At 43.2% G+C, this 144,179-nt stretch overlaps 2 long non-coding RNA genes and 1 pseudogene across 2 annotated transcripts; 1 reads left to right on the forward strand and 2 right to left on the reverse strand.

Moving 5' to 3' along the window:
• Window positions 1-3,379: 3,379 nt before the first annotated feature.
• On the reverse strand, window positions 3,380-78,397 carry LOC141415085 (uncharacterized). Its single transcript, XR_012440114.1, has 3 exons — window positions 78,258-78,397; window positions 45,861-46,066; window positions 3,380-3,710 (listed from the first exon to the last, which is right to left on the reverse strand). It is a non-coding gene; the product is annotated as an uncharacterized lncRNA (long non-coding RNA).
• Window positions 57,663-65,097, reverse strand: LOC141415084 (uncharacterized). Its single transcript, XR_012440113.1, has 3 exons — window positions 64,880-65,097; window positions 63,207-63,367; window positions 57,663-57,810 (listed from the first exon to the last, which is right to left on the reverse strand). It is a non-coding gene; the product is annotated as an uncharacterized lncRNA (long non-coding RNA).
• LOC109680091 (large ribosomal subunit protein eL29 pseudogene) lies at window positions 73,895-74,387 on the forward strand (annotated as a pseudogene).
• Window positions 78,398-144,179: the final 65,782 nt, after the last annotated feature.

Here is a 144,179-nt window from a genome sequence, read left to right on the forward strand (position 1 = left end):
GTCTCTAATACCTTGAACAAACATGATTCAGGAAACTCTGAAACTGGGAATGATGGCTCATACCTGTAATCCCAGCACTCAGGAAATTAAGGCAGGAAGATGGAGAGTTTGAGGGCAGCCTGGGTTATAGAGGGAGACTGTCTCCAAAAAGCAACAAACAAATAAAGCAACAGCAAAAACTCTTATTTTTATCATGTACTCTTATCAGTGTTGTTTTCTACCTAGTTTTCTCATGGGAACTGCACCCACAAAAATACAGTGTTCTATCACCAATTTCTTCAGTTCTTACCTCTGCTCTCTTCCCCAATCCCTGCACAGTTTTGATATTGTAATCATTTTCCCAGTCAGTTATTCTCATAACTGATGAGACAGACTCTCTTTCTATGAATAGAAAAAGATGACTGAGTCTTGAAAGAACAGCTTTCAGGAAACCTCAAAACGCCCCACCCCACTCCCTAAAGGAGTGTTCCCTTGTTTTCTGGTTTGTGAAACTCCTCAGCCTCTCATCAACGACACAGACATCAAGGGATTATGAGTGACTTCTATTTTTTCCCCAAGAGTTCTACTTGATGAAGTTCAGTGAAAGCTGGCTATGCCATGAAGAGAAACCTGCACAGAGCTGGTTTCATCTCCCGTGTACCGGGAAGAGTCTTGGATTTGGGTGACACACTGTCCATCACTTCAGCTTTTAGTGTTGTGGGTTTTGTCTTTTCTTCTGGCACTTCATGAACACTTAAGAGAATTTTTCACCAGAGTTTGCCATCTGCCACTGTAAACAGGAAGTCCCTTCCTTGGCCTTTACAAATTACACTGAAGTATGATACTTTCATACTTCAAAAAGTTCCTGCCATCTACACCCTTGAGAAGTGGGGAAAATATCTCCAAAGGAGTCTGGGACCCTCCTAGCTGGCTTCTCTGTATAGTAGGGGATCTCAAATATTTGGAGTCAAACTAGAAAGTGGTGATGGCTTCATGTTGATCTCCTATACCTATAATGAGAGAAATTCTGTGAGTCTCAGGAAAATACTTATTTACACAACCTCTTCCTCCCTTTGACCTGTTGCTGATGCCAGGTCTCCCCATGGTCCACTTCTCTCAACATGGAACCTGTTGCTCAAAGCTCCCTTTGTCGAAGGACTGGGTTTTCTCCCGTGACCATACCTCCTCCTTCTCTATTCGCCAGGCCCTTGAGTTTTCTAGCAGTTCTTCACAACAGGAGAAGCCACTTGTGTGACTTCTGATCTTTCTTGACTTAAGGGACAGAGAAGTCCTTGGAGATCAGGCTTTCTGGTCTTTGGGCGGGCCAGGAATCCCTTTACTGGAAGACTTAGTTCCACTCAACTCTTCCTCAACCTTGTGAGATGAGACATCAAGGCCAGACAAGTTTCTCATGTGCATTTCTCAATATTCCTAATTTTCAATGAATGAATATCTTGCCCCTGGGCAACACTCCACCTAGGTAGGTGACATAGTAGGCATCCAGAAAAGTTAGACTAGTTAACATTGTCAGCCAAGCAAACGCATTTTAAGAACCCCGCCCAGATCATTAAAAATGAACTTTCACTTACTAACTGAATGACTGTGGAAATAGACAGGCTTGGGGGTTCTCAAGATTGTAGCCTCAATGACAGAATTATTAAATAATTTTGGAATTCAGCAACCTTACTCAAGAACAGTGGATACATGCCAGTTGTAGGAAAGTCTGCACTCTTGGGCTAAAGGGCTCCTGTCACCAGACCTGCATATTCAAAATTACAGAAGATTCAATGAATACACAAGATCAATTACCTGAAACAACAAGAGAGAGAGAGAAGGTTTTTAATTAAAGATAAAATCATTTGCATTAATAATCCAGGAAAGGCCTAACTTCTAGAGGCTCGTTGGTGGTTGTCATGCTGCCAGCCTAAATCCAATCCAAGGAAGATTTTTAACCTTGCACGCTCTGTAGACCCCTCTGGGGGTTGAGAAGCCCACATTGAGAACTCTGGAAAGAGCAGACATCTTCGGAGAAGAGAAGCCTCAGTTTCAAAAGATTCAAAAGACCTAGAAACTCTGTCACACGAGAAATAACGTGATAAACCAGGATCTAGAAGGTAGAAAAGGGGAGATGGCTGTCTTCAAGTGTTTGAAGGACTATCAAGTGAGGAAGGGAGCAGGTTGACCTGACTTTGCTGTTTCACAGAATCAAGCCCCTGAAACAAAAGTGTTGAGGAGGTTTTGACTTAGTCCAACTTAAGAAGGAATATCTAATCACCTTCAGCTGTAGGGCTGTCCTACCTCAGAATTCTTTATCATTCAGTAAGAACCCGGGAAGCTGCCAGTGGAGTTATCAAAGTAATTTCTTGAGGGGTGGCAGTTGGACGTAATGATTTGTAACCTTGATAATCCCCCACCTTGAAGTTATTTCATACTAAAGTTTTAGTGACTAACTTGTGTAGTATAAGACCATATGATAAAAGCAATGACTAATGGCACCACCCCAGGGATTATCACCAACATTATCAGAAGGTTTGAGAGATAAAATTTTTGACCAAGGTAGGGAAAGGAAGGTCTTCTTAATGTTTTTTTATATACAACTTCATTGTTGTATCAGGCTGGCTATAGTTTATTTGCTTGCCTGCATCTGTATCTTTGTAAGCTTTTGGAGAAAGGGAGCAAAGAAAGAGAAGGAGGGAAGAAATTTTATGTTTAAGCTCCAATGGGGTTCCCTATGCACATTCACATGTACTCTTGAGTCCTCAAGGTAAGCTACAGCAGTGGTAAGAATCACACTCAGCTTGCAACTGAAGACAGGACACTTAGAGAAGGTAAGTGCTAAAAGTCACACAAAAGCAGACATGCCAGTAATAGGGACAAAGACAGAAAAGAAGATAAATGAACACTCAAATCTTTTTTCTTTCTTTTTTTACATTACTGGGGTTTGAACTCAGGGCCTTGCCCTTGCTAGGGTGGCTCTCTGCCACCCGAGCCACACCCCCAGCCTCTTTTTGCTTTAGTTATTTTTGAGATACACTTTCTCATTTATGCTCAGGCTGTTCTAGAATAAGATCCTCCTTTTTATGCTTCCTGTGTAGCTGGGACATAATACCCAGCTTTTGCTTTTTTTTCTTTCACACTCAGCTTTTTCTTGGTTGTAAGCCACTATACCCAGGTTTTCTTTCTTTCCTTTCCTTTTCTTTTCTTTCTTTCTTTCTTTTTTTTTTTTCTTGTCTGTTTGTTGTTGTTTTGAGACAGAGTCTCCCTGTGCAGCTCAGACTGGCCTGGAACTTGCTAGGTAGTCCAGGCTGACCTGAAGATCACTGCCTTCTGCCTCCCAAATGCTGGGATTATAGATGACCACCACCACACCTGGCTTCAAGTTCTTCTTTTTTATTTTATTTTATTTTTAGCAGTACTATGGTTTGGACTCAGGACCTCATGCTTGCTAGGCAGGCGTTCTATCACTGGAGCCACACCCCCACCCTTTTTTGCTTATTTCTCAGATGGGGGTCTTGCATTTTTGCCTGGGGCTAGTCTCAGATGGTGATCCTCCCACAGAGCTGGGACCACAGGCGTGAGCCACAGCAACCAGCATTCAAATCCATCTTATGGGATTCCAGATTTCTGAGATGGAAAGAGATTCAGAGGTTCTATAGCCCACAGCTATCAGCAGCATAAAATCCTTCTTAGCCTTGGAGAAGTGCGTCTGCACACTTGAACTGAAGGTCAACCTAGTAAAGAAAGAAAGAATGTAAAACTTAATGGTTCCACTGGTTCTGCCCTCCCTTTCCCTCCCATCCTGTAGACCAGGCTCTTGTTGGAGATGCTTACTGCAAGTTAACGGGTGTCTGGCCCAGGGGTAGGGACCACAGCAGACAGCACCACAGTCTTGTGGGGCTGTCTCCCCACTGGGATCTGGGACCTGATGCAGCCCCAGGCTAAACTGCAGTCTTTGCCAGTCCAGGCACCAAGACAGCTATGTCTGTTCCAAACCATCCCACAGGCCTGCACCCCAGGGAGCAGGCTCAGTGGGAAAGAATGTGTTCCTAACATCCATGTCGGGGATCCCATTTCTTTCTCTGAATTTCCTGACTGGTCTGTGGAGGCTTCCATGCTGCCCCAGAGAGAAAGTCCCAAGATGCAATGCTTCCCACCCAAAACTGTCTCTCAGTCCCGCAGGTCGCCCTGGGTGCAGTCAGCCTTGGAGCTGTGTAAGTAGCAGATTCTCGGCCTCCTGGCATGATTCACTGGTCTCTGGTTTCCCAGCCAGTGACGCATCCTGACTCAAATTTGAATTTATAATCTTCATTAAATCTTTGAAGAGAAGCCCGGGAAAATTAAGTGGTATGAGAAGAGAAAAAGAAAGAGAGAGGGTGGGGAAGTGTCTCATCCCTGGGATCCTTCAGAGCAGGGGTCAGGAGCAAGTTGGGCACTTTGCTGAGGACTCAGGTCACTGTGGCAAGGCAGTGCTCCTGGCTTCAACCACACTGTACAGATCTGTCCGGGAATTCTCCCTGCCCATAGGAAGCTTCTGGAAGAGTCTTTTTGGATTCTCCAGGTCACCATGGTTCCTTCCTCCAGTATCCCATGACACTCTGCCTGCTCTTCTCAGAGTCCCAAATATAAATAAGCCACTGCGTAAGTCCCTAACAAAGGAGGATCATTAAATAGAAAAAAGAAAAATCAGCATTCAATCATCTGTAGCCACACAACATCCATCACAGCAAGACACTCATTAAATGTCTTAAATTAAATGTGAAGTGAGTGCTGTCTTCCTATAAAAGATTTATAGGTACAGATTAGGCACTGTGGGGAATGAGAGGGGAACCCCAGGTAGTGAGCCAGCTCACATGGATTAGGGCCAGTGACAGCTGAGTAAACCTGGACAGGTTGCCTTCTCTGTCTAGTTCTTGCCAACCCAGGCACTGGTAACATTAAGAGCTTCAAAGGGTTTCTGGAGATTCTTCCAGAAACAGGTCTAGCGGAGAGAGGGATCCCCAAGGGATGGGCAGAAAGTGTGTGTGTCCACTCACTGCCTTGTGGCTGTTCCCCCGCTGACTCCTCCCTGGGAGATGGAACTGCCACCTCACAATTGTATCTCCTGGGTCCTTTGCCACCAGGAACTGAAGGACATCAGGAGGAGGGAGCCTGTCTGTGAAGATCTGTCCCTGTGCACGTCCACCATCCATGCCTCACACATCCTACTCACCAATGAAAGCTCATTTTCTAGTCCAAATCTCTGAACAGCCCTTTCCCACCATTTTGAAAATTAGGACATCTGCCCATCTCCATTTGGAAGCTCTGAAGAGTTCACAGTCACACATCTGCAATTGCATCTGTCCCCGGGATGAAATTCATGACCTTGAGGACGATCACACATTGAGAGATGCTGTGTGCGCCTTCCAGCTCTCTGCCTCACTCGCCCTCCTCCTGCTCCTTCACAGCGATTAGCCACATTTCTCCTCTACGGAAGTTAATCCTTTTAAAGGAAAAAAATCAATACAAAAATAGAAGTTGAGAGTTTTGGTTTTTCTCCATTAATATTTCAGCTATCCCAAGGAGAGGGTCTGTGACTCCTTGGATTTTCATTTCACTCTGATGATAGCTTTAAAAGCGCCTTGTTTGTTCTTGCTCTCAGACTACTTGAAAACATCACCTCCTTCTGCAGTTCAGGAATTGTGACTGGCTCTACAGATCTCTGCTGACCTTGGGCAGGTCACCTCCTCCCATGTCTGCACATGGGCTCTCAGGATGCCAAACTCAAGACAGGCAGCTCCAACATGCTTGCTAGGGTGGTTCCCCTCTTCTCTGCCATGCTCATTTGCTGTCAGATAGTCAAATTGTAATCCTTAAACTCTCCCAGACTGTTAAATCACTTCTGCTTTGAGAGCCTCCATTTACATCTGATTTTCTGTAACATTTGCTTCATTAAATCCAAGGCAAGTGCCAGAGTTCCTATCCTTGATTCCTGTCTAAGACTACCTCTACAGTCTGCCCTTTCCTCACCCTCAAAGTCAGCTCTTTCTCTTTCTTTCTTCTCTGTCTTTCTCTTTCTCTTTCCTTTCCTTCCTTCCTTTCTTTTTCTTCTTTCTTTTTAGTCAGAGTTTCACTAGGTATGTCAGACCAGCCTGGAGTTTACAATCTTCTTACCTCTGTCTCCCTAGTGCTGGGATTACAGGCATGCTCTACCATATCCAGCACTGTTCTTCTAATGATAAGTCTTGAGTCTATATAGACTAGAAGGATTCTCCCAAGTTCAAACCAGCCCTATTCTCTGGGGAGAGAAGAAGGAACATACAACTGAGGTGGGAACACTATGAACATTTCAACTTTATTTCTTCGGTAAAAGTCTAGAGTAAATATCAAAACAGGAACATTTGTTTATTCTGGGAGCAGCTAATACAACATTGTTAGATTATTCTCAGTATTTTACAACACTTTTTCAAAGTAAAATAATATGCTTAAAAATAATTATGTGTAGGCCAAGTGTGGTGATGCATGCTGTGTAGGCCAAGTGTGGTGATGCATGCCTGTAATCCCAGCACTTGGGAGGCTGAGGCAGGAAGATCGTGAGTTTGAGGCCAGCCTGAGCTACACAGTGAGTTCCAGACCAGGCTGGGCTACATAGGGCTATATCAAAACAACAAAAAAGAATAATAACTATGATTATTACGTATAGTTCTCAGTTCACCTCACCACTTCCCCATATTTTAAGGGAGAAGCTTTACAACAATACCAGAATTGATCTGGCATTCTACTTCTTCAAACCTTCTAACTTCACGTCTCAGGCATGCCCCTCACTCTGGCCGCTTACCAATCCGGGACACATGGCCTCCAAAGGCACCGCATCTCTCCCGCCTCTTCTTCCTGAGTTACCATCTTTCTCTTTTGCAGTCCTTGGCATGGGTTTTGGCCCCCACCTTCTTCCTTAGAAAACACTTCTTTCTGACTTCTTCCAGCTGGCTTGACTCGTTCTTCCTTGTCTGGGAGTTCAGGACTCATTTATTCTTTCTAATAAGGTGAAACACGATGACACATTCCTGACATCTTTTTCTTTCTCCTCCTGAAATAACCTGAGTTTTCTTAGAGCCCACATCAGTGTGACTCCTTTCCTCTGTGACACCAGCTGAGAATAGATTTACAAGAGAGGCTGCTTGGTCTCCTGCAGCCTCTGCAGATAACCCACAGCTAGTTATCTGCAGAGGCTGCAGGAGATCACAGGCCACCTGGATGTGTGTCCCTCATGCCACCCTGGGGACAGAAGAAGGGACAGTTGGGGAAGCACAAACACAAGCCTGGCTAACTTCATAATGTCCCAGTGGCAATTCTGTGTAGGACACACAATGAAATGGAAGTCGTTAACACAGAATAGGAACGACACTAACAAAATTTATGAAGGAGGTTTTCTGTGCAAGGTACATAGCCGATAAGAGATTGTGGGACAGCCAGCATTCAGCCTTCGCCAGCAGGTGAGGAGGGAGGGCCTTGAACACGTGCAGAAGAGATACAGGAAGATGGAGGTTGCACCAGTTGGTCCCAAATTGTGTTGGAGCCAGACAAATCCTCTTCAACTGCCACCAGCCAGGGAGCAGGGGTTCTGAAATCGACCCACAAAGGCAAGAACATTTGTAGAAAAGAAGACAAGAAAGCAAAGTGCTACTTCCTTTAGGTCCAGTGTCTCACAATTACAAGCAATAAGTCGCAGGATCAAAATTAAGTCTGTGGTAAGAGGGTTGACAATTCTGAAGCTTAAAGGGGTTGATGATTCATAGGCAGAAAGCGAGCATTGTCCAGTCAGTATAAACTCTGGGCTTAATGGAGGAAGTAGCCAGTGTATGTATACTGTTCTAAATCAGCCTGACACTCAGAAGGACAACAGGGCCTAGACCAGAAGTCATCAAAGGATACTCCTTCATCACTGCTGGCTCAGGTGTCACTGGTACTCTGGTTTAATTTTATCTAGTGTGTATTGTTTTTGGATCTACACACACACACATCACCATGTTTATTTAATTCACTGCTTAGTAAATTCTACATAGCTCCTTGTATGCCATGGGTTCTCTTCTCACCAACTCACCATCCTGTTGCTTTTATTGAAATGAACATAAAATCACTTGGGAGGACGTTGTGAAGAAATACCTGACATGTGCTGTGAAAAAAAATCCATGCCAAGAAAGGGAAACTCGGCTCAGCTGCCACCCTCAGAGAATTCTTAACCAGGCAAGCCGCACACGACACCGGACAAGAAATAAAAACTTTTGAAGGTTAAGTTTCCACCAGGATAGCATTTACTATGCAGTTGGAAAGAGGGAATTATTGCCTCATGAAATGATAGGTGATAATCAGAGTCAATACAAGAGTTGAGAAAGCATCAGACAAAGAATGATTTATTGCTAAGCAGATATTAGAAATCACAGTTACTATTAGATATGGAAAAGAAGAAAATGAATTTTAAAGTTGACAGCAAATTATTTGCATTGCACAAATATGAAACTATGTGCATGCATGTAAGTAGTAGCTCTAAGGCGTTCCCTTTATTTTACATTGTTTTAGGACGAAAGAGTGTGCAATACTCATTTCCTTACATTTCATTTGATATTCACAATATCTTGCACAGAAGACAAGGTCAGTATTAGCCCCTTTTTATAGAGGAGAAAACGAACATTCAGAATCAAGTCCAATGCTGCTTCAAGGGCAAAATGATCAAAATAGCTTGGTCATGGTGGTGCACATCTGTAATCCCTGCTACTGGGAAGGGAGAGACAGAAAGATGGCAGTCCAAGGCCATTCTGGGAAAAGTTAGTATGAGAGCCTATCTAAAAAAAAAAAAAAAGTAAGGCTCTGAGTTCAATCTCCAAGACCAGAATAATTTGATGACTTTCTGGATTAACTCTCTACCCTTTATTAAAACTTCAATCCATAAGGCCAAAAAAGACCCACAGACCTTGACTCAAATTTCTTGAGAACTAATCAGGAGATAGTGGTACAAGATACAGAGCACAATATTCTATAAATTAGGAAACTCCACAGAATGTTGCTGGTGGTTGCTATTTTCTTTTAGGTACCACTTGCTAAGCATCTGAAACCAGACACGGAAATGCCATTTCAGTCCCTCCCACTGCACAGCCAGTGAGACATCCCAGCACCACTGAGTGAGGAGTCGGGGTCTGCAGGACTGTCCCCCTTCCTCCATCAATTCCATATGCCACCAGAGCCACTGCCGAGAGAGGAAATTGCAGTCCTCCTGTTTTATGACCTTCATGGTGTGGCTGAAGGATTTAGAGCAGCCAGTCCCATCAAGGAGACTGGAGCTCTGGGAAGCTTGCTCTTCATGTTCATAAAACACTTTCCTGATGTGTCTCAGTCTCAGTGGAAGTGGTGAGGATGAGTCCTCAAGCTAACCCTTGAGACCAGCCACCCTGCCCTGGATCTGAGGCCAAGGAGGCTGGGGACAGGAGGCTGGGTGAGTCCAACCTCAAGGAGGTCAGGCTCACAGTAGGCTTTTCTCAGATTCTTAAACGTCGAGTATGTTATCCAAACTATGGTGTTAAGGAAGAGACACTGGAGCCAGCCAAATGTAAGTTCAAATCCAAGCCCTGACACTAGGTAATTGTGCAATCTCGAGCAACTTCTCCAACTTCTCTAAGACTCAGTTTCCTCTTTGGTTAACATGATAGTAATAATCCCTGCTTCCCACCTTTCCTGTAAGAACTCAACGAGATAATATGGCTGCTTAGCACAGCACCTCTGCCCATTCAACCACTGCTAACTATTACTGTCATTGCAACAACCACTAGCAGTTATTAGTAAGAACTCATCAGGGCTGAATGAAGTCAAAGATCTAAGCAACTTTGGGGCCAGGATGTTTTGGTCAACAGAAAAGGGTGCCCATTCTCTTCTCTTGTGGGGGTTACTGGGAAATATAAGAAAGAAGGATCGGTGAGCAGCCCAGTGATAGAAGATTTACTTCCACCATGCATGTAATCCTCCCCCCCACCCACATACTACTTCCTTAATTTGAATATGAGAAAAGTGGATTCAGTAGACCAGACGCAGACGTGTGTGACAATAACCCCAGCTCTAAGATGCCCAGGCCTTGCCTCGATCCGAGAAAGAGCTCATAAATCTGAACATCTGGAGCATTGGGTCCCAGTTGCATTTCTGCCCCTAGGGAGCCAGACAACCTTGGCAAGGCATCTTCCTTCTCATCTATAAAAATAGACAGTGGTTTTGACAACCCATAGGTCCCATCATGCCTGCATTCCAGGAGTGTCTGATACAGGGTGATCATGATGGGCCTAGGACACTGGGAGAGAATTTTCTCTTCCCTCCCCAAGGAGTCCTCACCCATTGGACCACTAGCTCCAGAGGCAGAATCCACAAGACACCTCTGGCCCCATGGCATCAATAGCTCTATCTACGCAATTGGTTTCCCCTCCCTTTCCCATTCATAGGCACACACTCCTGCCAGCTGGGACCAATGTTTACGTTTCTCTAATCAGCAACATTCAAATGGACACACTGAATTTCATAGCATCTCCCACGTCACATTATATCAGGTTAATTGCTGTTTTCTTCCTTTGAGGTCAAGATATCTACTGTTCATGTCATGAAAGCAAATCCTCAAATGTTCTGAGTCTATAAGACATAATGACATTTAGCCTAAAAGATACCTGTGGTCCTTTCCCCCATCCCTCCCCATTCCAACCCATCTACTTGGCCATATGCGGATCTCTATGCTAGAGAGATTCCCTTAGGACCACAGACATCCCAGTGCTGTCAGAGATGGCAACTGTACCCCCTAGTTTTCTCCATAAATCAGAATGAGTTCAAAACCTGGGCTCCCAGCTATACTGGTTGGAGAACAAGGGAAACCCTCAAGCAATCCACTGTAGAGTTTGTCAACTGAGAACATCCTGTCAGTGTCTCAAATCTCCATGTGGCAAATGGAGCTGGTGATGTCAACTGTTCCAGCATCAAAAGTAAGCTGAGGGGAAGGGAGAGAGAAAGGAGGGGTTCTTAGGAGTACAGATGTGACATTATGGGCTGCCCCATAACATGGACACTAAAGGTGCCACCCTGAAGGGGCACCATTCTGATTTGTATCCTGTCTCCTTTATTTACTAGCTGTGTGATCTCAGAAAAGTTATCCAACCTCTTCCTAAGTCACCTGATTTGTAAAATGGGGTAATCACTCTTCACTCAGGTTTTTTTTTTTAATAAGAATTAAATGAAGTAGCCAAAGACCTTTTTACTTAGTAATTACCGATTAGATTACAACTACTATTTTGGTGAAACTGTGAGTAAGTCCTGCCACACAGCCTATATATTTTTGTTTGATGAATTCCGTACATTTTGTATCTGGCTTTCCTACATAAATCTTGAGACCTTCACAATTTCTCATCAAAAGAAATTTTACTTTCTCTAGAAGTAGGTAGACCTAATGGACAGGAATTATACAACTGTATAAAACACATAGCAACACAAGACCAGTGACTGGTCCTCTTTGCAACAGAGTCCTTCTGTATCTGAAGAGCAGGGCCTAGAGGCAGGGACACAAAGGGGACATGGCCCCTGTGCAGGATGAGGAGCAAAGAGCAATGCTCCTGAACAGTAAGCATCTGCTCCACAGCACTGTTCTGGCTAAAGAACAAAAGACCAATCACTGTGAGCATGAGGTAGGGTTTTGCATCCCTCACACAGAGTCCTTTGGTCTCCTGTCCCTTGATGCTACTACTGGATGTCACACTGGCCCAGCACCTAGAGTCAGTCAGTCATTTCTCAAGCGAGACAAGGATCAGTGGGAGCCACAGCTCACCATCATTCCTCTGCTGTCTTGCCTCAATTCTATGGCAGACTTCCTCTGGAAGGTCTTCCTCCAGAAAATGGCAGCCATTGGGAAACAGGCCCAAAATGGGACATGTTAACTCTGGAGAAGATAGAAACAAGGGCAGACCAGGAGGAAGTAAGAGAGAACTCTGTCCCATAAAGGCTAATAAGAAACTAAGAGCAGAACATTCTGAAGTGAAAGAAGCAATAAATCAACGTATCCATAAATTGCAATTATTCCAGCTGATTCTTCAACCAACTGGTGTCAGAGGCCCACTAGACGAAGAGCAAAGAGAAGCCAATGTGATTCTAAGAATCTATATGGACTTGTCTTTGACCTGCTTCAGCCCTAGAACAGGAATCATGATGTTTGAATATTTCAAAAGTCCCACAATGAGAAAACCCCAGAAGAAAGGTCTTGTTGAGCCATTTGACTCCAGGGTAATTACTGGAGAATTACTTCCAGCACTACCATGTGTCCAATGGACACAAAAACATGTTTGTTCTGTAAGAGTGGCTCATAAAAATTACATGACCTAATCTCATCACTTTTTATTTTAGACAAAAATGTCTAAAATAAAACAAAAATCATAGTTGGTCCCAGACCAACTCTAAACACTCACAATGTTTAATCCCAAAATTGTCGCACACTCATGGGTAGCAAGGACGTTTACCAGCAAAAGCCCCCTTCCCATGATTGGATCCATTACCCCTCTTCCTTTTCCCCATCACTCCACACTCCACCCCGCTTAGAGGCCCTTCCAGCTCCACAAAAATGCTTTGAGAGCATTTTTGACTCTTTTCTTTCCATTATTCCTAATTCCAACAGCCATTAGGTCTTGCTAATTCTTCTTTTGAGAAACACTTACCTTCGATCCCAATTTTCCTTCTGTATGGATACAAGCCCAGCTCAGGCCCTCATTCCCTTGCATCTGTTTTGAGACCTTCTTGTCACCTGTTTCCTCCCTCCAATATGGTCTGCTTGTCAGTGTCCTACCAATCTTCCTAAATACAGATTTTTCACATCATGTACCCATGATTACTTATTCCTACCAAGTCTTGTCTTCCCTTGCTCACATTCAACTTGTCACTTGGACCTGTTTTACCACCAATGGTTTGTACTTGGAAGATCTTTATCCCTACACGGCAGAGTTGTACCCAGTCTCCATTGCTAGCTTAGAGACAGCCTCTATCATGAAGCCTCCCCTGACTCTCATAATAACAAAAGTTCTGTGTTATTTTACGCCTCCCTTTTAAATAACCGTAATCACATTTCATCATTTAAGTAGCAATTTGCAAAGTTGAATTATTAGCTATGCATCCATCTCAGCAAACCTCCTTCCCACGAGCTCTCTGTACATAGCATCACAATAGCACACTCTGCTTGTTGAATTTATTTTAATCATCTCCACATGCAGTCAATTATTCATGCTTACCCCAGTCTAATTCCCTCTCTGATCCTCTCTACTTATTTTAATCCTACCCATTCTTTAAGGATCACCTCTGTTTCTAAACTTCTGCATGGGATCCTGAAGTAAAAAATCCTGCTCCATCAATTCTACCTCCTACTTGGATAGGATAACTCTAGACTGTGGGTGGGGAAATGGGATTTTGTAGTGAACCTGATGGCAGGAGAGCATTTGATAAGCATTTCAAGATAGCCTCATGGATAAGAAACATAGGCTGGATACTAGTATCATTAGAATAATTAATACCTGATTGAATTCCATATCCAAAGTGTATAGGGCTCAGGCCTGTACCTAAATTATTCCACAAATCTTCATACAGCTCCATTTTATTAATGGATTTATATTAAGGATCCCAAGGCATTCTTAATACATAAGTAAAAAAGAACAAATAACAGCTGCCCAAATAAAGGGGAGAGGGTAGGAGAGTTGGCACATGATTTATCAGAAATAGGTTTTAAAAATATCTAAGAATTTTAATTGACATTGAACTCAATACCTCATAATAGAATGACAGATGAGGAAAGGAAAGAAGGAAGAGAGGGAGGGAATAAATGATTCCAGGTGGTAAAAGTCCAGCAGAGCCACTAAAGCTTTGTGGCACACTAGGAAGGTTAATGAGTGATACTTTGCTGAATAGCTCTGTGGTCAAATATTTTGAGAAACCCTAGGATAGATAAAAAGAAAGCAGGACTACTCAGATCCTTTAGCACACTAGTGTACATTCTGAAATCTCCTAGAGGGATGTTAGTTTATAGGATATCCCAAACATATTTGATTGTGAAATTAATTTAACACCCAGCTAGGATTGATGGGAGCCCCTTTGGGTCATACTGATTTAAAGCAAAGTAATTCACCTCTCTGAGCCCATTCTAAAGTGCAGCATGCACTCTGAGTACCTCAAAGGAGAGGGACATAGAGCAGCTGGACAGGATTCAGAAGAGTGGTCAGGCTGGCAAACTACAGAACCTGTGTTTTGTCTGGAGAACTGACATGGCAGGGGACAGTGGTGGTCTTGATCATTGTAATTAAATATGTTGTGTTAGCTTTCCAACACTGTGACAAAATACCTGGGAAAACTGACTTAAAAGGAGGAAAGATTTATTTTAGCTTACAATTCCAAAAGTTTCAGTCCATAGTGGGCCCACTTGCTTTGGGGCCTATGGTAAGACCGAACATCATGAAGGTAGGAGTGTGTGGTGGAGGAGGCCCCTGTCTCCTGACAACCAGGAAGCAAAAAGAGATGGAGGAAGAGGTGGGGATAACAATATGACTTCAGGGGCATAACGCCAATGACTTCCTCCAACTAAGTTCCATTTCCTAATGGTTCCACCCCCTCCCAATAGTACCACCAGCTGAGGACCAAGTTTTAATACATGCACTTTGGGGGGGTCATTTAACATCCAAACAACATATGTAGACATCTATCACACAAGGAAGGACTCATGTGAATGCAAAGAATAAAACTAAAATGTATAGTTGGAATCTTCAATGTGTCATGCTTTAGCTCCTTCTTGTCTTCCGTTATTCTGGTGAGGTCCTAATGGCCCAACTGGGGTGTTATATTCTTGCATTTCTGATTCCTTTGCTTCCCTTTCCTTTTTCCCCAGCAAAAGGAGTTGAGTCACAAAGGATCAATCAGGGCACTTGAACCCTATCTGAGGTAGTTTGAAGAGATGAGTTCATGGGTTGGTCCCAGCCAACACCTTCGGGGAAAGCTGAGACAAAAGCCAGGAAGAGAAAATAACAGCCCCAAGTCCAAAGGGCGGGATACAGTACACAGGATCTAGGGCCAAGAGTCAGGCCCAGACAGAACAACAGTGGAATTGGTACAGGTCATGGACCTGGTCCAGATAATTGCTACGAAGAGCAACATCTGTAGGGAGCTGGGATATGAGCTGTCAGGCTGGCGTAAATTCAGAATGGCGAGGAGTCCCAGAAGCAGCAGCAGGAGTTTCCCTAGTTTACCCCAGGGAGATAGTCTGCCATAGACCACATAGCACTTAAGTGTTATCCATAAAAACACCAACATTTTCATGAATTCCATGACTCTTCTCCTATTGCTCTCTTAAGACTAACGCTTCAGGAATCGTCTCCTTACCTTGAATTTCTTCAGCATTTGTATTCATTAGTCCAATCTCTTCATTTTCAAATGAAGAGGAAGATCCCAGAGAACGGAAATAATGAGTCATACAAAGAACTTGATAGGTTGTGGAACGGCACCACTTGAACCAAGACCCTCTGAATTGCCCATCTCACTTTTGTCCCTTTGTGTTTCCATGGCACCCAATACAATGATCACTTCCCAGTCTGTGCCCCATGAGTGTTGGTTGAAGATGAGTAGACATCAATGTGCCAAGAACTAGTGTGGAATTCTCTAATTAAATAGCAAAACTGGAAGAGTAAAGAGCCATTGCAGCTTCTACTCCAGGTATAGGCTGATGCCTGCATTTGGCAGTGGGGAGTGAAGGGCACCTTTTTTGCATGATAGTGCTGGCATGAGCTCTGAGTGTTGACCCCAGGAAGATCCTGTGAGCCCAGCACACCACAACAGATTCTAGAGGATGTTGAAGAAGAGCTCTGGGAAGTCTTTGGTCCCTGGCTGCCGGTAAATAAAGCACAATTTTCAGTTGAAATATGGGCTATGGGTTTCTCTTTTCCTCGCATCTAGGAACTCCCTGAGGCCCCCCCAGAGTTGTGCGGCCAGAAAAGGCCATTAACTCCCAAAAACTCAGGGTAAGTGCTGCTTCCCAGCCAAGACTCATAAAATTTCAAACAGAAACCCTTCTAAACCCAGGAAGATCGGCCTGGTTGACAAGAAACACGTGGGCAGGGCCAACACATGGGATGCATTTTGCTCTGAACAGCTTCTTTTGATGATGTGTCCAAGGGCTGAGACCGCAGCTCTCCACACCTTCGTGGCAAGGGCTCAGCTCTTGTTTCTTTAGGCCTTGGCATCTGGTTGGAGCTCTGAGTCCCCAGGACTGCTGACTTTCAATGGCCTCATTGTGCCACAAGAACGGCCCCTGACCCTATGGGCATGAACACATAACACATTGTCATATCTCCACCGGACCATATCCACCTCCATCACAAACAAAGCTACAAGTGTGGGTTCTCAGCTGTCGGGCAGGCAGCCTGACATGGAATGTTCATCCTAGCTTGCATGGAGGATTATTTCCCTGCCTGTTCCACCTTCCTAGAGAGGCCTTCCAGCCTACAATGCATGACTCCTTCATCGGATTCTCAGTGGTGCCCTGATAGGTTCCATTACCTTCGTCTTCAGAAAACTCTCCCTCAGTTGTCTTTACAACTCTCGTTATCCAGGGCCCTACCATGGATCCAGGCCAGAGCTGGAACATATTCACCTGAGCCTCTACATCATCAGGCACTGTAGAGGTCTCTCCCCAACCTGGCATCCTTTGCATCTTTCCTACCCTTTCTCCTAACCTTAAGTGCTTCTCCAGGAAGCCTTCCTCTCTTCTCTTCTTTTTTTCCTCTTTCCTCCTCTTCCTTCTCCTCCTCCTCCTCCTCCTTCTTCTTTTCTCTCTCTCTCCCTCCCTCCCTCCTTTCCTCTCTCCCTCCTCCCTCTTTGTTGCTGTTGTTTCATTTGATGACAGATTTCAAAGCAGGAAGATCATGTCTGTCCCTGTTATACACTCATTCAATTGAAAACCCCTGCAGATGCCCTAATGGGGCTTTGTTGGGAGTGGGGAGAGGGTCCCCACCCTGTGTCCCAGAGCCAGTAACCCAGAAAATTGCCTTCTCCTTTCATGTTCAGCCTCTAGTCTTCCAGATACATCACAGTTACTTTTGTAGACAGGTGGATAGAACTTGATAACATATTATTACATTGATCTTTCACTGCAATTAATCACAGTTGGCAGATGGATGGTTGGGAGGATGGAAGAATGGATAAACAGAAAGGTGGATGAACGAGTTAAAGAAATACTTAGTGACTCCTATCAGACGCTGGACCTTGTCTAACACTATCTTCCTGTGTTGGATACAAGAATCTTAAGTACTCAAGTAGGTACCTATCTCCAGCCATGAGGTCAGTCAGTTTTTCTACCTCTGGAAACTGTCCAGCCATCAAGGTACAAATAATAATCTTTTCTGTTCAGAGCAAAACAATCAGAGGTTCTGTCCTGGCCCCAATCCTGGTCTGTGCCTGGTCACCACTCTTAGACCAAGGAGTCTTGTTAGCTAAACGTGCTTCTCCCAGCCAATCACCATTTGTTTCCAGGACCCCAGCACCACACACCCACAACTTCCCTGCTCTCATCTCCCCTCCTCCTCCTTGCTTCATTTCTAAGCACAAGCAAACTTACTCATTTTAAATATTTTCCTGTTGACATATCTTTTAAGAATGAGGAGGAGTAGGGGTAGAAAAGTTAAACACCAGACATAAGCCATTTAACCACAAAGAAACGCAGAGAATTAACAAAAAAAAAAAAAAAAAAAAAAAAGCCCCTGCCCAGAGGGCTTGCAGTGTATAAATTAGACACATAGAGAGAGTATAACAAGACAGGGCAGGAAGCCATTGAGAGACAGGTGGCAACTAGGGATAACTGTCTTTATTTCTGGCCAAGTCAATCTGTCACCTGCCACCTCCTAGGCAGCTCAGGGGAAGGCTCGGGGTCGAGATTAAAAGAAAGCACCGAAATGAGCATGAAGGCACAGCTGAGCGAGGCCTAGACACTTCACCTCTGCTCCTTCCTTCCCTGTATTCCTACAAGAGAAAGGAGAATACCAATAAAGAGCTCCCCACCTCCATGGGACCAAGAGGAAAAGGCAGGCATGAGCACCACCCAACAGCAGGACCCAGGACTGACATTGGCTTTGCTGGTGTATTCTAATGTTAGTTTATTACCGTACTAAAGCCCTGTGAGCGGAGTACACCTTCCATCCATCCTCACCTGTGCAGCATCCTCTATAAATTCCAGTCCAAGAGCCCAACCCTATCTCAGTCCAACGCATCTTGTCACACTAACACGAGAGCAAAATGAAAGCCTAAAACCTTGGGAAACGCCTTGTAAAGCTCACTTAATACACAGTCAGTCTTCAAATTTCCCAAAATAAATTTGCTGCTCCGACGACGACTCTATGGATATACATACTCAATATGCAAGTCAGGAAGGGTGAATTCTAACTCCTTCACTACAGTTTTCTATCAGTTTGAGGAATGATGCTGGAGGCGACTGTCTTGAGCAAGGTTTATGGAGCTGGCAGAGTCTGACCAACACGGGACTCAACCCTGACTTCATCAGGAACACACAATGTCCACTTCTCCCCTGTGAATGGTCCCTTCTCTCCCTGAATCAGCAATGGCATTATAAAATGAAGATGAATCATGGGAGACCATGTGTTATACAGGCCTGGACCTGGGATCCTCTTACTACCAGCATTCGTTTTTTGAATAGTCACCTGAACTCCATTTGCTGCATGGTCTCTACCCCAAATTACACAGCACTAAATGACACAACAAGTTGATGTGGCGTTCTGTGTATTTCTCTCTTTCTTCTGTAATTTCAAACTTGTTTAAGAGGAGTCTTTCTTTAACGAGAATGAGCCAGAGAAGGGAGAATAGACACAAGGGTTCACAGTACTGATAAGGGAAAAATTGAAGCATCAGGTGCCATGGAAACAGTTAGGACCCAAAGGGAAGCTAGAGCCATCTTGAAGAGGAAGGACTCTCTCTGATTTATAAGCCGATGACAGTCAGCCCCTTCCAAACTTCTCCATAGTGTGGGGGATGGGAGGTGGCAAGATAAGGGGAAAGAGAGTAGTCTAGATAGAGGGCCCCAGGTCCAGGGTGCCAGGCTCCAGAGCCTACCTTGGACACTAGAACCAAGTCCTCAATCCTTGAGCTATGCTGGAAAAACAAGGCCAAGGCACCTGAGCCCATGGGTCAGTCCTCTGCCTCTGCTGCTGAAACAGGGAGAGTTTGGGACAAGCCCCGATGTGTGCGGAGAAAGTCGTCTTTCTGGAATAGCAAGTAGATTAACGAGGCTGAGTTTTACAGAAAACATGTTTCCAAACACATTTGCCACAGGCCAAACATCGCCTCAGAAGGGCTTTATTTTTAGAAGAACTTTAAAAGTATTTTCTTTATAGTATCCAAGACTAAAATCAATCCCTGTGACTACTTGAAGCTCCATGTACAGTAAACCTTCTGGGACAAGACAGTCATCTGACTAATTCTCACCAGAGTGATGGTGCACATCAGTGAGTACGAGAGGAAGCACACGTGGAAACTGGGAGTGGAGAGGGTGGGAAGCTCTCCTGTTTTAGTGTTGTCTGATTGAAAGTACCAGTTGGAGAATCCAGTTCCTATTTGACTTTGTCACATCTTGGGCATGTCATGACTTTCCCAAGTCTCAATTTTCCTATTTATATAAGAAAGAATTGCAAAAATCCATTTCCTTCCAGAAATTTCTTTCAGAACTGGGAAGAAGACACACCTGAGATTCCTTCAGTTTCCCTAAAGGAATATTCTTTGTGTTCCTTCATACAGATTTGAGTTCAACCATAGCTGGAGTGTTTACACAGAATGAGGAAAGCATTTCATGGTTGCAGATCCAATCCTTACAGCCAACCTATGGAGTAGGTGACATGGACAAGAAGCCTGGGACTCAGGGAGACTGGGTGTTCTCTCAGGTCCAGAGCTCTAAGTGATAAAATGGTGCAATTCATGTTTACACCAAGGCAACTCCCCAACACCTGCTGTTATTGAATTCTATGATCAGTTGTAGAGAAGCTTTCTGGCTCAAGAGTGTAGGATTGACTAATAATTGTGATAATTGTTACAACTGAGACTCTACTAGGAGCATGTGCTTGGTTAACGTACATTGAATCTAACCCTCACAGCAAGCCTACATCTTCCTCTTATAGGCCAGGGAGGCTGGGATTATGGTAATATGAGTAAGAGCTTACACTTATGCTGTGCCACCTTCCTCCCCATCAGGAACTTTTGGAAAATTTTATGACCCTCCCAAATAGCAATGGGATCTCAGAGACTTCAATTCAGGGTGCTATTATCCAAGCCAGTTCTTTTTTTTTTTTTTTTCTTTTTGGTAATAGTACAAGTTGTTGAACTCAGGGCCTTGTGCTTGCTAGGCCATGTCCGCCCAGCCCACTGTGCTTTAGTTATTTTTTTGAACAGGGTCTCACATTTATGCCTGGGCTGGTCTGGACCACGTGATCCTTCTTTTTATACCTCCACATAGCTGAGATGACAGGCACATGTCACCACACCCAGTTTTTATCATCATTGATTGAGAACTTGTCTTGGGAACTTTTTGCCCAGGCTGGCTTTGATCAGCAATCCTCCTAGCTACCTCTCAAGTAGCTAGGATTACAAGTGTAAGGTACTGCACCTATATCTAGGCCCAATCTTTAAATTTCACCCAGATTGGGACACCAGAAGATATGATGAATTCCTCAAAGACTCTGTACATGCATGGGAAAGTTATGTGTGACCTGGGAAAAGAGACCTTATTAGTCTTCCACCCTAGGCTGCAATACATTATGGCCATACTTTAAAGCAATTATTTGTATGTCTACTAACATTGCATCTTCTTAATAAGCATGAAGTAGATGCTTCAGGGGTGTATGCACCTAGACTGGGGGAAAAGGAGCATGAGACAGCAAGTAAAAAGAACCTATCTTACCAGAGTCAAGGCACAGACTATCCCAACAGGCCAGAGAACCCAACTCCACACTCAATCCCAAAGAGCTAACACCACAGACAGCATGAAAACAAGAGGACTTCCAACTTTAGAAATAGAATTGCAATAACATAAAACTTTTCTTCCCCCAGGCAGGCAAACAAACAGCCCTAAGGGGTATAAAAGAACTGTCCCCAAGGAAGGTGGCATAAAACATATACTTCTAAGGACATCATTGACCAAGATTTCCAGGAGTCTGTCCTTGAGTTTCTCCCCAGATGGACCCCTTCCCTGGAATATAAATCAGTCAGACTCCCAGGTACACTGAGTCATCAGCCCCTTCTCAGGGGGGCTTGGAGTCTACCTAGTGTGGAGAAAAAAGCCTGTCCCACTCCCCCACTGCCGAGAGAGTGAAGAAAGGGAAGAGGAACGGAACCAAGAGTTTACATCAGGTTCAATTTACAAAAGAATCTGCTAATGCAGTAAACTCATTACCCATGTATGACTTCATTATTTAATGAATTTTCCACCCAATTTGCCACCTCAGGATAACATCCCCCCACCCTCCCATGCTCACAAACGCCAAAGGGAGTCCTAGCACCTGTCATTAGTCAGCAAAGATTCAGAGAATATTTGTGAATTTTATATCAGCCAAAGCATAATGTAGATAAACCTGCTATTAAACTCCCCTCCGCACATCATCATCATCTCCTCTCTCTCTCTCTCTCCACACACACACACACACATTCCACAGTTAATTCTCTGTGATTTGGGGGTTTAACCACATTCTTGTTCCTCTAGAGTCTGCACTTGGGCCCATTCTATTTTCCTGTTTAAAAAAGCAGGCCTCACATCTCACCCCGTGGTCCTGTTAGAAAAGGAAAAACAGTGGTAATTTCACAGGATTGAACCCAACTCTCAGCAGACAAATCTGGGATGTGTTAGGGACGTGAAAAGAGCTCCACATTTGCATGGCGCCTTCCTTTCTCCAAACCCCAGATGAGATGAGTGAGAGATTTTCACTGGGGACCTACCAGCAAGCAGAGTCCTAGCCAGCCCAGCTGCCCGGGCCTCCAGGCCTGACTCCTCCTGACCACAAAAGGCCTCGCTGGGACAGGTTGGACCATGTCCCTTCAAACATTCCAAACTCCATTGTTCCAGGCCAAATTCAGAGCTGATAAGCCAACCCTCCTTCCCCTTCTCCACACAGTTTTAAGTGGGAGATGTTTTGCTTTTCACCTCCACCTCACCCTCTCCACTGATATTTAAACAGTTGGCGTTTCCCACCCTGGTGACCCTCAGCGCCCCATGGTTCTACTAAGCAGCTGTGTGTGTGAGCTGATGAGCACTGGTGGGAACTCTGGGGTCGGCTGAACTCACAGTGGTCTCCCCAGTGGGGTGGAACTGCTGGGCCCACAGGCAGCCTTCTAGCCTCTAGGGCTTGAGATAGAGACGTCTCCCTCCATACTGTGGGAGATGACAGTGCAGCTCAATTTTCTGTCCTGGCAAAAGGCAGTGGCTATTTTAGACTAGCCTGGTGGATAGGAAGATAGCTGACCACTCTTATTGTCCAAAAAAGAGAGTGAGCCTCTCCAGAAGGTGAGAAGCCGTCTGTGGCTGGTTTGGATGCATATTTTAAGTTTTACGTTGAAGTCAATTCTTTTCCCATACGGTTTCCACAATGTTGCTTTTCTTTATTTTTCTATGAAGAGCTGTTTTCCTGTACTCTACAGCCTGTGACTTTCCAGGCTTATTAAAGTATCTGAAGGGTAAAAAATACACAGAACATTATTAGTTCCCAATAACCTGAAGCCAGAAGCAAGCCTGTGAGGTTAAGATTTTCTGCAAAGCTCACTCTTACCCCTCCATACACCTTGCTTGCCTCTCTCCCCATCCTGGCGCCCTCATGAGCCTTCCTGGCAGCCATGGGAGTGCCACAGTAGCACCCACCCTTACAACTAGCCCCCTTTTCTGAGCTATCCCCTAAATCCCAAGTTCACCTAATTCAAATGGATGTGTTAGATAATGGGACGAATTAATAACAATTTCTATGTGTAGAATTAAAGACTTTACAGAGTAGTATTTAAAGGTTGTTACATTAATTATGTCACTTAATAATGATTTGGGGCTTTTGTTTTAGAGACAGCATCTTACTATGTAACCCAGGCTGGCCTTGAACTTGTGATCTTTCTGCCTCAGCCTCCTAAGTGCTGGGATTACAGGAGCACACCACCACACCCAGCTAATAGTGTTTTTACATTGACCCATCGCTTAGTCTGAAAATTTTTCTCTGTGTTATAGATGAAAAAACCCAACTTTTGGAATTTAATGGTCTGGTTCCAAATCACAGAAATAGAAGAACGGGAGCAGAGACTAGACCGAAGTTTTCTGGTTTCTCTCTCCAGCTTGGGTCTCCTCTTGAAAGAGAATAGCAAGAGTAGATGGGCCTGAACGACCTCACAAAGCAGAGACACGCTAGCTATTTGGGGTACTTGTTCACAGTGCTCATTCCCCAGCACCATCCCAGACCTTTGAGAGTGGGTCCAGAAATCTGCAATTGGACTGATTTCTGCAATTCCTATGCACACTGATGTCTCCGAACCTTTCTCTTACATCAAAGAAATAAATTTCTAATGGTGGAATTTCAGACTTAAAAGAAAGAAAGGTCACTGAACTATTTGGGAAGCAGAAACTCTTATGTTGAGTGCCATTAACAGTTTCTGTGTGCCTACATGCATGCTATCCCACCCAAGTGTTATTCCCTCTTCGGTTCCTCCCCTTCCATCTCTACCCCGAGGACATTTTCACCCAGCCCTGAGCACACACCTGCAGCTTGGGGCAGGAGTCATGCTCAATGCTTCTTTCTGTTTTCTGTCCTAGTCTCTACCCTCTGTTTTGCTTGATATTGTTAAATATAAACTCAAAAAAGGAAAAGAAAATATAAAAAGATATTAAGAAGATGCCTCCTTCTTCCTTTCCAGAACATTTTTCTCCCACCACTTTGCAAGAATAATGCATTGTTATCATGGATCAAATCCCCACTGTGGCTCTATCCACGGAAACGTCAAAAACATCTGGATAATTGATTGGCTTTTTCTTTTTCATTTGAATGTGCAGTATTGTGTATTACCAGCCGGTGTATTCCTCATAGGAAATGCTGGGGATGTAAATCTATCCCTCGGCTCTTCAATTAAAGTTGCAAAAACATCAAGAAGGTCTCGCCCTTGTAAACACAGAGAGCCTTTCCAGGAAATAGCCCTGCCACTGTGTTAACAGATGTGGTGGGGCAGTTGGGACTGAGTGTGAAGAGTTTTTTCCTTAGGTGGTTCCTGGATAGCATCACCCACTTTCCTCTTTTCAACTTCTACATTACTTCATTTAGCTTTTCGACTCTGATTCACCTTGAGTCCCTGTCACATGACCTATAAATAACCCAAAGGCCAACCCTGCGGCTGTCATCTGCCATCAGTGAGGCTCCCTGGATTGGGCCACATTCTCATTTGCTTCCTGGCACTGAGTAGTGAACAGCTTTGTAATTATACAAATGTGGATGAGTCTTCCTGACTTTAAAAGCCTGGATGAGGAAGGGGGGAATTCAGTAGGATAGATTTGATACATTGTAACAACTATTGTAAATGCCACAATGTACCCCTAGCACAATTAAAAAAAAAAGAAAAAAATTAGAATTAAATGACAAAAAAATAAATAATGAAAAATAAACATCTGGGCGAAAAGTGGAAAATCTTTAAAAAAAAAAAAATCAGTGCTTAGCAGCGTGGTGACAAGTTTCCAGATACTTAAGACAATTTTTAAATCCAGGTTCTGTAGAAGTTATTGTTTTTTTTTGGGGGGGGTGTATATGTGTCAACATTAGGAAGTCTTTGGGTGTGCATTCTTCGGCCTCAAGGAGGGGTGCCAGCTCCCAGCAAAAAAGCACTGAGTGCCTTCATCCAGAGAGAGACCCCAGTCACTAAAGACATGTAAGAGCAAAAAAAGACTTCAATGTAGCAGTGAGAAGATTCATTGTACAGGAGGAATCTTTTGGGTTTTTTTTTTTTTCTGGTGCTAAGGATTGAACCCAGAACCTTGCTTAGGCTAATCAAGTGCTTTACCCCTACTCTATAGCCCCCAACCCTGGAATCTTCTCTTTTTTTTTTTCTTTTGGTGGTAATAGAGTTTGAACTCAGGGCCTCATACTTGCTATGTAAGCCACTCCACCAGCCCTTTTCTGTGTTCGGTATTTTCAAGATAGGATCTCTCAAACAATTTGCTTGGGCTGGCCTTGAACCATGATCCTCTTGATCACTGACTCCTAAGTAGCTAGGATTACAAGAGTGAGCCACTGGCACCTAGCTCCTGGATTCTTAAAGATAAGCATTTCTGAGTTTGGCTATGCTCTAGCAACAGTCCCAAAATTTGGCCAATGACAGCCAAAGTGAAACAGAGATAGAAGTCATCGGAGCTGATTCAAACAAGAACTGAAGCCAGCTTGGCAGAGTGATTTAAGTGGTAGAGCACCTGCCTTGCAAAGGTGAGACCCTGAGTCCAAAGCCCAGTATCACCAAAAAAAAAAAAAAAGAAAGAAAAAAGAAAATGAGCTAAAGTGGCAGAGATGTCACCTCATGGATGCCAAGATCCTGGGGTGATCATAGCATCTCACCATGTGCTTAAATTACTGAGAACAGCCAAAAAATTGCCCACAGGAGTCAAATGATAAAAGCAACCAGGCAGCCAATGGGGTAGTATGACAGGGATGGCCTTCCAAAAAGGGACTATGATCAGAAGAGGGTGGAATGGTAGCCTTGAAGCAGAGGAGATGCAAGGATCATTGTAGCCGCGCTCATCCTTGGGTGGCTACAGGGAAAGAAGTGGTATCTCTCAGATTTCCTCCCCTCTTCCCCTGTACTCTCACCAATACCACTCCTGTCCCATTGCCCAAGAGATACTGGCAAGAGCATGCTGGGTACACAAACATTCCAGAGCCCATAGCTCTGTTTAGTCAGCATGCAGGAGGATGTGAGCAGGGACTTGAATGAGACTCTATGCAAGGAGAGCAGGAGGGCAGAGACCCCAAGGGAATGGACTCTGGCAAAACAACATGACTGATTCTTAGTGAGTTGGTACCATGGGGAGTAGCAGAAAGATAACTGGGCTGAATTCTCCATCTGACTCCACTAGCTTCCTGTGTGACCCTAGGCGGGTCATGTGGCATCTTTGGGGCTCAGTTTCTCCTTTGGTAAGTGGAGAGAGTGAGGATGGATGGTTCCTATGGCTTCCTCCAGCTCTGATCTCCAGTCTCATCTGAGAGGACCTCAATGACAAAGAATAGATGCCAAAATCACCCTCCCCCACCCGCCCTGTTCTCCCATAGACACGCCCTTCATTTTCTTCTTGTTGACGGACTGTTTTTTTCCCACAGAACTCTGTGGGATAGTACAACATAGCAGATAGGAAAACAGGAGTGAGTGGGAAAGGGCGGGAAAGGCTTCTCTGGGATTTCCCAAGATCCCTGCTCTCCAGGGCCAAAGGCTGAGAAAGTGTTCTTCCTCACCAGCAACCTACAAAAGGGAAGGTCTGCAGTCCCAACTCCACAGCCTTTTCCCTGCTATGCCTGTTTCTGCTTCAGTCCCTGGTCACTGTTCTCTACCATGACCTGCTTTCTCCAAGTTTTACTAGACTCTGGCTTATTTCTGTAGAGCTGAGAGCTCCATTGGTAGAATCTGTAGAACACAGTAATTTGGGTATCAGATAGTTTGTGCCACAAACATCTCAAAACTTACTGATTTAAAGCAACAACCAATTTATTTTGCTCTAATTCTGGCGTCAGCTGGGTGATTCTGGTCTAGGGTGGGTTGTATTCCCAATAGAAATACATTACAAACATATACTGTAATTTGACATTTTTCTAGTAGAAACATTTTAAAGAATTAAATGAAATAAATGATGTTAACTCCAATAATGTTTTTAAATTTAATCTAATATACCCAAAGTGTTGTTTCAATGTGTAATTAATATAAAATCTAGGTTTGTTCACATGATGGAGCAGGAATTCCTATCAGTAACAGAGCCCCAAGGCACCAGTGCTTTCTAAACCTCTGTCCTTTCATGTTTGCCAAATTCCCATTGGCCAAAGCAATTCACATGACCAAACACCAACCCAGAGTCATCTACCTGAATGCATGATTACTGTGAGGTATCTTGGAGGCGGCCATTTCTCCCTTTCCCCAGGATCTAGGGTTCACCCCACCACCAGTCTCTTCCTCCCTCCCTTCCTCCCTCCCTCACCAAAAAATTCAAAATAGAGAAAAGCACAAAAAAGAAAAATTAAAATAACCTGTAATCCCAGAGATAATACCATTAACTTTTCCACTATTTTTCTATGCATACTTAGAAAGGCATTTTATAAATTTGCAACCAAATTATATATTATTCATTATTTTCATTTAACAAAATATCCTTCACATTTTCCCATGTCATCAAATAGTCTCTAAGGCATAAAGTTTAATGGTTTTATTATATTCTACTGTATGAATATATCTCAATTTATTTAAATAATCCTTTATTGCTGAAGGGTTGGCTCTCATTTTTCATGCTTATACATAATAAATGAATCACTTTAGTTCACACATTTTTCTAATTCACTCAATCCTATTTATGAAGAATCAATTCCTAGAAATAGAATTTTGTACATTTCATGGTGTCAGATTCATTCAACCAAAGTTAGTAAGCATCTGGAATGTCCAGGCACTCTCAAAGGTACTGGGGAACAGCAGCAACCAAACAGACAAAAAAAAAAATCCTGTCCCCTTGGAGGACTTTACATTCCACTGAAGGAGTGCTACAATATTATCTAATACGTCAGAGAGTAATAAATGCCACAGTGAAAAGCAGATTAGAGATGAGGTTGGGGTAGGGGCAGGGTGAATAGAGTACTCAAGACAGGCCTTACTCGTGCAACAGTTGATTTAAATATATATTCTTGTGACAGTTGACTTAAAAATATATTTTAAATGATATTAAATATGTTAAAATTTTTAAAATATATATACAGAAAGAGAGAGAGAAGATGGGGGAAGATCAGGATCACTGAGCAAAAACAATGAAAAGGTAACCAGGTACGTCATGGGTTTCCCACAGGCTGTCCTGTTCACCTTCACCTATACACACATGGAAAGCTGTAACTAAACTCCATGTTGTCAAGCTGGGGCTCATGGGAAAGGGTCCATGGTTAGCATAGAGCATAGGTCAACGCACACAGCAGCACCCATGTAACTCTAGGTGACAAATTCAGTGACAGACATATTATGGGCCAGTGGAGACTTTAGCATCCTTTCCAGAGGCTGACTCTTCATCTCACTGGAGCCAGCTCACCTCTGTAGTCAAGTGTTCCTTCCTGCTGATTGGCCAGAAATCTGTAATTAGTGCTTTTTTTTTTTTTTTTTTAGAAAGTTTAAACCACAAATAACAGAACCTCTTCTACCATTGTTTGGAAACTCTGGACACTGAGTATATATGAAATGTATTAAATATATACATGAATTGTTTGAATTAATTAAAGAGACACCTATACTTGAGGAGGACAGAGAGGCTCCTTGGCATTATAAAGGCAGAGTGACATAAGGACAACCATGTAAATAAGGTAATCAGGATAGGCCTCACTCCTGTGATATTCAATAAAAAAAAAATCTTGAAAGAAGAACTTGGGTCTAGTTGTAACTCTACCACCAGCTAGAGTAACATCCTTGAGTACAGCTTTACTCTCTAGAATTGTCGTTTTTTTATCTGGACATGGATAACACAATGTACATTCCTACCTTTAAGGACTGCAACATAGAAAACACCTACAAAAATCTCCCAGAAGCCATTTGTTGCTGTTGCTCACAAAAGCATTCAATAATGAAGTCAACAAATACTTAGGAATGTCTGTGCTGTGCCACGCATTGTACGTGTCAGGAACAGTCATTCTGGGTGTTAGAGACAAATAAGAAAGAGCAGTCCAGATCTGCAGTCTACAAAGGAAGATTTGTAGGAAAATGGAGAAGGCAGTAGAGGACAAAGGTAAAACTAGAAAGAGCAATGAACAGGGTACTGCAGGATTCTCAGCAAGGGAATATTTAGGATGGTAGCAGTGGGAAAGAAAGAAGTGCACTGATTTTATTACATTTTTCAATACGATTTCTAATGGATGAGGTTTTGGCTAATGGTAGAGGGTGGGGCAATTTACAAAAATGGAGATTATGGGAATAGCAGGTTTGAGGATAATGTTCAAAGGATCTCTTTTGGCCTCGTCAAGTTGGAAAGGCCTCCTGGGAATCCAGGACAGGTGGAAATTACTTCCCAGATCAAGTTTGCAAGGCCCAAGTCTGCAATGGCAGAACATGGAGGAATTCTGTGGGCACCTTTATTAACTCCTCTCATTGAACCATCAAATAAGTAGTTCTAAGCACACGAGCTTGGACTTCCTAACACCAGAATCAGTGACCGCTTCCTGAGCAGCTCCAACTTCGTTTTGCTGACCTCTGAAATGGTGTTAATGGAATGCCTGCCACTCAGAAAGACTTCTCTGAGATCAAAGGACTCACAGTTTGTCAGGTCTCTCTAGCACAGTGTAGGCCTCTCCCAAGAAATGGCTGCCTACTGTATTTGACCTTCTAGAAAATGCAAGGAATAATTCGGGGACTGCCCTGGGAAGGAATTTTTCAAGGTCACACAGGCCAGTGTTCTCCCCTGATATTCTTGGTAAAGGCAAAGTGAACACCAAGGAGCCCTCATTTGAATCTGAAATCAGCTGCTGTGAGGGAAAAAATGGTGATTAATTTCTTGACAGCCAGGAGCCGTGCTATTTGTCAGTTGATAGCATAATTTTCCCAGATAATTAGACTTTAGCCAAGTGAGCAACAGCAGAAATGCACTCGATAAATATTATTGCTTCTGGGAGTTTTGTTGTTGTTGTTGTCTTGGTTTTTTTGTTTGTTTGTTTCTTGGGCTTACTCTCTTCCTTGCTCTCTTTTTTTCTTTGAGGAAGTGCTTGCAAGAGCCTATTTTAGGGTTGGCTTGAGTTGCTTCCTGGCTCAGCTCCAGGGAGGCTCATAGCAAGCACAGATAGTGGTTTTGTGGGCTATTTGTTGCTGCTTTCTAAGTGCCCACGAGACCTCTCATTCCCACTGTTGCTGGCTCAAAAGGAGGTACAGACTGCTGACCACTAGCAATGAGTACACAGCCTCTGAAATCAAAAGGCCAGAGACAGAAGGGAGGAGGGGGAACCAGTACTCATTCCACGGTCATCTGTTCCCTTCTCACGACAGGGGCAATTCCAAACTGGACCTGCTCCAGGATCCTGGTGGGAAAATCTGCAGACTGACTACCACAGCAAACAGCACCCTTGGGGAATGCTCCTGCTGTGGTTCTGTCATAAAGGAGCCAGTTGCACTCAAGAGGTCTCCACAAAGGACACCATCCCAGCGTGGTGTGTCACCAAGAGGGCAGGGGCCTGCAGTGAGCCACTCAGGCTCCCCACAGAGGAGGTAGAGGCAGGGCTGCCACGAAAGCCAGGGCCCCAGCAGGAATATAGCAACTGCAAATGACATTGGTAATTGGCTGGCTCAAGCAGGCCCTTCATTCTGGGTGAATGAATTAAGCTTTCATGTGTCCCGTGTCCCCATAGCTGGCTCTGTCTGCAAGCTCCTGGACTAGTCCCCACTCTGAAGTCTCTGGGAACCCTGTAACCCCTCTAGAGCTTCCGCCTGAGTAGAGAACTTCTCCTCCAGACTTGACAAAGATGTTGGATTAGGCCCAGAGGTGGTGCAGCAAGTAGGGGACCAAGGAAGAGGCAGGAATCCAGGAACCAAACAAAAGCCCAAGAGTCACCTGAGCCTCATCCTGACAGAGTAGGTCCTTCTCAGGTCCCTCTTGCTTTTACCACTTTCCCGTGAAAAGTCCCAGGAATGACAGAGGTCCTGGTCCTCACTCTAAATTCCTCACCTTCCAACATTTTACCTGTGTTGCCCTGGACCAAACTCTTTGGCTACAGGGAATGTCAGGTCCTTGAGTTAAATGAAAGGAGGAGATCTGGTATCAGAGACTGGATCTGACTCTGGGGATCTTTGATCAAACTTCACTCAGTCATTCAACAAATACATACTGAGCTTCATACCAATAGACTGGCACCAGAGAGCGCCAAGAGGTAACAATCCAGAGGCCTCTGCTCTCTGGGCTTGTGGTTAATGGGAGCACACAGGTGAGACTTGGCTTTCCCGATCATGAAGTGTGGGTAAGAGCAATGATGTGGATGGCCCCCAATTACGATTGCACAAATGCATTGTGGCTAGTTGTCAAATTCTATCCAGCTGTGAAGACAATTGAGCTGGAGCTGCATTTATTAGGAATACATCAGTTATGTGAAAAAAAGCAAATTGGAGGAGACGTTGGAATTATTCATGTAAAAATCTTAAATTGCAATGCTGGGAGCTAGTGGCTCATGCTTGTAATCCTGGCTACTTGGGAGGCTAAGATTGGGAGGATCATGGTTGGAGGCCAGCATGGGCAAATAGTTTATGAGATCCGCCCCCCACCTCCAAAATAATCAGAGTAAAATGGATTGGAGGTGTGGCTCAAGCAGAAGAGTGCCTGCTTTGCAAGTGCAAAGCCCTGAGTTCAAAACCCCAGGTCCACCAAAAAAAATTTTTTAATTGCAGAATAACAGATCATGGGTACATTTCTTCGTAGAAAAGCAGGAGCATGATATAATGAGAGAGAGAGGAATCGGAAGGTGTACTCAGGACTTTTCAACTGAGCCTGAAATGTTTTATCTTCTGATAGGATGTTTGTTTGACTTCCTGATTATTAATAATTATAATCAACCTTTATTGTGGGCTCAGTCTGTGCCAGCGAAAGCCAAGAAGGATTCCACAGGTGTTGAGGCCATTTTAAGTGAGAATGCTAATGCTCAAATAAGTTCAGAACTTGCTAATTTCACATGACCTCTAAGTAGAGCACTTGAACTTTATTTGTCTGAGCACCGAGAGCCGGAAATAGGAGGAAACACCTGGGCAGCTCTAGCTTTCCTGATTGACTGAGACCAGTGACCAGTCCTACCAGTCCTCACCAGCCCCTGTGTCTCAGCTTTCTCTAAGGCTAGAATCTCGAGACAGTAACTATTTGCTGCCACCCAAAGGAACTTTCTAATTAAGAATTTGCAACTTTCTCTGTGGGCCTTCGATGGGATTAGTGCCACACAGTTACTACGGAGACACTAAGTGCCTTCCCATACTGCACCCCCCGTGACACCCCCAATACTCCCCTCATGGCCGCCTTTCACTCCCCCGGACACTCCCACGGCAAACTTTGCAAAAGTGAGCTCTGTTCAAAGATGACTACTTTATTGGGCCGTTACATTCCAGATGTAACATACAATTTTGTCTTTTATTTATGCATAACTTCACAGATAATACATGGATACATTTTTATGACAATAAAGCCAGTTCTTCGCTACACCCCCACGCCAGGCTTTCAACATCACTCTCACCTTCCCAGAATCCCTGGAAGCAGTTGTGCAATATTCTAGTTTTTCTGTCGTCACTCACACATGCATACATGTACCTATACAGTGCAGTATGGGGGCCTTATAATAACTGCAACATAGCATACACTATCATTCTATAGCTTGTTTCTTTTAACTTTTATCAACATTATGCAAGCACATAATTTAAAGACTTAATTAGGAGAGGGTGAATTCATGTGTGATATATTTGCTATATTGTAAGAACTTTTATAAATGCCACAATGTACCCCCAGTACAACAATTTAAAAAGAGTCAATTAGGTAAAAAAAAAAAAAAAAAAGCCTTCAACCTCCCCACCACCATTTCTTTCTTCTCAGAAGCAATTACTTGCATTTCTTCTGGCTAGTTCTTTGGGTATTTACTTTCTACTTCTTAATAACATGCTGCTTTTCCCAGTTTTAGAAATTCTCAACTCATTTTCCACCATAAAATGATAGTTTCTCTCTCCTCAGCCCCCTCCATTCTCCCACATTTGTTAATCCCATTCCTTCAAGGTCCCAAGGCCTAGAGGGCGATTATGATAAGATCAGTATTTGGGGTACATGATGACTATTTGTAATTCATAAGTGAGGAGTGGAGTAAACTACAATTAAATTCACTCCCTGCACAACTTTCTGCTTTATCAAGGCTTAATAATTATCTTTTTTCACTGGTATCTTCTATTCCCAAGTAACTTGTTGCCAGTTGTGTCAATTCTCTCCTGATACACTCAGTTATGAAACAGTCTGTCAATTACATCTTCTTGAAGACACCACTCCTGGAGTCTTACCTGCTTGTGTCTCACTGCTTTCCTTCCCTGCCAGGTGTACAGTTCTCACTGAGGGACACCCCTTCATCATAATTCTGACAATATTCCTCTCTTTAATACTGAGTCTCCCATTTCCTGAACCCCTGTGTGCCTCTTGCTTTCCTTTTGCCTCCTACTTTAACAGGTAGCTCCTGAAAAAAATGTGTAAGAGGTAAGTTTTTTTATCTCAAATATCTAAAAATGAGTTTATTCTACCATGACCCTTGATGGACCGTTTGCCTGGGTATAGAATTATTAGGTATAAATTGCTTAGTTTGAATTTTTTTAAAGCATCACTCCATTGTCTTCTAACTTCCAACATTGTTTCTAGAAAAACAAAAGTACTAAACTTCCTGAAACTTTATTCATAACCAGTTTGTTTTTCTCTGAAAATGTGTGAAAATCTGAAATTATTGGTATGTAAAACTAAGTATTGGTGTGTTTGGCAATGCTGCTGTAGGTTTCCTGACATTTTTGTAGTTAAGTTGGGGCCATGTTCTGGCCAGGGACCTGAGGGAAGAAGTGACACATGTCACCTCCAGGCTAAGGAAGTTAAAAACCACTGTGCTTCCTCCAACCCTTCCTTCCTCTGCCACATTTACCTCAAGGGACCAGACGAGTGGCATACTAACGAGGCAGGGTGGGATCACCTGAAATACACATAGGCTTTGAATAAGGGAAAAGTAAACTTTGGTCTTGTTAAGTCATTAAGATTTTTGAGGATCATCTTGTGTAGCAGCCAGTATTAACAATCCTAACAAGTACACCAATATAGTAGAATTTCATGTCTATGTGCCTTGACATGGGTCTATTTTTAATCGTGGTGCTAGGTATTCAGGGGGCCCTGAAGGTTCACAGCCTTCAGTTCTGGGAATTTTTATTTTGTTGATACCCACGTCTAGTTTTCTCTGGCTTCTTTCTTGAACTCCTATGACTCAGTTCCTGGACCTCCTGAATAAGTCCTCTCTTTTCACCCTTTTTTTTTTTTTTGCAGTGCTGGGTATTGACCCCAGGGTCTTCCACATGCTAGGCAAATGCTCTACCACCTAAACTCCTTCCCAGTCCCTCATTCCTTTTTTTTAATCAATGGGTTTTTGCTATAGCTTCTGAAAGATTTTCTTCAATTTTATCTTCCCATATTTCCACTAGTTACTGTGTTCTTAACTTTCAAGAGTTCTTTTTTTAGACTAAAACTCCAGAAATTCTTTTCCAAGTTTGATATATCATTCTCATGCATGACTTTTTTGCTTTTGCTACAAATATGTATCCATAATCTGTTATTATTATGCACATTAAACTTTTTAAGTGAATAATTCCAATGCCTTCTTCTCCAATCTGATTTTTTCACCTAACTGCTGTATTCCTAATCTATTCAGCTCCAGCTCATCTGTCTTCACAGCTGGATAGAATTTTACAACAAACCACAGTGTACTCATGCACTCATAAGTTTCCAGCCATCTGTGAAGTTTCCATGTTGCTGCCTTTACCCTCACTTCATGACCAGGAGAGCTGAGTCTCAGAGACGTTCTCACCGGTGTGCTCCATCAAACCATTAGCCCAGAGAGCAGAGGCCCCTGGATTGCTGCCTCTTGGGAATCTCTGGCACTTGCATGAAGATCAATATGTATTTGTTGAAACACTGAGTAAAGTTTGCTCAAAGTTCCCCAGAATCAGATCCAGTCCCTGACTCCAGATCTCCTCCTTAATCCGAGGACCAGAGATTCCCTGTAGTCAAAGAGGCCGGTCCAGCGCAATACATTGTTGTAAAATGGAGAATGAGGAAATCGGGGTGAGGATTGTTTAAAAATTCCATCTATTACATATCAACCTTCAGTTTTACCAGTTTTTACTTCATAAATATAAAATCTCTGCTATTAAGTGAATACCTAGCTATGATTATTATAATTTCCTGATGAATTCATCATGAGGCCCTCACTTTATCATTATGAAGTGACTCTTCTCTGATGATACACCTGGACTTGGGACATATTTGCTTATCTTCCTTTGTTAAGCGAAAGTTGAAATGTTTTGTTTTTTTTTTTCTTTTATTATTCATATGTGCATACAAGGCTTGGGTCATTTCTCCCCCCTGCCCCCACCCCCTCCCTTACCACCCACTCCACCCCCTCCCTCTCCCCCCCACCCCCTCAATACCCAGCAGAAACTACTTTGCCCTTATTTCTAATTTTGTTGTAGAGAGAGTATAAGCAATAATAGGAAGGAACAAGGGTTTTTGCTGGTTGAGATAAGGATAGCTATACAGGGCATTGACTCACATTGATTTCCTGTGCGTGGGTGTTACCTTCTAGGTTAATTCTTTTTGATCTAACCTTTTCTCTAGTTCCTGGTCCCCTTTTCCTATTGGCCTCAGTTGCTTTTAAGGTATCTGCTTTAGTTTCTCTGCATTAAGGGCAACAAATGCTAACTAATTTTTTAGGTGTCTTACCTATCCTCACCCCTCCCTTGTGTGCTCTCGCTTTTATCATGTGCTCAAAGTCCAATCCCCTTGTTGTGTTTGCCCTTGATCTAATGTCCACATATGAGGGAGAACATACGATTTTTGGTCTTTTGGGCCAGGCTAACCTCACTCAGAATGATGTTCTCCAATTCCATCCATTTACCAGCGAATAATAACATTTCATTCTTCTTCATGGCTGCATAAAATTCCATTGTGTATAGATACCACATTTTCTTAATCCATTCGTCAGTGGTGGGGCATCTTGGCTGTTTCCATAACTTGGCTATTGTGAATAGTGCCGCAATAAACATGGGTGTGCAGGTGCCTCTGGAGTATGAAATGTTTATAGGTTGTGTGAGTTTTTATTGTAGGATTCTAGGAATTCTTTGTATATCTCAGATAAGTTGGACATCTGACTATCTCAGATATGTGAGACAGACATTTTTTCCAATCTGAGGCTTACCTATTCATTTTCTCAATGGTCCCAAAGAGCAAAAATTTTTACTTTTTGTGAAAATAAAATGATTTTTAACAATTTTTATTTTTGAAGGGTATTTATTCTACTCATAAAATGTTTGCTTACCCCAAATTTACAAAAATTTTTCCCCTATCACTCTTGTAGAAATTTTACAGTTTTAGCTTTTACTTCCATATCTTTGATTCATATGAAGATAGTATTTGTATGAGGGATAAATTAAGCATTGAGTTTCATTTTCTCCACATAAATACCCATTTGTTCAAATACCACCGTTGATAAAACTATTTTGTTCTCATACCTTGGCACCTTTGGTGAAAATCAATTGACCATGTATGAGTGGGTCTATTTCTGAATTCTCTGATTTGTCCTGTTGATATATTTCACTATCCTTGTCACAGTCTTTTTTATTACAGTTTCATAATAAGTCTTAAATTCATGTAATTTAATCCTCTAAATATTTGCCTATATTAAAAATTATTCTAGTCTAAGTCTTTTGCTGCCTCACAAAAATACTGGAATTAGGTTGTACAATTTGTGAAAAAAAAACATGCTGGGATTTTCATTAGGATTTCATTGCACCTATGACTCAATTTAAGGAGAACTATCATTTGAGCAATACTGAGTCTTCCATTTAGGAGCATGGTTCATCTCTCAATTTATTGAGGCCTTCTTTCACTTCACAAATGATGTTTTGTAGTCTTTGTAGACCATATAAATCTAATCCATAATCATTACTTATCATAAAACATTCAAAATTTGATATTGTTACAAATATTTTTAACTTCATTTTCCAATTTAGTTACTACTATATAGAATTGCAATTAGTTTTTAAATATTACCTTTTTATTTGATGGCCTTGCTAAACTCACTTGACTTTTATCAACTTTTTTGTAGATTTCTTAGGATTTTTCATATACAAGATTGTAACATATGTGGCCTCCAGTAAAATATGGAAAAGAAGATGAACATTTTTGCCTTTTTTGCCATGCTGAAAGGGGACTTCTACCTTTCCTCCACTAAGCATTTTGTTAGCTCTAGGTGTTCTGTGGGTGCCATTCATAACACTGTTTGATTTTGTAAGAAGCAGCCGTACTCTTTTCCGGAGTGGCTGTACCATTGCCGCAGCAATGTGTGAGTGATTTATAATATACCTTTTCCATTCTTTTGCTTCTAAACCATTTTTTTAAAGTGGGCTCCTTTTAGACAGTACATATTCAAGTCTTGCAACCTTTTGCAGTTTCATAATCTCTGCTTTCTGGTTGAAATGTTTATGCCACTTATACCTAGTGTAATTATAGACATAGTTAGGTATAAATCTACCATCTTTATTTTTTCCATTAGACTGTTTGATATTGCGCCACCCATTACTAATGCACTGTTCTTTTATTTTCCTCTCTGTGTTTCAGATTGAATGTTTTCAAAATTGGTCATTTCCACCTGCTGTATCTTATATTTTATTAATTCCTTCAAGTGAACTTTAATTACATATACTGTATTTTTCTATTCTAAAAGTATAATTTTGTTATTCTTGTACTATTTCTCCCCTCCCTGTATTTTCTGGAAATACTTTGACATATTTGTGAGAGGTGTTTTAGTATGTTCATATGCTATTTCCATTACTGCTTTTGTTTTGAGGTTCATTTCTATTGACTAACTTTATTCTTTGATATTGGTCACATTTTTCTTCTTGTCATGTCTAAAAATATTTAATTACTTATTGGATACTGTTAGTTTTATGTTGTTAGGTGTCTCAACTTCTTGCCTTTTAAAAACAAAAAGACTATGATTTCTTTTTTTGCAGGAAGTCAAATTATTTTCAGATGAACTTGTTTTTAAGCTTTTTTGTTTGTATGAGTCTAGAATAAGACTTTTTTTTAGCAATAGTTTTACCCAACTAATGAGGTGTGATCCTTTAGAAGTCTCCTTTTGGTGCCAGGAGTGATTAATAAGGAGTCTCTATTCAGGCTGGTTGGGACACAATTGTCCCCAGACCTCTGTGAGGTTTAGTCATGGTCCATTTTATAGCAACACAGTCTTTGCCTGTGTTTGTGGAATTCAGTTGGATACCTATCCAATTTCTGGGTCTCCTTCTCTGTTTAACTTCCTCCTCTATGGAACTCTGCTCCCCCAGTTATAGTTATTTCAGACTCCCTGAACTCTGAGATCTATATCTTCACCTAGGATGACTCCTGGATTATGCTTTGATTGAGACTGTGCCTGCAAGCTCATAGGTTTCACCTCTTGTATTTTCTCTTTGTCAGGGATGTCAGGCTCACACTACTTGTCGTCCATTGCTAAAAACATGGTTTCATGTATTTGTTTTGTTTTGTAGTTGCTTATGGAGGGAGGTAAGTCTAGTCCCTGTTACTCCATCTGGCTGGAACTGAGATATATTTTAAAATAAATCAATAGAAAAAAATCATATTTTATATTCTTTACATACTTACTATTTTGAGATTCTTCCTTTTCTGATGATCTAAATTTTTACCAGTCTAAAGAATTTCCCTTACTATTTCTTATAGTCATGTCTACTAGAATTAGTTTTTCCTCACTGTTGTTTATCTGAAAATGTCTTTATTTTGCCTTCATTTTTGGAAGTAAATTTTTTCTTTGCATAGAATTCTAGATTGACAAATTTGTTTGTTTTTAATTTCAGCACTGTAAAGTCTTGTGTTCCCCACTCTTCTTGATGTGTTTGATCTTGCATGATGACTATTAAGCTTCTTAGTTCAGTAAGTTCATATTCTTTTGAGGCAGGCTAAAATTAGGAAAAGTTTGGGACTCATAGAAATTTAATATCACATTTCAGATTGACCATTCTCTGTTTCAGAGACCACCTTCACCTGGCCTGGGAACCACCCATTCTCCTCCCCACTCATTGATTATTGGATGGGAATCACCTGGTTCCTCCCTTCCCATGGGTTAGAGTAGGTTTAAAAAGTACCTGAGGTTAAAAAGTACATTCTCTTGGCCTCCAGATTCCACCTGTGCCCCCCATGCTCCCCTTTGTATTTTCCTTTCCTAACTTTTAATAAACTCCATTTACACCCACATGTCCTGTGATGGACTCTTTCCCTTGGGACACAAAGAATTTGGAAGTCTTCTGATCACAGACTGCATTAGCAGTCTGTGAAGCTAGCACTTTCACCAAATTCGGCATTATTTCTTTAATTTTCTTCTTCCCCATTCTTTCTCCCCTCTTCTTCTAAGACTGTCTCCCACGAGCAACTGAAATATATGCTTAGTTCCCTCATTCTTCTAACTATTGTTTCCCACTTAATTATTTTGGAATCTCTCTGACAGTTGCATAAATTAAGAATTAGCCAATAATCAGGTAAAATATATATGAAGACTTTGGGCTCCTCCTTCTGCAGTTCTTTCTTTTCCATGATTTTACTCTTAATTTGGGGTAATTTTGGCAGCTCCATATTCTGTCCTCCAGTACCTCACGGCAGTAAGACTGAAGCTTTCTGTGTGAGTTCCAGTCTCCCAAACCATGCAGACTGGGTTATACATTCAGGTATGCAAACCTCACTCAACTGCCTTCTTACATATGTTGACATCCCTCCAATTTCTGCTTTCTTTTGGTCACTCTACAGTGGCTTTCAATGATTAATTGTAACATTTTATTCAGAGTACATCACTATTGTCTATAGGAAAGTTAGTGATACAAGCTACTCTGAAATACAAGTTTATATTTCTAAAGGACGCTCTTGTACTGGTCTTAATCCACATTAATCAGATTAAACGTCCCAGAATTGTGTGGTGATTTTATAACAAGTACTTAGAAACTGCTTTGGCTAAAAACACTAACTCTTCACTTGGGCCTGAAAATGCTGAAAGAATAACTAAAAGCAGGATAAAGACTAGACATGTCTGCCTCCATTTTTCATCTGTCTTCCTTTCTCTGAGCCATTCCCTCCTACCCAGTCACCTTGGATTCCAGGAATAACAGGACTGATGAGTTTTTTCCCATACTACCCTGACCCAGGCAACAGTGGCTTTATTATCTACCCCCAGGCAACAACTTTCTTATAGTGACAAGACCCCACCAGAACAATTCTGAGATAATGACCACCAGACCATGCCATTGACCAGGACTGTCTAATTATGCACACCTCTTGTCACCTGGCCCAATTGTTCCTCTATTTTAACCCACAGCTCAGGTCTACACCCAGAAGATGAGCTGAAAACATTTTCTTTGCCTCTTCCCAAGTTCACACTAGAGCATTAGTAAATTTTTCTCTGCCTTTCACCACAACTCATCCCTTTAATTGACATATTGGAGCAAATGGCTAGACCTGACATTCTTCTGCCCCAGAAGTTGGGCCTCTGGCCCTAGGACTCCAGTTACAACTTCATAGTTGATTTTATTTTCTAACATTCTAGAAAATATTTTTATTGTACAATTTAAGCCCAATATATTTTGCATGGTAAGCAGAAGAGGTACCTTTAAAAATAACTATAATTTATCTTTGTTTACTCTTTGATCTTTAAATTCAGTTTACCTGAGTACATTATTATTTTGAACAACTTAATCTCTGCTAAGACTCAGAATTACAATACTGACATTATGTAGATGATGAAGGAAATTTGGCTCCTAGGACCTTGTAGTAGAAAGATTATCACAAGAATAGATGAGAGGGAGTCATTTCACAAGTCTCTGGACTATTGCCTTTTGTTCTGTATAAAGTCATTGTCCTTACACCTGAGGAAGAATGGAAAAAATACAGTTGAACTTTCCTTCTGAATAAACCCAAGCAATTCCAGCAGGTTCTTTCCCCAGGCATAAGTGCCTGCAAACCACTATGATTCTTGGATCTGAACTTCTAACATTCCACATTCCTCGTTATAATCACACCAAAGTGCACTTGCTAAGGTCCTGGCTGAGCATGCTATTGTACCCAGCAAGTTAAGCACATGCAGTCTCTGTGGTCAAGGCAGACATCATGCTGAAGAAATACAGACAGGTCAACATAAACATCAAATGATGATTCCTTTAAGTCTGTGGTCTATTGTGCCTACAGGATGGCAAACATCTGGAGGAAAGATGTAACTTTCAATCAGGAAGTTTGCTGTTCTTCCAGATAATTGAATGGACTTTTATGTGAATTGTATAAACCCAGCAATTATAAGTAATACCAATTTATTTTTGTATAATGATTTATAACTGCAGAGTATATGTACGTGGTATATGGTAAACGTATGTATGTCTGCATCTATGCATAAAGCCTTATTAATCACCATATCTTTATGGAATAAGCTTATTTATCCCATTTTTACAGAGAGGAATTTGAGAGTCTTTATCAAGTATATATTGATCTCATACTTGTTGCCAGAAACAAGGCCTACAAAGGAGAAATGCAATAATTCCTGCCCTAAAGGTGCTCACAGTCCAGGGGAGGAGCTCAAAATTGAATGAACCCAACTTGCCCAAGGTCACATAACTAGTTACTGTCATATCTGGGACTCAGTCCAACTTTTCTGGCACCACGTCCAGCACTCTCTTCACAGCTGCCTTCAATAAAGGCCAGATGCACTTCCAGAGCAGTGAGTAGAAAGAGGAAGGGACAGGGTGCCCCTGGAGTTGGAAGAGTCTTATTATTCATGCCGAGGTCAGAAGTGAAATACAAGTCATAGAAATTACAATCATGAAGGCTGTGACTGGGCATTGGAAAATGTCTCTTGATGTAATATTGGGCGGTGGGGGTGAGGCAAGAGAGCAAAACACCACTGGCATGGCTAACATGTCCACACATGGAGACAGTCACAGAAGGAGAACACAGGTAAACTCAAACAGCTGGAATTTTTTTTCTTTTCTGGTGGCAGGGTTGTGGCCAAACTTTCCCTTCTTTCTTCCTTCCTTCTTTCCTTTCTTTCTTTCTTTCTTTCCCTAAACTATATACCATTACTCTACATTGTGGTTGATATTGCTAAGATATCAATTATAGATAGGAAAAAGGAATATCACAGCAGGATGAAGGCCTTCCAAGCCGGACAGACATGGATTCAAATCCCAGTTTACAAGGACTAGCTGGATGGTCTTGAGAAAGCATGGGACAGGCACATCTCTGTGCCTCAGTTTCTTTAGCCGAGAATAGTGCTAACTTAGCACAGTTGTGGTGCGAATTAGCGGTTCTGTGTTAGACACACACACACAGCCACCGCTCCACTTGCAATGACTCCTATCATCGGGTTACCTACTATGTACTATATCATGCGTTGGAGGCAGGCTGGCATCGCCAGGCCTCCTGGGAGGCACAGGTTTGGCCAAGAGTCTGCAGTGGCATCTTTTAACACAAAGAACCATAACCTGAAATCATCCTTACCAGCATCAAAACAGGAATGGAGCCAGTCCTAGGGATATAAACATGCATAAAACACTACCTTGTCTTAAAGGGATTTATCATCAATCTCTTTATAGCCTCAATAAACATTTATTAAGCACCTCCTATAAGTCAGAGACTAAAGGATTGCTGTGGTATAAAGATAAATGGGAGTTGGTCCTTACCGAAGCTCAGTGGGGAAGAAACAACCATGGAGACAGATAAATACAGTAGTGCAGAGATTGTAATTATAAAGTTATAAAGCAGACTAGCAATAGAGATTTTAGGCCTCTGAAACCATGAGGCTTTTCTCAAGCATTTCATGCTAAACTCCTTATCTCAGCCCAATATGATCTTTTGCAGTTGTAAATTTCTTAGCAATTGTAAAGCAGAAAGTCTTAGGGAATTCCACCATAGATAATCTCTCAGGTAAAAGCCCTTTGCTTAAAAGATGAATATTTATATGCTCCATACATGTAATCGAGACACTGAATTAAAAAACATTCATGTGCAGAGTGCCCATGTTGTATGACAAGATCTGTGGATCAAACCTGTCAATCATCCTAACCCATCCCCTAAAGACCAGATTTTTCCCACCATTTACCCTTTCAATTTATAAAGGTCCTTTTAAGCAAAGACCACTGCACACTTCTATCCCAACCACCAAGCTTTTTCTTGCAGTGACTTTCCCTCATTTTCAATAAACTACTACATTTTCACATCTTGCCTGAATTCTTCTCTTGCAGGACACAAGAAATGTTCTGGCCAGAGTCTCCAGAGACCACCCATTCAGTAACAGTTAGCTATCTGAGACTATTACCAGTGGACTGGGTGGTGCAGATATTCCTTGGTTCTTAGGGTGCGATGTCTAAAATTAGGGCACTGCTCCAGGTGCAGCAAAAGAACCACAAAGAACAGGAAGATAGCAAAGAGTGACTTATTAGGAATGCAAAAGTACACCTTGAGGCATGAGGCAGGCAACTGGACAACAGCAACTGCACTGAGGGGTTTTCCTACCCAATAAAGTGGAGTTTCTGGGTAACCTCCCTTTGCGGTCCCTCCCCAAATGGTTTGATGACTGTTCAGTGGTTGCCTGGACGTGGGAAGTCATAATCTCAGTTTTTGAGAGGAGATGGGAAGGTGACTGAATGTTTGAGCCTCTTTGCCCTATTCAGTTTGGTGCCTCCTAGTGCAAGGTCATATGGCAATCCCCATGCTCTGAAGGCACATGCATGACCTTAATATGCAGAGTGGGCTCTATAAGGATATAGGACCGTTATCTTAATTGTTGGCCCAGGGTGTCTATCAGGGGGTTTAAAATGAAATCTTGTAGCCTGAGGCATTTCCTCAGTCCTGCTTATGCCTAGTTAGCTGCCATCAGGAACGTGGATACATAAACACCTAACCAGCCTGGTTAGGAGCCTGGTGGAAAGGAGGAAAGCCTGGGAAGAATTTCTGGAAGGGTCATCCTTGGGCTAAGCCTTGAGCATAAGCAGGAGCCAGTTAGGAAAAGGGGACTAGACAAAGAAAAAAGCATACACAACAGTGTATTTAAGAACCACAAGAGCACAGGATCTGAAGTAGAGCAGAAGGTTGGAGAGGTGGATGGGAACCAACCCATAGGATGTCTTATATACCTTATGAGAACAAGGAAGGATCTGAAACCTTCAAGATAAGCATTAAAGTAATCATATTTACATTTCAGCAAATTATCTAAGGCCCACAGAGGGAAGATTTGAATGAGACAAGCCTGGTTGCCTAGAAGGAAACTTTGTCCCTCTAAGGGTTTGGGACAAAGTTGATAATGGATCAGGACATTAGAGGACCACCTCTAATGAGTCCAAGATCCCAGAAAGGAAATAAACCCTGAGAAAGAATTTGCTATAGGCAGTCTAGGAAAGGAAGAGGTGGGAAAGTCCTTTAAGGAAGTGAACAGAGGTGACAAGAGAGGGCAGAGGCAGAAAGAATGGAGTTCACAAAACCAAAGAGGCAGTAATACTTGCATTGCAGATGGGCTGGCAGTATGAGTGTGTGCTCTTTGATATGCCTTCTATGTTCTGAATTCCATCCCCATTATGGGAAGGCATTTGTGGCAGGATAGATCACATTTTCTTCCCAAAGCACACTGTTTTCCCAAAAATAGGTATAAAAAGAGACTACAATGGACTCAAGGTGGAAAATTATTCAGTAATTCTAGATTATAATCCAGAACAAAATAAGACAGAGTTGCTCCTGATGACACAGAGGTTCTAGTGGTATCATGGTAACCCCACACTATGACCCTTTTCCTCTGCTCCTGTGGAATCCCTCACCTCCAACCCCACTCCCTATCACAGTGACAAGATATGATTGACTGACAAGTTTGGCCAAAAAGAGAAGGAAGAATAAGATGGGGGAAGGAAGGAGAAAAGTGCTAAAGTAACTGTCAAAGAAGGGAAATACCATGTCCCAAAATGAGAGCTTTCTTTACCAACATAAAGAACCATAAAGTAACATAACATAAAGTAACCATAGGGCTACTCCAAGTGTTATAACAGAATCAGCACTTTTTTGTGAAAGGTCAGGTAGTTGAACTCTTGGCTTCTTTCTGAACTCTTCTGCCATTGTAGAACGAAAGCAACCATAGACAATACATAAATAAGTGAGCATACCTGTTCAGTAAAACTGTATTTATAGACAGTGAGATTTGAGTTTCATAAAATGTTTAAGTCACAAAATATTCTTATTTTTATTTTTTCAGATTATTAAAAAATGTAAAAATCATTTCAATCATTATCAAAATTAGGCAGTATGATGGATTTGATCTGTGGGGTATAGGTTTCCATCCCTGGCTTAGAGAAAGGATCTTGTAACAGACAAGGACCTAGGATGGGTGAACATAGAGGGGCCTTTTCCAAACCCACAGTCCTATAGATTCTGTATGGGACAGGACTTTGGACTGAACTCTTTTCTACAGTTCTCTGGATTTCATGGGTACGTTCCTGACTAAGAGTACATTGTTCAATAATGGGCTACACCACCCCTTGTTCCACATTTAAAGATGTAGTAGTGGGGTTCTACGTTGCTTTTATGTTAATTAAATTTTAAAGTACTGCTTCCTATATCTCTATAAACTATACCATGGTCATTAAAGTACCCAAAAATATAATAAAACTAAAAATATATATTCTGGCTATGCTATGCTCTTCTGGCCATGAAAAAGCCAGATGATATCTGGGGGGCCAGGTCCCTTGAGCAGCTGGAACTCCTGGGCCTCCATCGGCCATCTGGGAAATGGGCAGAGCACTTTCTCACTTCTGAGACTTACTGTGTCCAGATGGCTGCTCCAGCTTGTGAGGTCCTCAGGCCTCCACAGAGACACAGCGTTCCATTCACCCTCACAAAAACTCAGCCTCTTCCTTCACTGGGCACTTATGATTTTCTCTAGTTTCCAAAGATTTGTGGGGTAAAGTTTGGAAGGTATCAGTCTTTGAGCTTCTTCTTTTCTTCTAGCAGGGTAACCGGGGAGGAGCTCTGCCAAATAAGAAGACAGGAAGACTGACTTGCAAGGTTCTTGAAAACAGGCCCAGTCTCTTCCCTTGGCCTAAACATGGATTGCCTTTAAATAAATTATCCATATCATGTCAAATTCAGACTCTAAAACCACTTGTTTACACATTTTCCCTCCCCCTTACCCACTTCCCCTAGAACAAAGGGATTCATAAAGTTATATTTCCCTTCTTTTCTGCTGTTTGAAAACAGATATCTCCCCCTTTAGTAGAGTCAGAATCTGGGATGTTTTCACTGTCCTGCTGCCTCATCACTGCTCTAAGAGCCTTATATTACTTCCTAGCTACTACCTTATAGACTCTTTCTCCTTCTCTTATGAGCTTTTAAAGGTGGGTATAAAAGGAAGAGGTTAAAGCATGATATTGAAATAACTCTGTCAAAGAGACATCACATTGCCATGTTTATTGTAGCACTATTTGCCATAGCCAAACGATGGAATCAACCTAGGTGTCCATTAATAGATGAGTGGATAAAGAAAACATGGAGTATATGCACAGTGGGATGCAACTGGGCATAAAAAAGAATGAGTTGCTGCTATATGCAGCAAAATGAATGGAACTGGAGGATGTTCAAGTGAAATAAGCCAGGAACAGAAAAATATTGCATGTTGTCATTTATATGTGGAAGCTAGATAGTTGAGCTCAGAAGAGGAGCGAATAGAACAGTGGTTGCCAGAGCCTGGGAAGGGCTTGGAGGACAGGGGGATGAAGAAAGAGTGGTTAAGGGACTCCAAGGTGCAGGTGGCTAGAAGGAATAACTTCTGTTTGGAAGCACAGTGAGGCAGCTGTGATTGACAAGTAAATTGAATATTTCAATACAGTTTGTGGAGAGAATTTTGAATGTCCCCAGCACAAAGAAATAATAAATGCCTTCAATGGTAAGGAAGCCAATTTCCCTGATCTGATCATTATATGCTGTATACAAGTATTAAAGTATCACACTGTACCCTATAAATATGTACAATTACTATGTGCTCATTAGAAATTAATACAAGAGGTTATCCCCTAGAGAAAGTAAGGAGGCAAGTTGTGGGCTTTCATTCCTGCTTATCTTCTTACATTCAGTTGACACTTGTGACAGCCACCAAGGACATTGTAAAAAGTGTAATCTGCAAAACTCAACCCTGAAAGAAACCTGCCTAGGGGATTTCACAGAACCCTAAAGAGCAGATTTTGTTGTGTTGAGAGCCCACAGGACTAGCCTGGCTCTGAGCAGGGACCCCACCCTTCCCTGTAGAAAGATGGATGCACTTCTCCCATCTGCAAGCTCCAGGCAAGACCCATTTTCTGCCATGAGGCACGAGGCTGGTTAGGCTGGCTTCCCACGAATCTGGTTCTGAAGAAAGCACAGAGTCCTGCTGAAAACACATTCATCCTCTTCTCCATTTGATCTTCCTCCCACATGCCTTTTGGATTAATGCTGGCATTTTGTTTCCATCTGTTTTCAACTCTTGGCTAAAAACATACAGGTCCAGCTCTGGCCTGCCACAAGGCTAGAGGCTCTGCAACAGGGTGCTGCCCTGAAGCAGGGGGTGGCTGCAGGAGATCCCTGACAGATCAACTGCATGTCTTATTTCAAGTTCACAGGTATTGAATGATGACCTCCTATGTGCCAAGCATCATGCACTTGCTAAGTCACAGCTGCTAAAAACTCAGCATGGGCCCCATTTCACCCGATTGAAAGCTCCAGTCCACAGTGACCTACAAGACTTAAGCAACCCCTCCCTCACCTCTCTGCATCTCCCAGGAAGCCTCCTGGTCTCCTGGCTCATCTTTGGCCAGGACTTGGTGCCTTTGTACTACCCTCTCCCCACAATCCACCAGGAAGCCCTCTTCCCAGAAAGGTAAACTCTTACCCTCTAAGGCTTCAACTGACATGGCTGTTGAAAATCTCAACCTCTAGCAGCACTCCACATCCCCCTTCCCACCCTGCCTGCTTTTCCTTTTCACATCTCACCAATCACCTGCTGTCTTGGTCCAGTTCCCTAAAACACAGAGCTGGGAAGGAGGCAATTCTGGAGAAGCAGAAATGAGCAAGTAAAGGAATAAGGAAGAGGTGGAGGGAGAATGAGCATAAGGGAGTCATTTCCAAATGACTAGCTTTGGAACATATCGATGGTGCCATCTTCCAGATAACTTCACAACTAATGCTTCTGCCTAGGGAAAGAAGAAGCAATGAGTCGTTCAGTACCCATCTCCCATCAGCCAAAGCTTGCCCTAGGAGTATTATCGCCCTCATACAAATGATAAGAGCATGGATTGGCACAGGGTCCCTCAATGAAGTGGCCACAAAAACTGCCACAAAGACATCCTAGGGTGGAAGGTGGGAGTTAAGAGAAATACAGGAAGCAGGCAAGGGGTTATGGGGCACACTTTTGAGAACAGGAAGGACAGGGAGCGGTTCCCACAATGAGAACCTGGACTAGCAGGCATGGCAAGAGGTGGTGGAGGAGGTACCAGAGGCTCCAGGACTATAGGGACAGACTGAGTTATTGCCAGGGCAGCTCCAGCCAGGCAAGGTAAGTGCACAGTCTGGACTATACCTAATGAAATCCACCTTCCAAAAGGGTGTCTCTCTCCCCCAGCTGAGTATCTTTGGTGCTCCCTGGTGCATCCCAAGAGTCTAGAACAAAACTTGGTGCATGGCAGGTCTTCAGAACACTGCTGAAAGGATAAAAGGACTGTCACACTGCATGAGATACACACCTTGCCATGCCAAGGAGACAGACCAGCAAAGAGATCTTGGCAGTACTGATCAGGGAGTGCTGAAACAGAAATACCAGAGTAGGAAGTGGAGATCTGGACTCAAGCCACTAATCAACTATAGGACCTTGCAAGAGTTACCTAATAATGACAACAGTAATCACTATTTATTAAATACTCTCTTCTGCCAGATCACAGGTTGAGTAACTTCCCTTTATTTTCTTATTGCGTTCTTAGGCCAATTTGTTGAGAGAGGTATAATGGTCTTCATATATTAGACAGAAAACTAAACTGGGGGTAAGGAAAGTTTGATGGAGCTACCCAAGTTCTGCTAGCCAAGAAGTAGTACCACTAGGATTTGCACTTGAAACTGACAAAGTCAAGCTTCTGATCACCTCCCTCTAGCGCCATGCCTTCCACTGGAGCTTAGTGCCTTCTTTTATAAAAAGAAAAAAATAAGACAAGACCATCTTTAAAGTCCTTTCCCATCAAGCTGTATCCTAAAGACATCAGTCAAAGAGAAGAGGCCACACTTGGAAGAAAGCAGTCATACAACGTCCAGGGCTGGTCCACCTGTGGTGTCCTATGGGCCACCAGTCAGGTCTCAGTCACCAGCAGCCTCTCCATGCCATCTATGAGGACACGCGAAGGACATAAGCCTGACCAGGGTAGAGGCACCACCATAGAAAACTAGAGGTGGGATCCTGAAGACACAGAGTGTCCTCAATACTCCAGGTTATGAATCATGGGAGCCCAACTACTCGGTCTCTGTGAGCTGGACATTGGGGGACACTAGGCTAGGAACGTAGTGACTTAGAAACAATGTGACTTAGAGCCTAAGTGGTCAATCCGTATCAACACTCTCCTACAGAAATATAATACAAGCCACACAGAGAGTTTCACTTTAACCAGTAGCCACATTTTGAAAAGGAAAAGGAAAGAGGTAAAATTAATATTGATAAGATATTTTAACCCGATACATCCAAAGTATCATCATTTCAACATTTCAAAGTATTGAGATAGTTCGCACTCTATTTTTCATACCAAGTCTTTGAAACTTGCCATGGTTTACTTTTTTACCTATGAGCCATGCTGCCACATTCTAAGTGCTTACATGTGGTTTGTGATTGCCATACTGCACTAGTGCAGGTCTAGTGTCTGCTGGCATTGATGGAGGACACACACCTGCACACACGCACACACCTGCACACATGCACACGTGCACACACACATGCACATTTCCATCAGAACAACACAAATAACAAGGAACTTTGTCAAGCCCTGCAGTATGAGGACAAGCAAATCACACAAGTTACAGCCATGCACCCAGGCATCTGGGCATCGTGTTGGGAACAGCCTGAGGCCCAGGGAAAATGGATACCTGAATTCAGACACAGAGCCGACAAAGGAGAGGAAGTCAGTCCCTCTGTGGGGGGAAGAAGACATCTGGCTTGCTGCCCTTTGAAGTTCAGTTCACCTTCTAGGATCTGGGTAGAAGGCCAAAGAAAGGAACCAGAGGCCTTTAATTGAGACAAAGGGTCAGAGGTCTGGGGTCACTTCTTCAGGAAATGAGTTTCACATGAAACTCAGAAGAGAAGATGAAAATTCATAGCTAACAATTTGTGGCTGGAAATGGTGTGAAACCACAGAACTGGAAGGCCTAATACATTAATGAAAGCCTTAGTTCTGAGCTCATTTACACTGAAATTAATTGCTATTCAAAACAGGCCCACAGAGGCAAGAAATAGCGTGTGTTTTTAAAAACCGAAGGACTTCGAGACTGCTGGGGGTAGACTGTGGTTTTTCCAGGAATGACATAGGTTGAAATGGATTTTTAAAAAAAGAATGAAAGAAAAAGAAAATATTTCCAACTGCCTTTGTCAGCTCCCACATGTCACCAAACGTGCAAGCAATGAAGAAAGGGTGACTTCTCTGCCACCAAAAGACATTCCTGGCATGTCACCTCGCATGCTCCCTCAGGCTGGGCTGCAGGGAATTTTCATGCTCCCAGCTCCCTGCCCCATCTGGGCGACACTGCAGAATTACACGCGGGGAGTGTTTCCTTGCTGCATTGGTGAGCTGGAGACTGGAGCCACATGGAAGGCACATGCAGGAAACACACTCTAATACTCTTCTGTTTATAATTCTGAGGGGATGGCAGAGTCCCGGATGGGATTGATCCAGTTCCAAACCTATTTCCTGGAGTCAAATTTAAAAGAGAGGTGGTAAGGGCAAAATCTGTGATGATGTAGGTCCGTCTCAACAAGCTACAAGTTTATTTCTATCGGTGTTGGTACAGATTTTTGAAGTCTGTTGCTTTCTCCTCATATGTACTAACCCATTCCTGCTAAAGCTGACACAACTCTGATTGCCTCTTATAATCTATTTGTATCAGATTCAGAAAATCAGATTTTCTAAGAGTTCATTTGCAGGACAACAGTCTCTTGCTGTAATCACTTTATCATTTTTTATTGGTGGTGTTGTTAAGATTTTAAGCATTACCATCTGAAAGTCTTGTCTAGTTTGCTGATGTTACCCATCCACCAAATCATAATCTGGGCTCCAAATTTCTCTCTGAGACAAACCAAAACTTAGGATGGGTCTGTTCCAATTCCCTGGTACACGCATTGCAGAGGACACTCTTGACGGGTGAGGACTCTCTACAAAGTCTTTTGTCTGAGCTAGCCGCTCCCTTGGGGTTGCTCTGAGTCACTGTTCCCCATTGTCTCTCTCACTCACGATGTTATCACTTTTGCTTGGAAGTAGAAACTCTGGGCTCCCTAGCATGCATTCAAAGTCTAGTCACATGACTCAGGTGGAAAAAACCATGAAGGAACCAGAAAGTAAGCCAGCTAGAAAGCTCACTGGAAGGATGACAGAGTCCCTCTTACCACAGGCACTGCACTTATAGTTTACCAAAAGACGCCACACAATACCTCATTTAACCTCCATCAGCCAGTATGATAGCAATTGAGCCTTCGTACTAAAATAAGGATGCTGAGGTTGAGGATGTTGACATATCTCACCTGAGGTCACACAGGTGACCCGTGGTGGAGCCAGGAACTGGAGAAAATCCTTCAGACAAGAGACCCACCCTGGCTCTATCCATATTTCACCTCTTTTGGACAGGAAAGCGATTCTGGACAACAAGGATGGTTGGAATTAACCTCACTTAGTCAAATACTGAGTATATACATGTGTTCAGTTGCAAATGAGCAGGCTAGGCCTGTTTTACCTACACCCCTTCCCTTATGGTCTTCTTTTTTTTTTTTTTTGGCAGAACTGGGATTTGAACTCAGGACCTCACACTTGCTAGGCAGGTACTTTCACTTGAGCCAGTCCTACAGTCCTGTTTTGTGTTGGGTATTTTCAAGATGGGGTCTCAAGAACTATTTCCCCAGACTAGCTTCAAGGAGCTAGGGAAATCGGTGTGTGCTACCAGCGCCCAGCCCCTCATGGTCTTCTGATACTGCCTAGATGAAACAACATCAATGTTCACCCAAAATGAATACAAAAAGAGGAAAAGAGGAAAATTTCAACAAAATATTGATTGAGCATCTCCAGTGTCAGAAAAAAACAAAACAAAACCCATTTGATGCCCAACCTCAAGAAGTTTCAATTATTTAAGCAGGACAGTTACAGGTTGCTGGGGGTCTGAGATCCACCTTGTCACAGACATTCAGGGCACTCCTGGGCAGGGAGGACTGTTGAGACTGAGAGAAAGAGTAACATGAGCAAGCCTGGGCAGGGACTCTCAGACTTCTCCGAAAGCAAGTCACCATCGCCAGAATCACCTGCTAAAAATAGGACCTCCTGGACTTGGTCTAGCCTCCTGAATCAGAATTTCCAGGAGAAAGGCCAGGACAAGCTTGTCTTTAACCTGTGTCCCAGGTGACCCTTCTCCCAGCGGAGGCAGGGAAACAGTAGGGAGCATGAGTAAGCTCTGAGGGCTGGAGCTGCTGTCCCAGGGAGGGGTGGGCAGAAACAGATGTGATGGAAAAGGTCAGGAGAGTTGGGACTAAATGAAGACAGATACCAGAAGATAATTCCACCAAAAGGGCAGGGCCATCGAGAAGCCATCTGCTGCAGAGCAGATGGAGAGAGGGAAGGTTCCAGGACAGAGAACTGGGCTCCTTCTGCTCTAAGAAGGCACACATGGGCAGCTGGGCAGGCCTTAACTTTAAGGGCATGCTTGTTGGGCAGGACCATGTCCTGGTGACCACAGCCTGTCTTCTTGTCTTCACCTGGAGGTCATGGGGCAGCAGAGTGACCTAAGTAGCTAAATGAGCATACTTTTTTTTTTTTCTTAACTGAGCACCTAAACTTTTTTCTCTTTCAACCAGATGTATTTATGACCCAGCCCTAAAGGATTTGAGGGGACATGTGTCCCAAAGGAGCCTTTAGTGGCTGTGTTAAGGAAAGACCCTTGGTCTAGGAGAAATATGGGTTGAAAATGCAGTTAGTTTCACAAGTGTGAAACCATTTCTTTGGCCCCTTGTTTCTTCCTTCATTAAATGACAGTAAGATCTAATATAGTACTTATCTGTATTTAATATGTGCCCAGCACTATTCCATATATTTTTATGTGTTTTGACCAATTTAATTCTCCAATAACCATATAAGGAAGTTTCTGTTATTGCCCCTACTTTACAGATGAGAAGACCAAGGCATAGAGTTGCTAAATTACCTTCCTAACAAGCAATCGACAAAGTAGGTTCAAATCCCTCACCACCTCTCTAAAAGTAATGGTGAGTGACCAAGGCAGGAGGAGCAGCGTTGAGGGGGTCCATGTGGTGGTGAGGAGGAGGCGGCATGTCAGCAGGGATGAGAGATTTGCTGAATACAATACCAGTGAGTTCTACAATGACAGACAACTCTTGGCCGGAGTGGGTGAAGAAGTCTCCATGAAGGGAGCCAACCATGTGATGAAGGAAGACCAGAAGAGTGAAAATGTAGAATACCCAGCACATTTATTCCTTTACTTCAGCAGGAGTTTGTGGAGCTCCTGGGGTTTTCCAGGTCCCATTCTAGACACTGGAGATCCTGTGCTGAGAAAACAAACCCTTCTACCTTCATGGACCTCATGATATGGCAGGGAAGAAGGACTGAAAAAGCTGACCAAAAAAAAATACAATAATTTCAAGAGTAATGAGCTGAATGAAGGACACAATTGGTGACCCTATTACAACTGGTAACCCTATTTCAGCCAGCATGCTAGGGAGGCCTGTCCAAGGACTGATCATCTCAGGAGAGTTGGAAAAGGGCATGTGGATGAGAAGCTGGAAAACCAATATAACTGGAGCACCCTAGATAAGGAAGAGATGATGGAAGCCAAGGGCCAAGCAGGGCCCATCATCAAAGCCCTGGAGGCTGATGGGAGTTTGGATTTCATTTTATGTGCAGTAGGAGACACCAAAGGGCTTTAAGAAAAAAAAAAAGACACAGCCCAGTTTGTGTTTCATGCAAAGTCTCTGGCTGACTGTGAGGAGAACAAACAGCTTACAGGTATGAGGTTAGGAGGGTGTGACTTCCATCTGTGGTAAGACAGGTGGTGACCATGAAGGTGGAGAACAGAAACAGATTTGGGGTATATTCTAGAGACTAAATGGACAAGTGTTCATAATCTTATTCTCATCACCCACTCATAGACAGCAGTGGGGTGTAGACCACAAGTGACAGACTGATTTACCAAACACGAATCCAAAGGAAGAGGCAAGAAAATCCTTGTACACCTACAGCCTGTAGCAGTGGATAGGGTGAGACCGACAGACACAAAGAGATGCTCTGTCTTTCTGGAAGCAGTGGTTCCTTCCTGCTCCTCAGGTACGCCCAACTCTGAAGGGCAAATGCTGGGGCCAGACTCTCTTAGACATTTCTTCATGAACCTGAACTTAGGGCAATGATCCAAACAAGAACAATGAATGTTCTGTGGAGAGCCAAGCATGATTTCCCATGCGGAGTGCTGACAGGCAGACAGCCCTGGTGACTGAGGATGACCTGAGCCATGGCCTCATAAAGAAAACTGAGCAGAACTGGTAGAGTGGTTCAAGTGCTAGAGTGCCTTCAGTTCAAACCCCAGTACTGCCAAAGAAAAAAAAGAAGAAGACTGAGTAGCAAACAGGCTCACAGAGCTAGGGAGAAGAGATGCCACCTGCAGGGTGTAAGCACAAGGGTGGAGGCCACCGGGGCTCAGGAGGAAAGGAGAACATGAATCAGGGACTCTATCTGTGGCCGTGGACTTACAGTCAGGAACAAGATGTTGGAATCAGAGCCAAGTTGTCATTGGACCCAGAATTCTTAGTACTATACTTCCTTATTAATAGATCTGTCCTTTTAAATAAAACCAGTTGAGTGCTGGTAAGTGATTCTGCTAGGTTCCTCATGCCTGCTTATTTATTTAGTCTATGCTATTGACACAATATTCTACACCAGGACTTCTCAAACTTTTAACAGGCACATAAATTACCAGGGCAGCTAGTTCTGGTTCCATGGGTGTGGGACAGAGCCTGGGATTCTGCATTTTTAATTAGTACTCTGGTGATGTTGATACCGCTGGTCCTTGAACCAGACATGGAGCAGGGAGGCTTTGGCCCAATCAGACACGCTCTTTTCTGTGCCACTTTGACTTTAACACAGGTTCATTCGTTATTGTACATGAAGCAATGGGTTAAGGCCTGAGAGAAGAAAAGATACACAAATTAATAGGATACAGTGCTGCCTTTAAGGAAAGACAGTCTGGTTGGGATTAGAGAGAAGCATGGATGGATATTCATGTAGAGTTTAAGGCCTACATTTTGCCAGGGCACATAGTACGTTGGAATTACAAAATCACCCCACTCTTAATCTTTTCTAGGACCCTAAAATAGGAAAGGTTTTGTCTTACAGAGAAGGAAAACCAGACTAGGAAAAGTTAAGTAAATCTACAGGTTCACACAGCCACTGAAAAGTTCCATTTTTATTCAGATTTGAGCAATGCACCTCTACAGTTCAAATTCTTTCCATCAAGTCATTCTGAGGACATAGACAGACATCTAAATACCCACAACACTGGGTGTTATGCGATGTGTACAAGATGAGACACACCAACAGCTGGCTGGAGGGGCACAGTGGTGGGTGTCCCCACCATAGACCCACTGTAGAAATATGGAATGATGCCACTTTTACTAAATTTGACTGGTTTGCCAGAAAATAGCACTGGTGAGGACTTTATGTTGAAAACGCTTTTTTAATGTGGCAGAAAAGAGACAGGTTTCCTTATTCGTACATGAGTTCTCCTTTTATGGGCTACAATTCCAGTCCACGAAGCCACTCAGCCAGCCAAGAGATGCTGGCATCTCTTGCGCATGGCTCCAGATGCAAACAGACATTTGGTCTGCAAACAGCAAAATGAGGCTGCCAGTCCTGGGAGCAGTCTTCTATTAATGTCTGCCACCCTGTGAGCAGAGAGCAGGGCACAGCCTGCACATCCAGGGTAGTATGGGTAGATTACTCTGAAAACCTGCACACACATGTGAACACACACCCTCGAGGTGAGGTTTCTCCCATCTTGGCCATCCCTTTTTGGAGCCCCTTGCTCACTCTTACCCATCCACTTGACCCACACAGCTGGCTGCCTCCAAGCTCCTGCCAGCTACTGCTTGGCTTGACCACTCACTGGGAGCCCCTGTGGCAGCATGTCTGGGTTTCAGAAATGACTCTACTTTCTCTGCTGCTGAATCATTGTTATTGGGCTGGGGACAGGAGACCAAAACCTACAAAAGTGACCAAGTCTCCATCCGGAGGGCCCCTCCCTGTCACACAGTGAGGGGCTCCAGGGAGCCTGGATGGTGGCAAAATGTTCCATTTCATATTTGGAACAGCAAGAATAAAAAGAAGCAAGACAGTCTGTCATTAAATACAGTAATACCTGTAAGCCAAGACCTCCCTGAGCCCTGTGAGAGGGCTTTCACCACACTCTCTGTTTACTCCACACTAAGGCCTATTATCTATTCTTGCTCAGTAAACTAAAGCACATGAACTTGGGAAAAGACTCCCGTCAGCACCCCCAGGCAAGTGTTCCCCCAAAATGCAGAACAGCTTCATATCCAGACCTGTCACTATTTTTGAAACCACACCAGGTCACAGATACAAAGGCGGTTTGTCTGTGGGTGTCCACATTCACAATCATCCTCACCCCGAGAACAGGGACTCACAGAGCTATTTTTGGACATCTGCCCACCCCCCAGCCCCAGACACCAGTGGTGTGTTTTGTCATTACACAGATATGAGAGGGACCCAAAGGTACCAGCATTTCTTTTGTCAAACTCTGTGGAGATGGTTTCTGGAAACAATGAAATCCCCTCTCCACCACCAGCTAACTAAGGGGTAGAGCTTGGTGTCCAAGGATGACACTTTAATACAAATTGAGCCCTGCCATAATGAAACGAGCTGGGTTTTAGGGGTGATTTGTTTAAAACCACATCATAAATCAGGTGTCAGGTTTTCTTTTTTCCAGGCCTGGCAGGCTCACCTTTACACTGAATTAATCGCATCTGAAACTTGACCTCCCAGCCCCACGGCCTGCTGGAAACATGTGCTCAACGACTTCCAGTCAAAGCAGCAAGAACTTAAATTGTTCCACATTTTTAATAAATGAGCCAGGAACCCCCGGGGCGACGCCTATTGACCTGGGTGCTCAACACATTGATTAAATGAAGAAGACAGAGCCAGGTTTACAATGACCAGATTTGGGGGAACGTTTACTAACATTGTCAGGCCTGAGCCTGGGGACAATGCTGATTCATGTTCTTAAGTACAACCAGAGTGAGTCTCAGGCCCAAGAAAAGCCCAGAAACATCAATTGCCAATAACAGCTCCACTGGGTAGGGGGTGGGGGGGCCAGGGGCAAATGGAAGCAAGAGAGAAGGAAGGGAAAGTATGCAGGATCACCTGCCTGGGAGGGTAGACAGGGTCTTCTGTAAGGAGCTGGGCCTCTGGGATTCCTTCCAGCTTCTTGCTTCTCTGGTGCTAAAAAAAGAAATTTGATTGCTTTAAAAAAGTAGCTTCGGAGTTCACTGTGACAGGGCATAAGAGTTCATGTTGTAAGTGCCAGGCCTTGCTTTAACCACTGAGACATGATGCCATGCCGATGACCACCAGCCCCCTCCTCGAGGAGCCAACCCTCTGTGGGAAACAACACGAAAATCCATTTGTATTTTTAACATGATGAACGGTTACCATAGACTTGTATTAGGGTTAAGATATTATAAGGAACCAGATACCCAGCCCCTTCCCCAAGACGCTTACAGTCTAGCTGGGGGATGTGGATATGACAGCAAAATGTGTGACAAGGATGAGGAGATGGGCCATAGAGGAGGACCACCTAGACTGAGGAGCTCAGGAATGTCTTCCCAAAGAAGGGATGTTCGATTGTCCCCCAGGATGAGCTGCTATTCACCCGAAGGGTAGGGGCCAAGGAAGCTAGGGACAAAGAAAGGGCTGCAATGCTGAAAGCAGAGGGAAAAGTGACAACTTGGAGGCCAGAGAAGGCATGGCTCACTTGAGAAACTAGAGGGATCACAGTGAGGCTAGAGTACAAAAGGCAGAAGCAGAAGGAAGAGAGATAAAACTGGACAGTCATATGGCAACCCTGTGCATGAGCAGAGCACTGGAGTGTGCAGAAGGAGCAATGAATTTGCTGAGGTGGCTGAAGGAGACTTTGAAAATTAACTCATTCATTCATTCATTAAAAGCCTCTTAAAGAATGACTGGGTGTTTGCCAAAAGAAATGTGACGACAGTTCCAGGGAGAGGCAAAGGGCAAAGGCACTTTGATACTTTGAATATTAGTCCCTCTATACAAGTTTCTTTAGGATCACATCAAGGATCAAGATAATGACACTCCAGAAGAGTTGGAGGGAACACTTACTTACGTAGACCAGGGTCCTTCAGTCCAGAGCCCCTCCTGATGAGGACAGCCTGTATTTCAAAATCAGAAAACTAGCCCTGCCAATTGGAAACCACAGCAATGATCACCTTTTGGGGGCAGCTCCTGTGAGCAACCATGGCCTTCTCAATTATCTTGAAAGACCACCCAAGCAAGGATTCTCAGATATTTAGCCAGGTTAATAAGCAGCACTTACATCTGATGTTCAGGCAATATGCCGTTAAGTGTCCTACAAAGGTCATCTCATTTTCTCCTTCCATCACCCCCAAGGAAGCTAAGAATTCCTACTACTTTACAGATAGAAAACTAAACTTAATACCTGCACAGGTCTCAGGACAGTTGGTAAATGGCAGAAGGTTCAGGACCCACTGGGCCACATCTTTCTACCTCAGCCCTGCTGTTTCCCTAGCCACATAGCCATTCTTCCCTTGATGTCTCTGGGGAAAAAAACATGAATCTCAGAAACAGAGACTATTTCACATATGGCGTACCCACCATTGTTGTGGGTTAAAGTCTCTTTGCTTTCTCAGGCAATGATTGCCAGACGAATCTCTGTTTACTAAAGGTAGAGCCACCCTTTCAATGAGGCATCCACACCATGTTGACTGCAAAACCCCTTCACGTGACCTGCCTTGTGTGATCCCCAACATTTCCAGGTTATAGGTTATAGTTAGATGTTTTTCCAAGGTGTTACAGCTTCTAAAAGTGGTTATCTAGAACTCAACCAGGTTCTGTCTGACAACAGGAGCTGTCTTTCCATAACATCACACACATCATGGTGCAGCTAGAGATCAGATATGTTCCCAGGAGATGACATATCCAAGCATGTGAAAGAAAGCTAAGGACCCACCTGTGCAAGGCCTCTCACAAAGACAAAATGTACTCTACAAGCATGCCAACATGGCAATTCTGCCAAACACAGGTTCTTCAGAAGGGAAAAAAAACAACCAAACAATGACAGTTATCAATGCCAGAAGAGAAACAAAACCTCTCCAGATGAATACAGTGCTGGCACTTCCAGCCACACTTATGATTAGACTTTCCACTCTGTGATACCCTTGTTGGAAACAGCTCTTTACACTTGGATACTTTCTTTGATGGGACAACAAAATGGGTTCCTTGGGGAGAGGCAGCCAAGGCATGGGGAAGAGAAGCCAGGTGGCATAGCCTTGCACAGATGAAAGTGTCACTGTATTTTATGCCCAGCTTTATACTCTTGAGTTTTCTGTAATGTTGCTCAGAGTGCTGAAAGGTGATGGCAGAGAAAGAACATGGGTGGAAGATATCAAAGTTCAAATCCTCATCTTGCCACTATTTTGGTCATGTCCCAGAAGCTTCTGCCTCCTGTTGCCTTTGTAGAAGGGAGAAATTGGATCAGATGGTCTCTGAGGCCCTTCCAACTCAAAAGCATGGATCATGATTCAAGGCCCTTCTCATTATATCCTGAGGGGTGATAAGGAATTGGGGTGAGGGGGACAAGCCTGAGGGATTAGACCAGGAAATCAAAACCATAGAAAGATGTCACTCAAGGACTAGGAGCCTAATGATAAATCCCACTCATGCCATAGCCTTGTCCAGGTCACCCTGCGGCCCATCACAAGCCCTGGTCACCAGGCTCACAGGACAGGGGACCCTCCCTTTGCATTATATCTGCCTTCCCACACTCTCACCCATATATCATCCCTTCTTTCTCCTACTAGCCTGCAACTGTTAGGCTTCTAGGGAAGTCAGAAGATGAAGACAGCAACTGGGAGCCAGAAGCTCATGCCTATAATCCTAATTACTCTGGAGACAGAGACCAAGAGGATCATAGTTCCAAGCTAGACTGGGCAAAAAGTTGGTGAGAACCTATCTCAAAAAGACCCAACACAAAAGAGATTGGTGGAGTGGATCAAATGGTAGAGTCTCTCCCTGCCTACCAAGCACAAGGCCCTAAGTTCGAACCCCAGTACAGACAAAGAAGAAGAAGAAGAAGAAGAAGAAGAAGAAGAAGGAGAAGGAGAAGGAGAAGGAGAAGGAGAAGGAGAAGGAAGAAGGAAGAAGAAAGAAGGAGAAGGAGAAGAAGAAGAAGAAGAAGAAGAAGAAGAAGAAGAAGAAGAAGAAGAAGAAGAAGAAGAAGAAGAAGAAGAAGAAGAAGAAAGAAAGAAGAAAGAAGAAAGAAGAAAGAAGAAAGAAGAAAGAAGGAAGAAGAAGGAGAAGAAGAAGAAGGAAAAGACAAAGGAAGAAGAAGCAGGAGAAGAAGAAGAAGGAAGAATAAGGAAGAAGAAGAAGAAGAAGAAAATGATAAAGACACCTCCCTTAGTCCCAAGACAAAGATGCACCCAAAAAAGCAAAGGACTTATCTTAGGGTTGAGACAAGACATGCAAGTCACCGAGAGCAACAGATTCTAGAATGGAACAGGACTGTCTCTAACAAGCTGTGACTTGACTTCTTGGAGCCAAAATTTGCTGACATTTAAAATCCTAACAATGACAATACAACCTGGTGATAACCTATCTTATAAAGTCACTCTCATCAGCAAATTACTACAACACACTAAGGCTTAATAAATTAAGTGACTCGTTCTGAGGGAGAGCCCATGGGTAATGTCTAGGAGTGTAGGTACAGAGCGAGATGCCACTGTACATGTGGAACTCAGTACAGACATCCAGTGAGCTAGAGAATAGTCCCAAGTTTCTACCCACTTCATGGAAAGAAGAGGATTCACTCTCCTCAGGTGGCAGGAAATATGAAGTAGCTCCATGGGAGAAAATCTAACCACTCAGGCCAGACTAGGGCAATAGAGAACCCATCAGCCATCACACAGAAGCATAAGTCGCTTGGGTGAAGAGAGGGGTTAGAAGAGGTGACTCTGACTAAACCGACCTCTACATATAACAAGTCAGAAAGAGTCACCAAGAGGAAGCTGTGCTGTCCCCCTGCTCCCCAGAGCAGGGGTGATAGCTTAGGCATTGTTGCACCCCAGCACCCAGCTACCTTCTGTCTGCTGATTCAAAATGTGTTGAATGCTTAGAATGGAGAAGCTGATGGAACAGAAAGCCCAGCAAGAAAACTTAAGGAGAAGGCTGAGAACCTAATATGGCTGGCTTAGTCTCCAGACTAGGGATGTCGCAGCACTTGGGGTGACCTAGAGAACTAAAGATAACACTTGGAAAAACTAGACTTCAGAGGGGACCATTCTGTGAGTCACCTGTCCTCCAAACCCAGCACATGTCTGAGGAGAGAGATGAGGAATCTAAACCTGTGAGTCAGTGGGTTATCTGTACCACCATGTCTGAGTCACTGCCAGACCCCGTGGGCCTGCCCTCGTGTGTGAGGGGTGTGTGTTGGCCTGTGTTTATTTCTGTGCCCACATACTCAGCAGATACTGCCAGCCAGGATGACTCAAGAGTCCTCTCACGTTTTATCCAGCCATGTCACTGCACTGCCCTGTCAGGGACTCACTGCCACTTGCCCACCCCAGAGGAAAGGCCTTCCCACAGACAGGAAGCCTGGGTTCTGGGGGCCAAAAGACTGCTGTGACCAGGTGTTGTCACTGCACATGGATGAGGCAAGGCCCTGACAAGGCTGAGCACAATGCCCCATCCAAAGGCTTACCAGGAGTTCTCTCCCCTCCTCAAAAGCCTTCCTTCACCTGGCCCTCTCTCCCCACTGCTGCCACCTGCATCTGTGCCAAGTCCTAGGGGATAACCACAGAAGGACAGCTCTGTCCTGGCTAGTGCCATCTATTAGCGCTTGAAGGCTTTCAGACCTTCTGGATTGCCCTCCTACCCTCCCGCAAAAGAATTTCTAGTAAATCATTCTTCACCACTGGAATAATTCCTCACATTATTACCAGATTAACTCTCCTCAGATGTAACTCATTGCCCAAAACCTCCCTTCTCATACCAAATTCAGTTCCTATAAATGTGTTCAGTCCTCTCTATCCCCCCCGCAAAAAACGTCTTGTCTCAACAACGTCTGGCTTGCTACCAGTCATCGCAGGATGAGGAGACAAATGCCCAGAGGCCAGGTCTGTAAAATGTGGCCATGACCACAGCTGAGCAGCCCACAAGTGAGCCCCAGGCCTTACCTGGGCCACTCTGAATCTCTTCCTGGATAATTTTGAACAGAGACTCAGAAATTCCAGTCTTAGCTTTCCACAAGTAGGACATGAAATTAAAGAGAAATGGGGACCATTTTTCCATTTTCTGGGAATATCCAGAAAGCAGGTCCACAGTGAGGGGCTAAATAAAGCCAATTTAAGAAGCAGGGGTGGAAGAAAAAATTACCCCTGGATCCCTTATTATCCCCAGCCCTTAGGGGCTCAGTGCTACCCAAAAAGTACTTTCTCCAATTTGATACACAAATATGTAGGGTGGTGAACGAAATAGTTAAATGACCACTTACAAGAGAAAATTTAATTAGAAAAATAGTTGAAATCCCATAGTACATAAAAATCATATAATATTTTAGAAATGGTTTTCCCTATACTCACAGTTCATAAAACAGTTTTTTTTCCCCAAGCTTCTCGTATTTATGTTTAATATCAGCGTCCAAGCCTCCTGGAGCTATCATCGGATTGTCAGACATTGTTTTCCAGAGCATTTCAACTTCTTTTCCCATGCAGATTGTTTGAGATTATTCATAAGCCTGTCACTGGAAATTTTATCACAAGCCACAGGAAGGAAGGGAGGGAGGGAGGGAAGGAAGGAGGGAGGGAAAGGAGGGAGGGAAGGTTGGAGAGAGGGAGGAAGGGAGGGAGGGAGGGAGAGAGGAAGAGAGGAATTTATAACCTCAGAAATGTTGCATTTTTTCATTCTTCTAAGTTATTTGTGATCTAAAAAAGGAGGGAGGGAGGGGAGAAGGAGGGAAGGAGGAAGGGAGGAATTTATAACCTCAGAAATGTTGTATTTTTCATTCTTCTTCTAAGTTATTTATGATCTAAAAATGAACCTTAAAGGAATTGTTTACAACTACAATTGTAAGTTGTAAAGCACTTGTAAGTAGAAGGTCATATTTCCAGTGATACTTCCTATTTTTCCCCATATATCCTATCTAAGGCCCGCTAAAGCCCCTCAAATGGGCACTGAGGTTCCAGGCCCGGCCTTATCCAAACACTACCCTGTTGTTCAAAACAACCAACATAGCATTGCCACAACAAGAGAGCCTTTGTGTGGCCTCAAACATAAGCTTGCTTCCTTGGATCATTTTGATAAATCCTCACTTATACTCGGCATATACATTACTATGTCTCATTTGAACATACAAGCATCATTTGAGGTGGATATTGTTAGCTCTGTTCACAGATGGCATGACCAAGGTCCTTGGGGGATAAGCTTGCCTCAGGCCACACAGTCCACAGTGGAGCCCATTTGGGAAGTGCTGAGTCCAAAGCCCATACACTGCTGCAGCTGCCATGGATGGGAAGGGCTCTGTCCTTCGGCTGGCGGGGGCGCTCACTTGCTTCTGGACAATTGAATATTAAATTTATGACTGGTTCTGAGCAAGTCCCTCCTTACATGAAGAAGGAAGCATCTTGCTTCTGTTCTCTCGTGAGCTAGCAGAGCTCACAGAGTGCCTTTGAAACAAGCTGAACTATTTAACCCAATTTTCTGAGCACTTACAATGTTCAGGATTTCTGCTTCATCATGTGATTCGAACTTCCAAAATAAGGTAGGTATGACCCACATAGGAAGAACTAGAGAAGCTGAAAACCTGGGCCTTAGGAAGGAGATGGAGGAAGACAGGTGGAGCCTGAGTGGCATATATCCTTGGTCCACGGGTCTGCCACCATGACTGCTCTTAGGAAAGGCAGGAAGTAGCAGCCATATTAACCTAGTGACTGGATTTAATTCTACCTAGGAACCTTATAGTTTTTCTTTAGTTGGAATTTAGAGCTTTTTCTGAATTAAGAATTGCCTTAGAGCATGAGCTCCCAGCTGAAGTGAAAGTCTCTCTCTCTCCTCTCTCTCTCTCTCTCTCTCTCTCTCTCTCTCTCTCTTTCATTTTTGGTTCCCAAATGTAGAATTCTAGGAGGAAAGGCAAGTAGGAGGAGTCAAGGGAAGGAAAAGGGGGAAGAATGAGGCTTCTCTGAGAGTACTTTTAGAATAACAATAAAATGGCTAGCATCTATTGCCAGCCACCAAACTAGCGCTCTACAAAACTTACTTCATACAATCCTCTTAAATAGTGGCATTGCCATCATATGTCCAGGGAGAAGCCCAGGTCCTGAGTCATGCAGCTTGCAAGGGGCAAAGCCACCAAGTTCACAGCTCTGCCTCTTCATCCCAAATTACACAATTCATATGGTTCTGGTAATGGTTCTCAGCTGAGCTACGTCCACATCAGCATGACCTGCATCCATTATCCAGTGTAAACTCCAGGTCAGCCACTGCAGAGAGGAAGGGAGGAGCCACTAAGATTTGAGATAAGGAGAAAACACGTCACCACCCCAAAGGGCTTCTAGGCTCAAACCCAGTCAAGTGTCCTGCCACCCTTTTGTCATGGACACTGTGGTTAGGCACAGAGCCAGGCAACCTCCTCTGACCAGGACCCTGGAATCCAGAGCTCTCAGAAAGGGCCCAAGGGCAAAGAGCTTTAAACCAGGTGGCTGTTCCAAGCCTTAACCCAAGTATCAATGGGTTAAGTTGCTCCTCAAAGACCAGAAACCAAAGAGACCATTCTCAGAGGCCCCAAACATCCCCTGGGAAGCAGAAAGGAGCCATTGCTCTGAAGCATCTTGTTTGGATTGCACTGAAAATATCCCTGTCCCAGCACAGACCTTGTGAGGACAACAAGGAGCATTGTCAACTGGATAAGCAGAACATGGAGTGCCTGTCGTGCTAGAAGAGAGCTGCTCACTTCACTAGAGGTATGACAGCCAAGAATTCTTTCATAGCTGTGCTTTGCTGCCTGGTTCCGTCTGGAATGCATAGCCTTTGTCCCTTTGATCTTTAATATGGCTGCTTGCAGAGACCAGTATCCACATTTGCATCTACTTCTATCCTGATTTCCCACAGACTGTGCCTCCACCCCAAGTTCCTGGACACAGTTCTGAATCCCTGCATGAAAACTCTGTCCTCCTCCCCTCATCTTACCCACTCTTGAAGGTGTGCTCTCAACCCCAGACCACCAACAGCCCCTCCCTGACAGCAGGCCAGCCCAGCCCCCTGTGATTTTCCTCAGCAGGTCCAGGGGGAAGGACACATGCCCTTCCTCTCCTCAGGATTGCCAAAGGTCAAACATGTAGACGCCTTACATCTGGTCAGTTGGCTGGCGTCCCTTCTGTCTATTTGGTTTTCACTTTTTAGCCAGATGTTGGTGACATTAGACCCTGCCTGGAAGTCCAGCAGTCACAGTTACAAGTTGTGTTTTCTATCACAGTTTGGAAAAGGTCACAATGACTGACAGAAATGAGATGCTTCTTGTCCTTTATAAATAAAGCTTTCCAGCACTGTGCCCAAGAACAAGAACTGGGACCCAACCAGTTCAAAGAAATTTATTGTAGACATTCTGCTCTCTTATTAAAAGGCATTTCTATAGAAAAAAAAAGATGCTAGAATCTGTTGGGGACTGAATGGTGACCCCAAAGACATCAGGTCATAATCCCTGGAACTTAAAAATTTTATCTTTTTGGAAGAAAGAATCTTTGTTGGTGCGATTAAGACATCCTGGATGAACCACTAGGTTCTAAAGGTCATCACATGCATCCACATAAGAAGGTGACAGTGAAATTTGACACTGCAGAAGACAAGGTCATGTGACGACAGAGGCAGAGACTGGAGTAATGCAGACACAAGCCAAGGATTGCTGGCAGCCACCAGAAGCTGGAAGAAACATGGAAGGATTTTCCCCTCACAGCTTCTGGAAGGAGTGCAGCCCTACCGACACCTGGATTCTAGAACTGTAAGAGAAAAACTTTCTGTTGTTTTTTAAGCAACAACGTTTGTTGTAATTTTCTGCAGAAACCAAAAGAAACAAATATACTGGTTCTTTCTAGGAGCTACTGCCGACAAACCTGGAGATGGGGGGAAAGGAAGGAAGAAGTGGACTAACAGACTATGAGGTCTTCGGCACAAGGAGGTGTTCCTTAAGGTGACTGCCTTTTGCATCTGATCAGCATCTGTTCAGATTAATGTGATACTGCAGAGGGAAAATTATGTGCACCCCCTCAAGCCCCTGCAGCAGTGTTAGAAATCTAAGTGAAGTTAGGGCTCTTGGCTATGGTCCTGCCAGTGGCCCCCAGGAGGACCTGAGACTTACTTTTGCTCAGTCATTCCTCCTCCTTGTGACTCCCTGGAGAGTTGCAAGCTCAAGGGAAAATGACAAATGAGAAATCAACATACCACTGTGTAACCATCCAACTGAGTTTGGGCTGGGACTCTCTGCAGAGCTTCATGGTAATCTAGGCTCCCACGAGTGGTCAGTCCAATAGCCTAAGGGTCTTACCATCTTCTGACCAGTTGTAGAAGACCAAAGAGATGAGCCACCCACAATCTGTGTGTAACTAATCTAATTAATAACTCCGCTCTGGCAGACATGAGAAGGAAAGTATGAATAGAGCTAAACTCACCTCTCTCCTACAAATTAGAGACCACAGCCTCCCCAAGACCACCAACTGAAACTTCTACCTGGGGACATGAGTGATGAGAGTGAATCACACCTTCTGCGCATTTCAGCTTCCTGCTCTCACCTCCACCAAGAAAAAGAGAGAGGTGCCAACTATCCCTGGGGACCCATTTGATGCCGTTTGACACAGAGTGTCAACAGGGCAGAGGTAGTCAATCTCTACCATCAGAAACATAGTCCAAAACAGTGCACTCCAAGCTTAGTGCCAGAATGTGACAGTCACACTTCCTTCCCAGTGCCATGCTTATCTAAAAACCTGAGAATAGAATTCCTGTAAGAACCATGCCAAGAGTTTCAAGTGAGAATCAGATAAAGTTCTAGAAGAGTATAAAATACAATAAAAACACAGAGTATTTTTTATGTAATCTATAGACAATTAGAGCAGAGGATCAGAAAATTATGCTGCTAAGGTCAAAAGCTGGTGACATTATTTACTGCATTTGTTGTCCTGTCACAGTCTAGAGTTAAACTCTGAGCAGCTGATTAAGACCAATAGAAACAGATTCATCTATTTGGAAGACCCATCAGTAGCACTATTCCTTTACAGAAGATAGCATGTTTTACTTGTGTGTTTGTTTATTTGTTTGACACATAAAGAAGGAAACAGGAAAGAGGACACCTAGCAAGTTCCAGGAAAACCAAGTCCAGGAATAAGCAAGTCATATATCTTGAGATAAAGAAGAAAGGAAGAGAAGAAAAAAAATGTGCACACTCACCCAAGAGTTTCTAAACATGCAATGTTCGGTGTCACGTAGCATTGTGAGGTCCATGAGTGACTGTAAAGGAGAGACTTGCCTTTCTATTCGACAGCCATATCTGTGAGCAAACACTAAAACACCAGCTAAATGGAAATCAAAACAATTATTCCAGAATGATGAAATTTGGGGATTAAGTCTAATTGTTTAATGCTAGTAAAACCAAGTCAATTTTGACTAATTCCTTGGGAAGTGGTCCAGAGCTTTTCTGTCCTAGCTCTGTGGTTACCTGGTGCCCACGTCCAGAGCCACAGGCCTTTGTTCAACTCCTCCTTCTGCCCCAGCTCATCACTGACACTCAAGGAGCTTCCCACTAGACCACCACACATTAGGAAGGCAGCCATTGTTCCCGTCAAAATGGGAGGGAATGTGCACCACAATAAGAGAAGCAATAATAGAAAGAAATAAAAGAAAGAAAGATGAGAACACGACAGAGGTAAAAACAGAGTCAGACATGTAATTTGAAGAAGAAAGGGGAAAGAAGCCACTTTAGAGGTTTGGTTGAACCGAATGAACTGAAGGCCAAGGCCAGTAAAACATCCCATTGCCCTTGGCTTCAACCAGGTTATTTGTGTCCTGAAGAATGGCCGGTCCAGGAATTCACTTTGGTATTTTACCAACATTCACGTATTGAAGCGTTCTCAAACACTCACTCAGCAATTACTTATGGACCACACAGGACTCTGGGCTTAGTTCTAAGAAGTGTTAGCCAGCCCTAACCTAAAATTGGCATCTCTTTCTTTCCTCCCTTCTTTCTTTCTTTCTTTCCTTCTTTCCTTTCTTATTTCCTTCCTTTCTCCCTCCCTCCCTCCTTGTCTCCTTCCCTCCCTCCTTGTCTCCTTCCCCTCCCACCTGCCCTTCTTTCTTTCTTTTTTTTCTGGTGGTACTCGGGTTCTAACTCAAGGCCTTGCACTTGCTAAGCAAGAGCTCTACAGCTTGAGCCATGCCCCCAGCTTTTTCTTTTTTTTTTTTTCTTTGCTTTAGTTATTTTTTAGGTAGGGTCTCTCATTTTTGTTCAAGATTGGCCTGGTGCCATGACCCTTCTACCTATGATTCCAGTACAGCTGTGATTACAGGCATAAGCCACCACTCCCAGCTTGTTTGTTAAGGTCTTGCTAACTTCTCCCCCCAACCCCCTGGGGTGTCCTTGATCTATACTCCTCCAGATCTCCATCTCCTGAGTAGGTAGGATTACAATCATGAGCCACTGTGCCCAGCCCACCCCCCTGTTTTTGAGACGAGATCTTGCTATGTAGCTAAGACTGGCCTTGAACTCATGATCTTCCTGCCTCAGTCTCAATGCTAGAATTACAGGCATATGCCACCATGCCAAGCTTGAAATTAGACTCTTGTACAGGCATAGGTGTAAATGTCCTTAATATTAGAGTGAGCGGTGTAGCTCAGTAGTAGGCCTTGAATTCATCCCCACACATGGGGATTACATGAGGAGACTAGAACTTGATAGGGCTCATTTTTAAAAATGACTCTTTCATTTTATCATATCTTTAGATTCATAGGAAGGTTGAAAACATACAGTTTCCATATACCTCACACCCAAGGTCACCTATTTTTAACAACTTATGTTAGTATGGTACATTTGCTATTTGTGAATCAATACTGATGAATTATTATTAACTAAAGCCCTTCATATTTCTTCATGTTTTCTTAGTTTTTACCTCATGTCTTTTTTTCTGTTTCAAGAATCCATCCAGAATCCACATGACATTTCATCATCATGTTTTCTTAGGCAACTCTTAGCTGAGATGATAGTAACTGTATATTTTTTACAATGTACATTTTAAAGCAATGTTATTTTTTCTTACATTGTCCTTCCAAGTAGTAGAATGGTTATGGGGAGCTTAGCAGATTCCAGAAAAGCTCACAAACAGCTTCCAACTCTAGGCTGAATGTTGATCCATTATCAGCCTCACTACTTTCAGCTCCTCCAAGAACACAGAAAAGATAGTCCAAGCCTCTGAGAGCTGGTCCTGGAGTGAAGCATGGATTTCAGGAAAGCAGAGGCACACACCCATTCCAAAGATGCTTATAAAGTCCTTAAAACTTCATTCATCTAGTGTAGCAATCTCCCTTGTGTCTGAACTGGCATAGGGGAAAAATCCTCGGACTAAGTATTAGAAGACCTTGATCCTGGTCCCAACTCCACCCTGACAAGCCATGTGACCTTAAGCTAACTGGCACCATTTGTAGAGCAAGGAGCTGAGCCAGATGTCCCCTCAAGTCCCTTCAGCACTAACATTCTTAAAGCATAAAATGCCAAACCAGAACTGCAGATCATGTGGATAAGATCTAGGGAATTTAATTTTTAAAAAGAAGGAAAGCATTCCAGCCCTTATCTGTAACCTTCTGGAGACTTTCACCCCATTGATGGGATTCCCTATGGGAAATGTTTTGAAATAGTGGACATTACCATGAAATGAAAGTCTGGGGATTAAGTTGCAATAAAGGCCAAAAATTTTGAGTGATTTTTCCCAAATGTCTGAGAAATCTTTATTTAATTGGATGTGGGGCATATTCCTTTTTGAAGCATCCTGTTTGCATTCTCAAAGCAGGGCTTTGGTAGGAAAAAGAGCTGAGGCCAGATAGCTTGCCACTTACTCATAAAGCAGTTAGGAAGATACACTGACAGCAGCCAGTGAATCACGTCTAGGTCATCTCATGTCTAAGGTCTCAAATTATCTCCAAGTATTGCCCCACACATCCACGTATACCTCACCACCAGCACCAAGGGACAGATTGTGAAATAGCCACAGTCATAGCCACAAAGTGAAAGTGGACTTTCTCCTGACCACCAGCATCCCTGAGGACTCCTCTCTTTCTCTCTGTCTCCCTCCCTCCTTTCTCCTGTCTCTCTCTCCTCTCTCTCTCTCTCTCTGTCTAATGAGAATCCTGAGGTCATTTAGACCCATCTTATACTGTATAAACTTGGGATAACCTAACAAAAATGTCCCAAACTTCACATGAAACAAAGGGGATAAAAAACAGACATGGAAACTTCCTTTGATTCCAAATGCAGGAATTTTGATTACCTTAGTCAAGCACTTGGGGGCTCTGAGTTGTCTAATTTTTTCATAGTACCATTATCAGTAAGAATACAGACACTCTCACAATGGTGCCCCTTGTGGTTTAGATGTCTTTACTTTCTTTTCAATCATTCAACAAGGTGTTAGGTGCTGAGTGGGAACTCAGCATCTAAGCTATGAAATAATTATAACTGAATATTATAGATTCAATATTATAGAATCTATAATCATGGCATGTTAAATGGAGGATGTAATTAATTCTGTCTCAGAGTAGGGAAGTTGAGGAAGGTGAATCTTAAATAATGAGTAAGAGTTTGATGATGAGTAAGAGGTAACCCGATGGTGAATGAAGTTTGAAGGGCATTTAAGGGAAAAGAAATAGCGGGGGAAGAGGAGAAGACTCAGAAAAGTGGGTCTACATGAGGAGGCTTTGGAGGTCTACCAGTAGTCTAATATGGCTAAAATGTAGAGTTCAAACATAGAGGATATAGGAATGGAAAGGAAGAGAGTCAGATTTTGGCAGGCTTGTGAAAGCTTTGAATGACAGCCTGAGAACTATGGGTTTCATTCTTTAGGTGACAGGGAGATGAAGATTGTGTTCATGATAAATTCTTTATTTTAGAAGAGTACTTTGACTGCAGTGAAGAGAGCAAGACAGGGAATAGCCACGATCTATTGTAATAGCTCAGGAGAGAAATGATACATGTACAATGCATCACATTTTACTGACACTGTTTTTGTCTCCTTCCCCTTCCTCATATTGAAAGTACTATGTCTTGTTCACCTTTGTACACCAGGCCCAAGCAGAATGCAGGCAAACAGTAAGAGCTGCTCATAGGTGACCGTGTGAACAGGGACTTAAGGTAGGGATGTCAAAGGAAGAAACATTTAAGAAATATTTTCTGAAGTAGATTCAAAAGAATTTGGTCTTCGGAAAAGGTGTATCAGAAGGTCTTTAAGATTTTTAAAATGCAGGAGGGTGAGTAGCTTGAAAGATAAAGGTAATGTGCTGAGTTGGGAACACATTGAACTATGGCTGTCTGTGGTCTTGAAGTCTGGGGGGGCGCAGCTGGAAATATATGTCACTAGCTCGTAAGTGTTCATTGGCTGATTTTTATTGATAACCATTCTTACAGGCAGACGAGAGAAGATATTCAAAATCTAGTGTTTTGAACATGTGCTGAAAATTTTATTTCCAAAGAAAAAGTAACTGCCCACCAAAATAAGTAAATAAAAACTATCTTTCAAGGACCTCTGCTTGATCTTTCCTTTTTTAAAAAGCAAGACAAAAGAAGGAACCAGAGATAACCCTCTGCTCTTTGATCTTTAAAGATGCCACAGTGAATGTCTCAGATTGTCAGAGTCCTGGTAGAAGAGTTCCTGGGAGCAGCATTAGTTATCCAAGCATCAGTTATGGCTTACTACAGAGTATAAACATATATTCTAACAGATCTCAGTGTTCTTCCCGTCATCTTCTTCCAGCCACTGCCACTGAGACTTCAAAGGTAGGAGTTGATTTGTCAGCGCATAGAGCATGATGCAAACCTGGGGCCTTATGGTACCTGGAAAGAGCACCAAATGAAGAGTTAAAAGGACTAGTCTGGACTCCTCTACTAATTGGCAGGTGGCCATGGGCAAGTCACTTTACCCTTCTGAATCATTTTACAGACAAAAAAGCCCATCTATAAAGTGAGATCAAGCTGGGTTTTTTCTGGGTCTAGGTGTGTTTGTTTTCTTAATCACTGAGCACTGACCTAAATCTTTCCACATGTGTTCATTCAGGTCTGGTTCCCACTAACTCAGGGACTCCAGATGACCCAGGGGTCCCCTCCAGTGAAAGACACAGTGTGTGCCAAAGCACTTCTTTAGCTCCTGTCTCTTGGTAGGCCACTGTCAAAAAACCTAAAAACATGTACCTTCTACTACACCTACTGACACAAATTTTGGTATCAGGTTACAGGGGTGCTGATAGAAGAAAAACCTAAAATACAGGAGTAGAATTGGAGCCAGGCACTGAAGAAAATGGAATAGCCATAGGAACGTGAAGGAGAATAGTAATGAAAGCCTGAATTGCCTGGAATAGACTGTCAGTAAAAATCAAACTTTGAGGAGGTTGCTGGTGAGGTCTTAAGGAAAGTGAGGAAAATCTTGTTGGAGTTTGAAGCGAGGAGATTCTTACAATGTCATAACAGAAACTTTAACACCATTGTTGCCTGTAGCGATACAAAAGATAGAAAATATACCTAATGAATTGGTAATTTAGCTAAGAAGATTTCCATCCAGAGTTTTGAAGGTACCACCTGGTTTCTTGTTGCTGCTTGTATTACAATGTGAGAGGAGAGACAGAGAGAAGCTAAAGAAAGAACTGTTAGACCAAAAGATGGGCCATGTTTGGTTCTGAAGATTCTGAGACTTTCCAGATGGTAAATGATACCAAAATTAAGAAATTTCTTCCAAGCAAATAGCAAATCCAAGCCCCCTCAGAAAATAAAGATTAAAGGTAAAGGCAAATGTATATCTATACAATCTTCTTTTAAGACCTCAGAAAGTTAAAAAGTGGTTTTCAGAGTCTGTTCAGTCAGATAAAAAGCCACTACAGGATGTAGGGGGCTGCATTCCAGCATCTATAAATAAAATAACAAGAGTTCTAAAATGCTTAAGAGTATTGTCCTCAGTCATCTCAGCAGAAGCCCTGCATAAGAGAATTTGTCTCAGGGGGGCTTTCTCTTCTCCTTCCAGCCCCCAGCACTTCTGGAGCTATGGCTTATGGCACAGACACAGCCAAGTCCAACCGCCATATCACACACAACCAGTCCTGAAAATGGAACAGGAATGATATCAATAGCCCAGATCACAAAGACATGAGTCTCTTAAAGGGGTAGACCCTAAGTTCCTGAGGAACATGCATTTTGCTAAGAACCACAAGAAGGGCCTGAGGAAGATGCAGGCAGACAATGCCAAGGCCAGGAGTGCAGATGCCAAGGCCGTCAAGGCCCTCGTAAAGCCCAAAGTGGTCAACAAACACAAGATCCCAAAGAGTGCCAACTGCAAACTCCAACAATTTGCCTTCATTGCCCACTCCAAGCTTGGGAAACATCTTCATCCCTACATGGCCAGGGGTTGCAGACTTTGCCAGCCAAAGGCCAAGGCCCAGGCTGCAGCTCCAGCTTCCACTGTGGCTCCAGCTGCTGCTCAGGCCCAGCTCCAGCACAGGCTCCCAAAGGTACCCAAGACCCTGTGAAGGCCCCATAGTAAAGGTCTCTGTCTGCCATTGTGAGGACAGATGGACTGATGTAACACTCCTGGCTGCCATCTGCAGGAGACTGGTGTCCTGTGCTGTTTCTGTAAATAAACCTGAGCCCAGATCTATTTTGTAAAAAAAGAGAAGAAAGAATTTATCTCAGAGAGAGTTATAGGTGTGGGTCTTTCTGATGGAGCAACCCCCAATGAGATTCATCAGAGGATCATAAAAGTTTTGAGAGAATTTTATCACCAGAATACTGCCTATATGAATTGAAAGTGACAGTATAAAATGAACAGAGGCCTTTGAACTCCCAAATTCCCACAAGAAACCACTCAGCTGTAAACACATGAAATCTTTCATGAAAAAGAAAAGATGATTCAGAAGGTGGCCCAAAAGCCTAGAGACCAGAACCAAGAACTATGGAAAATCATCTCCAGACAGGAGTGGCACTGGAACCTAGTCAAGAAACTTACGTTTGTCTGGCAGGATTTCAGAATTGTTACGATCCAGTTATTTATTTTGCCTCAGTCCCCCCCTTTTGAACAGGAGTATCTGTATTGGTTATCCTCTGCCTATCCCCTGTTGTATGTTAGGTACAGAAGACTTAACATTTCCTTAGCTCATTGATCTACAAGTCAAGAGGAATTATACTCATGAAGCCATACTTAAAGAACTATGACTGAACACGTGGACATGATTTAGATGAAATTGTGAACTTTGAGCTCATGTTATAATGGGATGAAATTTTTGTGGGCCTTGGGATGGGGTAAGTGTATTTTCCATGGATGGGGGATATGAATTACTGAAGGCTCGAGGACAGACTAGGACACCCACATCCCAAGACACTCCATAATGAGCCTCACTTCCTGGCATTCACATCCCTGTGCAGTCCCCTTCCATATTTTATCAAGGTTTGTCTGTGTGACCACTAGTGTACGACAGATGTGACAGTATATCAACTCTGAATCAGTTATATTGGAACTTCTGTCTTTAGTACACTTTCTGTCTCAGATCCCTCACTCGGGAAATTCAGTTGTCATGCCATATGCGATCCTATAGACAGACCAACACGAGAAGGAACTGAAGCTATCAACAAGCACATAGACAACCTTGGAAAGACATCCTCCAGCCCCTGTTGTGCCTATGAATTACCACTGCATTGGTCAACAGCTGACCACAGCTCATGAGAGTCTTTGAGCCAGAATTATGCAGCTAAATCATTCCTGGATTCCTGATCCTCAGAAACTGTGAGATTATAAATGCTTGCTGGGCATGGTGATGCACACCTATAATCCAAGCACTTGGGAGGCTGAGTCAGGGCGATCACAAGGCCACCTTGGGCTACCCAATGAGTTCAAAGCCAGTCTGGACTACTTAGAAAGATCTTATCTCAAAAAAAATTAAAAATAAACAAATGCTTGGTTTTTTTAATCTGCTGACTTTGGAGGATAATTTGTTGTAAAGAAATCGATAAAGTTGATAAATTTAAAATCTGTTGTACTTCTGTATTATAGAAAAACAAAGGGAAATTGAAAGTTTTAAATATAATTTACAATGGCATCATAAACATAACATACTCAGGGATAAATCTGAAGAGCTATGCAAAAGCATTTTACGTGAAAAGCTATTACGCGTTGCTGAAAGAAACAAAGCTCCAGATAAAGGGAGAGATATACCATGTTCATGGTTTGAAAGACTCAATATTTCGTTAATTTTTCTCTAATGTCTTCAACACCATCTCAGGCAAAATCCTGTATAAATTTATAAGCTGATTCTAAAATCTGTGACAGCATTATTACTCAAAAACAAATCTTTACAAAGAACAGTCATGGGGAATTTACCTGATGTAAACTCACTGTAAAGCTACTGTGATCAATATAACACGGTGTTGGCCTAAAGAATGACAAATAGATCATAAAATAGGGCCGAAAAATAGACCCATGCTATGTGATCAATTAATCTTTTGCCAGGATGTCAAAGCAAATAAGTAAAGACAGGAAAATCTTTTTAACAAATGACACTATAGGGACTGGTAGAGTGTCTGCCTAGTAAACGTGAGGCCATGAGTTCAAACCTCAGTACCACCACATAAAAAAAATGACACTGCAAAAACTACATACCTTATTCAGGGGGGAGTCCCTAACTCCTACATGAAAATTAATTGTAGATGGATCATATGCCCAAACATAAAAGATGAAACTATAAAACTTCTGAAAGACAGTATAAAAGAAAACAGCAATCTTTGGCTATGTACAGCTTCTTAGGCCCCAGAAAACAGTAACCATACACAAACATTAATAATTTTAGTTAAACTTAAAATTTCTGCTCATCAAAAGGCACTCTGAAAAATGATAAATGGCAAGAAACAGACAAAAGAAAATATTCACAAAATCTGACAAAGGACATTTTAAGAATATATTTTCAATATACTTACAACTCAATAATACAAGCAATCTATTTTTCTGAAAATGAGCAAAAGGTTTGAATGTGGATTTGACAAATAATAATACATAAATAACCAGTAAACACATGAAAAGATGTTCAAGCTTATTAGTCATCGGAGAAATAAAATTATAACCAAAATAAAATACCACCACACCCACTGAAATAGCTAAAATTAAAAAGAATGACAATGCCACTGACACTGGGGAGGATGTGTAACAAGTAGGACTCCAAACGTTGCTGGTGGGAGTATCAAATTGTAGATCCACCTTAAAATTAAGTCTGGGAGTTTCTGACAAATATACACAGACTTATGACCCAGCGTTTCCATTTGTAGGTATTTCCCCAAGTGAAATGGAAGCATATGTTCACACAAAGGCTTAGGCAAGAATGTTCAGGAAATGTTTATGGTCAAAACTAGAAATAAACCAACTTTTTATCCACAAGAAAATGGAAAAACAAAAATATTATATTCATACCGTTAAATATGATCCAGCAATATAAAAGGGAGAACTACTGAGGCCCACAACAGTGAAGACAGACTTTAGATTATACATATATACTGAGTTAAAGAAGACAGACACAACAGTGTTCATACTACCATTTATATGGCATTGTGCATAAGCAAGACTGTTCTATGGAGAAAGAAATCAAGACAATAGAAGAACAGTTATCGGGTAGGGACTGACCAAAAGAGAGAAAAGGGATACTTCAGGAACGATGGAAATGTTTATATCTTGGATTACATTGCTGTATACTATGGTCAAAATCTGTGAATGGGCGCTTAGGAGCTATGCATTTTACTGTTTATAAATTAAACCTTGATTTTAAAAAGGGAAGGCTATTTATAAAAACTGTTAACGCCAGATACCTATAAATTATTCTAAAAAAAAATTCTGCAAGACTTTCACAGAGATAAATATATAATTGCCATTGAGATCATCTGAAAACTTAAATAAATGGAAAAATATTCCATGCTCATACGTCTGAAAAACAATCAATAAATTCAACACAGTAATAAAAATTTCAGTAGAGCCTTTTGGTTGAACTTAGCGTGATAATTATAAAATATGCATAGAAACATATTTGTTGATTGATGACACAGAGCTCATCAACATCAAGAACTTCTGTTCACCAAAACACAATTAAGAAGAACAAAGTCATAAATGGAAGAAGACACTGGCAATTTATGTAACAGAGGGCAACCACAAATTCATAAGAAAAGGACAAGCACCCAACAGAAGAGTGTGAAAGCAATTTGAATGGGTACTTTATAAAGTACTATGCTATGAATATATGTGTTGCTCCCAAACTTACATGTTGGAGCCTAAGACTCAATGTGACAGTATTAAGAAGTAAGACCTTTAGAAGATGATTAAGTCATGGGACTCAGTCATTAAGTCATGAGTGAAATTAGCACCTTTATTAAAATGTACCTTTTGCCTTTCTGCTTCTTCCACCATGTGAAGATACAGTATTGGTCCCCTCCAGAGGACAAAGCCACAAGACACCATCTTCAAAGCAGAAATCAAGCCAGTGAATCTGCCAGTGCCTTGATCTTAGAAATCCCAACTTCCAGAACTGTGAGAAATGTATTCCAATTGTTTATAAATTATCCAGACTGGGGTATTTCTGGGAAAGCAGCAGGGGTAGACGTAGACATGAAAGATAATAGTCAAATGGCCAATTAGTGGGGAAAGTTGTTCAACCTCATTAGTGATTAAGGAAATGTGAAATAAAACCACAATGAGATAACTAGCTCTACATTTCCGCAATGATGACTAAAATAAAAAAGCCAAAAATAAGTAGTATTTTTTGCATTGGGAGCAACAGAACTGCTCATACATTGCTGGTGGTTGCATAAATTGGGTAGAGCCACTTTGAAAATAATATTTTAAGGGCATTATTCATACCCTATAAACCATACATGTACCCAACAGAAATGCATGCGTATGAACACCAAGAGACCTGATCAAGAATGTTCAGAGTGACTTGATTTGTGCAGCTAAAACTGAAAACAACTTAAATGCTTATCAACTATAAAATGAATAAACAAATTATGGTAGATACAGTCAGCGGAATAACATATAGCAAATAAAATATATAAACTACATTTACCAGTGTGAATGAAAGAAACCAAGATAAAGTTCAAAATAAGGCAAAACTCAACTGTAGCATTAGAAGTCAAATAATGCTTGACTTTGGGGAGTCAATAGGGGAGTGGGCATGAATGAGGTTTCCAGAGTGATAACTGTTCTTTTTCTTCATCCTCGTGGAGTTTATGTAAGTATTTTCTTCATTACAATTTATTGAGCACATCCCTCTTTTGTTTTAACTTTTTTTTGTGTACTAATACAAATTAAAAATAAATTAATTAATAAATAACAGTGCCTGGCATGTCAGAAGCATTCAGAAAAAAGTTCCCACTATGCTAGCTCAGCACCTCTCACCTTTGAGCACATGGAAAGACACTTTTTTCCCAAAGTGCCCCCCCAAGAAAAATTACAGGCAGTCACAAGCAAATTCTGAACTTCCTCTCCCTCTCCTTTGGGACCAAGGTTATAGGTAATGGAAGGGACCAGAAGCCAAGACCTTCACTGCACCACCCGACTGAAAGAAGGCTCTTGTGACCATCCTCACTTTCTCAAGAGCTGGAGACTGGCTGCTATTTAAGAGTCTAGACTGTGCCATGTTCCAACAGGGTAAGTTTGGAAAAATTATTGAAACTTCCTGGGCACTGGATACCTCACCACAAAATGAAAATAATTATACTACCCTGCAGAATTCAGTGAGGGAACTGAAGAGATGATTTTGTGAATGTACCCAGCATGGTGTGGCTTAACAAATTTAGCATCTTCTGCCCCTCTTCAATGTTCTGCAAAAAAGCTTGACCTCCCAAAAGAGACTCCTGGAACCAGCATTCTGGGAAGTTGGGATTTCAAATATTCTGTTTCTTTGTTGGATTATGTTCCTGGCTTTTGGTTCAGAAATTAAAATCTCCTATAATTCAAAGGTGTGTATTTCTTAGGGGATCTGCCTCTTGCGGTATGTGCCTTAGCCTTGTCTTCCATTATGCTGGAGATTTCCACAAAGGTCCCTTCCTTTTGCCTTTCCCTTCTGGGACCCACAAAGACAGTTTGTTGATCTGGGTTTCTTTCCCTAAGGATGAGACAGGACCTTGTTCCTTTGACACTTTATTTGAAATGCTGCGTGTACATACATGTGTGCCTGTGTCCGGAGTGCAAATGCATAGTTTTTCAAGACTATCTGCAAACCACAGAGATATGTCAACCCCTGGTGGAAATCAAAATGGCACATTACTTCAGCAACTTGTCAATTTCAGGCCCCATGCACAGGCTATGAGATGGTTGTCTTTATGCTGCTGTATTTCCTGCCTGACCTTTAGCACACCCTGGCCTGTCCTCCACTCCAGCGGCCTTCTATTCACATATTAGCTCTATCTAGTGACAGTCTAGTGCGCAGATTCCACTCCACTATGTCCCCAACAACCATCTTCCCTCCTTTCCTCTTTCCTAGAATGTGGTCTTCATTTATTTTATCATCATTTACACCACTTTCTCTTGTGTGCACACACACACATGTCACCTCCTAGGCCTGGGGCAGGTCTGATGTATTTCTGACATCAGCTTCTCCACCTTTTCTCTCCCCCTCCTCACTGGGCTCACTTTATCTAGCCCTTGATCTGGCACTGGATGGTCCCCATCCCACCCTGCCTCACAGAGGAACCAGAGAAGAGGCTAATTTGGAACTAGCAATTTTGTATTTTTTCTTAAAAAAAAAAAAAACTGTGCAGCTGGGCACACTAGTGGCTCACCCCTGTAATCCTAGTTCCTTGGGAGTCTGAGATCTGGAGGATCACATTTTGAGGCCTGCCTGGGTAAATAGTTCATGGGACCCCATCTCCAAAATAACCAGAGCAAAATGGGTTGAAGGCATGGCTCAAGTGGTAGAGCACTGCTTCACACGTTCAAACCACTATCAAAAAAAATAAAATAAAATAGATAATACCCCCCAAAAACCTGTATAAGCTTCAGACTGTTAACACTGTCTTTTGCTCATTTAACAGTAAAACAACCTGCAGTGTTTGTGCACACAGAGAAAATACACGAAAATGTGACACATAACAGTTGCTTCTGAGGGGCTGGAAGGATGCTCAGTTACCCATCAGTTACCACTGCCTCTTGTCCCAGGAATTGGCTGGAGCTTCTCCCAGCCAAGCCACTGGGCACACAGCACCAGGCTGCACCGGGCTCAGCCTTGGCCCTGCAGGGAGTCAAATTGGTCGACTTTTCTGAGCAGCAGCACCTGACATCATAAATCTAGTGATCCCACGGAGGAAAATGTGAACTAGAATGTTCCAGCCCAGACCCAGAAGCAGAGCTGTGGACATGTGGAAGAAGTATGGGTACCATTGGACAGGAATCCTCAGCAGCAAGGTAGCCTTCAGTATGGCTGTCCCAAACTCTGGAAGAAACAACTTTGGGGATTGCTACCCTCCCGGGATGACTACAAAGAGGGTATCACATGTCTGTACCTTCTGATCCACAGCTTTGTAAATTGGTGCAACTAATTTGAAGACTAACTTAGTTACTACGAGTAAAGTTGAAGATGCATACTCTCTGAGAACCACCACTTCTACACACACACACACACACACACACACAAAATGTAGTCATGGGAGTGGGAAAGAGAAAGGAAAGGGGAGGGAAGGGGAGAAAGGGAAAGAAATGGGAAGGAATAACCTAAACGTCCATCAATTTAGGCATGGATAAATAAATTACGGTGTAGTCATACGATGAGCAGTTGTTGCAAGGAATAAACTAGATCTAATTTATTAACATGGATAAACCTCTAAATATACAATTAGGTGTAAAGAAAAGGCAGGTAGAGCAGGAAACCATTTTTATACATTTAAGCCTACCAGACAATGCATATTGTCTATGAATGTGTAACAAAATTGCAGAAAGGTGACATACTTTGGAAAAATACTTACCTCTGAAAAGGGACAATGATGGGATTGATCAGAGATGGCTATAACTAACCACTAACATTTCTTAAAATAAGAATCAAGCTCCATGCCCATGTCTCACACCTGTAATCCTGGCTAAGCTACTTGATAGGCTGAGATCAGAAGGATCTCAGTGCAAGGCCACCCTGAGTAAAACGTTCCTAAGACCCCATCTCAACCAATAGCTGGGCACGATGATGCACACCTGTCATCACAGCTATGTGGGAGACTGAGATCAGAAGGATCGCAGTTCCAGGACAGCTTGAGCAAACAAAGTTCCAGAAATCCCCATCTCAACAGAAAAAGTTGGGTGCAGTGATACATGCCTGTCATCCCAGCTACAGCAAGAAGCATAAATAGGAGAATCATGGTCCAGATGGGCCTGGGCAAAAAGCAAGACCCCCCATCTTCAAAATAACCAGAGCAAAAAGGACTAGAGGTGTGGCACAAGCAGTAGAGCACTTGCCTAGCAAGTCCTAAGCCCTGAGTTCAACCCCAGTATCACCAATAAATCAATACCTGAAATAAACATGGGAAAATGTCAATAATTCTTCAAGTCTAGTGGTGGGAACATTGGGTGTCTCTAACATTATCATTGTGCTTTTGAAATATTTTCTGATTTAAAAAAATAATAGGCATGACTATCTCTCTTGAAACACTCTCTACACTCCTGCCTCCCTCACAAAAAGATAAATTGCCAGATTCTGCCAGATGTTCTTCCTTCTTCAACAAGCAAATGGACATTTATGATAAACAAGACTCTTCCAGCCAGTTCCTGACACAGCAGCCTTCCTGACCCTCAGCAGAGGCCCCTGCACCCTGATCTGTCCCTGGAAGCTGATCAAGGGGATAGGCTCCTCGCTCTCTTTTCTCTGGCTAGGATTGGCAGAGACAGAGATAGCAAGACAAGAGAGAAAAGACGGGGCATTTCTTCCCTGGCTTCCTTCCTGCTGGCCTGGTGGTTAGACATGGCTGCCTTTCTCTCCTGGAGGTCATGTCTCTTGGGTCCTCCTTTGGCTCTCTCTGGGTTGTTTCTTCAGGCCTTGGGGTGCACAGTAGCTCCTCCTATTTCTGGTCCTGGTTGCTTCAACATACCTTGCTAATTTCCCTTCATTTTGATCAGGTCCGAATAAACAAACGGTACCCTCATTAAGCTCTTCTTGATTCACTCCACTAGAGGGCGATATTTCCCACTGGTACCCTGACCTCATGGAACCCAGGGGAGCTACATGAGAGTCGGAGAGGCCAGAGAAAACTGCAGAGATAAAGCGGGGGTGGGGGACAGGGGGCAGAAATGACCCAAACAATGTATGCACATGTGAATAAATGAATAATAATTTTTTTTAAAAAGCTCACACGTGGGCAAAGCCTGAAAAGATGAGGACAAGTGTGTCAGTTGGTGAAATGGATGGGGGAGAAAGAATGACAAGATAGTAAGACTGAGTGAACAGCTTCAACAAAGGCTTTTGTATTAGACCAACTATATAAAATTGCCAATATTAGACAAAACCAAAAGGACATTTCATACGGTTCAGACCATGATGACCTTAAATGAGGAGGGGTAAGAATCAAGATGACGCTGTCACTACAGGATGAGTACCAGAAAGGATAGAGATAACATTTATCTAAGGCAGATAGTAAACACTTTGCACAGAGGGATGGAAATGTGTCTCCTGTATTGCATTTCGATTCCAAAAGAACCAAGGTTTCATTCTGTTTCCCTTATATCTGAATCTTATATCTTACAAAGATAAGAAATGCATGCACATTTCCACAGCTTCCATAACTCTTAGAGTTAGACCAGTCTTTAATAGTCTACCATCTCATTTCAAAGATTAAACACACAACATGACATGGGTTAAGAACCTCGCTCAGTATCACACAACTGTGTGATCTTCCAGTTCCATCTGATCATGGAAGACCTCAAGAGAGAATGAGTTTGGGAAGACACCAGTGACACATTTCTATGGAGGGAGGGTGAAGCTCAAGTCCTGACAGAGGGGATGCTGATGGAGACAAAGGAGGAAGAAAGTTGGGTGGAGATGGAGGGGACTGAGCACAAATTAGCTTGGCTACAAGAGTGAAAATGCATACGGTGAAAGACTTCCTTTTATTAATCTTGTCCGAGAACCAAAATTAATCTTTCCTTAGACTTGTTAGGCAGACTAAATTTATTATCCTTGATGACAATAAGTCTTCCCAGGTTTAGAAAGAAATTTAAAGCACATGATTTATTCTTCCAGAGATGATTCCCAGGCCCGTAAGTGCTACTCCTCAAAACTAATATTTTGGCATTTAATAAGCCAGGGAAATCAGGCCATGCACTCAACATTGGCCAATTTAAAAAAATAACTCTGAGTAATATTTACAGTTGGAGTTGTTTTGATCTCATAATTTCTGTTATGACACTTGAGTTAATGCACACTCTGGAGCCAGATTGCCAGAAGCTTGCACTCAGGGTGAGAACAGCCTCCCTGCATCCCACAGTTCTGTGACCTCAACAATCCAGACCCCAGTGTTATCTGATGGGCTGGCACAGTGCAGCGCCTGGTCTCTTGGAGCACCGCTGAAAGCATTATAAATGAGGATCGTAGTGAAATTTGGGGAGTGAAGAGTAAGGTGAAATTTTCCAGGAGCGCTGGGTGGTGGCTAAGTACTGCTCCAGGTTGGGGATCATGGAGGCACACCCATCTTGGTGGTCAGCCACAAGTGTCATCATCATTCTCAAGAATGGCAATGTAGATTACAGAACTGCAGGAGCCAGATGACCACATGTGCATCTGTTGGCTAGCTCAATATAAATTGGCATGTCTATTGTGGTGTTTACTGTCTCAAGGACCCAAATTTCCAAGTGATTGAGTGACTTACTTTCACAACTCAATCGTCACCTCAACCCAGAGCCCTTGCGCAGAGCTGGCAAGTGGCCAAAAGCCAGCAAAATGATTAGTCAGATTGTCCTTCAAGGAGGAACCTTAGCAATGATCTCATTCTTAATTCTCATCCTACAAATGAGAAAACTCAGGTGATGGTGACTGACTGGCTCAAGGTCCTATAACTAGTGCATATAAGATTGCACTTGACTGCAAGTCTACACTGACTAGCAGTGACTCTTGGATCCTCCTTCCGTGCATAGGCTACTCTTGTCCACTGCCTAGAAGCTTCCCTCTATCCTCTTCTTTTATACAAATCATTTCTACTTTTGTTCATTTGCTTCTTCTTCGTGATTCTTTGTCTTCCTAAAAGAAATCGTATGCATCTTAAAAATAGTGCAATTGGGTATAATACAGGCCACTTTTATTGACAGCTTATAAGGGCTAGACCTTGTGCACATATCAAGTATTCAGTCAACATTCATTAAACTGGACAATTTAGGAGAGACCTAGTCAAGCCTCAGACACGGGAGAAAAGAGAACATGGGGCGGGGCAATGGGAAACATGACCATGGCAGTATGCTGGTTAGAATATAATTTGGTCCCAAAACAGAATTGTGGTGGCATGACAGGAATGAAAATTATAGGAAGAATGTGAAACTCATTTCAGAGTAAATTTGGAGGTCAGAAGAGGGAAAAAAGGAAGGAATGATAAGAACATTCTGTTTGCGCATTTCAAATGTGAGACACCAACTGACAAGTCTTGGAGAAGTCCGACAAATGCCAAAATGTGTGACTTAGGTAGAAGGTTGAGGTCAAAGGTCTATAGAAAGAGGACAGTTCAAGCTACTGAGGGAGAGCTTGCTGTTTTAGAAGTCACCACCATTTTGTGCTGAGACGAGCCAACTGCTCTGAAACACCTGAGTTAGACCAAGGACTAGCAAAGACAATGAAAAAATGAATAGAACCAAAAACAGCAGCCCACACAGGGTGTCAGCCTTGCCCTTGTCCACTTACTCAGCCAGTATTTTTCTCATTCATCATTACAAAAGATCCTTTCTCCTCCAGGCAGCCTTCCCGGTTTGACCAGATAAGAAACACTAGCTTACCTGCCTCTTTTCCTAGATTTGGGCATAGCAGGCAGCCCCATGTTTCTATCCGGGGCGTACCTGGGCATTTGATGGCGATAATTTTCTGAAGGTAACTGTGGTTGTTACACCATCATTCTGACCATCTTCCATCCATCAGTTACCATCTGTTAATTTTGCTGCCTCTGCTCCCAATAACCTTCCCCTCCAGTCTCCTCAAAGCCCTCCATCTATCCATATCCCTGACAATTTCTGCAAAAGCTGCACTCTATGAAACAAAACGTAAGAAACCAACTCATGTCATAGAGCAGAAACCTGTTTAAAACAGACTTTGGCTTTGTACATCGTCTGCTTATGTTAGAACTACTCCTTAAATTATAGCAAACATCTCTATTTGATAAACCTCTAACTCAATTTCATTTTCAAATATTTGTAAAATTTTCCTCTAGAACACGCAACAATGATTGGTGGTGGTAATGATTAAAATAGAAGCAAGGAAATTGGATAACAACAGCAGCCCACTAAGGCCACCCAAGTGGGGAAGTCAAACCACAGAGGAGCAGGAAACCCCAGGGACGGAGCCCACTGGGAAAACTTTCAGCTTTCTCTTCTTTAAGGCAAAAATGTCCTCACATGGTCATTTATCTGATCATCAAAGAGGTGCCCAGCCCAAATAAATACTAGAAGGGCCAGGGCTTTGTTATTACGTACACTGCACCCAAACAGCCCCGAGGCTTACCACAACCAACAGTCAGTACGTGGACCCCATCATACACTGTCTTCAGGATTACCGAAACTGGCAACAACTTCACCAAACTCCACATCCTGTTACTGGCAACAGAATAGTGAGATCCTTCTGCAGATGAACTTGAAATCTGAAATTCTCATAGCCTATCACTTGAGCGGGTCTCCTTCTGAGTACTTAGCGTCTCCTGTTGGATCTATCACACAAAGTGAGCAATTTCAGTCATTTCAACCATCTGTGAAGATAAGAAGGGACACCATCCCCCCCCCCCCCACAGCGCTCCCCTCTAACCGAGGCTAACAATAGCTTCTCCTCTCTAAGCCCCTCCAGTGAGAGCCAGAGTCGGAGCTCACCACACTCGGTAATGGGAACTTTGCTGACAAATGTTTCTCATCTGTGCCCAATCAGTTTATGGGGCTTTATACAGAACTACGAATGTATTCCATATGTTCTCATCCCCAGAGAGCTGAAGCCTCCGCCCCAAACCAAAAGCATAGGACTATTATTGTTGTTATTTAATATTTGTTCTTTTTTATGAGGGCAGAGTATAGCATGATCGTTCTCTGATGTCCTATCGTCTGGAGCCCGGCCTCTGCACACTGCAGACATCTTAAAAGCAGGAGGACTTGGAGGACTCAATTGGCATTCTTGTAGCTTTGGTATCATCCCCTGTGCACCGTCCCTTACTTTCTAAAGGGAGGGAGAGAGCAGAGGCCCGTGTGAGGTTTTTTTGTTAACAGAGCTGGTATCTCGCAAGCAATAACAGAGCAGTTCAGAACACAAACAGCCCAGATCCTTCTCAGCACAGCAGGAACCCGGAATGTCCCCACTTTCCCACCCTAATGAGAAATGATGGCAAGAAGACTCACCTGGGTATGCATTCTTTCTGGGGAGAATTGTGCAAAGTAGAGAGCATGATGGTTTGTGGGTCTGTGCCTGTTGGAGACCTTTCTAAGAAGAGGTTAATCCTCTAAATGTGGTGGCCTACTTGGGACATTCTCCCCAACCATTGCTAAAACCCCAGGTAAATCACACCTTCCCACCCACACCCCTCCTCTAGCAGGTCAAGTTCATAGAGCCATAAGTGTACTTGAGTGGTTCAAATCATTTTGATGCTAACCTAAGCAGAAAAGACATGGAAGATTAATTGTGTGCCTATAAAATGGTTTGTAATATCTTCCAGAGCCCAGAAGAAAAAGCTGTACTTTGGGGCAAGCCATCCCCAGTGCACACCTGTTTCCACCATTCGTGTTCATTGTAGCTCAGAATCGAAGGTTCTGGGAGGCTGGGGCTGCAGAAGCATGCCTGGGAGAGGCTGGGGGTGCCTGCTTAAGTCAAATATTATCAGCTTTCCCGATGTACTAAAAAATGTGAACATATAGACTTTTCTCAATTGTAGATTCTTGCACATTTTTGTTCCACCCTCAGTGCCTGTTACAACTTGTCTGTTAGCCAGAACTAACCTAAGACCAAAAAAAGAATGAGTAGAAACTATTACTGGGAAAACTGAAACAAGCACGCATGCATCCTTCAACAGCTTCCTTTGCATGGCCAGGCTGCTTGTGTTTGTGGTTTAGCAGAGCATCTGTTCTCTGGGGAAAGTCATTCTGCTCATTTGAGGATAGTCAATAGATATTTATTGGGAAACCCACATGACCATCAAGGGTATCAGTCCCCTGCCTGGATAGATAGAGTGAAAGGACACGGAATTTGAGCTTAGTCTGGTTCCCACCCCTGGGCAAATTGAGTTTCCACCTCTATAAAATGGGAATAATAGTATGTTCTCTGTGAGGAATATTCTGAGGCCAGGATGTGATCATGGATGTAATGGGTCTAGTGTAAGCAAGTTGTTCAGTAAATGTTAGAGGTCATTACCACAAGGACTAAATGAAAATACATCTTAAACACACCAAGCTCAATTCCTCACACTTCCAAGGTGACCCACATGACTGTTCCTTTCCTTTCCTTGCAAGCACGCTGAATATCAGCTTCCCCATGGCTAGTCCTCACAGCCTCTCAGTCCTCAGACTTCCCTGAGTTCCCAGAAGATACCTGGGTCTCCACCTCATAGCATTTAGCTTCCAGGCTATGTAGATGCTTCTGCCCTGAGCCCCAGCTGTCACAAACCACAGATAGACCCCAGAAGGTCCCAGGGAACTGAAGCTCCAGCCAGAGAGAAAAGAAGGTGTCCCCACACCTTCAACCAAAGTGGGGGGGTCTCTCCTGCCCAGACCAATCCTGCTGCTTCCTGCAAGAGAGCACAGAAGCTCTCAGGTGCCTTCCAACCAGGCCCCAGGTCACCCTGTCACAGTTTTGCCTGGCACAAGCACAGGAGGTTTAATTTAAAAAAAAAAAAAATGTGCATAGTCCTTCTTTACACAAAGAGCACACAACTCCATCCAGAAAGAGCTAAACCCCAGAGAGGTACCACCTGGGCACTTCATCACAAGGTGTTAATCGGCTGGCAGAAGTGCGAAGACAGGCAAGACTCTGAAAGAAAGAAAGGAAGGAAAGCTGCCTGCACTGGCTCTCAGCCCCCTCCCCAAAGGGGCCCCAACTTTGGCTTCCTTGAGGTGATTCTAATTGTTTAAACAAGATTAAACAAGCATGGAATTTGAGAGGGAGAAGTAAGAAATTTGAAGAAAAAAATAGCAAGAGAATTTTTCTTCCCAAAGACCCAAAACAAATCTAAACAGTAAAAACAACACTCTCTTCGTAGCCTGAAAAAAAAAAAAATCTTCCAGGCTGAAAGTATCCAGTAGAAGGAGTCCAGTGGAATTAACTTCCTGGGGTCAACATAACATAGAGGAGTGAGGGAGCCCAGAGTCACCACTTTCATTATGCTTTAGAAAAAAAAAAAAGGAAAAAGAAGCACCTAGAAATCTGCCCAGGCACTAGCATCAGTCACACTCAGTTACCCAGGGATCACATAATAGATCCACATGGAGGAACTCACATTCATTGATGTAGTCATTCAGCAAACATTTTTGTGAGTGTCTACTCTGAGCCAGGTACCATGCTGGTGGTGGAGCAACAACCAGGAATCTGGCAGAAATGGTGTCTCCTTTCAGGGAGCAGCTGGTGTCCAACCTGCCATATTGGGTGCTGCACAGAGCGGGATGAAGCATGGTAGACTCTGCCCAGAGGAGCCTTTGAGCTAAGGGACTATTCCAGATGAGAGGTGATGTGTGCCCTGTACTTAATCAAGGAATGGGAGTTCTTTAGAAAGAGAGCAGAACCAGGAGTCTTTTAAGTGAGACATGCAGATGTCCCCAGGCATCCCATGTGCTGGGGACCACTGTGACCTGATTGCTAAAGCTTCCGTTACCATTCTCCAGAACCCCGGCTTTGTCCTGTGAGTGTCAGAGCATCTTGGAAGGCACAAAGACATGTTGACAAGAATGTTGGCTCAAGAGCCAACAACCCAAAGTCTATGCCAATCCCTGCCTATGTGACTAGGAAAGAGACTGTCCCTCTTAGGGCCTCTGTTTCTCCCTCTGTCAAATGAAAGAATCTTCAGCTAAATGATTTTTTTTTTAATTCCACAAGAGGCAGGTAAAGCAATTAAGGGATAGAAGCCTGGTTTAGAAACAGATGGAGAGAGGGCTGGCCATGGTGGTTCATGTCTATAATCCCAGCTACTCGAGAGGTAGAGATAGGAGAGTTGTGGTTCGAGGCCAGTCTGGGCAAAAAATAGTTAGCAAGACCCCCCATTTCAATTAATATGTCAATCATGGTGGCTCACAAGAGGCATAGTTAGGAGGATCCAGTCCAAAGCCAGCCTGGGCAAAAAGAGTGAGACCCTATCTAAAAAACAACCAAAAGCCAAAAGAGCAGGTAGCATGGCTCAAGTGGTAGAACACTTACCTAGCAAATGCAAGGCCCTGTACTAGGTACTGGGTATACCACCAAAAAAAAGAAGCAGATGGAGAAGATACCTGCTTGGGAAGGCTCCCCACATTCCTGGACCTTTTGGTGAACTTTGACTGGACTATGCTCACTTGTATGTGTCACTCACAAGCGTACACACCCCTCCAATCCATCCTGGGTGTGCTCACCAAACAATGACAGAATTTAAGGGCTTCAGTCTCTGTAGGATAAAATGACTGCTCCTTAGGGGGGAAGGCAAACCCCTCCTAACTCTGCCATCTTATAGGACACAATGTTACAACTGGGCCTTCAGACTCCAGCCCTCAGGACCTCCCTGGCCCAACTCCTCGGCACATTACTTGTCTTTGCAGTTCTGCTTTTCAGCCCACAGTGCTTTCTCTACCCAGAATGCCTTTCCCTACTCTTGCTCATTGCTTACTCTTCAAAACTTGCTCAAGGATGACCTCCCCAGCAAAGCTTTTCCTCACTGGTCATCCCTCCCTCCTAGTACATGCTGGGGACACTGGATGGTCATCTTTGGCTTTCATAGCTCTGTCTCCACAGGTGACGAACACTTTACCTCACTCAGCCATACTTGTACTCCCAGCTCCTGGACTATACCTGAACACAGACTGCTCTGGGCAGCTGTCATTGAGCTAAGCCATTCGTTGCATTTTTATTTAACTGTTCTAATTGTAGGTAGAACAATGCAGGAAGATCCCTCAAGAGTTTTGGGGGAAGGGGATCCAGGGGACTACCAGAAAAGAACTGCCCAGCATGGGTTGGAGGCCCATCATCTCCTTGTGCAGTTCCAACTTTTCATGGACTCCACACTCATCTGTGGGAGCAGCACACAAGAAGATGGGCCACTCAAACTTTCCAGCTATTTGCCATTTTAATGAAGTCACACAATTGAAAGAGATCCTAGAAGCCACTGTAACCTTCCACTCAGGGCAGGACGCCTCTGCATGCCTGACAGATGCTTGTCTGAACTCAGGGGTCCACATCAAAAAGGAGCCCACCCTACCTTGGACTGGTTGGTGGAAATCACTTATTCACCCCATGTAATCCAGCCCTCCTCGTGCTCCTGTGTCAAGAAAGTCTCACTCAGATAAAAACTAACAACCAAGAATAGATGAAAATGCAATTCAAAAGTGTCCTGGGATTTCTCAAAGCTTAATAAAAGCAATCAAATAATTAATCATACATAACATTTTGCAGTCTTTTCCCCCATATTTTGGGTTTAATCTGTTCAGAAGCCCCCAAAACTCTTCCCTATTTAACCAATTCCCTACCAAGCCAGAAACAGATACTCTACGCTTAAGCCACACCTCCAGCCCTTTTGGCTCTGGTTATTTTGGAGACAGGGTCTCACTATTTGTCCAGGCCAGCCTGGACCACCATCCTCTTATTTCAAGCTTCCTGCTATAACTGAAGTAACAAGCGCACACCACCACATCCAGCTTTTTTCCATTGAGATGGGGTCTGGCCTGGAACCACCATCCTCCCAATCTCAGTCTCCTGAGTAGTTTGGGAGTAACAGGTGCATGTTACAGCACCCAGCTATTGGTTGAGATGGGGGCCTCATTAACTTTTTCCCCAGGCTGGTCTCAAACCAGGATCCTCCCTATCTCAGTCTCCCAAGTAGCTAGGATTACAGATATAAACCACCAGCACCTGGCTTAGCCTCTAAGCATTAAAGTTTCTGTTGTTTCCTCCCTTACCTCATCCCCCCAGTGGTATTGGAACACTGTTGTAGTCTGTATCCTATATTGGTGGAAATATAGAAGCATCCACGTGGCTGGAAGCAATCCGATCGCTCTATGTCTTTTCTTTTCCAGTCTACCCAGCCCCCCTTGCTTCAACTGACCTGCCAATGGCACAGCTCCCAGAGCCTCCACCTTTCTGTTAACCTTCTTTGACATTACCCTTGGATAATTCCCCTGCATTTAAAAAGAGATACAGGGCTGGCAGAGTGGCTCAAGAGGTAGAGCACCTGCCTAGCAAGCATGAGGCCCCAAGTTCTAAAAATAAGAACAGTACAGTCCAATTTAAAACTGGACACTAGCTTTCAGAGTCTCTACACTCTGCACACGGATGCACAGGTGTGACACCAGTGCCATACTGATGGATGGGGCCCTGCTCGCAACAGTCAGAGCTGAGCACTCACAAAGGCTGTGAATTAGAGGGGCTCTCAGTCGATCCTACCACTCCCACCAAAAAATGCCCCCCACCATATAACTGTCCCATGTTACTCAAAGGCGCTAAAGGCTACGATGACAACCAGTGACTAACTGGTGTCTCAGCTCAAGTATTTTTAAGATTTTCTTGGCTACCCCTAATGTAAGGAACTGTCTGAATTTGCCATAGTTGAAATTTGTACATGAGGTTAGGGTAGAGAAATGAGACAAATGACACAGCTGAGGAAAATGACAGGAACCAGGTAAGGGGACAAGCCAGCTCAGCTGGCCAGCTCAGGCACTGACAGACGAGAGTATAGCTCACAAATTGTGGAGGTCCTGGGGCCACACACACAAACACATACAAACACACACACACACACACACACACACACACACACACACACACACACACACACACACACACAGCCAGACTGCCCTCTAGTGGCAGAAACAAGCATTCGTTGCCTGTCAGGTCTCTGTAAATCAGCGTGGGTTTTAATTTTCTGTTACCTACTTCAGACATTCCTTCAACAGACATTGGTTGAATTCTCACTCTGTGCTCAACACCATGCTGAACATATATGAGGAAGCCATGATTTGCACACTCAACGGGTTTGGGCCTGGTTGAGGCAGTTAGACATGTCGTGGTAGATGTGTATGTGTCACGCACAGGGGTGTGCCAAGGCAGAAGTGGGAGATGAACAAGAGATGTGAAGGCAAGGGGTCCACAGGATTTGGGCATAGACTGGGTGTGGAGCAGGGAGGAAGGAGAGGGGTTTCAACCAAATTCCAATCTACATGCTCGGGAGGCCTGCTTGATGGCACATCATTCATCAAACCACAAGTCGTGAACAAGGAGCAGGAAAGACTGGCGTTCACTTTTGAACGTGGAGAATTGGATGTGCCTGAGACAACCAAGAGGAAATCCCCGGAGGTAATTGGTAATTGACTGTTTAGTCTGAAGCGCTGAGAGCTGATTTGGGGTTGGCAATCTAAGGCACTGAGAAGAATAAGATCTCTCAAGGTAGCAGTCAACATGGAGAGAGAAGAGAACCGAGGACCAGCCCATTAAGCAAAGCTCATTTTTAGCAGGCTGTCAGAGAAGAGCAGCCCCCGTGGAGACAGAGAAGAAAGACTGAGGTTGAAAGAGAGCCAGAAAAGAGAGAAAGAGTCAAGAAGAGTGTGATCGACCTAGTCAAACAGCTACCAAGACACGTCTGGCAGGGAGTCAAAGAGAAAATGGCAATGAGAGAGGGAGTGTGGTCTTGGGGACACTCAGCTTTATGGTTTCTTTAGTGTGCAGTTGAGGCAGATTAGAATTAGGGAAAGTTTGGGACTGAGACCTCTCCCTGGCTCACCTTAAGAGCTACATTTTATTTACAGTAAGTTAGAAAGAATGGGAACTTCCTCCCTCATGGGAGGCACCCCAGAGAATTAACCTAGGGAGTCTGCCTGGCTCCTCCCCCTGGCTCAGTGGCCCACACCCACCCCACTCACTGATTACTGGATGGGAATCACCTGGTTCCTCTCTTCCCATAGGTTAGCATAGATTTTAAAAGCACCTGGAGAAGAGAAGCATGCTCTCTCTGCCTCCAGATTCCACCTGGGCTCCACCATGCTCCCTTCTGTAACTTTTGAACGTTCTCTTCCCTAACTTTTAATAAAAACTCCATGTGTTCTGCCATGGATTCTTCCCCAAGGGACACAAAGAATTTGGAAGTCTTCGATCACAGACTGCACCCTGATGGCAACAGATTCTTAAAATATCAATCTTGTTTCCTCCCATCACTCAGCATCCAGGACAACCCCTAGGAGGACTATCACAACTGAGCTAAGGGTACAGTAAACCCATTTGCATAGAGCACCTACACACAGTAGGCCCTCAAAGCTAGCTCCTGCCCCACTATGGTAATGTACTTGGGAACGTGAATTCATCAACATTCAGAACCACAGTAGACTAGCTGGTGTGTAGGCTGACTGGTATGGCTCCCTCCACTGGACCAGGAAAGTCAGTGTAGCCTTAGATCAGCACGGTGGGCACTCTGGTCTGGTGGCTTGTGTATTCGCTAGGGGTCAGAAGTTGGAGTCTGATATTTAGATTTTACTGACTTCGGTGGTTTATCACAATCCTGTAAGAGAGGTATTATCATTGTTCCCTATTTACAGATGAGGACATTGAACTTACAAACTTTATGTGATATGCACAATGTCAGCTACTGTTTCTCAGGAAATGAGGTCCCCTTTTAAACTATGCCTTCTCCAGGCTGTCCTTCTGAAGACTAGGAGGCAGAGAGGAACACACACACGCAAACACACATGTACTAGACAGCAGCCACTCTGAGCCAAAGCTGAGTTTGTTCTCAGCTCTACAGCTAGTTCATTATTTCATACTTACTAAGCCCCTCCTCCTGCTCAGTGCCTCAGTTTCTCCATGTGAAAAATGGGTCAAAATGGATCTGTGCCTCCCTGGGCCCTCTAGGGAGTTGCCCTGATGAGCTCATGCTTAAGGCTACTGAGTCGTGAAAATAAGCAAAGCTAGGACATTGGCGTGCACTGTTCAACTTGATCAGAGGGAGGGCCCCATCACCCCCCCACTCCACAGGGTGTGCACATTCAGAAAAACTACACCAAGGCTTCAACATCTAGTCCTTGCATTATTCACTTTTGAGGCCTAGATTGAGTGCCCATGTGGGCGGGGGAGGGCGGTGACAGTCCTCCACAATAAGTAGCTAGTAAATAAACACTCTATGTCAAGTCTAAACTAAATTGTAAACTCAACTAAATTATTGTGTGCACCTTGGTCCTGATTTCTTAACTCTACCCTCCCCCCTTGACTCTTCCTCTAATCTTGAACTTGCCCCAGTTCCAAGTCCAAATTCAAACAAAGAAGCTGAGACATTTTTATTGGATACAATGTAAAGAAATCTCTTTACATCACATATCGGAAGGCTTTCAACATCAGGTTTTCTTCTTCACCTGCACCAAGTCCCTCCTATCCTTGCCCTCTTCCTTCTCACCACCTACACACACACACACACACACACACACACACACTCTCTCTCTCTCTCTCTCTCTAGCCATTCCAAGATACAAGAGAAATGAACCATCCTAAAGGCATTCTGCCACCTCAGCATTCAGAGGCCACCGACACTCAGTTGCCTGGAATGTTCTTTGACCACCTCTGCACCAAGCCCATCCTGTCCTAGTCTACCTGCTCCTGAAGCCCACATCCTCTAGCAGCTGTCCTTAGATGGCTCAGAAAAAGGCAACTATCCCTAGTCCGTCCTGCCTCACTCGACGTCTTTAGGTTGCTCCACGGCTGCCTTCTCACCTCCATCTTTCTCCCATCCTGTTTTCTACCCTCCACAATGCATTTCACCTTGATGTGTAACTGGCGTTTATTCTTTTCTGGCAGGTAGTATAAACCCAATGCCTTCTCTAGCACATGTTCTTTGTGCTTCTCTGTCAGCAGCACAGAAGGGTTGGTCCTCTGCAGGCCCCAGATGGACACTAATGAGGAATTTGTGAAGTAAGAATCAGGATCGCATCCCATAATTATTTCCTGAGCTCCTCCTATGCTCTCAGCAGCGGCCACACTGTGAGGAGGAGCTATTTTTAAAAAGCCATTAGAGACAGTCATTTATAAGAAGAAAGTAGTGTCAATTTCTCAGCCTACAAAGCCTTCTCAAGCATTGGCATTTGATTTCTCTCTCTAAAAGACAGATGCTGGTCTTTTGATGTCATTGTTCTCACTTTTCAGATGAGGAAATAGAGGATAGGAGATGGTTATGACTTGCAAAAATCACACAACACAAAATGCCAGAGGGGAACTCCTAACTACAGATTAAGGGTCCAGGAAAGTAAGGGAAGCAAGATCCAACCAGACACAAACACGGATCTTAAGAGCAGAAACCAAAACTGGCAGGCCATGAGTGCAAGGAGGCTATGGACAGGTGACATGTATTAAAGATACTCAAAGAATCATGCTGAAGAGTCTGTCACCGCCTTGGAGAGTCTCAGGCAGACAGGAGACAAACCGTGCCCTGGAACAGTCTTTGGGGCAGCACAAAGGTCACTTCCCTTTGGACCAACATCTTCTGCTCTTGGACAACATTGCACTGCCACACATGCAACACAGAGAATAGCATTTGCATCCTCTAATTAATCACTTTCTGCCCAGAAATTATTTCCAATATCAGGAAATAATTTGATGGCATCTATATCCTGAAGGAAGCTGAAATTAGCACTGCCGGAGTCCATGAGTTCTTCCAACTGAACTCTCAGGAACTGACGGCTGTATTTTCCTGGCCGTTCCTTCCATGTCCCCTATCTCGGCAATGTCCACAGCCTCACTGCTTGCCCCAACTCACAGGACCTCCGTGACATGCATTCTGTTTGCCTGGGACAGACTAGACAATGTGTCTTCATGGTGGGTTCTTGAAAGCCACATGGGCCCAGGAACCAAGAAAGCTGGTGGGAGGGCCAGAATGTGGAGGTCGGTTCTAGATCTTGAGCTGCCCTTGGACCCTTGGCGGGAACTTAACCATCTTCTGTTTGGTGTCCCACCACTTGATTTGGCTTATTTTTGTACCTTTCCCTGGGGACTCACCATGGGACAGCTCTGATTTGCACTGGGTAGTTTCTCCCTACCTCATAGCTCCTGCTTATAAGCCACCTGCTCCTTTCTGTGCTGGCTGTGTGTGGCCATGAAAGCTGCCCTCCCTTCCATGCTGTGACCTTGTTACTGTTGCTTCCACCCCTATGTCCTTCTCTCCACATTTTTTGAGGGGAATGTGACCTGGCCAGGTTCATCCTTTCAAACAAATCACATCTCTGCCAGACTGAGATTAGTTTCTTTTAGGTGAGAGATGCCCATTCTAATCCAGGGACAGCCTTATGCAAAAATAAAAACCTTGACCTGTTTTCCAAAACCAGGAGCTGTAAGTGAAGTTGGCAGGCTACACAATAATGGCCCAGTATTGGGTGCTCAGACTCAGTGACCCTTTCCCTTCCACAGGTGACCCCAGGCTAGGCCCTTCCTCCTTCACAGCTGGAATTCCAGAGCCTCTCGGCTGAATCCCTGCTCCCTACCTGAACCAGGATTGAAACCCTATTTTTGCCTTTGGATTCTCTATGGTGCACCCATTGTCAAGTTGACTCAACTAGACCACAGATGCCTCAAGGCCAGGGAGAGTCTCACTTTTCCTATATGTACCAAAGCTCAAGTATAATGTCCCATGCAGGCTGGAAGCATGAATGTAAGAACACATTAATTAGTTTAGGGAAGAGGAAATACCGACTGACTGACTGATTGTCACTTTTTAAGCCAAATGGACCTGCAGACACCTGGCCCGGTGCTACCTATTGTGCTGGCCATGTGCTCTTCCCTCACAGATGCAGAAGCCATGTCAGGGCCCACAGCTGTGCCTCCCCCAGGCAGCACATTGTGGGTGACTGTGACCTCAGCTACCCTGGATATCAGGCCTGGAAACTTAACCGTCTAGTTAAGCTGCAAGAACTCAAGCCAAGCCCAAAGAGGGCTCAGGAGCCATTGTGAACAGAATGTAACTGACCTGAGACTGTCATGGACAGGTACGAGTCTGTAGTTTCACAAACTTGATATCCAGCTTCAATTCTCTGACACACCTGGTTTTCCCTCTCAGAAGATAATAATATCAACTCAGCAGGATGCTGAGAAGAATGAATGAAACGGTCCCATGGAGCCCCTGGGGTAGAATGGAGCTGGCTGTTATCCCCTCCTCCCCATGTCAAGTCAACTGTGCTCCCGGAGTATGGCTCTGCCTGTGTTTCAGATCCAGCACTCGTGTAGCTTCATTTGCTATGTGTTGCGTACACCCACAGGAGTGTTTTTGGCTTGTGTTCGTTTCTCCCACTGTCTGCGGTGCCAGCATGTAGGCCTGGGTGTGTCCGTCTTGGATGGAGAGCCCTGAGGGGTTCTGACCTGCTCTAGTCACAGATGTCTGCCTCCTAATGAGGATGGTGACAACACTGACAGCTGTTTTACATTTAGAGTTGCGTGTCACTCTCACATCATCCCTGGGAGGTAGGAAGGACCAGTGAGGGGAATGGCTATAGTGGAGGAGAGGCTGACTAAGTACATGCAGCTGGCTCTGGGAACAGCAGCAGGCATAGAACATGGCCTGCTTGTGCGTTTAGCTGGAGGCCTTCCAGACGGCCCTCTCTCCATCTCCCTTCTTCTCCTTCTTCTCCTTCTTGACATTCTGTTCACAATGGCTCCTGAGCCCTCTTTGGGCTTGGCTTGAGTTCTTGCAGCTTAACTAGACGGTTAAGTTTCCAGGCCTGATATCCAGGGTAGCTGAGGTCACAGTCACCCACAATGTGCTGCCTGGGGGAGACACAGCTGTGGGCCCTGACATGGCTTCTGCATCTGTGAGGGAAGAGCACATGGCCAGCACAACAGGTAGCACTGGGCAAGTGTCCAGGTCCATTTTGCTTTAAATAGCAATAATCAGTTAGCCAGTCACTCAGTATTTTCTCTTATGCAGGCCAACCCCCTTCAGAATGGTCAGTGGAAAGAATATGCTTTCAGGGATCATTTCTATAGATCACAAAATAGGGGACCTGTTGAAACTATTCTAAGAGTGGGGGATGGGGTACAGGAGAATGATGGAGGGGTGAATTTAACTAAGATATAGTGTAAGCACTTTTGTAAATGTCACAATGTACCCCCTGTGCAACTATATAATATGATAATAATAAAAGAAAATGGTCAGTGGAAATCCCACTGAGTGTCTCTGGTGATGGGCAGTGTGCTCTCCCCAGTAGCACGGACCACATCTGGACACCCAGGACTCATAGAAAAGCAGCTGTTTCCTTGCACTGAGATGGGACCACAGTTCCTCTTCTGCCACTGTCCTCAACAACCTCATAGAGAAAGGTACATGTGGGGGACTGAAGAAACCTTAACAACCTAACCAATTTCACAGTTGTCCTGAGAATGTCAAGCAGTGGGTTCTGGTTCATGAACATCCGGGGGCTTTAAAGAACAGAACACCAGCCATATAAATGCTTAAAGAAAAAGTCCTTGGAGAAGAACAAGTGATCCAGTGCGTTGGAACCTAATTGTCCTACCAGGGAGGCTGGCGAGTTGTAAATCCTCTTCATTTCAGGGCCTCTGTATGACGCAGCTACTCACACTCATAAACCGGACTCCTAGGTCTTTTCAAAAGACCTTTTGGCTCAAAAGACCAAAAATCGTATGTTCTCCCTCATATGTGGACATTAGATCAAGGGCAAACACAACAAGGGGATTGAACTATGAGCACATGATAAAAGCGAGAGCACACAAGGGAGGGGTGAGGATAGGTAAGACACCTAAAAAACTAGCTAGCATTTGTTGCCCTTAACGCAGAGAAACTAAAGCAGATACCTTAAAGCAACTGAGGCCAATAGGAAAAGGGGACCAGGAACTAGAGAAAAGGTTAGATCAAAAAGAATTAACCTAGAAGGTAACACCCACACACAGGAAATCAATGTGAGTCAATGCCCTGTATAGCTATCCTTATCTCAACCAGCAAAACCCCTTGTTCCTTCCTATTATTGCTTATACTCTCTCTACAACAAAATTAGAGATAAGGGCAAAATAGTTTCTGCTGGGTATTGAGGGGGGGAGCAGGAGGGGGCGGAGTGGGTGGTAAGGGAGGGGGTGGGGGCAGGGGGGAGAAATGAACCAAGCCTTGTATGCACATATGAATAATAAAAGAAAAATGAAAAAAAAAAAAAAAGATCTTAGAGCAAAAACACTATTGAAATCAGTCGTCCTAGGGTCAGAATGTGGGCCTAGTGGTGAGGAAAGTACAAAGTGGGAGTCTAAGAGGAGCTGGAAAAGATGGAGAGAGGAACTTCGAAGTGCAGCCTAGGACCAGCTGTTGGCACGTCATGCTGGGGCTCGGGCTCAAAGACTCCCATCCAGATGTGGCCCAGTGAGTGATAGGTTCCTGATGTTTACAATCAAAAATCCATTTGGGGGGAGTTGGGTTGTTTTGTTCAATAGACCAGCATCTCATGCTTTTCAAATATGTAGAAAATAATGAAAATGGCTCTAATTTCAGGGATGACTTTTTTTCAGCCAAGCTACCACTGCTGAGCAGATGTCTAGAACCCACAGAGGACCACAGGTTGGGACCCACTGAAGACCAAGCTGCAGGACAGGCCACCCACTCCAAGGACCTAGCAGGCTGCTCAGAGGGCCCCCAGCCTCCTCCCCTGGAGTGACCCAGGGAGAGGAAGTTTCCATCAAGTCAAGGCCTGACTCAACCTCTCCCAAGCAAACCAGACACTAGCCACCAATCTGCCAGCACAAGAATTTCCATAATGGGAAGCGTCCAGGAAACCCCATAAAACCTTTACTGTAAATTCAATCAACTGAGTCTCAATCATGGTGGCCAGGCTGGGAAAGGCTGGAGCCATACCATCACCTTCACCCTCCCCTCTCCACACACACAGAAGTGGGCACTGCAGTCCAGACAGAAAGGCAGTCCCGCCCTTCTCCCAGTGCCAGGTCCTCCCTGCTCCCCAAGTCAGCATACTCTGCCCACACTACCAGTACCACCAGACCATCTAGTCAGGCATGCAGACAGTTTGTTTATAGAACCTCAGACGATGCACAGCCATTCCCAGAGTGCAAAGCCACACTTTAGGAGCCCTAAACAACCCACCCCCCAGGTGCTCAGGGGCTCAGCCCCCATGCCATTAGTCCAACCAAGAAACACCAGCCACCTAGGAAAAAGAAGTGCACCCCTAAATCATTGTCCAGATCAGTGGGACATTTGGCCTAGGAGGAGAGAGTGAGTTACAGCATTTCCCCCTGTCTGGATCAAAGCTCCTTACCTCACCACTCACTATTCCAAGGTTATTCACCATGAGCCTCACCCCTCACCTTGACATTGAGACCCTGATTTTTCCATGTACAGGCCTTCTACCCACACAGTTCAGTCTCTCATCAAATCCCAGCCACACTCTGCCCTTGTAGAGCTAAGCCTGCAGGGATCAAAGACATTACAAAGCATTCGGTGTGGGCTACCCAACCTGGGCTCTGAGTGGAGGCACAGGACAGAGCGGGCCCTGGCCTTCCAGAACCTGCTCTTTGTTCATTCCACCAGGGCAAGATGGGTAACAAGAAAGGTCACACAGATAGTGTGCTGAGGAACAAGGTCAAATAGATGAGGAGAAACGGATGACTTCCCTGGCAGAGGCTAGGGAGTTGAGACTTGATTGGAAAGCACAGACCTTCCAAACTCGGGAACGGAAAGGGGTGTAGATATCAGAGGTCATCCAATTCAACTGTTGCATTGTGCAGATGAGGAAACTGAGAGTGAAGTGACCACGATCACTCATTCATACTTTCATAAATCAGTAGGCCAACCATGGGCATCTTCAGTGCCATTGAAGACCAGGCCTTCTGTCTATAGACCAGTGCTCATTGCCCAGCACTTCGTGCTTCTGAGATAAAGCAGCAGGGACCCACAGAGCACCAGAGCAAGGTGAGGGCCATGCTCTGGCCTGGCAGTCAGGGAACTGAATTTGCAGGAGACCAAGGTCAAGGTGACCCTAAGAAGACAACTTCTGTCCCTGGGCCTTGGTCCCTCCATTTATACAATAGATCCAGTGATACACACCTGTTACATCTGTCGCAAGTACCCAGTGGGAACTGTGTATCACTGCCTGAGATGGAAAAAGAGGGAGGGGTAGAAAGAGAGGTGAAAACAGGGAGGCTTGAGCGAGCCTGGAATCCATGAGGAAATAGATAAATGTTCCAGGTGTCCACTGAGCACCTGGGGGATCCAGCCAGGTGCCTGACTCACTCACCACTGAGCCATGAAACTCCGCAGCCTGCTCTGCATGCCTGACCCCTTCCTGGTGCAGGCAGAATGGCAGCGCGAAAGGCACACAGTGCACTGCTCCTCGGGTGATAGGGTTTCACATTCTTTCCCTGCTTCTTCTCAGGAGGACCGCAGAATCTTTGTCTAGAAGACTTCCCACCCTACTCTGTGCAGATACTTGTGTTATGGATATTTTCCATATTTTTTAAACTGCTTTTTTTGGGAAACTATTTTCCTCCAGCCCTGGACCAAGGACAAAACCAGTCAGCATTTGCAGTTGGAGAGTGTAGAGGGCAGCCAGGCATTTGCCTGGGGCTTGAGGGGCACCAGGCTGCCTGTACTTTTCCATGAATAGGAGGGAGGGGGCAGCAGTGGGTCAACTTCCCTGGGAACACTGCCTGGGGGCCTGACTTCCTGGGAATTTTCCCAGCCAGCTCTGGGGAAGTTATTCCAACCTGACCCAGCCGTGGCGGAGGCCCTTTTGGGTGTGTAAGGAGTCAGCCCTTTAGCCCTGATCTTAAAGTGCTTAAATCAGTGCTGCCTCTCCGAAGCCAGCATTTGCTTCTGGTGGATCTGAATAGTCTCTCTTTAGCCTCGATTTCTGGCATTCAACTGTCTACCCTCCAAACACCTACCCATTATTTGCATATCCAAATGCCCTGAGCCTTGGGACTGGTCAGCCTCACCTACCAACTGTCCTAATATCAGATGGCATAATTGTGCCTCAAACAAAACAGAATGAAGTAGAGAGTTTGAAGGAACATAGGCTATGTGAAGAAGTGGCAAACCACATGGGATTTAGGATCTCTCACTTTCACTTGTTGCTACTTCTCTGAGTTTCAATTTCCTTCCCAGTAAAATGGGCTATTCTACTTCACTAAAACCATTCATGTAAAAAGTACCTGTCTACCAGGCATGCAGCTCATGCCTATAATTCTAGCTACTCAAGAGGCAGAGATCTGGAGGATTGTAGTTTGAGGCCAGCCTAGACAAAAAGTTCAGAAGACCCTATCTCAGCCAAGAAAGCTGAGTGTATAGTGGCACACACCTGTTATCCCTGCTATACAGGGAAACACAAATAGGATGATCATGCCAGGATGGCCTAGGCAATAAAGCAAGACCTCATCTCAAAAATAACCAATGCAAAAAGGGCTGGCGGCGTGGCTCAAGTGGTAGAGCGCCCGCCTAGCAAGTGTGAGATTCTGAGTTCAACCCCCAGTACCACCAAAACAAAACGTATCTGTCACTGTGCCAGATACAAAGTTGGCGATTTATCGTGATTACGATGTGAGGTCTTTGACATATCCATCCCTTCATCCTAGTTATGACCTGTGAAGATGGAAGAGAAGACAGGCTGAGAGAGGCACCAGGAGCAGTGAAGAACTTTCTCATTGTGAACTGCACAGCAGAGCTGCCTTTGTTGGGCAAGTTGTGCAGAGGAAGGGGAGGCGTTGGCACTGGCCTGTTCTTTGGAACACTCAGAGAAATTAGACTCTTCAGAGAACTCACACGTAACTCCAAAGCAGCCTTCCAAGTGACAACCTAGACCTGTTCCCGGACACAGCCAATCTTCCAGCCAGGCAGATTTCACTGGAATGCAGGCTACTTCCCATCCCTCCACCCTACCAGTGCCTGCTTCTCCCTACAAAACCATGGAACTAAACTGCCATGAAACAATATCTTTTTCTTAAGCAAGCACTGGTTGACAGAACAATATATAGGGCGTGATTATTCTAAACATGCCATAATACAAATATTTGTCAATGATTGCAAGATTATATTCTAACATTAACTATGATTCTCTGTTGCCTTGGGGCATCAAATTAGAAGTGATTTCTTTTTATTTCCTACTTGGTGCTTTCCTGTGTCTTCCAAATGAGCACATGTAAGTTTTGTCACCATAAAATATAATAATCTTTAAGTTCATCACTGGCTTTTGTGCATGTACACTAAATGCACTCTGCTGATTACATTTTCCATTGCTTTTCATGGCATAGGGAACAAAATTCCAACTCCTTTTCAGGACATGGAAAGGAGATGGTGGATTCAGACCCTCCACCGAACTCTGGCCTGATTCGGTCCTCAAGGGCCATTTCCAGTCTTGAGGGCACCCTCGTGGGTGTAGATCACAGTGTTGTGGGAAGTTTCTAGCTGAGATACGAATCTCTGAGGCAGTTTAGCAGGAAGCAATGTTTATTATGCCAACACAGACCCAGTGGACTCGTGTCCAAAGGCTGAGCCCCCAGAACAAAGGGGTCTCACCTTAGATACCCTTGCAAGCAGGTTACTGAGGCAATAAAATTGAGAAACAAGGTTTAACCCATACATGGTTACATGCAACTCTATGGGCTACTTCACCCTCGTGTTTTAGTGCCCTCTACCCCTAGTGCTACGTGACCTTCTTCAGGTCACCTTTGAATTCTTTAGGTGTTATCTCTCTGCTATGCCATCCCTTCCCCCCTGCTACTTTATCAGGACTCAGGCCTAGTTGGTTTTCTCCTGATCCTCCTCCCTGCTACATTATTCCCCACATTGATGCTCAGACCCACTGAGGGTCAAAGAGCATCATCTTGATCTAGGGGTCTGTATTTCCATAGCATCATTATGTGCATGCCCATTTTCCTTTCTATAATGGCCTCCATAATAGTCCTGATAGATTGCAGTACCAGGGGAAACAAGCAGAGCAGTATTAAGCATACTTCTAGGATTGGGCCTATCAAAGTTTTGAGTCCACCTAAGGCAGAAAACCACCCTCCAAACAGATCATGGGGATCCCATCCCTTCCAAGTCTGAATGGGGACACGGGCAAGCTTTCTCATTCTGTCTGTGATCTCTAACCATTGTTCCCAAGGGCAGTAAGTGGGGTTGAAGCAGATATGCTGATTGCCATGGGAGCACACTGGCTAGGTGGTGTGATTGTGAGTGCATGACCCAATGACAGAGCCTGCACAGGAATAGTGAGTATGGAAAAGTAAAATCTTAGTAACAACACTTCCTGCCCAAGTAGTACTCATACATAGGTCACAGGAGGGCTCAGGGGGCCGTGAAGGGGATCTAGATCAGTAACAATAAACAGTAATCATGCATCATGCCCAAAAGAGATAGAAGAGAGCTAATAAAAACCTTTCACCATGAGTCCAATCAGTGGGGGTGGTTTCTGCCAACCTATGGCAAAGATTATGGTGAGAATTACATCAACAGATACAAACACTGGGTGACAAATGCATTACAATGAAATAGCTGGTGTGAAAAACAACCCGTTTATCCTGTTGGAGAATTGACTCCTCAAGCTTCTGCTGTGCATAGACTAGTCAGCTTCCGGGGAGTGACTAAAGCAGGGCTTTAGTGGTCCCCTGTTGTTTCCTGGGGAGCAGAGTCCTGCTGAGGGAGGGCACTCAGATTCTGGAGGGTGATCCTGCATGGTGAAGCTGGATCAGGGAAGCAGTACCACTCAAGAGAAGCTGACTGGACTCGACTGTGGTGGATCCAAGGGGCAATCTCTGCTACTTTAACTGCAGTGGGAGTAGGCAAGACAACAACAAAAGGACCCCTACAATGGGGTTTTAATGAGTGGATATTTTATTCTTTTACCCAGACAATGTCTTTTATTTTTGTTTTTTTGTTTTGTTTTTTACTGAGTAGAATTACCATGGCAACAATATATTATCAGTATATATGTCCAAGAAAACATGTTGTTTAAAAAAGTTAAAACCACCATCTTTACATATCAAAGGACATGTTTAGAGCCAGTAAAAATAGTTATTTTGTTTCTATGTAAGTAGAAGACCCTGTCTAAAAATATGAGTTTGTGTCTGGAAGGGCTTCAATGCCAGATAGCCACATGTGCATAAGAACCATTTCTTTAATCCTCTTGGCCTTGGTTATTTTTGAGAGGTCTGGCACCAGTGATTCCTTTGGAACTTTGATGGCATCCCCACTTTGTCTCCAAATGCTTGTCTCTGAGCAGTCTCTTAAGCTCTGTCTTCCATCCAAGTACTAACCAGGCCTGACCCTGCTTAGCTTTGGAGACCAGATGAGATCGGGTGCATTCAGGATGGTATGGCCTTAGACTGAAGATCTTTCTTGATTGGTCTTTTTTTTGGTTTTTTCATTATAAGGATTTGCTCTTTCCTGGATTTTGTTTGGTTGGTTGGTTTCAGTCCCACATGGGGGTGAGGGAGGAGGCAATAACAAGAAGATGAGGTGGGAATCAGTGCCAACTAGACCCTTTTGGCCCAATTTAAGCAATAAAGAGGCTTAGAAGGAATGGCTTTTAGGCAGCGGGCTTCTAGACAAGGACAATACAAAAAAAAAAATCTAGCAAAAGCAGATGTCTTAAAAGCTAACCTGGTTGACACATAAGTAGTTATTAGAGTCATTTTTTATGCACTTGATTGTAAATGCCCCAGAAGGATCAGAACTGTAATGACAAAAATTTAAGAGTCATGCTTAAAATTCTGATGGACAATTTAGCAACTAACAGAACAGTGTATCAGTACCACTAACCTTTTGTTACCATGCTTATCTAAATTTTGTATTTTAGAAGACTTGATATACTTGAAAAACATAAATATATTTAATATACAGGAATCAGCAACAGCATCACAGCTCTATAGAGGTTATACAGACATATTAATTTAGTTGTTCCTCTTGAAGGAAAACCTTAGATTTTTTTCATCAGTTGGGGGAGGAGAACAGTGTCAGTGACCCCAAATAGCCCAGTCACAGACACATATAGGGTACCAACTGCATTAGAATCACCCAAGACAACAGTAGTTTAACCCTGAGGTCATCTAGAAAATTTTACACTAACCAACTCTTTTTTTTCCCCAGTTAATCATTATTTCCCAAATTTTGTTTTTATTATAGCATGTTTGCTTAATTTACAGCAAGCAGAAAATAAGCTGGATCTTGTTTTGATCCAAACATTGATGTCTTAAAGGTCAACACAACATTTGTTGAACATATAAAAATGCATTTTTAGAAGCTTTTATAAGAAAGAAAATACAAAGTTTAATCCCACAACTTTCCTCTTTGCTAGAACTGCAAACTACTGCTACAGTTTTAAATAGACTTTGTTGTTTAAACTATACATCCAGGAAAATCTAAAAAAATGAAAGAAACGTGCATATAAATGATTGCATAGCAGAACGTGAACATTAACTGCAAACGGTAAAGAAAGGAAAGTTCAAAACACTGTCAAATGTACAAAGGTTCTAGAATCAATCCTTTAAACGCATTCCACAAACAGTATTAAAAACCATCTTTGTTCTTTATAGGCAAAGCCTAGACTTCTAAAACCAAAATTTAAAAAAGTAATCCTCTAAAAGGAATCATTTTCCCATAGTAGTTCTTACTCATATCTCCCCGATCAGTCTGAGATTTTTTAAAGATGTTGCCTTTTTATTCTGAAAGTGACATTTCAAGTCACTTTTTATTACTCCTGAACGCTCTGAGAAATACTAGAAATTATAGTTAAGGGTATCACTTCCTCATTTTTAGTCAAGTACTACAGTACCTACATTGATAATCAACCACTAAGAGATGTGGCTCTTGCTTAAAACTAATCTTTATCCAAAATTACTTTAAATTTCATGGCACCACAGAATCAAGGATGGGAGTGTTGTCTTTCAATTTGCCTCACATTAAATGAACTGAGGTGTGAAGAGCAAGCCCCCCTCATAAAGAGGCAGGCAAACTTTGATACAAATGCACATGCCAAGGGCTGTAGGCATCAAAATTCATTTTTTACACTAAGCACAAACACAAACAAAATCTATGTTGAAACAATTTACTAATACTTCTAACAGCAAGAAAACAAAGTAACAATGGTAAAAATGCTCCTTAAATTTTAGAATAGCTTCATGCAAGAGCATTCTTTTCCCCTTAAAATTATTTCTGTCATCATTGACATGTTCAAGTTTTAAGGGGAGTTTTTCTGATGTTTTTATATTCTAAATCTTAGAACAGAAAAAAAAAAAAGTAGTGAGGGCTCCACGTCTCAGTAAAGTACTCACTCATCCTCAAAATGCTACCCAACCCAGTTGGCATCCTTCCCCAAGACAGTGGGGTTAAGAAAAGAACTAGTCCACACTGCATCATAAATAAACTATTATCATGGGCCTAGATATCTTGACAAGACATAAAGGTCCACCCTGAACCTACATGTGTCTGCGCAGTAAGTGTGGTAATGTGGTTACAACCTCACCTTTGTATCATTCTCTCTTATTAGCAAGCTACATTTCTAGGTTAACAGTTTTACCAAATATGAAAATTTATCTTTGATAAGACAATGTTGCAAATCATGGTCACCCAACATTTTTTCACCAGATAATTCAAGCATAAAAAATGAGCATCTTTACAAAAATATACAGAGACACCACAAATTGGTAGCTGCCCATAACGTTAAACAAACTGGACTTTTAAGAGTGGCTTCTCAACAGCATATCATTTTAATATAACCATTGCCTGGTTCAGGGAAAACTAACAAGTGTTTTTACTCATCATTGTAACATTGTGTTCCTGATCATTTAAGTATACCAAACTATGAGTAAATGAAAGATGCATGCCTAGAAAGTATCAGCATTTATACTATCCGTGGCCACTGAACTTAGGACTAGTCCAAGACCTTGATCTAGATTTTGACCTAGACCTAAATGAACATTAGTTACCTTAGTAGTCAAAACCCGGACAAAAATCACCAGAGAACACAGGTAAATATTCATGGGGACTGAGTGTGGAGTTAGGAAACAGAGTGGCCAAGAATCATGGCTCAGATGTTGATAAGGCCTCACATCCCAGACTCTTGACATTAACACGTGATTCACGACATACTGCAGGATCCCACCAACCTGTAGTCAATGGAGCCCCCCTAAAATAACAGGCCAATCCAGACATCCCAGGCCAAAAATTCCCTCTGCCTGCCATGTGGAAGGAGTAGGACTAACACCTCCACTCTGTTCAGTCTAATAAAAACTGGAGGTCTTGACCTCCAGTGTAGTGCTCCTTTTTGAGTTTTTTTTTTTAATCCTATCTGGAGGGTGCACTTTGGCTTTATTATTATTATTATTATTATTATTATTAAAAAGTATTTTTTAACCTTTTATTTTTTAAAAAACCACATCCTTAATACTTTATATATATATATATTTACTTATTGAAAATAACTCATAGTCTTTTAACTTAGAACCTTATATTTGTATGAAAAAAAACAGAAAGAAACCAACCTTGAAACTATTTTTGTATAAAAACAATTTATAGAAACCCATTAGTTAATAGACCCATGTATTGTAAGAGAGAATTAAATCTCAGATTGTATTTACAACAGAATGAAACAGGCTAAGGTCATTTTTAACTACCCAAATTTTAAGATTCCTGATGCAAACTGTGGGCCCCCCTTTTCTCTTCTTTTTTTTTACCCGCTCTGGTCTGCGCTGGAGTGTTAACACCTGAATGCCTGTATCCTAGTGAGACCTGATTGAAATAAGTTTGGAAACCTGTTTTCTTAAAAACTAGCAGTAGAACAGAGTAATAGTTTTTATATTGACTCTATAATAACTGTTCTCAAGATGTTTACATATTTATGCATAAAAAGCCTAAGCAGTTTATAACAGAGATCTTTAAAACAAATACCCTGGTTTTTTGTTACCTTGAGTATCATATTAACCTTATAGCAGCAGTTTAAGAATCATTTTGAAGATGCTTACACACACACACACACACACACAAATGTTTTATAAATTAAGCATGCCAGAAAAAATGTGAACATAAGCGTACATAAGATGAGCTGGAATTCCAGAAGCAGATTGAATTTTGCCCAGTCTTTAAACAAATTGGCACACACAAAATTAGAGTGCACTCTCTAAGCAAGAAAAAAAAGCTTTAAATTATACCCAGAGGGCTATCCAGTGGAACGGTGGATGATGCGTCTGTTCTCTTGTGAGTCTCCCTCTTTGCAACTGAATTTTTTGTTATCCATCCCTTAACCTCAGTTGTGGCTATTTCCCGGGAAAAGCTCAACTCTGCCCCCTAACTCTCGGAGGTGTTTACACACTTTCACCTTCTCCCTTAGCATGAGAGAACCAGGTTCACCCCAAATAGGGTTTTTAGGGGGTCTCTGAGAGGTGATAAGTCTCTCTGCCTCCTGAGGCAGGGCTGAATTTGAACCCAGGTTCTTACCAGTCTGATGAGCGGTACTCCCCTCCCCTCACTGGTTCCTACACCTCACCTGGTTCTGTTGTACATCCAAGACCCTCACCCTAACTCACTGCGAGGACAAATCCCCCTCCCAATCAAGCTGTCCATTGGCACCTGGTGGGATCTTGAAGGCACCCTCCTGGGTGTAGATCACAGTGTTGCAGGAATCTCAAGCTGAGATGCTGGACACTGAGGCAGTTTAGCAGGAAGCAACATTTTATTGTGCCAGCACAGACCCAGCGGACTCATGTCCAAAGGCTGAGCCCCCAGAACAAAGGGGTCTCACCTTATGTACCCTTGCCAGCAGGTCACAAGGCAATACAAATTTAAAAAACAAGGTTTAACCCATACATGGTTACATGCAACTCTATGGGCTACTTCACCCTCGTGTTTTAGTGCCCTCTACCCCTAGTGCTACGTGACCTTCTTCAGGTCCCCTTTGAATTCTTTAGGTGTTATCTCTCTGCTATGCCATCCCTTCCCCCATGCTACTTTATCAGAACTCAGGCCTAGTTTGTTTTCTCCTGATCCTCCTCCCTGCTACAGCAGCTCCATCACTTGTTAGCTATGTGGCCTTGGGCAGGTTTCTTAACCTCTGTATACCTTGGTTTCCAATGCTGAAAGAAAAAAGACTTAATAACAGCACCCACCTCCAAGGATCAATTATAAGAGTGCCTGGCATGCAGAAAGCTCCATGGGTTTTCAATATCATTTTCTCCCAGGGCTTTCCGCATGCTATCTCCTCTGCTGGACATGAACTTGATTTCGGTTTTCACCTGGCTGATTCCTTCTCCATCTAGGTTTTCATTCACATCCCTTCCTCAGAAGGACCTTCCTGATCACCTGCTCTCAACTCTGACTGTCCCATTTTTCTCTCTGAGCATCGTATCCCCTTCCTTTGGGGCACTGATCAGACTGTACGATCACAGACTATAAGCTTCAAGACTCTTGGTGTCATGGTGGATTTGCCCACTCTGAATAACTTGGGCTTAGATGTTGATTGAGAAACTGAAGAAGGTAAGTAAGTGAACAAGTGAACTTGGGCTTCTCAGATGAACATCACGTATTTACTTTTCTATTTAGAAACTCACCAGCACTGAGATACCCACCATTAAATCTGGGCACAGAAACAAGGCTGTCAAAGCCATCCTTCAGTCAGGCATACATGTCTTCACCTTATCATTGCAATGGCAAGTTACAGCTAAAACTAGGCTCGGCCAAAAGAGGAAGTTAGTGGAAGTGTGTTATGATCACATGCCCAAAGGAAGGGCAGCAATGCAGCTGAACTCCAATGCTGCCAACTCACCTGCTTCCTGCCTCTGCTTTTCTCTCCTCTGCTGACTGACTAGCTCCCTTGGAGGTTACCTGGTGGCCAAGGCTTCAGAGCCTCACAGCTCCCACTTCCAAAGGCAGGATGAACCACTTCCTTCAATTCTACTTGGAAAATCCTTTAGAAATAACTCACAGGCCTATGTCGGTCACATGGCCATCCCTGTGGTCAAGGTCAGTGCTCTCTCTTAGAAGCCCCAGCCGTGAGACACAGTTGAGCTCCCCAGAGCCTACCTCTGCTGGTCCCAGGGAAGGAAGAATGTTATGAGCGAGCAGTGCTCTATGATGGTTTACTATGTGTGGTAAGAAAGTAACCTCTCTTAGAGAGAGTCCTTGTATCTCAGGACCAGTCCCAGAAGTGGCTCTCAGGTACCCTGAAAGTACTGCTGACTATCTGACTGCCCAAAACCTAGACTATCCTTCTCCTCTTTTATTTTGTATGAATTTATTTTCTATTATTTGTTGCTTTTGAGATCATACATTAAATTATGTCATAATTATAAGACACACTGCACAATTCTGGGAATTCCACTGCCACTGTGGTCGCAGTGCTCTGAGAGCTGTCTGGAGCCCAGCCTCCACAGCCCTTTATAGTGTCCCTGCTCATCACCCAACCCAGAAGTGGAACACCAATCAAAACACACATGCACCCCTTTCCATCCTATCCTCCCACCTCTTCTGCCCTAAGGAGCTCACTACACACCCTTTTTAAATGCAGTTCACATGTGTGTGTAGTTTGTGGCAGATTGTACTTCCCACTCATAAGCTCATCTCACAAAAGGACTTTATGCTTCTCTCATCAAAGGAAGGGGTCTATTTCTTTTCTCAAACCTGCACAGGCCTAATCAGTGAAGTTTGGTGCAGCTATCTTGTGTAGCTTCCAAGGCTAGGTCAAATCCTGCTCTCCTTGGATACTCCCTCTGAGAGCAACAGGCAGTCATATAAGCAGTCTACAGCTAAAATTTAATCTTGTTTACTTGCCTTAGTTCTGGCTGCTAACAAATATGCCATTGACTACGTGACTTAAAAACAGAAATTTATTTCTTACACATTTGGAGGTAGGGAATCCAAGTTCAAGGTACCAGCTAATTTGGTTCCAGGTGAAGGTGTTCTTCTCAGTTTCCAGATAGATACTTTGTGTATCTTCACACGGCAAACAGAGTTTTAGCACCTTTGGTCTCCTTATAAAAGTACTGATCTTATCATAGAGGCTCCACCTTCATGTCCTCATCTAAACCTGATAACCTCCCAAAGACCCAACCTCCAAACACCAGCACATCACACAAGGGATTAGGGCTTCAGCGTGTGACCATGGGGAGAGGGGAACAAACATTCAGGCTATAGCACTTTCTATGGGCCATTCATATTCTCTATTCTGAGTTACTTTAAGTAGTGTGTATCTTTCTAGGATTTTTTTCCATTTCATCTAGGTTAAATAATTTGTTGGCATCCAGTTCTTCAAACTATTCTCTCATATCTGTAAGGTAAGTAATGATGCTCCTTCTTTCATTACCGATTTCAGAAATTCGGGTCTTCCTTTCTACCAGTCCTTCATCAGTATAGCTGAAAGTTTGTTTTAAAGAATCAAATTTTGGTTTCACTAACTTTCTGTACTGTTCTTCTATTCTTTGTTTTTTTCTTTTTCCCCACTCTATTGTTTATTGTTTCCTTCCTTCTGCTTGCTTTGGGTTTAATTTGTTATTTTTGTACTTTCTTTAGGTGGAAGTTCAGATTCCTGATTTGAGTTCTTCATGCTTTTTTCTATATAAGTTTTTGTAGCTATAAATGTTCTTCTAAGTACTGCTTTCACTATATCCCATAAGTGTGTATATATTGTGTTTTTTTCTTCATTTGTCTCAGTGTTTTCTAAGTTCTCTTGTTATTTCTTCTTTGACTAACTGGTTATTTAAGACTGTGCTATTTAATTTTCAATTACTTACAAAATTCCCAAATTTGCTTTTGTTATTAAGAACTAATTTAATTCCACTGTGGTCAGAGAACATATTTTGTATGATTTCAAACTTTTTTAATTTGCCAAAGCTCTGTTTACGGCCTAATACATGGCCTGTTCTGAAGAGTGTTCCATGTGTACTTGATAAGAATGAATAGCTACTACTGTTGAGTGGAGTGTTCTGTAAAGTTCTCTTAGAAGAAGTTGGTTTATAGCCTTGTCCAAGTCTTCCTTTCTTGTCACTCTTCTATCAACTTATTCTATCCATTACCAAAAGTGTGATATTGTTTTTGAAGTCTTCAACTATTACTGTTTAATTGTCTACTTCTCCCTTTAATTTCATCAGTTTTTGCTTCATGTTAGTGCCTATATTATTATATTTTCCTGAGGAATTGATCTTTTTGTCCTTATAAAATGTCTTTCTCTCTAGTAATAATTTTTGCCTTAAAACCTATTTTCTCTGATATTAGCATAGCTGGTCCAGCAGTCTTTTGCCTACTACTACATGGTCTATCTTTTGACACCCTTTTATTTATAATATATTTATGTCATTAAATTTAATATTTAAAGGTTAGGTGTAGGGGCTCATGTCATAGCTACTCAGGAGGCAGAAATCAGGAGGATCATGGTTTGAGGCCTGCCAGGAAAAAATTAGCCAGACCACACCACGACCAATAATACTGGGCATGATGGAGGTTTAAATAAAAGGTTCACAGTCCAAACTGACCCAGGCAAAAAAAAAAAAAAAAATGCAAGCCCTTATTTAAAAATAGAACTAAAGCAAAAGGACTGAGCACTTGGCTCAAGTGGTAGAACAACTGCCTAGCAAGCATGAGGCCCTGAATTCAAATCCCAGTACCTCCAAAAGAAAGAAAAGAAAAGAAATCTAGTATTTATCTCTTATTGATAGTGTGTATTTGGATCATGCTTTTTATCCATCTGCCAGTCTCTGCCTTGATTGGCATGTTTAATCCATTTCCATTTAATGAAATTACTAATAAAGTAAAATTTACACCTGTCATTGTGCTATTTGCTTTCTATATCTTATGCTTCTTGTTCCTCTATTCCTACATTACTGCCTTCTTGTGTGTCAAGTACATATTTTCTAGTGTACCATTTTAATATCCTGTAGTTTCCTTTACTTTATGTTTTGAGTTATTTTCTTAGTGTTTGCTCTGAGAACTACGATTAACAATTTAAATAATCTAGTTTGGATTAATATCAACTTAATTTCTTTTTTTTTTGAAAAAAATTATTCATTTATTCATATGTGCGTACATTGTTTGGGTCATTTCTTAATTTCAATAGTGTAAAACTTTCCCCTACTATAGCTATATTTTCTCCCTCTCCTTTGTGCTACTTTGTTATAAAAATCACATCTTCGTATATTGTAAACCCATCATCACAGTTTTATAATGGTTGCATTGCAAGTTTTCTCTTGATTCAGATAGGAAAAGAAAAGAGTTACACACAGAAATGCCTTTATATTGTCATTTGTATTCACTTACATAGTTATGTTTGACATGGTCTTTATTTCCTTGTGTGGAGTAAGCTACTTCCAGCTACCCCTTCATTCAGCCTGAAAGAACTCATACTGATATTTCTCGTATGAAAATTCTTCTGGAAAATTGGGTTTTTTATTATTTTTGTTTGTTTATTTGGTAATGTCTTAATTTCTTCTTTATGTTTGAAGGATACTTTTTCTTAATATAGAATTCTTGACAACCCAAATTTCTCAGTATTTTGAATATGTCATCTCACTGCCTTCTGGAATTGATGATTTCAGCTGTTAATCTTACTGAGGAAGAGGAGTATATGATGAGTTGTTTTTCCCTTGCTGCTCCCAATATTCTCTGTCTTTGACTTTAGGCAGTTTAAGTGTGTTGTGTGGAGCTCTCTTTGAATTTATCCCACCCATGGCTTGCTAAGTTTCTTAGATGGGCAGATTAATAATTTTCATCAGCTTCTGGAAGTTTTCATTCATTACTTTTTAAATACTTTTTTACTCCTTTCTCTCCTCTCCTTCTGTGAATGTCATTATGGATGTGTTGGTATGGTTGATGAAACACACATCTCTGAGGTTCCTTTTTTCTTTTTGTTCTTCAGAATAGAGAATCTCTTCAATTTATTAGCATATAATGTATACAGGGTATACATCATGATATTTACATGTATGCTTACAACATACCTTAGATTTGCCCTCTCCATTGTTCTCCCTCTTCCTCTCTCTCCCCCTTCTTAGAACAATTTCAACCAGTTTCATTCTTCTATTTTCATGTATGGATATAAAATATAGCCATCCTATTCACCCTCCTTCACCTTTTCCTTATGCCCTCCCTCTTCCCATTGGTATCCACCTCTGGAAAAGACCTATTTTACCCTCCTGCTCTTCAGATAGTCCAAGGGGGTTTTGCCTTTGTACTTCATGCCTGTATATATCATGCTTAAATCCTTTGACTATGTTTATCAAAGTCAATTTAAAGTTTTTATCTAATAAATTCAACATGTAGACTTTCTCTGAGAGTTTCTTTATCTGATTTTTCCAGTGAATGCAGCGTGATGTCATGTTTCTGTTTGTCTTCTAAGCTTTGATTGAAAACTTGGCATTTTACATAGTATAATGTAGTAACTGAAAATCATGTCCTTCCTCCCATTCACTGTGACCAGGTTTGCAGGTTTGTTGTTGCTATTGTTTATTTTGTGGTCCAAGTGCTGCTATTCCTGGGGTAATTCTATAAAGCCTTTCATCTTTGTTATGTGCAGCCACTGAAATCTCTACTTTGATGGCTTAATGATTACCTAATAATAGATAATTCTTTAAATGCCTTGAAGCAATGGCCTCCCCACCTTTGCCATTCATGCACTCAATTTATGTTGGACACACGTTAATGTTCCAGCAGTTTTCAAAATGACATCTCATTCCTCAGATTCTTCTTTTAAGTTGTTTGGCCAACCTATTGCCCCAAGTGATATCACTGTCTCAAGGAGTTTGATGTTTAAAGATCACAGTGGATTGCTTTTTAGCAAATGCCATAAATATGAGATTTTCCTAACTGAGTGAACTCTGAGTCAGGCAAAGAAAGATAAGCTCCATGAGTGGGGGCATTTTGGGGGAGTCAAATAGTAACAATTCTCTTGGGATGGAGCTTTGGGGATACCCCAAGCCCATTATCTCCCCTCCCCCCGCCCCCAGTAGTTGCTAGTTAGCTTTCACAAGTACCATGATTTCAAGGCTATTGGTTTTCAAGGCTGTCACAGAGCCAGGCCAAGGGAAATTGAATAGGGCAAATGAAAACATCACAAAGCTTCTTTTCTTGCCAAGATTCAGCCATTCTTCTTTCTCCTCGATTTGTTACAGGTCTTTGTTAATTCCTAGAATTCAGAAAACATTGATTATGCCAGTGTCCCAGTTACTTTCATAGAGGAATGGATTTTTAGAGGTAATCCTTGGTATGCACCTGTCACCCCAGCTACATGGGATGCTGAGATCAGTAGGATCATTGTTCCAGGCCAGCACAGGCAAAAAGTTTGCAAGACCCCATCCCAACAGAAAAAGTTGAGCATGGTGGTATGTGCCTGTCATCCCAGCTATGCCAGGATGCATAAAGAGGAGGACTGAAGTCCAGGCTGGCCTGGGCAAAAAGCAAGACCCTCTCTCAAAAATAACTAGAGCAAAAATGGCTGGAGCCATGGCTTGAGCAGTAGAATGCCTGCCCAGTAAGCACCAGGCTCTGAGTTCAAACCCCAGTACAACCAAAAAAAAAAAATAGAACTTCTTAAAATATTAAGGTCATTATACTACAACAGCCTGACTTACCTCAAATATCATTGTGAATATGGATTTTAATTAATGGGGTGGATTATTAATTGATACATAAAAACCCCACAAAGTTTTTAAAGAATTATGCAGTTTGGGTTAAAGTGGACAGAACATATAAAATTAAGAGGTCTTTGGACCCCAAAACCCTTAACAAGCAGATAGTAGACTTGGAAAATCACTCAGCTGAAAACCCGAATGTAAAAAAAAGAGTGATTTAGAAGGTAAAACTAAGAACTCAATAGCTGAGAGGGGAGAACCTACAGACACGTTGGACAATTTCCAGGGAGAGCTGGGCTGAATCATAACTGACAACATGAGCCCAGGTAGATTTCAAAACTGTTATGGTCCAGTTTTGCTGGAGGGACTCTATGAACTGAGAGTTCACAGCTTATGCCTGATCCTCCATTGTGTGTTGGCTGTGTAGGGCAGCAATTTATGCCTTTAGTTTCTAGTTCTTCAGATCTAGAACCTATTCAGGTTTTCCTTATAGAACATATATGCATAGCTTCATTCATACCTGAACCTGATTAAAATTATCAAACCTAGACTTCAAGCTGACATCATAAAAGAGTAAGCTTTGGGAGTCTTAGGGGAGGGACAAGTAGAATTTACATATGGGAAGGATGTGAATCGTTACGGCTGAAGAGTGGACTGTGGCAAGTTGTATTTTTCAAAAATAGTCACAACAATCTCTCTCATCCCACACGCTTTTCTTATATCTCTTTGAAATTCTTCCCACTGGGTCCTGATGTCTATGTTTCCTCCCCTTAAACCTAGGTGGACCTGTGTATCTGCATCCACCAATAAAGTAAGACAAAAGTGACATTGTAATTTTCAAAGTTAGATCATAAAGATTTTGAGAACTGTTGCCTTGTTCCCAAGAGGTACATGTTGTTGGAACTCAACCAGTATCCTGACAGAAAGTCCAAAGCATCCTATAAGGAAAGATCATATGGAGAGGTCACATGTAGATTTTCTGTCCAACTGCCCGGTTCAGCAGCTAGCCAGTAGGCAGCAACGAACACAAAATGTGTGACTCCTGATCGCCCCAGATAGTTCTAGACAGCAGATGTTGAGTCACTTCCAATCTTCAGGTCTCACCAGTTGAGTTCCCCAATGCTTTAGAGGAGAGACAAGCCATCCCTTCTCAACCATGGCCAAATTTCTGACCCACAGAAACCATGAAAGATAGTAAGTGACTGTAGTTTTGGGATTGTTTGCTATTCAACAGTAGCTAACTAGAACATATCCTGGAAATTAGAACAATGTGAACTAAAACTTTTATGCCTGGACTTTTGAGGTATTTAATCTTTTTTTCTGTTCTGAACATCCATTGCTACTGTGAACATATATTTGTATTTATACTTGTACACATGTAAAAGAGTTTTATGGCTATGTATTTAAGCATAAACTTGCTATTCAAACTTATAAGATACAGCTAAAACTGTTTTTATAGGGATTGTCCTAAATCACATTCCCATCTACAAGGTGTAAGAAACCCTGTTCATCTCTCTCCTCAGGGCTCTTTCTCTGGCTATCCCTCTGCCTGGACTGCCCTTCACCAGGCATTTGCATAGTTCATTCCTTCACATCCTTCAAGCCTTTCTCAAATGTCAGCTTTTCAGTGAATTCACCTTGACTACTTGACTACTCCATTTAAATTGAGAATTACCCCACCATCGCTCTCAATTGTTCTCACCCTCCTCTATATCTTCCTTTCTAGCATGCTGTCTAATTTATTTAAAAATTACATTTATTGCCATTGTCCATCTCCCCTCAGGAAAATACAAGGACTGGTATTTTTGTCTTCCTTCAGGTGCTATAACTTGAGCACTTAAAAGATTATCCAGTGCAAAGTCAGGCTCAATAAATTTTTATTGGATAATAAATTAATGTCTACATCTTGTCCAATTCTCTATATAGTGGCAGACTATAATTTTTACCATCTGGACAAATATATGTCAATTCATTGTTGTCTTAATTGATTTCTCCCTGAAAACTAGTGAAGTTGAATATCTTTTTAAGCTCATTCGCTATTTATATTTCCTTTTCTGTGAAGTCCTCGATCCTGTCAGCTCTTTTTCCCTGAGTCATAGGAGTTTTGTATGTGTAACATGAAATGATCTTTTGCAACTTATATGCATCCCAAATATCTCCTTCTGGCATGCCACTTGTCCTCAAGATATCTGCTAAACAGAATTCTCTTATTTTCATATCATTGGTGTTACGGTAAATTCTTTTTGCATCTTGTTTAAAAAGAAACTCTTCTTACCTGAGCATCAGTACCTAAAACTTTCTTTTCAATTAAAATATTTTAAAACTTACTATGTCACTTGCAGGAAAATGGATGGAACTGGGGGGGTCATCATGTTAAGCAAAATAAACCAGACCCAGAAAGGCAAACCTCACATGTCCTGTCTCATATGTGGAAACTAGACCAAAAAAACAAAGAGCAAGCTGGATGGTAGCTCAGTAGTACAGTGCTGGCTTAGCGTGCTCAAGGACCGGGTTTCAACCCCCGGCACTGAAAAAGAAAAGCGGAAAAGAAAGAAAAAAGAACATGAACATAAACATAAAGGGGAGTCTGTGATGTAGGGGGTGGGAACCAGCAGGAGGGAGGAAGAGGAAACAAAGGATGAAGGGAGCATGAAGGAAATTGAAGTAGATTGTATGTATGTGTGGATAAAAATCTCATAATGAAACTCATTTGGGGGGAAAAACCTACTTCTTTAACCACAAAAGGACTGATGTATGAAATTCAAGATATTACTAAGGACCTCTGGGCCCCTCCAGGAAGACATGCCTACCCACTCCCAGACCCAAGCCCCTCTCCCTTCCATTCAACCTGTTCCCCTTCTCCCCTTTAGCCATGTAAGGAGATTATTCAAGCACTCCCTAAGGACTCCCAGGTGGGCCAGGGGGTAGAAAGGAGAGCCCAAGGGAAGGGACTGCAGTTTAGAAACACCAACTGCTGTCAGGAGAGGTGGGCAAGTCCCAACAGAGGAGTCCAAGGGGCACTCCTCAGGAATCTGAAGTGTAGCAGAAAGGATGATGGTGATGGGGGAGGGGTATGAAGGAGAGGTGAGGGGGAGCAGCAAAGGGTGCACTCTTGAACAGAAGAACACCCACAGGGCACCATGACATAACCTCTGTGTCTATAAAGGGACAGCGTCTGCATGGATCCGGTGCCTCCCAAGGATAACATTTTTTTTTTCTTTGTGGAGGGAAAAAGGGAAATTTCAAAACATAAATACCATAAGTGCTCCTGTCCATCTTCTGAGATTAGCCAGGCCATCCGCGGATGACCTGCGGGGATTTTAGAACTCAAATTCCCTTCAGTTGGGGTGTCTCAGTAAGTGTTTGAAGTGTTCAGACTTTGCCCCCTGTGACTACTTGGCTTTGACACTTTCTGTCATCTTTGCTGACAACAGCCAGGTTCTACTGCCAGAGAAAGCTTCTGGAAGCCTCTTTCCTGCCTCAGATGTCAGCCTCTGCCCCAGAAAAGCAGCTCTGTACTAAGCGCTGGACTGAGCCACAGGCTTTATTTATCCCGGTCCCAGCTCTTCCCTTCATTACTCTGGGACTCTAGTCCCTCATCTGTATGACAAAGAAGTTGACCCTTTGTTCTGAGATAGAACACAAACCAACAGATTGAAAGGCCTTGGGTAGAGAGCAGGCCCAGGTCCAGGCTTTCTATTATTTATTATTATTGTTACCATTATTATTGTGCTGCTGTTGTACTGGAGATACATTGTGACATTTACAAAATTTCCTATAGTACATCACAGTTAAATTCATCCCTCTATCATTCTCCTTTACCCCTCTCCTCGCATTCTTGGAATAGGTTCAGCAGATCTCATTTTTCCATTTTAGTACATGAGTATATATTTCTACCACATTCACCCTCCCACCCCTTCCTATATATCCCTGTCCCAACCCCCCCAGACAGGACCTGTTTCACCTTTCACATTTAAAAAAAAATACATTTTTGTTTCTATAAGATAGCTAAATAGGAAATTTCATTGTGACATTCCCATGTATATATGTATTATAACCCGAATTAGTTCATCCCCTCTATTTTTCTCCTTTCTCCCTTAGTCCCCCTTTTCAGTGATTTCAATAGGTTTAAAAATTCTGTATTCATTCATTGTATAGAAAGTACATCACCCATATTCACCTTCTTAACTTTCTTCTTTTACCCTCCTTCTTCCAGTAGTGACTTCCCAGTAACATGACCTATTTTTCATAACATTGCTTTATTTATGTTGGGTCTGTATTCCACATATGAGAGAGAACATGTGCCCAGGCTCAGCCTTAGGACTGTACCTCCATGTTGGGGAAATGACCTGAGGCACCCAGAGAAAATCTATTTAGCTCTGGGCAAATCCCCAGCCTGGCAGGCCAGAACAGGGTTGTTGGATTTTGTAACCAAAAATACAGGATATCCAGTTAAATTTGGATTTCAGATAAACAAAGAATCACTTTTTTTAGAATAAGTATACCCCATGCAATATTTGGGATATACTTAAGCTAACAAAAAGAGATTCCTGTCTCTGTGAAGTTCAACTTTAATGGACAGCTTGTGTTTTATCTCTATAACGGAACACCCCATGAAGCCAAACCTAGATTCGTGTGTGTGGCAACCTGAAAGTAGGTAGAAAAGTCACAAACTGCCAGGTGCTGGTGGCTCATGCCTGCAATCCTAGCTACTCAGGAGGCAGAGATCAGGAGGATCGTGGTTCAAAGCCAGCCCAGGGAAATTGTTCACAAGACCTTATCTCAAAAAACCCTTCACAAAAATAGGGCTTGTGGAGTAGCTCAAGGTGAAGGCCCTGAGTTCAAGACCCAGTACCACAAAAAAGAAAGAAAGAAAGAAAGAAAAGTCACAAACCAAATCATGCTACTGTTGGAGACAGGTTTGCTCAGAGTCCATAAGACACCACTGCACCTGGTGGTTGCCCTGTTGGGTCTGGGAACCTAAAGGACAGATGAGTGAGTCAGTATCCCATCCCCCATGGAAAACACTATGAGCCCTGCACCCTGAGGAGGAGATACATGGTCTCACAAATCTGCCACGGGGCTGATAAACAGAATGCTCTCAAGGTTGTTCCCCTCATAAAGGGCAAGCAGACCATCTCATTGAAGAGAGCCCACATCTGGGAATCCACGGCCAATGGAAAGAACTCAGCTAACCCAAAATTAAAGCATCCATAAAAAGCCCCAGCCTTCACCTCAGCAGGGAGCCACCGGTTTCCAGGCTCCGCTGCACTGCTGCAGCTGCAGCTCTTTCTTTCTCTAATAAATCCTACCCTGTGTGCCGACCTTGCTGTTTCACAAGTCAATCCACTGACTTACGAACTCTTGACACCAGCCCGCAACATTTCTGGCAACCATGAAGGGACAACTCTCCTGGACCAAGGTCAGTACAACTGAGCACCAAACCAGCAGGAGTTTGCCTAAGGTGCAACTGTGAGCCTCTGGCACCCTGCTGGATACTCCTGCTGGGGGAAACCCCCTGCTGAGGACTAGCCAAAAAGCAGACTTCCCTGTACCATTCCCCCTGTCTCTTTCTCTACTCCTGTCTTCCTGAGAGACTTTCCAGTCATGGTATTGGACCAACAGCTCCTAGCCAACTTTGGCCTCACAGTGATCCCAGTTCTGGAGGTGCTCTCTGCTCCCTCCCTGCGAGTCAAGACTGAGCCCGGGGTTGATTCAGGTATATCTTATGCTATGTTGGAGGAGGTGCCTGTTTGGTTTTGGCACCTGGCATTATTCTTCTTCTCCCACCTGTCAGTGACCCCTTCTACCAGAGGCAGTGACCCAAGAGTGGAGATTTTGTGTGGCTGACAGTGTTCCAGTACCACTCAGTGCGAGCAACCTAAAAGCACACTTAATCGTTAATTTTTCAAGCTTGTGTTGTGCCTCTCAGCTCTGTTCCTCCTCCCTCACCTAGGATTTTAGGTCGCTCCTTCTGTCCCTGCCAGAAATGGCAGACATACTTTTACTCACATGCTGTCTCCCCACTCCTGCCACCTTGTTTATCTCTGTCTGCCTTCCCCTCCCTGTGTTTACTGGGAGCCTGGCCTCCCATGGGAAACTCATACCATAGTTTCTTATGACTTTCTTGAGTTATTCCCACACCTGCTTTGTCATGCCCCTTGGTCCACACCAGTTCTGAGTTGGCTGCTGGGAGCCAGCCAAGGCAAGGGCACTGCACGAACCATGGCCTGGGGGGCAGACCTGACAAGGGTGAGGACCAATGCAGGCCTCACATGCCTTACAAGCACCCAAACCCCACCCCCCAGGCACCCTCCACTGCAGACAATCCATGGAAAGATCCTAGCTGGCATCCAGAATCGCCACCACAGGTCATGCACAGCAACAACTGAGACCCACTGCCACTCTCCCAAAAAGGAATGAGAGGGGCAATAAGCAAATGTGCATGTGTACTCATGGAAGAAGGGGCAGTGGGACACAGGGGCAGGCCTGGGCAGAGTCACTTATCCTGGGCATGGGAGAGGGTGGTGGCACCTTGCCCAGCTGTGGCACATGTCCAGCTCCACTTCACACCTGAGCTCAACCTGTTGCAGAAAATAGTAAGGGAAACAAAATCACCGAAACCATTTTTACAGGAAACAGGGAGTTTATTATGCTAGTGGACTCAGGAGAAATAATTTCTCAAAGCCCTGAGCCCCAATCTGTGTCAGGAGCTAGCTTAAATACTTACAGAGTTTGTCCCTAACCTTCCCTCCCATAGAATGTGGTCACAGTTACAGGAAACATTGCAGAGTTAGCTGGAGGCTTACAACTTTACAGGCACTTCTCCAGGTGAGTCATCCCTTTGTTAAAGAGGTAGCCTTCTATTTGGCTGCCTGCTTTTGGTGATATAAGGCTAAAAGGCAGGATCCTAGAGGTTTTCACTGCATTGGTAGGGTGACCCTGGCCACAGATGGCAGAAGGAAATCATGAGACAGGGATGCCTGCTCTCATCAGGTCAATCCCCAGTTAGAACACCAATGAAAGGGGTGTCTGACAAGTTTTTCTAGATGGGACCTTCCCTCTCCAGTCTTCCAGCCTCAGTACCCAAGCAGTTTCCACTGGCCTGTCTACTGAAATGTTGGAAGGACCCTGACCCTAATAATCTCAAGAAAAAAATCCTCATCATTCTTTGTACTGAGGCCTGGTCCCAATATCCCTTGGATGACCAAGAGATGTGGCCTTCAGAGGGCTCCTTAAATTATAATACCATATTCCAATTAGACCTTTCCTGTAAAAGGGAGGAAAAGTGGACTGAGGTCCCCTATATACAGCTTTCCTTTTATCTCTAGGACCACACAGAATGGCTCCATAATTGCTATCTAGATACTCAAACACTGGCTGTTCTTTGTAAACCACAAGATAAACATAGGGAAGGAGGATGAGAAAAACCCCTTACCAATGACAAGACCCCTCTTCATACTGCTCCCTCTACTGCTCTGCCTCACCTTCTAAGCCACCCCAATATTCAGAACCTCCTAATGGATGTTTCTACCTTCAACAGGCAGTGGTAGGAAGAGAGTGAGTCTATGTCCCCTTCTAATTACCAGATCTAAGGAAGATTAAAAAAGATCTGGGTAGCTATACTGATGCCCTAGACCAATGTATCCAGGCCTGTATCTCGTGATCCAAACTTTTGAATTGGCATAGAAGGACATTACACTTCTCCTGGACCAGACTCTTTCCTCATTAGAAAAGCAACGGGTCCTGGCCCAGGCCACTCAGGTTGGAGACGATTTCCATCTACAATGATCCCCAATACCCATGGCACCTGGAAATGAGAATATGAATATGCCAATGCCCACAGGGGCACAGGCAGTCCCCTTGGCAGATCTGCATTGGGATCAAAATGGTGAGGAGGATGAATGGCATCAACACCACTTCATCCATCTTATAGTGTAAGGGCTAAAAAGGGCCAAAGTCAAACCTCTAAACTATTCCCAGGTGACTGTAGTACAATAAGGTCCTAATGAAAACCTCCTTACCTTTCTACAGCATCTTAAGGACGCTATCCAAAAGCATACCACAGTGGATCCAGAGTCACAGGTGAGAGAGGTTCTCTTCAAAGAAAAATTTCTAACTCAGTCAGTCCCAGATATCTGTTGAAACTCCAGAAGTCTGTGGCTGAAGTAGAAAAGTCATTGGACAACTAATGCAGCTAGCCATCTGTATACTGTAGCTAGGACCTCACTTAAAAGAGAGAAAAAGATAAGAAACATCATGACCTAATCACAGCTCTCAGGCAGTGCCCCACCCAACAAGGGCTTACATCCATTGTGGACAGAAGGGGCACATCCAGAGGGAATGCCCAAAAGGGGGACAGCCCAAGAGACAGCCCCCTCTACATAGGTGACCACTGGAGGCCTAAGTGCTGCCGTCTCTAAGTGGAAGGTGGGTGCCACCTCCTATGGATTGATGGGTCCTGATGCCTCCTGTCCAGGCTCCCTTCTTGACATCAATGTTGAGGAGCCTCGGGTAACCATGATATAGTAGAGACGTGAAAGGTCATCTTCCTCCTAGACAGTGGAACCCATTTCTTTATCTTACCTTTCTCTCCTGGTCCCCAGTCCAGTAACAAGGTTATCATTCAAAGCATATCTGGCCAGCCCCTAGAGCACCATTTTACTCAGTCTCTGGCCTGCTCTTGGGGAGACCTCCTCTTCTGTCACTCTTTTCTCATAGTCCCTGAGACTCCAGTGCCCCTGTTGGAATGGGATTTATTATTTCAAAAAAAGGCTCAAATTCTACTCATCCCAGGGGACTCTGCTGCCTCCTTCTTCAGGAATAAGTAGATCCCACAGTGTGGACTGATGGAATGACTGTAGGGTGAGCTAAAATGGTTCTCCTGATTCAAATAAGACTCAAAGATCCCTTACAGTTTCCACATCAAAAGCAGTAGCCCCTCAAGCCTGATGGATGATGAGGCCTCTTACCTATCATAAATTCCTTAAAAAACAAGTGTTACTAATCAGTTACTCCAGCCCCTACAATACTCCTATTCTTGCTGTCCAAAAAGAACCAAATAAATGGAGACTTGTTCAAGATCTCAGGCTCATTAATGAAGCAGTCATTCCCCTCCACCCAATTGTTCCCAATCCCTATACTCTATTGGCTCAAATTCCCTCAAAAGCCCAATATTACTCAGTACTAGATTTAAAGGACACTTTCTTTTGCCTTCCTCTGCATCCTGACAGTCAGCCTCTGTTTGCCTTTAAAGACCCCACAAACTCCCCACAACAGCAAGCTAGCCAATTCATGGTCCTTCTGGAACAACATATGGAGCTGATCTCCTTGGGCACTGCCTCTGGCTGGATCCCTTTTTATGCTCCTACTAATATTACTATTATATAGTGTAATAAATGCTTTCTCCAGATTCATCTGTTCAGGTCCAACAGGTCAAACTCCAGCTCTTAGTCAAGGAATACTCACCTCTGACTACGCATGAGCCCTCCATCCAGTTCTATCGGGGCCTCTGGAGACTACACGGGTCGACCCCTGAGACAAGTGCCACCACCCTACACCCCATTGTCCCATTGCCAACACGAAGCTGTTAGATGAGTCATTGCCCCTCTCCCCAACAGCAGTTGGGTACTTGTCTCAGATGGGAGACTTGTTGACTCTGGAAACCTAAAGGGAAGATGAGTGAGTATCCCATTCCCCATGGAGAGCACAATGATTCTTGCATCCTGAGAAGGAGGTGTAAACTACATTCCTGTACCTTGAAGATGAGGTACAGGGTCTCATAGATCTGCCACAGGGCTGAGGAGCAAAATTCTCTCAAGATTGTTTCCCCTCACCAATAAGGACCAAACAGACCAGCTCATGTAAGACAGCCTGTGAATCCATGGCCAATGAAAAGAGCCCACCTAACGCTTACCCAAACCCAGAGTTAAAACATCCATAAAAGCCCCAGCCTTCACCTAAGCAGGGAGGCACAAGTGTCCTGGCTCTGCAGCACTGCTCTAGCTGTAGCCTTTCATTTCTCTCTAATACATCCTAGTTCATGTACCAGCCTTGGCTTACAAGTCAATCAGCTGCCTCACGAGCCAGTTCTCTGGCCTGTGAAGGCAAGGACCCTCGACACTGACCCACAACATTTCACACTGGCGTGTAACAGGGATATGCAAGGAGAACCAAAAATGGAGCATTCTTCATCTGAGAGAAAAACATTCAAAGAGCCTCCATTACCATCAAAATAACCCACCAAGGACATAGTAAGTCACAAGGTATTTGCCTTATCTGTCCTGGTGTGTCACCACCAAGATGCTGAAACAATAGATACAAAAAGACACAGGAAGGAGAGCCATATCCTAGGGGTAGGGTGGATCCAGTGATACTTTGTAGCCCCATCCTAATCCATCCTGCAAAGACAGCCTAAATCCACACCTCTCTCCCCCACCCCCTTACAGTATATAAATCACCCACCTCCCAAGATCCCAGCTTTTTGGCTTCTAAGCCATCTGGCCAGAGCCACTGCTTTTCTCTTGCAATACTTTATTTGAAACTCCTGTTTTCTCTGTAGTTTCATTAAAACTTTCTTCTGCTTTGCAATTGGTGTGTCTGTGTTCAGCATTTTATTCAGGATAAAAGAGCCTAAGAGTCTTCTGACCAGGATCTTCAGAGATCACCCTCTGGTAACTGAGTGGGAGATGGGCAACATTTCTTATTCACCATGCAGGAAAGGGATGGAAGCAAAGACTCAAGATGGTGGTTCAGTAGCCGTGGTCTTATACTTTCTTGGGATGGGATGGGGGAATATTCATTACCAAAAGTCTAGCAACCCTAACTATTAGATAATGGTTCTGGGTGCCCAAAGATGGGTGCTGTTTATTATTGTAAAATGTGGAGATGTTATCCATGCCTGTTAGGAAAAGACTGGTAAAAAGGACAAAGAAGGCAGATACCACAACAGAGTTGAATAATGCTTTATTAGCGAGACAGAAGGGCATCTAGCAGCCTCCTGGGATGAGAGTGTGAGAGCAAGCTAAGCAGGGGTAGGCTGCATTTTTAAAACCAAGGCAGAGGCAGGAACACAGACAGGATGATTGGGGAGTGCAGACTGTTTCAAGGTTGTTTATGCAGGTTTGTGATTATGACCTACAGGAGGAATTTCAGTAGAAGGTCAGAAGATAGAGTTTCGTACATTTCTAGACCCTAAAGGAATATAAATGAAAGGCAAGGGAAGGGGGCACGTATTCTCATCTGACTACTTCCTGTTGGTTTGGAACCGAGTGAAGTCCTGGGGATGTATGGCTTGTATTAACAGGAGGGTCTTGAATTGTTCCTTAGTTGTAGCGTTGGAGACCTCTGTCATTCTTTCTCATAGGAACCTCTGGAAGAGATTGATAAAACAGGTAAGGAAGGTTAATCCTATGATAATCAGAAGAAGAGGGGTATAAGGAAGGGGATCAGCCATTGTAAGTGGGGAGACATGGGGTTGGTTCTCTGTTTTTGGAGGTGGTTTGCCTGTTTCCTGAGTCATTGTGCCCCATCCTGTACTAATCCTGATTTACTGGTGAAGAAGCAATGTGTTCTTCCAGAAGGGCACAGATGCCTCCTTGAGCAGCTGTGAGCAGGTCTAGGCCACATCAGTTTTGTAGGACCACTGCAGCCACGGAGTCCATGTGGTCCTGTAGATAGTCTATCTGTTGTCAGATGTCTTTTGAGGCTGCTACTCAATTCCTTGGAAAGTTTGGAAAATTCAGAAATGGATATTCCCATGACAGCCAAGCCGGTTCCCGCCCCAATAGTGACTCCAAGGGCTACAAGGAGGGGGACCAATTGTACTGCTCTTTTTGCTCTTAGCTGAGTATCAACCTGAGTGGGGACAGGGAATGGGGTGTCTGGATGTGTGAACTCAAGTGTGGGAGACATGCAGACTAGGGTGCAGGTGCTGGTCCAGTTGGTTGGTAAACAGATGTAGCTGTTTGTCCTGCATACCCAAAAGTATCCTGAAGTGAAGTGAAGGCATCCTGATGTGTGGAATTGGGTGAGCAGGAGGAGGTGGGGGGGGTTGGGAGCAGGTGTTTGGTGTAGGTGAATTTGGTGGGAGTATGCAAGCAATGCTGCTGTTAAAGCAGGAATGGTGTTGCCGCTGGGACCCCTGGAGTTACAATCCATAGCATTTGGGGTCCAGACTTAGAGTCCCTAATTGTGGGTGGAGGAAGAGTCTGGTGTTGGCCTGGGTAGGGACTTGTTTGCAGGTGTCATTGGCAGGGAACTAGTATTTTGTATTTTGGAATAGCTTTAAGTCTCATCCCACACAATATTGTGAGGACATAGTGGGGATTTTGTTCAGGTCACCTGAAAAGGTAGGAGGATCTGAGAGTCTCAAGTAGTCAAGACCAGAAATCTTTACATTTCTGGGAGCTGTGGGATTTTGGAGAAGGATGGTTGTGTTGCAATAGGAAGGTGGGAGTGTGCCCACCTGTGGATGTGATGGGTTGGATCTATGGGTAATGCAGAGTGAGGCCTGATAAGCTAACGTAAGATCAGTTTGGACAGGATTGGTGATAAGTCTTTGTGGGGGTTTTAGTGTTAGGAAAGAATTTTTGATTTGTTTGATGGCACCTACCAGGAAGATATTCATTCCCTCTGCTAGGGGCATTCTCCGGATATTAGGAGCTTTCCATATACTCACTCCAGCCAGTGAGATGACCCAATTGTGCAGTGAGACTGGAAAGGCAAGGTTTGCCAGCTGTTGTAGGTGTAGACAGACCCAACATGGGGGACTCAAGGTGGTGTTGCGGTCGAGGAGTTTGGAGGCTAGGGTGACTGTTTGATTTAGGTATAAGGGTAGGGTTGGCAGGGAGAGACTAGTGGGGAAGAGGTGAAGTAGGATGGTCACGATCCTCATAGTGGTAGGCATAAGATAGGATACAGAGGCAGAAAGAAAAGAATTCAATTTGGTCAGGGAAGGAGTCAGTGAAGGTCCCCAAAAGCCACAGGTCGTCAATTAGGTCGATAGTCTGACAATGCCGGAAGGAGGTCATCTAGGAAGCTGTCATTTTTTCCTTTTTTCTGAATCGAGAAAGGCGGGGTATCTTTAGAGAGGTGGGTCTTTTTGCTGAGGCGAGGTGTTGAGATCTTTTAAGGGAGGGGTTATCAAGGGTTTTCAATGGGTCTTCTTGCTGTCACAGGCCTGTTGGAGGAACAGTGTTGAGTTGATCTGGTCACTTAATGTCCTGGATGAAAGCCCGGATCCTTTAGCCAGTGAAGATTACTGTCCGCAGCTGTCCATTGTTTGTTGTCAACACACTTTGAAGTCTCTTAGGTATTACAGACAATCTCGGACTAGTTGACATAAAAGCAGCTTTTTTCCTGTAGAAGCAGCATGGTTTTGAGTGGCAACCTGTATAAAGGAATGTAGGCTTTGGGAGATAAGGTGAGACATGCACTTAAATACACATGGCCAATGGTTATCAGCATAAGAAAGAAAACTAAGGGATCTTAGGGTACAGATGTCAGCTACGGTTCTAGGTAGACAAAAGAACCAGGGGCAGGGGACAAAGCCATGCACAGTAAACATTCCCAACCACAGGTGAGACTGGGTTGGTCACCATCTCAGTTCTGGTTTGGGGAGAGATTCTGGAGTTGTTATCTGGAGGGTGTTTTATTTTAAGTAGAGTCTATTGTTGGGATAGTTTCAGTCCTTTGTCAGAAAGATGTCATTGACCATTTCTGTCCTTTCTTGACTCCAAGTTGGCTGCAGGAGAGAATGGCTCAGAGCAAAGGACAATAGATAAAATGGAGAAATGCTATGTTGTTTGTTTTTAGTTAATCTTTGGGCCCAAGTAGGGAGTGAGTGCCTTTTGTTAAAAGCAGTCCAAGTACCTGGGGAACTAGGGTCTTTTGCCAGTGTCAAGTACAGGAAGAGGGGACAGATAGCTGACCGCTAAATCAAAAGTACTTTTTATTTAAGTTTAAGACTGGAAACATTTTTATAAAGTAGAACACAGAGCAAGTAAAAGTTAGAAAACTCCTGGTTAAGAAGTATGTCCAGGGGAAAATAACTCCATGGGCATGGACGACTAAAAGATAAGTTTGGAGCCACAAAAATAATTTGTTTTTAGTTAAATAGAAGGCCTTGGCCTCAAATATGTATGTCTTCTGTCAAAGGTGCCTGCAAGGGCTTGGATGTTTAGTAGCCCTGCATAAGGTCACTTCTTTAAAACCTCTTGGCTTTAGTAACTTTGTGAGGTCTGCCACAGGTGAGTCCATCCGGATTGTGACATCTTTCCCCTCTTGTCTCCAAACTGGTTCTGAAGAGTCTCTTCTGAAGATTCTCACTAACCATTTTGGTTAATGAGAGTCCCTCGGTGCAGGAAAGCTTTTCCTGGATGTTTTCAGCACTGGAGGGGAAGCTTTGGGCAGTCAGGTGGGAATCAGTGCCAATTAAGACCCATTTGCCCATGTTATGAGCAACAGAAGAGGTTTAGAAGAAGTGGGCTGACCTGGCATCCATTTTTAGTTCTGTCTGGACTATAGATGATATCCCAATAACTTAAAAATGCTGCAGAATGTCAACAAACAGTTAAAGGTTTTGAAAAAGTCAACAAAAGTAAATATCTAGAAGGCCAAACTCAATTGAAAATAGGTACTGGGTAGTTGTAAAGCTCCAAAGAAGGACCCAGACTAAGAAGGACAAAACTTAGACTAGCCATGGCTAAAATACTGAAAAGTAGTTTGGGAAATGTCAGAACATTTGGTTATTTCCAATGCAGACTGTATTTTTAGGAAAGTAATTATGACTGACAGTATTAAACCAGCAGCAGTAAATGCTTCATTTTTATTTTAAATAACGGATTTTTGTAGCTGTTACTCAGAGCAGAACAATATTAAGACAGCCTTGTTATTTTATGGTCATAAAGGATTAGATTTTAGTTTGACATGACCCTAAAAAAAATCTTTAAGGCAACTCTTACATTATAGTCAACTTTAACCTTATTGCACATTGAAGCTTTTATTATATACCTTTAAGACTTCCTCAGAACCTTTATATAACAATCTGAAACCCCCGATGATTTGCCTTACACCTCCTCTCCATATTTGGAACAATCTTTAGGACAAAGCCTTGTTTAAAAAATCCTTTCTCATCCAAAAATATTTCTTTTTTTTTTCCTAAAAATACACTCAATAGCTATCTATATCCTTTTTACTTATTTACTTTGTAACTTGTATTTATTGTATCAGCAGAAGAGGTAGGGGAGAGAAGAGAATAGAGCCTTTTTTAATATTAACTTTATAAGAAGAATCATCTTAAAGATGTTTAAATATATGCATATGTAAAAAAGTTTTAGATTAGGCACATCATAAATGCACATAGATTTACGAGCTCAAGAACATGTAAAAATTAACCAGGGGGCCACAGGTTAGGTGTTTTGTTTTTTTTTTTTAATTTTTAGGAGAAGATTGAGATGTGTCCCATTTTTTTAGGACTCATTTTGGACAGCTTAACAGCTGAGGCTAGAGTCAATTCTAGAAAAGCGTTTTGAGTCAGTCTCAGTCTCTAGTAAGATTTTTGTCTCTAGTAAGTTAATCATACAATAGCCATAAACAAAATTTACACAATGAAACACAAAACAATTATATTAATTTTAACTATACTCTTAGATATTGAAGTCTTTAGATTTAACTTTAGAGGGTGTTTTTAATAATTTTTAATAATAGTTTACCTTGGGCTACAGTAACTTTGTTATAAGCCAAATCTTTAAAGTAAATTTAGGGAGCCTAGTCTTGATATAGTGTTGGCATCCCATGCCCTTGTCAGGACTAAGGATATAGGATGGATAAGGGGATATAGAAGTCTATCTCTTATTTTATATTAAAAAAATTTGTCTTTAAATTAGAATTTGTATGACAGGCTGGGAAAAGGGCAGCGTGTAAGGTAAAAAGATCACATCTCCACTGAAACTGGTGATAGTAAGCATGGAAGAGGCAGAATGAATTAGCCCCTCAAGAGTTAAAATTTAGGTAAGGCTGGGAGAGATAGAGCAGTGTAAAGGGAGGGAGAGGCAGCAGGGAATGGGGGAGGAAGACTCCAGCTCCACTTAGGGCCTGAGAGTGAAACTGGGAAGTTTTTTGCTGTTTATCACTTTTTAGGTTGTGACAACGGGGAGCTGGGGTCAAACCTGTATGTCCCAGCAGTTTTAACAAAGGAAGGGGAGGTGGTTTGTGAAGGGTCATGGGGTTAGTGGGGGGATGGGAGCTTGTCAGGATGGGGCGGCCGGGGTTGGGGGGGTAGGTTCATCTGCTGGGTTCAGGGGATCATCAATGTAATTGAGGTCTCTCGGGGGATTGAGAGGCAGGAAGGTGAGTGTGGATTTTGTGACCTCCTTGTGAGAAGGTATATCTGACAGAAGTTGGTAAGCAGAGCAGGAGGAACAAAGAGAGGGTCTTGCATGGATGGAGAAAAAGGCCTGAACGTAGGGGACTTCTAACCATTCAACCACTTGCCAATCCATTGTAGGAAGTTGTCCAAATCTCAGATAATGGTGGGGTCAAGGTGCCATACTCAGGCCAGGGACGTTGGTTATCTAATTGGTATTGTGGCCAAATTTGGACAGAGAGGCAAAAAAGATTTTTTGGAGTTAAGGTTGGGGGTTAAACCTAGGGTTTTGACATTTTTTAGAAGACAAGCCAGAGGGCTGTCAGTTGGGATTTGTTGAGACCCCATCATAGTGAGTAGGGAGGCAGAGGAGGTGGAGAGTCAGAGCCAAGGCATCCAGCTCTGAGTCAGGGCCAGAAGGAGGCTATGGATCGGTTCCAAGGCATCCCCTGGGACTGATTCTAGCCAGATAAAGGCCTTCAGAGGAATATCTGAGTGTCCCCAAGATGGCTGTCCAAAGGGGGTTCCTGGGACCCAGAAATGGATAAAGTCACTCACAGGGCGCCTCTGACAGGGAGACAAGGCTCTTCCTCCATGCTCACCAGGAAATGGACTGGTGGTGGACGTAATCGATTGGTTGGCAAATGGCTTCAACTCTGGAGGTCTATGGAGGTGGAATGGGAGAAAAGAGGAAAAGGGGATAAGGTTGGAGATTGAGATGCCGGATGAGTTTACTCTTCGAGCCAATATAGATCTAGGTCAAGATCTAGCATCCCTTATGTGATTCAGGCAAGGAGAGGAGAATCATCCCATTGCCGTTTGGTCAAAGTAAGCTGGAGGAGCCGAAGACCTCTCATCCCTGATCACAGAGACAAAGAAGGGAAACTGAGGGTGAAAGGAGAGAGAGAGGGAGGGAGAAGGGAGGAGGCAGGACAGCAGCCTGGAGGTCAGTTCATGGGAATGAAGCCAGCTTGCAGTGTGTTGGCTTAGAGAGAAGAGTTGGATGGAAGGAGACCCCACCAGGGAATGAAATCCCCCTGGGAGACTACTCCCAGGTTTCAGCACCAAAATGTTAGGAAAGGACTGGTTAAAAGGACAAAGAACGACAGATACCTCAATGGAGTCGAATCTGCTTTATTAGCGAGACCGACTGCGTCTCCCGGGATGATCATGCAAGAGCGCTGAGCAGGGGTAGGCTGCATTTTTAAAACCAAGGTAAAGGCAGGAACAAAGACAGGATGATTGGGGAGTGCAGAATGTTTCAAGGCTGTTTGTGCGGGCTTGTGATTTATGACCTGCACGAGGAATTTCAGTAGAAGGTCATGTTGAAATTGATAACCCTCCAGTGCTGAAAACAGACACACAAGAGACAGAAAATCTTGACAAGGCAATTTCTTTTGATCAAAGGGTGCAAGCATGTGCTCACTCCCCCTAAGCAACACACAAGCACAAAATGGCTGACAGTGGCTCCTCCTTTTATCCCTGACACAGTCATACCTGCCCCTCACCTGGGATTTGTCCAGGTCAAAGGTTCACAGTCTTTCCCCATTGGCTAAAAGGCTTGGGGGATGGGTTAAGGCATACAGTTTGGCAGGCAATGGAGTCATACAGGAATCTGGAAGAAGAAGCAAGGGCCCTTTAAACATGCAAGTTACCTAAGATGGCGACCTGAGGAATTTTTAAGTAATCTAAGACAGTAACAAATACTTTGATAGAAAAGATCATTTTTCTTACAGTCAGAAGATACAGTTTTCTACAATGCCTACCCCAAAGGTAAGAATGATAGGTGGGTTTTGGGACTTTCCTTTACCAGATGAGCCTTTCCCAGTTCTCACTTATGGAGTCTGGCTGCTTGTTCACATCTCAAAGAAGAAGGCAGGTAACCCCATTAAGTATCTCTGATCTTATAACTTAGCATCTGAAAGAAGAAGGGAGGGTCTAGCTGCTCTGGATTTTCAGTTTTTACTTCCTTTTTCCCATGTGTGAGTATGGCCCTTTAAATCTTAACATAATATGATTTCCCTGTCCCCTCATCTGTCTTTCTGTACTCAATATGAACCACATTGCTGGACTACTCTTTCTTTTTCTTTCCTTCCTCCCTTTTTTTTGTGATCCCAGGGATGGAACTGAACCCAGGACCACAGGCATGCTAGTCAAATACTATACTACTGAGCTGTATCCTTGGCTCTGCATTACTCTGGAAAATGAAGACTAACTAACTTTAAATCTCATCCCACACAGCACAGACTAACACACATCTTTCCTCTCCCCCAAGTTTCTGAAATATTAAGCTTTTGAATTTTAGCTCATCTGTCATTATTTTAGCTATATTATCCTGTTTTTTCCCTATAGAAACAATATTTCATTTCTCTATTAATATTGCCAGGTTTTGTTTTGGTTTTTGGTTGGGTCTGCATTTTAGTCTCCTTTTATTCCCTGATTTTGCTGGCAGCTGATGGTGCAGTCTGTGATCAGAAGACTTCCAAATTCTTTGTGTCCCTCAGGGAAGAATCCATGGCAAGACACATGGGTGTTAATGCAGTTTATTAAAAGTTAGGGAAGGGAAATACAAGTGATAGCCGGGAAGCAGAGAGCATGCCTCTCTTGTCCAGGTTTGTTTAAAATTTGCCCTGACACATGGGCAGGGAGGAACCAGGTGATTCCCATCCAATGATCCATGAGTGGGGAGGAGCATGGGTGGTTCCTTGGCCAGGTGAGGGCTGTCCCTAGGCCAGGCATGGGGCAACCTACACACACATGCAATGTTACATTGTATGTTTTCTTACTAGCCCTGGACTTTCCCTAATTCTAGCCTGCCTCAATTCGTCTCTGCTTCTTCCAAGTTCCTTTTCCCCTCATGGTTTGTTTTGGTGCCTCTCTCACAGTGTTGATGTTCTTTACATGGGTGGTAGTCCAATCATTTTTAAGAAAGAGGCACTTAAAAGCTGATCAGAAGCTCTGGAGGAAGATGTTTTCTAAATGCTGGGTGTGGTAGGGAGTCTGATGTGGTCCCCAGTGAGCCTCACGTTCTGGTCTTCCAGCCTGAGTGATAAAGCATTAACCTTCCCAAAGAGAGGCCTGTCGTTTGCCCTCACTTCCTGAGAGGTAGGTAATAGTAAACCCTTGGAATGTTCTGCCTGACAAGAGCATCTTTGTTAAGCTGGGGGGCCTTAGGCCAGGCTGGATCATCTATGCTAACAGTATGGTTGGCATAACCAAAGATGGGGCCTTTGAATCATGCACTTCCAGCTCAAGCTCTGGAGGAGCCAGAGGGTCAGCCACACTGCCATCGTCTATATGACCAAGCCCCAGTAAAAACTGTGGACACCAAGGCTCAGATGAGCCAACCTGGCCAGCAGCAACCTATGTACTTTGTCACACCCCACTACTGAGAGAAGGCAGAATGGTCTGCAAAGTCCTCCACTGGGAGAGGACTGTGGGAGCCCTGTGCCCAAAACTCTCCTGGGCCCTGCTGTATGGGCCCTGTCCCCGGGGCAATTTTAATCTAGATTTTCTTTTTAATAAACTAGAGCCATGAAATACAGCAGTTTTCAATGTGATCCCTGAGTCCTAGCAGATTGTCAGATCTGAGGGTGGTCACGGACTCCCGAACTTGCAACTGGTGTCAGAAATTTGTGTGGTCTTGGGGATTCCAAAACTTGAAATGGCTTTGTGTAATTGTCTCCCTGTGAGTATAGGCTGGACTTAATGACTTGCTTTTAATGAATAAAATACAACAGAGTGATAAGATGTAAATTCTGAGATTAGATTATAAATAAGAAGGGGCTTCAGCAGGGCATGGTGGCACATGCCTGTCATCCCAAGCTACATGGGAGATTGAGATGGAGGAGGATTGCAGTTCCAGGCCAGCCCAGGGAAGAGCCCATCTCAAAGGGAAAAAAAAGCTAGGAATGGTAGCAGGTGCCTATCACCCCAGCTACAGCAGGAAGTATGAAATAGGGGGATAGATTTCTAGGCCAGCACGGGCAAAAAGCAAGACCCTACCTCCAGAATAACCAGAACAAAAAGGCTAGAGACATGGTTCAAGCAGTAGAACTCGTACCTAGCAAGATAGAAGTGCTGAGTTCAAACCCCAGGACCACCAAAAAAAAAAAGTTTTCCATCTTAGGTTGCTTGTATTGCTTGTCCAGGGAGATAACAGTTGTCATATCCTAATGCAATCCTGTTGAGATGTCCACTTATCTGCGGACCAACAAACACATAAGTGATCTTGGAAGTGAATCCTTACCCCAGCTGAATCTTCACATTAGACCGCAGCCCTGGATGACAGCTTAACTCAAGTCCCGAGAGAAACCACAGCAAGAGGTACCCAGCTAAGCCATGTCCTGATTCTTGACCTAGAGGAACTGTAGGGTAATAAAGGTTTGTTGTTTTAGGCCACCCAGTTGTTGAGGTAATTTGTTATACACTGGGCTCTGATGTAAGCTGATCTGGTAGGTCAAGTATTGAGTATCCACAAATGTTTTTTTCTACAGGTCTTTTTTCAGGGGTTATTAAATTGCTTTGCAGAACCAGCAATGTGCCTGTGAGTATACGCCGGCATGCCTGAGTTCAGAGGCAGAGCTGAACCAAACTTTCATTTACCTCCTCGACTTTTAGCTCCAAGATAAACCCATCATCTGTTGTACGTCCCACATCATTTATCTAGAGAGATCCCGGCCTTGCTATACTCAGCGGAGAGGGGTCTATGGGTGTAACTGCTGCCTACACAGACTTTCAACAGTTTTCCCTGTTTTCAGCTCAGTCCCTTGCTCCACCTTTTAGTGTAACTAGTGCTGGACTGTAGCTCTGTGCTACAACATTTGCCCAGCATGCTTGAGGCCCTGGGCTGTGTCCTCAACAACCAAAACCAAATCAAATAATAAAGCAACTAGTGCCATTCACAAAGTCAGTTCCACAGGCTATGGATCTACTATAAAACTTTTAGGAAGCTGGGTGCCATGGCTCATACCTGTAATCCTAGCTACTCAGAAGGCAGAAATCAGAAGGATCATGGTTTGAAGCCAGCCCAGGCAAATAGTTCTGTGAGACCCTAACTCAAAAAACAAAATAAAACGAAATAACCCATCACAAAAAAGGGCTGGTGGAGTGGCTGAAGGTTTAGGATATGAGTTCAAAATCCAACCACCCCCCCCAAAAAAAAAACCTTAGGAGATAATATAGAATAGCTTCATGACCTCACACTAGACAGATTCTTTTCCAAGTGAGACTACATGAAACTGAAAAGCTTCTGCACAACAAAAGAAAAGGTTTCTAAATTTGAAGAGGCTGCCACAGAACGGGAGAAATCTCTGCCAGCTATACATCTGACAAAGGACTGAGAACCAGAATATACATGGAGCTCCAAAACTAAACTCTCCAAAAAATCAACGTCCAATGAAGAAATGAGCAAAGGCACTGAACAGTGCTTTTACAAAGGAAAAAGTCGTAATGGCCAAAAAACACATGAAGAAATGCTTACCATCCCTGGCCATAAAGGAAATGCAAATCAGATTTCACCTCACTCCTGTTGGAATAGCTACCATCAAGAACACACATGACAACAAATGTTGGTGAGGATGCAGGGAGAAAAGGAACCCTCATACACTGCTGGTGGGAATGTATGCTGGTAGTGGTTGTTAGTACAACCACTATGGAAAGCAGTAGGGAGGGCTCCTCAAAAAACTAAAAATAGACCTGCCATATGATCCAGTGATACCACTTTATTAGTTCTTTTTTCTTGTTATAGGTTCATCTGCATTTATGTTCTCCTCTGGTCAGTTTGTATTTTTGTAGGTTGTACTCTTTGCATCATTTAGGCTATTTTACATGTTGGTATAAAATTGTTAATTGGGATCCTTTATAATTCCTTTGATTTTTGTAACATCAGTTGTGCAGACCTTCTTTCATTCATCATTATAGTAATTTCAGTCTTTTCAATTTCTGTTATTTAAATGTAACATTTATCATATCTTACTTTCTGATTGTGTTCAATCTAGCTTTATTATTATTTGTCTAGTGTCAAGGTAGAATTTTAGTGTATTGATTAAAGACCTTTAGCTTTTAAATATACATTTTACTACCAGAAATTTCACCATAGCCATTGCTTTAGCCACAGTTACATTTTTAGTTCTTTAATTCATATTATTTTCTAATTTTACTGGGGATTTCTTCTTTGACTTCGAGTTTAGAAGTATCATGATTTATTACCACATATTTTCAGATTTTTCAGTTATTCACTTCCAATTTCATCTCATCATGGGCAGAGAGGATACTTTGATCTCAATTCTTATTAAATTTATTGATATTTTATGTCTAAACTGAAAGTTTCTCCTGAAAGGTATTCCATGAACACTTGAGAAGAATGCCAGTTCTGTTGTTGTTGGATGTTTTGTGGATTGTGTTGTAGATGGATGAATCTGCTCATTTTTCCATGCTTCTTTGTTCTACTTCCTTGGTCTTCTGTATCATTTTCTGTCTGTTACTGGAAGAGAAATATTGCATCACAACATTCTATTTTTAAATATGTCTTTCTTCCTTTAGACCTGCTAGTTTTTAAAAATGAATCTGGGGCTGGGTTTTTTGGGTACAAGTATGTTTATATTTGTGGGTTTTTGGGGGTTTTTTTGTTTAAGCAGCACAGGGGTTTGAACTCAAGGCCTCATGTTTGCTAAGCAGGCACTCTACCACTTGAGCCACTCTGCCAGGCCTTGTTATGTATTCTGGATGGACTAGCACCAGAACCATGATAAATGACTTTCATTATCTATCTCCTTGTGTTGTAAAGTATATTTTTTCTGAAATAAACATAGTCTGTTCAGTTCTCTTTATCTTTTTATGTTATGTCTTCACTCTCATATTATTTACAATCTGCTTCTGTCACTGAACATAACATGTTTGTCTTTTTAGTCATCATGTAATAGGACAAGTTTTAGATCTCTTTTGCTAATCTTTCTTTTAATTGGAATGTACAAACACTATGTATAATGCATTAGTGATACTAGATTTACTTCTGTAGTTTGCTATTTGATTTCTATGTCTTCTATTGTTTTGCTTATTATTTTCCTCCTTTATTATGTTCAGCAAATATTTTCTGCAGTGACACCAACAAAATGGTGTACTAGACATCTCCAAGCTCCTCTTTCCTATAGGAGCTCCAAAAATCCTGCAACAACTTTTAGAAGCACCTTTTTCAGAGCCTAGAATATATATAAATGCTCATAGCAACCACATAAATCAAGAGAAAGAAATCTTTAAATTTAAATAAAATTTTGTGACATTTCCTATGCCTGTGCCCTATATTCTCCCCAGCTGAAAAGCATCATTAGAAGATGTCTTCTAAGTGTGAGACCCTGGTCACATATTCTGGAGGGAGCAAAGTACAACTTGCTCACAAGTTGCTATGTCTGTCTATTCTAACTTATTTGGGGGCTAGCAGAACGGCTGACAGAAATGCACATTTCTATTTTGCCTAAATCAGAACTCACACAAACTCAAACTGGTGGATACTGTTAAAAAAATATTGTAGGATACTTTAGTCCATCCCACCAAAAATGTCTGATACAAATGAGTGTAATTGAGAATGTATAAAGTTGCTAAGGCTAGGGTGGAGGAGCTAGATCATTTATTTTCATTCAGTAGTCTACAAAAAAGACTGAAAACACCTTTTTTGATTCCTAATCAGGCATTTCTTAGCTTTTAAATTGTCCTAACCATTGCCCATTAAAAAAAAAAAAAAGCTAAGGAATTTTAGCTCAGAAGCAGCCCCCTCAGCCTTCTTGGAAGTTGGATGACACAGGTGAGTGTGGGAGCACTGGGAAGCATTCACTGACAGATGCACCTACTGGGCTTTTCAAAGACAGCCTGGGACACAGAGCAGGTCCAGCTGCAGGGCTCAGTCCTGGCCTGTCTCCCTTTGGTTTTGGTTTGGTGGCACTGGGGGATGAACCCAGGGTATTGCACATCAAAGCGATCTTTCAGGCTTAGAAAGTCAGATATGTCTAAAACTTTAATCTGTTAACACCTCTTCTACTCATTAGGCTTTCCTGTAGGAGAAAAGTTCAATTTATATTAGCCCCTCAATACTTTCAGTTTAGGTAAAAATGTAAGCTTGGTGAATGACCAGTCATGTAGGCATCCTACGTGTAGTTTTTGTTGTGTGTGTGTGTGTGTGGTACTGGGGCTTGAACTTGGGGCCTACACCTTGAGCCACTCCAGCAGCCCTTTTTTGTGATGGATGTTTTCAACGTAAGGTCTCATGAACAATTGGTCTGGGACTGGCTTCAAACCACGATCTTCCTGATCTCTGCCTCCTGAGTTGCTAGGATTACAGGCATGAGCCACCGGTGCCCACTAATTTGTGTCTTACAGGCAGAAATAGTCTTCTTTAGTGATAGATTCACATCACACATGCATCTAATGACACCTCCCTTCATCACTATGGTGGTCGGCTGGACCATTTTGGAAGATTGGTGGAAAGAAAAGAGTACATCAAATTTTAATCAAGTTTTCAACTTTAATAAAATATTGCTGTTTGTTACATTTTCTTGTATTTTCTCAACTTACAAAGACAGCAATGTCTTTGCATGTTTTTGTGGCCCCTTTTCAAATAGGTCTAATCTTAATACAAAAGGGTGATTGGGAAGGAGTGGCAGGGACAGGGTGGCAGGGGCTGGGGTGGCAGGGACTCGGGTGGGGCAGAGCCCCGGCCCCACTTTAAACACACATAATGGTCACTTGACCATTTCTATCAGCCCTGTAAAAAAAGGGGAGGCAGAGGTCATCCTTCAATTCTACACACTCCTGCTGGTTTGAGATGTTGAACCACAAGTGCAGGTTCTGCTGCATTTGGAGTGGGGAAGTTGCTCCAATGTCTCGTTCCTCAAAATGCACGTCATCAGTGAGGCTGACGTCTTCAAACTCCCCCTCATCACACGCAACTTTACGGTCATCCTGGGGAACTGGAGAACATCATCAAAAATGAAATTAGCCAGGTTCAGAAAGCCAAAGGCCACATGTTTTCTCTCATGTGTGGAAAACAGATCCAATACAAACACAAGCAATATTATAAAACAGGTCACGCTAAGGGGACAGGGAGACTAATAGAAGGAAGTTAAGAAGGTGAATATGGCTGATGTACTTTGTATACAAGAATGAATATAGAATTTTTAAACCTTTGAAATCACCATAAGGAGGGGTCTAAGATAGAAAGAGAAAAATAGAGATGAACCAATTTGGATTGTAACACACATATACATAGAAATGTCACAGCGAAACTCCCTCTTATACCTCTATTAAACAAACAAAATTGGTTTTTTTTTTTTTTTCAAAAACAGAGAACAGGAAGGTAAAACAGGTCTTGTCTGGGCGGCTGGTACTAGTGGGAGGGGGGAAGATATAAGGAAAGGGTTTAGGAAGGTGAATATGGTGGAAATATTTTGTACTTATGTATGAAAATGGAATGAGACCTGTTGAAACTGTTCCAGGAGTGGGGGAGGGTGGATAAAAGGATAATTATGGAGGGGGTGAATTCAACTATGAAACACTGTAAGAATTTTTGTAACTGTCACAATAAACACCAAGTACACCAGTAATATGATCTTAAAAAGAACAATAAAATTTAAAAAACAAAAAACATTTCCTCTGGGGGCCATGGGGCGCTGAGGTGGACCCAGCAGCACAGCTGTGGGTGACTGCCAGAACTTGCCTTGCCACATTTTGCACTGGTCATCAAGCTGGAACTTCAGATCCTGAAGCTCCCAGGTTAATTCCCCATTCTGTCTGGGCAGCATGCAGATGGTCTCCGCCTTCTTGTCTTCAATCTCCTTCAGCAGTGCACTGAGGGCAGTGCATTCTCCAATTGCACCCACTGGTACCCCTTGAGGCTCCAGGTCTTCTGCCATCACCTCCAGGAGGCAGTCTTTTGGTGCCTCTGTCTTGCCAGTTGGCTTCTGGTTGGCAGCCACCTGATCTCGATGGGCCACCATGTCTTCCTGCTGGTGGCACAGGCACTGGACTCCCTCCTCCTGCCAGCTGGGAGCCTCCTGGCTAT

Source organism: Castor canadensis, chromosome 12 (genome assembly GCF_047511655.1).
Source record: "Castor canadensis chromosome 12, mCasCan1.hap1v2, whole genome shotgun sequence".
NCBI lineage: Eukaryota > Metazoa > Chordata > Mammalia > Rodentia > Castoridae > Castor > Castor canadensis.